Raw genomic sequence first — 144179 nt, forward strand, 5'->3', positions numbered from 1 at the left:
ATTAGTTATTATTTTAAATATTTTTCACACATCAACTATAAAATTTTTATTTTATTGTGATCTTTTTTTTGTTTACGGGATGAAGGGGGAGCGAAAACTCAAAGTTCTGATTTAAGATAAAAGTGTACATCTAAAATGGAAATGCACAATGCACAAATGTAGAGAGAGATATTTCCAAAGAGTGTCTGTATGTTTTAGGGATCGTATGCACTCTTTCATTTTTATATCTAAGGTTTTGCAATCGTCGGGAAACGGGGGACGCGAGCGATTTTTAACTTAGTGTTGAATTGCAATCCATAAGTCATTTCATACAAAAATATAGCCCATTACGCATGATAAATCACTTTACAGTCATCTATGATTGTTAGATCACATTTTTGAAAATGGGCAAAATCATGACTTGTTAGACTCAGTAAATATCCCACCGCACGTTCACTTGAGAATTTAATGAGCGTTTGTTATTCTCTTTAAAAGCTTTGGATCCATAGGTCATTTGAATCTTGAACATGTTTCTGGCATGCATACCCATTTTTAAAACATGTGTAGAAAAAATCTCCTTCATGTAAAATTCCAAGATATTAGTTTTGGACTTGTGGAATTTCCCAAACTTGGATAACAAAACTTTTGTGTTGATTTGTGGTGTGTGAATAAATTTTCTTCATTTAATTTGTTTATTGGTTTAAGCTTTTTCCGTACGTCAAGTACAAAATTTTCAGTTTGCTGTGATCTATTTGCCTTTTTTGTTTACGGGATGAAGGGAGAGCGAAAAACTCGAAGTTTTGATTTAAGAAAAATGTGTACATCTGAAATGGAAATGCACAATGCACATATGTAGAGAGAGATAATTCCAAAGAGTGTCTGTAATTTTTAAGGATTGTAAGCACCTTTTCATTTTTATGTCTCAGGTTTTGCAATCGTCAGGAAAAATGGGTTGCAGAGGATTTTTCACTGAGTGTTGAATTGCAATCCATAAGTCATTTCATACAAAAAATAGAGCCCGTTATGCTTGATAAATCACATGACAATCATCTATGATTAATTATGTCAGCTTTTTGCAAATGGGCAAAATAATGACATGTTTGACTCAGGTAAATATCCCACCGCAAGTTCACTTGAGAATTTAATGAGCGTTTGTTATTCTCTTTAAAAGCTTTGCATCCATAGCTCATTTGCATCTTTAACATGTTTCAAACATGCATATCCATTTTAAAAACATGTGTGGTTGAAATCTCTCTCTTGCAAAATTCCAAGCTATTAGGGTTAAACTAGTGGAATTTCCTAAAATTGGATAAAAAAACTTTTGTGTTCATTTTTTTGTAAGCATTTTTGCCTTGTTTGTTTTCGGGATGAAGGGAGAGCGAAAAAGTCAAAGTTTTGATTTAAGAAAAAAGTGTACATCTAAAATGGAACAGCACAATGCACAATTGTAGGGAGAGATGATTCCAAAGAGTGTCTGTAATTTTTAGGGATTGTAAGCTCTTTTTAGTTTTTATATCTCAGGTTTTGCAATCGTCGGGAAAAATTGGAGGCAGATATTTTTAACTGAGTGTTGAATTGCAATCCATAAGTCATTTCATACAAAAATATAGCCCGTTTCGCATGATAAATCACTTTACAATCATCTATGATTGTTAGATCACATTTTTGAAAATGGGCAAAATAATGACTTGTTAGACTTGGGTAAATATCCCACCGCACGTTCACTTGAGAATTTAATGAGCGTTTGTTATTCTCGTTAAAAGCTTTGGATCCATAAGTCATTTGAATCTTTAACATGTTTCAAGCATGCATATCCATTTTTAAAACATGTGTAGAAAAAATCTCCTTCATGTAAAATTCCAAGCTTAATAGGGTTGGACTAATGGAATTTTCCAAACTTGGATAACAAAATTTTTGTGTTCATTTGTGGTGTGTGAATAGATATTTTTTATTTACATTAGTTATTATTTTAAATATTTTCCACAAATCAACTATAAAATTTTTATTTTGTTGTGATCTTTTTTTCCCCTTTTTTGTTTACGGGATGAAGGGGGAGCGAAAACTCAAAGTTCTAATTTAAGAAAAAAGTGTTCATCTAAAATGGAAATGCACAATGGACAAATATAGAGAGAGATATTTCCAAAGAGTGTCTGTATGTTTTAGGGATCGTATGCACTCTTTCGTTTTTATATCTAAGGTTTTGCAATCGTCGGGAAAAGGGGGAAGCGGGCGATTTTTAACTGAGTGTTGAATTGCAATCCATAAGTCATTTCATACCAAAATATAGCTCGTTACGCATGACAAATCATTTTACAATGTTTTGTGATTGTTAGCTCAACTTTTTGAATATGGGCAAAATAACGGCTTGTTTGACTCGGGCAAATATCCCACCGCACGTTCACTTGAGAATTTAATGAGCGTTTGTTATTCTCTTTAAAAGCTTTGGATCCGTAGGTTATTTGAATCTTTAACATGTTTCTGGCATGCATACCCATTTTTAAAACATGTGTAGAAAAAATCTCCTTCATGTAAAATTCCAAGATATTAGTTTTGGACTAGTGGAATTTCCCAAACTTGGATAACAAAACTTTTGTGTTCATTTGTGGTGTGTGAATAAATTTTCTTCGTTTACTTTTTTATTGTTTTAAACTTTTTCCGTCCATCAACTACGACATTTTCAGTTTGCTGTGATGTATTTGCCTTTTTGTTTACGGGATGAAGGGAGAGCAAAAAACTCGAAGTTTTGATTTAAGAAAAATGTGTACATCTGAAACGGTAACGCACAATGCACATATGTAGAGAGAGATAATTCCAAAGAGTGTTTGTAATTTTTAGGGATTGTAAGCACCTTTTCGTTTTTATATCTCAGGTTTTGCAATCGTCGGGAAAAATGGGTTGCGGCGGATTTTTAACTGGGTGTTGAATTGCAATCCATAAGTCATTTCATACAAAAATATAGCCCGTTATGCATGATAAATCACATTACAATCATCTATGATTAATTATGCCAGCTTTTTACAAATGGGCAAGATAATGACATGTTTGACTCGGATAAATATCCCACCGCAAATTCACTTGAGAATTTAATGAGCGTTTGTTATTCACTTTAAAAGTTTTTCATCCATAGCTCATTTGCATCTTTAACATGTTTCAAACATGCATATCCATTTTAAAAACATGTGTGGATGAAATCTCTCTCTTGCAAAATTCCAAGCTATTAGGGTTAAACTAGTGGAATTTCCCAAAATTGGTTAACAAAACTTTTGTGTTCATTTGTGTTGGGCGAATAAATTTTCTTTATCTATATTTGTTATTGTTTTAAATTTTTTCCATACATCAACTATAAAATTTTCATTTTGTTGTATGCTTTTTTGCCTTGTTTGTCTTCGGGATGAAGGGAGAGCGAAAAGTCCAAGTTTTGATTTAAGAAAAAAGTGTACATCTAAAATGGAAAAGCACAATGCACAATTTTAGGGAGAGATAATTCCAAAGAGTGTCCGTAATTTTTAGGGATTCTAAGCTCTTTTTAGTTTTTATATCTCAGGTTTTGCAATCGTCGGGAAAAATTGGTGGCAGAGGATTTTTAACTGAGTGTTGAATTGCAATCCATAAGTCATTTCATACAAAAATATAGCCCATTACGCATGATAAATCACTTTACAATCATCTATGATTGTTAGATCACATTTTAGAAAATGGGCAAATAATGACTTGTTAGACTCAGTAAATATCCCACCGCACGTTCACTTGAGAATATAATGAGCGTTTGTTATTCTCTTTAAAAGCTTTGGATCCATAGGTCATTTGAATCTTGAACATTTTTCTGGCATGCATACCCATTTTTAAAACTTGTGTAGAAAAAATCTCCTTCATGTAAAATTCCAAGATATTAGTTTTGGACTAGTGGAATTTCCCAAATTTGGATAACAAAACTTTTGTGTTCATTTTTGGTGTGTGAATAAATTTTTTTCATTTACTTTGTTTATTGGTTTAAGCTTTTTCCGTACATCAAGTACGAAATTTTCAGTTTGCTGTGATCTATTTGCCTTTTTTGTTTACGGGATGAAGGGAGAGCGAAAAAATCGAAGTTTTGATTTAAGAAAAATGTGTACATCTGAAATGGAAACGCACAATGCACATATGTAGAGAGAGATAATTCCAAAGAGTGTCTGTAATTTTTAGGGATTGTAAGCACCTTTTCGTTTTTATGTCTCAGGTTTTGCAATCGTCGGGAAAAATGGGTTGCAGAGGATTTTTAACTGAGTGTTGAATTGCAATCCATAAGTCATTTCATACAAAAAATAGAGCCCGTTATGCATGATAAATCACATGACAATCATCTATGATTAATTATGTCAGCTTTTTGCAAATGGGCAAAATAATGACATGTTTGACTCAGGTAAATATCCCACCGTAAGTTCACTTGAGAATTTAATGAGCGTTTGTTATTCTCTTTAAAAGCTTTGCATCCATAGCTCATTTGCATCTTTAACATGTTTCAAACATGCATATCCATTTTAAAAACATGTGTGGATGAAATCTTTCTCTTGCAAAATTCCAAGCTATTAGGGTTAAACTAGTGAAATTTCCTAAAATTGGATAACAAAACTTTTGTGTTCATTTGTGTTGGGCGAATAAAATTTATTTATCTATATTTTTTATTGTTTTAAATTTTTTCTATACATCAACTATAAAATTTTCATTTTGTTGTAAGCTTTTTTGCCTTGTTTGTTTTCGGGATGAAGGGAGAGCGAAAAGTCAAAGTTTTGATTTAAGAAAAAAGTGTACATCTAAAATGGAAAAGCACAATGCACAATTGTAGGGAGAGATAATTCCAAAGAGTGTCTCTAATTTTTAGGGATTGTAAACTCTTTTTAGTTTTTATATCTCAGGTTTTGCAATCGTCGGGAAAAATTGGTGGCAGATGATTTTTAACTTAGTGTTGAATTGCAATCCATAAGTCATTTCATACAAAAATATAGCCCGTTACGCATGATAAATCACTTTACAATCATCTATGATTGTTAGATCACATTTTTGAAAATGGGCAAAATAATGACTTGTTAGACTCGGGTAAATATCCCACCGCACGTTCACTTGAGAATTTAATGAGCGTTTGTTATTCTCGTTAAAAGCTTTGGATCCATAAGTCATTTGAATCTTTAACATGTTTCAAGCATGCATATCCATTTTTAATACATGTGTAGAAAAAATCTCCTTCATGTAAAATTCCAAGCTTAATAGGGTTGGACTAATGGAATTTCCCAAACTTGGATAACAAAACTTTTGTGTTCATTTGTGGTGTGTGAATAGATATTTTTTATTTACATTAGTTATTATTTTAAATATTTTCCACAAATCAACTATAAAATTTTTATTTTGTTGTGATCTTTTTTTTCCCTTTTTTGTTTACGGGATGAAGGGGGAGCGAAAACTCAAAGTTCTGATTTAAGAAAAAAGTGTACATCTAAAATGGAAATGCTCAATGTACAAATGTAGAGAGAGATATTTCCAAAGAGTGTCTGTATTTTTTAGGGATCGTATGCACTCTTTCGTTTTTGTATCTAAGGTTTTGCAATCGTCGGGAAATGGGGGAGGCGGGCGATTTTTAACTGAGTGTTGAATTGCAATCCATAAGACATTTCATACCAAAATATAGCCCGTTACGCATGACAAATCACTTTACAATGTTCTGTGATTGTTAGCTCAACTTTTTGAATATGGGTAAAATAATGGCTAGTTTGACTAGGGCAAATATCCCACCGCAAGTTCACTTGAGAATTTAATGAGCGTTTGTTATTCTCTTTAAAAGCTTTGGATCCATAGGTCATTTGAATCTTTAACATGTTTTTGGCATGCTTACCCATTTTTAAAACATGTGTTGAAAATATCTCCTTCATGTAAAATTCCAAGATATTAGATTTGGACTAGTGGAATTTCCCAAACTTGGATAACAAAACTTTTGTGTTCATTTGTGGTGTGTGAATAAATTTTCCTCGTTTACTTTTTTATTGTTTTAAACTTTTTCCGTACATCAACTACGAAATTTTCAGTTTGCTGTGATCTATTTGCCTTTTTTGTGTACGGGATGAAGGGAGAGCGAAAAACTCGAAGTTTTGATTTAAGAAAAATGTGTACATCTGAAACGGAAACGCACAATGCACATATCTAGAGAGAGATAACTCCAAAGAGTGTCTGTAATTTTTAGGGATTGTTAGCACCTTTTCGTTTTTATGTCTCAGGTTTTGCAATCGTCGGGAAAAATGGGTTGCGGAGGATTTTTAACTGAGTTTTGAATTGCAATCCATAAGTCATTTCATACAAAAATATAGCCCGTTATGCATGATAAATCACATTACAATCATCTATGATTAATTATGCCAGCTTTTTGCAAATGGGCAAGATAATGACTTGTTTGACTCGGATAAATATCCTACCGCAAATTCACTTGAGAATTTAATGAGCGTTTGTTATTCTCTTTAAAAGCTTTTCATCCATAGCTCATTTGCATCTTTAACATGTTTCAAGCATGCTTATCCATTTTAAAAACATGTGTGGATGAAATCTCTCTCTTGCAAAATTCCAAGCTATTAGGGTTAAACTAGTGGAATTTCCCAAAATTGGATAACAAAACTTTTGTGTTCATTTGTGTTGGGCGAATAAATTTTCTTTATTTATATTTGTTATTGTTTTAAATTTTTTCCATACATCAACTATAAAATTTTCATTTTGTTGTAAGCTTTTTGCCTTGTTTGTTTTCGGGATGAAGGGAGAGGGAAAAGTCAATGTTTTGATTTGAGAAAAAAGTATACATCTAAAATGGAAAAGCACAATGCACAATTGTAGGGAGAGATAATTCCAAAGCGTGTCTGTAATTTTTAGGGATTGTATGCTCTTTTTAGTTTTTATATCTCAGGTTTTGCAATCGTCGAAAAAAATTGGTGGCAGAGGATTTTTAACTGAGTGTTGAATTGCAATCCATAAGTCATTTCATACAAAAATATAGCCCGTTACGCATGATAAATCACTTTCAATCATCTATGGTTGTTAGATCACATTTTTGAAAATGGGCAAAATAATGACTTGTTAGACTCGGGTAAATATCCCACCGCACGTTCACCAAAGAATTTAATGAGCGTTTGTTATTCTCGTTAAAAGCTTTGGATCCATAAGTCATTTGAATCTTTAACATGTTTCAAGCATGCATATCCATTTTTAAAACATGTGTAGAAAAAATCTCCTTCATGTAAAATTCCAAGCTTAATAGGGTTGGACTAATGGAATTTCCAAAACTTGGATAACAAAACTTTTGTGTTCATTTGTGGTGTGTGAATAGATATTTTTTATTTACATTAGTTATTATTTTAAATATTTTCCACACATCAACTATAAAATTTTTATTTTGTTGTGATCTTTTTTGCCTTTTTTGTTTATGGGATGAAGGGGGAGCGAAAACTCAAAGTTCCGATTTAAGAAAAAAGTGTACATCTAAAATGGAAAGGCACAATGCCCAAATGTAGAGAGAGATATTTCCAAAGAGTGTCTGTATGTTTTAGGGATCGTATGCACTCTTTTGTTTTTATATCTAAGGTTTTGCAATCGTCGGGAAACGGGGGAGGCGGGTGATTTTTAACTGAGTGTTGAATTGCAATCCATAAGTCATTTCATACCAAAATATAGCCCGTTACGCATGACAAATCACTTTACAATGATCTGTGATTGTTAGCTCAACTTTTCTAAAATGGGCAAAATAATGGCTTGTTTGACTCTGGCAAATATCCCACCGCACGTTCACTATAGAATTTAATGAGCGTTTGTTATTCTCTTTAAAAGCTTTGGATCCATAGGTCATTTGAATCTTTAACATGTTTCTCGCTTGCATACCCATTTTTAAAACATGTGTAGAAAAAATCTCCATCATGTAAAATTCCAAGATATTAGTTTTGGACTAGTGGAATTTCCCAAACTTGGATAACAAAATTTTTGTGTTCATTTGTGGTGTGTGAATAAATTTTCTTCATTTAATTTTTTTATTGTTTTAAAATTTTTCCGTACATCAACTACGAAATTTTCAGTTTGCTGTGATCTATTTGCCTTTTTTGTTTACGGGATGAAGGGAGAGCGAAAAACTCGAAGTTTTGATTTAAGAAAAATGTGTACATCTGAAACGGAAACGCACAATGCACATATGTAGAGAGAGATAATTCCAAAGAGTGTCTGTAAATTTTAGGGATTGTAAGCACCTTTTCGTTTTTATGTCTCAGGTTTTGCAATCGTCGGGAAAAATGGGTTGCGGAGGATTTTTAACCGAGTGTTGAATTGCAATCCATAAGTCATTTCATACCAAAATGTAGCCCGATACGCATGATAACTCACATTACAATCATCTATGATTAATTATGTCAGCTTTTTGCAAATGGGCAAAATAATGGCATGTTTGACTAGGGTAAATATCCCTCCACAAGTTCACTTGAGAATTTAATGAGCGTTTGTTATTCTCTTTAAAAGCTTTGCATCCATAGCTCATTTGCATCTTTAACATGTTTCAAACATGCAAATCCATTTTTAAAATATGAGTGGATGAAATCTCTCTCTTGCAAAATTCCAAGCTATTAGGGTTAAACTAGTGGAATTTCCCAAAATTGGATAACAAAACTTTTGTGTACATTTGTGTTGGGCGAATAAATTTTCTTTATTTATATTTGTTATTGTTTGAAATTTTTTCCATACATCAACTATAAAATTTTCATTTTGTTGTAAGCTTTTTGCCTTTTTCTTGTTTACGGGATGAAGGGAGAGCGAAAAATTCGAAGTTTTGATTGAAGAAAAATGTGTACATCTGAAACGGAAATGCACAATGCACATATGTAGAGAGAGATAATTCCAAAGAGTGTCTGTAATTTTTAGGGATTGTAAGCACCTTTTCGTTTTTATGTTTCAGATTTTGCAATCGTCGGGAAAACTGGGTTGCGGATGATTTTTAACTGAGTGTTGAATTGCAATCCATAAGTCATTTCATAAAAAAATATAGCCCGTTACGCATGATTAATCACATTACAATCATCTATGATTAATTATGTCAGCTTTTTGCAAATGGGCAAAATAATGGCATGTTTGACTCTGGTAAATATCCCACCACAAGTTCACTTGAGAATTTAATGAGCGTTTGTTATTCTCTTTAAAAGCTTTGCATCCATAGCTCATTTGCATCTTTAACATGTTTCAAATATGCATATCCATTTTTAAAACATGTGTGGATGAAATCTCTCTCTTGTAAAATTCCAAGCTATTAGGGTTAAACTAGTGGAATTTCCCAAACTTGGATAACAAAACTTTTGTGTTCATTTGTGGTGTGTGAATAAATTTTCTTCATTTACTTTTTTTATTGTTTTAAAATTTTTCCGTACATCAACTATGAAATTTTCAGTTTGCTGTGATCTATTTGCCTTTTTTGTTTACGGGATGAAGGGAGAGCGAAAAACTCGAAGTTTTGATTTAAGAAAAATGTGTACATCTGAAACGGAAACGCACAATGCACATATGTAGAGAGAGATAATTCCAAAGAGTGTCTGTAATTTTTAGGGATTGTAAGCACCTTTTCGTTTTTATATCTCAGGTTTTGCAATCGTCGGGAAAAATGGGTTGCGGAGGATTTTTAACTGAGTGTTGAATTGCAATCCATAAGTCATTTCATACAAAAATATAGCCCGTTACGCATGATAAATCACATTACAATTATCTATGATTAATTATGTCAGCTTTTTGCAAATCGGCAAAATAATGTCATGTTTGACTTGGGTAAATATCCCACCACAAGTTCACATGAGAATTTAATGAGCGTTTGTTATTCTCTTTAAAAGCTTTGCATCCATAGCTCATTTGCATCTTTACCATGTTTCAAATATGCATATCCATTTTTAAAACATGTGTGGATGAAATCTCTCTCTTGCAATATTCCAAGCTATTAGGGTTAAACTAGTGGAATTTCCCAAATTTGGATAACAAAACTTTTGTGTTCATTTGTGTTGGGCGAATAAATTTTCTTTATTTATATTTGTTATTGTTTTAAATTTTTTCCATACATCAACTATAAAATTTTCATTTTGTTGTAAGCTTTTTGCCTTGTTTGTTTTCGGGATGAAGGGAGAGGGAAAAGTCAATGTTTTGATTTGAGAAAAAAGTATACATCTAAAATGGAAAAGCACAATGCACAATTGTAGGGAGAGATAATTCCAAAGCGTGTCTGTAATTTTTAGGGATTGTATGCTCTTTTTAGTTTTTATATCTCAGGTTTTGCAATCGTCGAAAAAAATTGGTGGCAGAGGATTTTTAACTGAGTGTTGAATTGCAATCCATAAGTCATTTCATACAAAAATATAGCCCGTTATGCATGATAAATCACATTACAATCATCTATGATTAATTATGCCAGCTTTTTACAAATGGGCAAGATAATGACATGTTTGACTCGGATAAATATCCCACCGCAAATTCACTTGAGAATTTAATGAGCGTTTGTTATTCACTTTAAAAGTTTTTCATCCATAGCTCATTTGCATCTTTAACATGTTTCAAACATGCATATCCATTTTAAAAACATGTGTGGATGAAATCTCTCTCTTGCAAAATTCCAAGCTATTAGGGTTAAACTAGTGGAATTTCCCAAAATTGGTTAACAAAACTTTTGTGTTCATTTGTGTTGGGCGAATAAATTTTCTTTATCTATATTTGTTATTGTTTTAAATTTTTTCCATACATCAACTATAAAATTTTCATTTTGTTGTATGCTTTTTTGCCTTGTTTGTCTTCGGGATGAAGGGAGAGCGAAAAGTCCAAGTTTTGATTTAAGAAAAAAGTGTACATCTAAAATGGAAAAGCACAATGCACAATTTTAGGGAGAGATAATTCCAAAGAGTGTCCGTAATTTTTAGGGATTCTAAGCTCTTTTTAGTTTTTATATCTCAGGTTTTGCAATCGTCGGGAAAAATTGGTGGCAGAGGATTTTTAACTGAGTGTTGAATTGCAATCCATAAGTCATTTCATACAAAAATATAGCCCATTACGCATGATAAATCACTTTACAATCATCTATGATTGTTAGATCACATTTTAGAAAATGGGCAAATAATGACTTGTTAGACTCAGTAAATATCCCACCGCACGTTCACTTGAGAATATAATGAGCGTTTGTTATTCTCTTTAAAAGCTTTGGATCCATAGGTCATTTGAATCTTGAACATTTTTCTGGCATGCATACCCATTTTTAAAACTTGTGTAGAAAAAATCTCCTTCATGTAAAATTCCAAGATATTAGTTTTGGACTAGTGGAATTTCCCAAATTTGGATAACAAAACTTTTGTGTTCATTTTTGGTGTGTGAATAAATTTTTTTCATTTACTTTGTTTATTGGTTTAAGCTTTTTCCGTACATCAAGTACGAAATTTTCAGTTTGCTGTGATCTATTTGCCTTTTTTGTTTACGGGATGAAGGGAGAGCGAAAAAATCGAAGTTTTGATTTAAGAAAAATGTGTACATCTGAAATGGAAACGCACAATGCACATATGTAGAGAGAGATAATTCCAAAGAGTGTCTGTAATTTTTAGGGATTGTAAGCACCTTTTCGTTTTTATGTCTCAGGTTTTGCAATCGTCGGGAAAAATGGGTTGCAGAGGATTTTTAACTGAGTGTTGAATTGCAATCCATAAGTCATTTCATACAAAAAATAGAGCCCGTTATGCATGATAAATCACATGACAATCATCTATGATTAATTATGTCAGCTTTTTGCAAATGGGCAAAATAATGACATGTTTGACTCAGGTAAATATCCCACCGTAAGTTCACTTGAGAATTTAATGAGCGTTTGTTATTCTCTTTAAAAGCTTTGCATCCATAGCTCATTTGCATCTTTAACATGTTTCAAACATGCATATCCATTTTAAAAACATGTGTGGATGAAATCTTTCTCTTGCAAAATTCCAAGCTATTAGGGTTAAACTAGTGAAATTTCCTAAAATTGGATAACAAAACTTTTGTGTTCATTTGTGTTGGGCGAATAAAATTTATTTATCTATATTTTTTATTGTTTTAAATTTTTTCTATACATCAACTATAAAATTTTCATTTTGTTGTAAGCTTTTTTGCCTTGTTTGTTTTCGGGATGAAGGGAGAGCGAAAAGTCAAAGTTTTGATTTAAGAAAAAAGTGTACATCTAAAATGGAAAAGCACAATGCACAATTGTAGGGAGAGATAATTCCAAAGAGTGTCTCTAATTTTTAGGGATTGTAAACTCTTTTTAGTTTTTATATCTCAGGTTTTGCAATCGTCGGGAAAAATTGGTGGCAGATGATTTTTAACTTAGTGTTGAATTGCAATCCATAAGTCATTTCATACAAAAATATAGCCCGTTACGCATGATAAATCACTTTACAATCATCTATGATTGTTAGATCACATTTTTGAAAATGGGCAAAATAATGACTTGTTAGACTCGGGTAAATATCCCACCGCACGTTCACTTGAGAATTTAATGAGCGTTTGTTATTCTCGTTAAAAGCTTTGGATCCATAAGTCATTTGAATCTTTAACATGTTTCAAGCATGCATATCCATTTTTAATACATGTGTAGAAAAAATCTCCTTCATGTAAAATTCCAAGCTTAATAGGGTTGGACTAATGGAATTTCCCAAACTTGGATAACAAAACTTTTGTGTTCATTTGTGGTGTGTGAATAGATATTTTTTATTTACATTAGTTATTATTTTAAATATTTTCCACAAATCAACTATAAAATTTTTATTTTGTTGTGATCTTTTTTTTCCCTTTTTTGTTTACGGGATGAAGGGGGAGCGAAAACTCAAAGTTCTGATTTAAGAAAAAAGTGTACATCTAAAATGGAAATGCTCAATGTACAAATGTAGAGAGAGATATTTCCAAAGAGTGTCTGTATTTTTTAGGGATCGTATGCACTCTTTCGTTTTTGTATCTAAGGTTTTGCAATCGTCGGGAAATGGGGGAGGCGGGCGATTTTTAACTGAGTGTTGAATTGCAATCCATAAGACATTTCATACCAAAATATAGCCCGTTACGCATGACAAATCACTTTACAATGTTCTGTGATTGTTAGCTCAACTTTTTGAATATGGGTAAAATAATGGCTAGTTTGACTAGGGCAAATATCCCACCGCAAGTTCACTTGAGAATTTAATGAGCGTTTGTTATTCTCTTTAAAAGCTTTGGATCCATAGGTCATTTGAATCTTTAACATGTTTTTGGCATGCTTACCCATTTTTAAAACATGTGTTGAAAATATCTCCTTCATGTAAAATTCCAAGATATTAGATTTGGACTAGTGGAATTTCCCAAACTTGGATAACAAAACTTTTGTGTTCATTTGTGGTGTGTGAATAAATTTTCCTCGTTTACTTTTTTATTGTTTTAAACTTTTTCCGTACATCAACTACGAAATTTTCAGTTTGCTGTGATCTATTTGCCTTTTTTGTGTACGGGATGAAGGGAGAGCGAAAAACTCGAAGTTTTGATTTAAGAAAAATGTGTACATCTGAAACGGAAACGCACAATGCACATATCTAGAGAGAGATAACTCCAAAGAGTGTCTGTAATTTTTAGGGATTGTTAGCACCTTTTCGTTTTTATGTCTCAGGTTTTGCAATCGTCGGGAAAAATGGGTTGCGGAGGATTTTTAACTGAGTTTTGAATTGCAATCCATAAGTCATTTCATACAAAAATATAGCCCGTTATGCATGATAAATCACATTACAATCATCTATGATTAATTATGCCAGCTTTTTGCAAATGGGCAAGATAATGACTTGTTTGACTCGGATAAATATCCTACCGCAAATTCACTTGAGAATTTAATGAGCGTTTGTTATTCTCTTTAAAAGCTTTTCATCCATAGCTCATTTGCATCTTTAACATGTTTCAAGCATGCTTATCCATTTTAAAAACATGTGTGGATGAAATCTCTCTCTTGCAAAATTCCAAGCTATTAGGGTTAAACTAGTGGAATTTCCCAAAATTGGATAACAAAACTTTTGTGTTCATTTGTGTTGGGCGAATAAATTTTCTTTATTTATATTTGTTATTGTTTTAAATTTTTTCCATACATCAACTATAAAATTTTCATTTTGTTGTAAGCTTTTTGCCTTGTTTGTTTTCGGGATGAAGGGAGAGGGAAAAGTCAATGTTTTGATTTGAGAAAAAAGTATACATCTAAAATGGAAAAGCACAATGCACAATTGTAGGGAGAGATAATTCCAAAGCGTGTCTGTAATTTTTAGGGATTGTATGCTCTTTTTAGTTTTTATATCTCAGGTTTTGCAATCGTCGAAAAAAATTGGTGGCAGAGGATTTTTAACTGAGTGTTGAATTGCAATCCATAAGTCATTTCATACAAAAATATAGCCCGTTACGCATGATAAATCACTTTCAATCATCTATGGTTGTTAGATCACATTTTTGAAAATGGGCAAAATAATGACTTGTTAGACTCGGGTAAATATCCCACCGCACGTTCACCAAAGAATTTAATGAGCGTTTGTTATTCTCATTAAAAGCTTTGGATCCATAAGTCATTTGAATCTTTAACATGTTTCAAGCATGCATATCCATTTTTAAAACATGTGTAGAAAAAATCTCCTTCATGTAAAATTCCAAGCTTAATAGGGTTGGACTAATGGAATTTCCAAAACTTGGATAACAAAACTTTTGTGTTCATTTGTGGTGTGTGAATAGATATTTTTTATTTACATTAGTTATTATTTTAAATATTTTCCACACATCAACTATAAAATTTTTATTTTGTTGTGATCTTTTTTGCCTTTTTTGTTTATGGGATGAAGGGGGAGCGAAAACTCAAAGTTCCGATTTAAGAAAAAAGTGTACATCTAAAATGGAAAGGCACAATGCCCAAATGTAGAGAGAGATATTTCCAAAGAGTGTCTGTATGTTTTAGGGATCGTATGCACTCTTTTGTTTTTATATCTAAGGTTTTGCAATCGTCGGGAAACGGGGGAGGCGGGTGATTTTTAACTGAGTGTTGAATTGCAATCCATAAGTCATTTCATACCAAAATATAGCCCGTTACGCATGACAAATCACTTTACAATGATCTGTGATTGTTAGCTCAACTTTTCTAAAATGGGCAAAATAATGGCTTGTTTGACTCTGGCAAATATCCCACCGCACGTTCACTATAGAATTTAATGAGCGTTTGTTATTCTCTTTAAAAGCTTTGGATCCATAGGTCATTTGAATCTTTAACATGTTTCTCGCTTGCATACCCATTTTTAAAACATGTGTAGAAAAAATCTCCATCATGTAAAATTCCAAGATATTAGTTTTGGACTAGTGGAATTTCCCAAACTTGGATAACAAAATTTTTGTGTTCATTTGTGGTGTGTGAATAAATTTTCTTCATTTAATTTTTTTATTGTTTTAAAATTTTTCCGTACATCAACTACGAAATTTTCAGTTTGCTGTGATCTATTTGCCTTTTTTGTTTACGGGATGAAGGGAGAGCGAAAAACTCGAAGTTTTGATTTAAGAAAAATGTGTACATCTGAAACGGAAACGCACAATGCACATATGTAGAGAGAGATAATTCCAAAGAGTGTCTGTAAATTTTAGGGATTGTAAGCACCTTTTCGTTTTTATGTCTCAGGTTTTGCAATCGTCGGGAAAAATGGGTTGCGGAGGATTTTTAACCGAGTGTTGAATTGCAATCCATAAGTCATTTCATACCAAAATGTAGCCCGATACGCATGATAACTCACATTACAATCATCTATGATTAATTATGTCAGCTTTTTGCAAATGGGCAAAATAATGGCATGTTTGACTAGGGTAAATATCCCTCCACAAGTTCACTTGAGAATTTAATGAGCGTTTGTTATTCTCTTTAAAAGCTTTGCATCCATAGCTCATTTGCATCTTTAACATGTTTCAAACATGCAAATCCATTTTTAAAATATGAGTGGATGAAATCTCTCTCTTGCAAAATTCCAAGCTATTAGGGTTAAACTAGTGGAATTTCCCAAAATTGGATAACAAAACTTTTGTGTACATTTGTGTTGGGCGAATAAATTTTCTTTATTTATATTTGTTATTGTTTGAAATTTTTTCCATACATCAACTATAAAATTTTCATTTTGTTGTAAGCTTTTTGCCTTTTTCTTGTTTACGGGATGAAGGGAGAGCGAAAAATTCGAAGTTTTGATTGAAGAAAAATGTGTACATCTGAAACGGAAATGCACAATGCACATATGTAGAGAGAGATAATTCCAAAGAGTGTCTGTAATTTTTAGGGATTGTAAGCACCTTTTCGTTTTTATGTTTCAGATTTTGCAATCGTCGGGAAAACTGGGTTGCGGATGATTTTTAACTGAGTGTTGAATTGCAATCCATAAGTCATTTCATAAAAAAATATAGCCCGTTACGCATGATTAATCACATTACAATCATCTATGATTAATTATGTCAGCTTTTTGCAAATGGGCAAAATAATGGCATGTTTGACTCTGGTAAATATCCCACCACAAGTTCACTTGAGAATTTAATGAGCGTTTGTTATTCTCTTTAAAAGCTTTGCATCCATAGCTCATTTGCATCTTTAACATGTTTCAAATATGCATATCCATTTTTAAAACATGTGTGGATGAAATCTCTCTCTTGTAAAATTCCAAGCTATTAGGGTTAAACTAGTGGAATTTCCCAAACTTGGATAACAAAACTTTTGTGTTCATTTGTGGTGTGTGAATAAATTTTCTTCATTTACTTTTTTTATTGTTTTAAAATTTTTCCGTACATCAACTATGAAATTTTCAGTTTGCTGTGATCTATTTGCCTTTTTTGTTTACGGGATGAAGGGAGAGCGAAAAACTCGAAGTTTTGATTTAAGAAAAATGTGTACATCTGAAACGGAAACGCACAATGCACATATGTAGAGAGAGATAATTCCAAAGAGTGTCTGTAATTTTTAGGGATTGTAAGCACCTTTTCGTTTTTATATCTCAGGTTTTGCAATCGTCGGGAAAAATGGGTTGCGGAGGATTTTTAACTGAGTGTTGAATTGCAATCCATAAGTCATTTCATACAAAAATATAGCCCGTTACGCATGATAAATCACATTACAATTATCTATGATTAATTATGTCAGCTTTTTGCAAATCGGCAAAATAATGTCATGTTTGACTTGGGTAAATATCCCACCACAAGTTCACATGAGAATTTAATGAGCGTTTGTTATTCTCTTTAAAAGCTTTGCATCCATAGCTCATTTGCATCTTTACCATGTTTCAAATATGCATATCCATTTTTAAAACATGTGTGGATGAAATCTCTCTCTTGCAATATTCCAAGCTATTAGGGTTAAACTAGTGGAATTTCCCAAATTTGGATAACAAAACTTTTGTGTTCATTTGTGTTGGGCGAATAAATTTTCTTTATTTATATTTGTTATTGTTTTAAATTTTTTCCATACATCAACTATAAAATTTTCATTTTGTTGTAAGCTTTTTGCCTTGTTTGTTTTCGGGATGAAGGGAGAGGGAAAAGTCAATGTTTTGATTTGAGAAAAAAGTATACATCTAAAATGGAAAAGCACAATGCACAATTGTAGGGAGAGATAATTCCAAAGCGTGTCTGTAATTTTTAGGGATTGTATGCTCTTTTTAGTTTTTATATCTCAGGTTTTGCAATCGTCGAAAAAAATTGGTGGCAGAGGATTTTTAACTGAGTGTTGAATTGCAATCCATAAGTCATTTCATACAAAAATATAGCCCGTTATGCATGATAAATCACATTACAATCATCTATGATTAATTATGCCAGCTTTTTACAAATGGGCAAGATAATGACATGTTTGACTCGGATAAATATCCCACCGCAAATTCACTTGAGAATTTAATGAGCGTTTGTTATTCACTTTAAAAGTTTTTCATCCATAGCTCATTTGCATCTTTAACATGTTTCAAACATGCATATCCATTTTAAAAACATGTGTGGATGAAATCTCTCTCTTGCAAAATTCCAAGCTATTAGGGTTAAACTAGTGGAATTTCCCAAAATTGGTTAACAAAACTTTTGTGTTCATTTGTGTTGGGCGAATAAATTTTCTTTATCTATATTTGTTATTGTTTTAAATTTTTTCCATACATCAACTATAAAATTTTCATTTTGTTGTATGCTTTTTTGCCTTGTTTGTCTTCGGGATGAAGGGAGAGCGAAAAGTCCAAGTTTTGATTTAAGAAAAAAGTGTACATCTAAAATGGAAAAGCACAATGCACAATTTTAGGGAGAGATAATTCCAAAGAGTGTCCGTAATTTTTAGGGATTCTAAGCTCTTTTTAGTTTTTATATCTCAGGTTTTGCAATCGTCGGGAAAAATTGGTGGCAGAGGATTTTTAACTGAGTGTTGAATTGCAATCCATAAGTCATTTCATACAAAAATATAGCCCATTACGCATGATAAATCACTTTACAATCATCTATGATTGTTAGATCACATTTTAGAAAATGGGCAAATAATGACTTGTTAGACTCAGTAAATATCCCACCGCACGTTCACTTGAGAATATAATGAGCGTTTGTTATTCTCTTTAAAAGCTTTGGATCCATAGGTCATTTGAATCTTGAACATTTTTCTGGCATGCATACCCATTTTTAAAACTTGTGTAGAAAAAATCTCCTTCATGTAAAATTCCAAGATATTAGTTTTGGACTAGTGGAATTTCCCAAATTTGGATAACAAAACTTTTGTGTTCATTTTTGGTGTGTGAATAAATTTTTTTCATTTACTTTGTTTATTGGTTTAAGCTTTTTCCGTACATCAAGTACGAAATTTTCAGTTTGCTGTGATCTATTTGCCTTTTTTGTTTACGGGATGAAGGGAGAGCGAAAAAATCGAAGTTTTGATTTAAGAAAAATGTGTACATCTGAAATGGAAACGCACAATGCACATATGTAGAGAGAGATAATTCCAAAGAGTGTCTGTAATTTTTAGGGATTGTAAGCACCTTTTCGTTTTTATGTCTCAGGTTTTGCAATCGTCGGGAAAAATGGGTTGCAGAGGATTTTTAACTGAGTGTTGAATTGCAATCCATAAGTCATTTCATACAAAAAATAGAGCCCGTTATGCATGATAAATCACATGACAATCATCTATGATTAATTATGTCAGCTTTTTGCAAATGGGCAAAATAATGACATGTTTGACTCAGGTAAATATCCCACCGTAAGTTCACTTGAGAATTTAATGAGCGTTTGTTATTCTCTTTAAAAGCTTTGCATCCATAGCTCATTTGCATCTTTAACATGTTTCAAACATGCATATCCATTTTAAAAACATGTGTGGATGAAATCTTTCTCTTGCAAAATTCCAAGCTATTAGGGTTAAACTAGTGAAATTTCCTAAAATTGGATAACAAAACTTTTGTGTTCATTTGTGTTGGGCGAATAAAATTTATTTATCTATATTTTTTATTGTTTTAAATTTTTTCTATACATCAACTATAAAATTTTCATTTTGTTGTAATCTTTTTTGCCTTGTTTGTTTTCGGGATGAAGGGAGAGCGAAAAGTCAAAGTTTTGATTTAAGAAAAAAGTGTACATCTAAAATGGAAAAGCACAATGCACAATTGTAGGGAGAGATAATTCCAAAGAGTGTCTCTAATTTTTAGGGATTGTAAACTCTTTTTAGTTTTTATATCTCAGGTTTTGCAATCGTCGGGAAAAATTGGTGGCAGATGATTTTTAACTTAGTGTTGAATTGCAATCCATAAGTCATTTCATACAAAAATATAGCCCGTTACGCATGATAAATCACTTTACAATCATCTATGATTGTTAGATCACATTTTTGAAAATGGGCAAAATAATGACTTGTTAGACTCGGGTAAATATCCCACCGCACGTTCACTTGAGAATTTAATGAGCGTTTGTTATTCTCGTTAAAAGCTTTGGATCCATAAGTCATTTGAATCTTTAACATGTTTCAAGCATGCATATCCATTTTTAATACATGTGTAGAAAAAATCTCCTTCATGTAAAATTCCAAGCTTAATAGGGTTGGACTAATGGAATTTCCCAAACTTGGATAACAAAACTTTTGTGTTCATTTGTGGTGTGTGAATAGATATTTTTTATTTACATTAGTTATTATTTTAAATATTTTCCACAAATCAACTATAAAATTTTTATTTTGTTGTGATCTTTTTTTTCCCTTTTTTGTTTACGGGATGAAGGGGGAGCGAAAACTCAAAGTTCTGATTTAAGAAAAAAGTGTACATCTAAAATGGAAATGCTCAATGTACAAATGTAGAGAGAGATATTTCCAAAGAGTGTCTGTATTTTTTAGGGATCGTATGCACTCTTTCGTTTTTGTATCTAAGGTTTTGCAATCGTCGGGAAATGGGGGAGGCGGGCGATTTTTAACTGAGTGTTGAATTGCAATCCATAAGACATTTCATACCAAAATATAGCCCGTTACGCATGACAAATCACTTTACAATGTTCTGTGATTGTTAGCTCAACTTTTTGAATATGGGTAAAATAATGGCTAGTTTGACTAGGGCAAATATCCCACCGCAAGTTCACTTGAGAATTTAATGAGCGTTTGTTATTCTCTTTAAAAGCTTTGGATCCATAGGTCATTTGAATCTTTAACATGTTTTTGGCATGCTTACCCATTTTTAAAACATGTGTTGAAAATATCTCCTTCATGTAAAATTCCAAGATATTAGATTTGGACTAGTGGAATTTCCCAAACTTGGATAACAAAACTTTTGTGTTCATTTGTGGTGTGTGAATAAATTTTCCTCGTTTACTTTTTTATTGTTTTAAACTTTTTCCGTACATCAACTACGAAATTTTCAGTTTGCTGTGATCTATTTGCCTTTTTTGTGTACGGGATGAAGGGAGAGCGAAAAACTCGAAGTTTTGATTTAAGAAAAATGTGTACATCTGAAACGGAAACGCACAATGCACATATCTAGAGAGAGATAACTCCAAAGAGTGTCTGTAATTTTTAGGGATTGTTAGCACCTTTTCGTTTTTATGTCTCAGGTTTTGCAATCGTCGGGAAAAATGGGTCGCGGAGGATTTTTAACTGAGTTTTGAATTGCAATCCATAAGTCATTTCATACAAAAATATAGCCCGTTATGCATGATAAATCACATTACAATCATCTATGATTAATTATGCCAGCTTTTTGCAAATGGGCAAGATAATGACTTGTTTGACTCGGATAAATATCCTACCGCAAATTCACTTGAGAATTTAATGAGCGTTTGTTATTCTCTTTAAAAGCTTTTCATCCATAGCTCATTTGCATCTTTAACATGTTTCAAGCATGCTTATCCATTTTAAAAACATGTGTGGATGAAATCTCTCTCTTGCAAAATTCCAAGCTATTAGGGTTAAACTAGTGGAATTTCCCAAAATTGGATAACAAAACTTTTGTGTTCATTTGTGTTGGGCGAATAAATTTTCTTTATTTATATTTGTTATTGTTTTAAATTTTTTCCATACATCAACTATAAAATTTTCATTTTGTTGTAAGCTTTTTGCCTTGTTTGTTTTCGGGATGAAGGGAGAGGGAAAAGTCAATGTTTTGATTTGAGAAAAAAGTATACATCTAAAATGGAAAAGCACAATGCACAATTGTAGGGAGAGATAATTCCAAAGCGTGTCTGTAATTTTTAGGGATTGTATGCTCTTTTTAGTTTTTATATCTCAGGTTTTGCAATCGTCGAAAAAAATTGGTGGCAGAGGATTTTTAACTGAGTGTTGAATTGCAATCCATAAGTCATTTCATACAAAAATATAGCCCGTTACGCATGATAAATCACTTTCAATCATCTATGGTTGTTAGATCACATTTTTGAAAATGGGCAAAATAATGACTTGTTAGACTCGGGTAAATATCCCACCGCACGTTCACCAAAGAATTTAATGAGCGTTTGTTATTCTCATTAAAAGCTTTGGATCCATAAGTCATTTGAATCTTTAACATGTTTCAAGCATGCATATCCATTTTTAAAACATGTGTAGAAAAAATCTCCTTCATGTAAAATTCCAAGCTTAATAGGGTTGGACTAATGGAATTTCCAAAACTTGGATAACAAAACTTTTGTGTTCATTTGTGGTGTGTGAATAGATATTTTTTATTTACATTAGTTATTATTTTAAATATTTTCCACACATCAACTATAAAATTTTTATTTTGTTGTGATCTTTTTTGCCTTTTTTGTTTATGGGATGAAGGGGGAGCGAAAACTCAAAGTTCCGATTTAAGAAAAAAGTGTACATCTAAAATGGAAAGGCACAATGCCCAAATGTAGAGAGAGATATTTCCAAAGAGTGTCTGTATGTTTTAGGGATCGTATGCACTCTTTTGTTTTTATATCTAAGGTTTTGCAATCGTCGGGAAACGGGGGAGGCGGGTGATTTTTAACTGAGTGTTGAATTGCAATCCATAAGTCATTTCATACCAAAATATAGCCCGTTACGCATGACAAATCACTTTACAATGATCTGTGATTGTTAGCTCAACTTTTCTAAAATGGGCAAAATAATGGCTTGTTTGACTCTGGCAAATATCCCACCGCACGTTCACTATAGAATTTAATGAGCGTTTGTTATTCTCTTTAAAAGCTTTGGATCCATAGGTCATTTGAATCTTTAACATGTTTCTCGCTTGCATACCCATTTTTAAAACATGTGTAGAAAAAATCTCCATCATGTAAAATTCCAAGATATTAGTTTTGGACTAGTGGAATTTCCCAAACTTGGATAACAAAATTTTTGTGTTCATTTGTGGTGTGTGAATAAATTTTCTTCATTTAATTTTTTTATTGTTTTAAAATTTTTCCGTACATCAACTACGAAATTTTCAGTTTGCTGTGATCTATTTGCCTTTTTTGTTTACGGGATGAAGGGAGAGCGAAAAACTCGAAGTTTTGATTTAAGAAAAATGTGTACATCTGAAACGGAAACGCACAATGCACATATGTAGAGAGAGATAATTCCAAAGAGTGTCTGTAAATTTTAGGGATTGTAAGCACCTTTTCGTTTTTATGTCTCAGGTTTTGCAATCGTCGGGAAAAATGGGTTGCGGAGGATTTTTAACCGAGTGTTGAATTGCAATCCATAAGTCATTTCATACCAAAATGTAGCCCGATACGCATGATAACTCACATTACAATCATCTATGATTAATTATGTCAGCTTTTTGCAAATGGGCAAAATAATGGCATGTTTGACTAGGGTAAATATCCCTCCACAAGTTCACTTGAGAATTTAATGAGCGTTTGTTATTCTCTTTAAAAGCTTTGCATCCATAGCTCATTTGCATCTTTAACATGTTTCAAACATGCAAATCCATTTTTAAAATATGAGTGGATGAAATCTCTCTCTTGCAAAATTCCAAGCTATTAGGGTTAAACTAGTGGAATTTCCCAAAATTGGATAACAAAACTTTTGTGTACATTTGTGTTGGGCGAATAAATTTTCTTTATTTATATTTGTTATTGTTTGAAATTTTTTCCATACATCAACTATAAAATTTTCATTTTGTTGTAAGCTTTTTGCCTTTTTCTTGTTTACGGGATGAAGGGAGAGCGAAAAATTCGAAGTTTTGATTGAAGAAAAATGTGTACATCTGAAACGGAAATGCACAATGCACATATGTAGAGAGAGATAATTCCAAAGAGTGTCTGTAATTTTTAGGGATTGTAAGCACCTTTTCGTTTTTATGTTTCAGATTTTGCAATCGTCGGGAAAACTGGGTTGCGGATGATTTTTAACTGAGTGTTGAATTGCAATCCATAAGTCATTTCATAAAAAAATATAGCCCGTTACGCATGATTAATCACATTACAATCATCTATGATTAATTATGTCAGCTTTTTGCAAATGGGCAAAATAATGGCATGTTTGACTCTGGTAAATATCCCACCACAAGTTCACTTGAGAATTTAATGAGCGTTTGTTATTCTCTTTAAAAGCTTTGCATCCATAGCTCATTTGCATCTTTAACATGTTTCAAATATGCATATCCATTTTTAAAACATGTGTGGATGAAATCTCTCTCTTGTAAAATTCCAAGCTATTAGGGTTAAACTAGTGGAATTTCCCAAACTTGGATAACAAAACTTTTGTGTTCATTTGTGGTGTGTGAATAAATTTTCTTCATTTACTTTTTTTATTGTTTTAAAATTTTTCCGTACATCAACTATGAAATTTTCAGTTTGCTGTGATCTATTTGCCTTTTTTGTTTACGGGATGAAGGGAGAGCGAAAAACTCGAAGTTTTGATTTAAGAAAAATGTGTACATCTGAAACGGAAACGCACAATGCACATATGTAGAGAGAGATAATTCCAAAGAGTGTCTGTAATTTTTAGGGATTGTAAGCACCTTTTCGTTTTTATATCTCAGGTTTTGCAATCGTCGGGAAAAATGGGTTGCGGAGGATTTTTAACTGAGTGTTGAATTGCAATCCATAAGTCATTTCATACAAAAATATAGCCCGTTACGCATGATAAATCACATTACAATTATCTATGATTAATTATGTCAGCTTTTTGCAAATCGGCAAAATAATGTCATGTTTGACTTGGGTAAATATCCCACCACAAGTTCACATGAGAATTTAATGAGCGTTTGTTATTCTCTTTAAAAGCTTTGCATCCATAGCTCATTTGCATCTTTACCATGTTTCAAATATGCATATCCATTTTTAAAACATGTGTGGATGAAATCTCTCTCTTGCAATATTCCAAGCTATTAGGGTTAAACTAGTGGAATTTCCCAAATTTGGATAACAAAACTTTTGTGTTCATTTGTGGTGTGTGAAAAAAATTTCTTCATTTACTTTTTTCATTTTTTTAAACTTTTTCCGTACATCAACTATGAAATTTTCAGTTTGCTGTGATCTATTTGCCTTTTTTGTTTACGGGATGAAAGGAGAGCGAAAAACTCAAAGTTTTGATTTAAGAAAAATGTGTACATCTGAAATGGAAACGCACAATGGACATATGTAGAGAGAGATAATTCCAAAGAGTGTCAGTAATTTTTAGGGATTGTAAGCACCTTTTCGTTTTTATATCTCAGGTTTTGCAATCGTCGGGAAAAATGGGTTGCGGAGGATTTTTAACTGAGTGTTGAATTGCAATCCATAAGTCATTTCATACAAAAATATAGCCCATTACGCATGATAAATCACTTTACAATCATCTATGATTGTTAGATCACATTTTTGAAAATGGGAAAAATAATGACTTGTTAGACTCCGGTAAATATCCCACCGCACGTTCACTTGAGAATTTAATGAGCGTTTGTTATTCTCGTTAAAAGCTTTGGATCCATAAGTCATTTGAATCTTTTACATGTTTCAAGGATGCATATCCATTTTTAAAACATGTGTGGATGATATCTCTCTCTTGCAAAATTCCAAGCTATTAGGGTTAAACTAGTGGAATTTCCCGAACTTAGATAACAAAACTTTTGTGTTCATTTGTGGTGTGTAAAAAATTTTCTTCATTTCCTTTTTTTATTGTTTTAAACTTTTTCCGTACATCAACTATGAAATTTTCAGTTTGCTGTGATCTATTTGCCTTTTTTGTTTACGGGATAAAGGGAGAGCGAAAAACTCGAAGTTTTGATATAAGAAAATTGTGTACATCTGAAACGGAAACGTACAATGCTCATATGTAGAGAGAGATAATTCCAAAGAGTGTCTGTAATTTTTAAGGATTGTAAGCACCTTTTCGTTTTTATGTCTCAGGTTTTGCAATCATCGGGAAAAATGGGTTGCGGAGGATTTTTAACATAGTGTTGAATTGCAATCCATAAGTCATTTCATACAAAAATATAGCCCGTTACGCATGATAAATCACATTACAATCATCTATGATTAATTATGTCAGCTTTTTGATAATGGTCAAAATAATGGCATGTTTGACTCGGGTAAATATCCCACCACAAGTTCACTTGGGAATTTAATGAGCGTTTGTTATTCTCTTTAAAAGCTTTGCATCCATAGCTCATTTGCATCTTTAACATGTTTCAAATATGCATATCCATTTTTAAAACATGTGTCGATGAAATCTCTCTCTTGTAAAATTTCAAGCTATTAGGGTTAAACTAGTGGAATTTCCCAAACTTGGATAACAAAACATTTGTGTTCATTTGTGGTGTGTGAATAAATTTTCTTCATGTACTTTTTTTATTGTTTTAAACTTTTTCCGTACATCAACTATGAAAATTTCAGTTTGATGTGATCTATTTGCCTTTTTTGTTTACGGGATGAAGGGAGAGCGAAAAACTCGAAGTTTTATTTTAAGAAAAATGTGTACATCTGAAACGGAAATACACAATGCACATATGTAGAGACAGATAATTCCAAAGAGTGTCTGTAATTTTTAGGGATTGTAAGCACCTTTTCGTCTTTATGTCTCAGGTTTTGCAATCGTCGGGAAAAATGGGTTGCGAAGGATTTTTAACTGAGTGTTGAATCGCAATCCATAAGTCATTTCATACAAAAATATAGCCCGTTACGCATGATTAATCACATGACAATCATCAATGATTAATTATGTCAGCTTTTTGCAAATGGGCAAAATAATGGCATGTTTGACTCGGGTAAATATCCCACCACAAGTTCACTTGAGAATTTAATGAGCGTTTGTTATTCTCTTTAAAACCTTTGCATCCACAGCTCATTTGCATCTTTAACATGTTTCAAATATGCAAATTCATTTTTAAAACATGTGTGAATGAAATCTCTCTCTTACAAAATTCCAAGCTATTAGGGTTAAACTAGTGGAATTTCCCAAACTTGGATAACAAAACTTTTGTGTTGATTTGTGGTGTGTGAATTAATTTTCTTCATTTACTTTTTTTATTGTTTTAAACTTTTTCCGTACATCAACTGTGAAATTTTCAGTTTTCTGTGATCTATTTGCCTTTTCTGTTACGGGATGAAGGGAGAGCGAAAAACTCGAAGTTTTGAATTAAGAAAAATGTGTACTTCTGAATGGAAACGCACAATGCACATATGTAGAGAGAGATAATTCCATAGAGTGTCTGTAATTTTTAGGGATTGTCAGCACCTTTTCGTTTTTATGTCTCAGGTTTTGCTATCATCGGGAAAAATGGGTTGCGGAGGATTTTTAACTGAGTGTTGAATTGCAATCCATAAGTCATTTCATACAAAAATATAGCCCGTTACGCATGATAAATCACATTACAATCATCTATGATTAATTATGTCAGCTTTTTGCAAATGGGCAAAATAATGGCATGTTTGACTCGGGTAAATATCCCACCACAAGTTCACTTGAGAATTTAATGAGCATTTGTTATTCTCTTTAAAAGCTTTGCATCCATCACTCATTTGCTTATTCAACATATTTCAAATATGCATATCCATTTTTAAAACATGTGTGGATGAAATCTCTCTCTTGCAAAATTCCAAGCTATTAGGGTTAAACTAGAGGAATTTCCCAAACTTGGATAACAAAACTTTTGTGTTCATTTGTGGTGTGTGAATAAATTTTCTTCATTAATTTTTTTATTGTTTTAAACTTTTTCCGTACATCAACTATGAAATTTTCAGTTTGCTGTGATCTATTTGCCTTTTTTGTTTACGGGATGAAGGGAGAGCGAAAAACTCGAAGTTTTGATTTAAGAAAAATGTGTACATCTTAAATGGAAATGCACAATGCACATATGTAGAGAGAGATAATTCCAAAGTGTGTCTGTAAGTTTTAGGGATTGTAATCACCTTTTCGTTTTTATGTCTCAGGTTTTGCAATCGTCGGGAAAAATGGGTTGCGGAGGATTTTTACCTGAGTGTTGAATTGCAATCCATAAGTCATTTCATACAAAAATATAGCCCGTTACGCATGATAAATCACATTACAATCATCTATGATTAATTATGTCAGCTTTTTGCAAATGGGTAAAATAATGGTATGTTTGACTCGGGTAAATATCCCACCACAAGTTCACTTGAGAATTTAATGAGCGTTTGTTATTCTCTTTAAAAGCTTTGCTTCCATAGCTCATTTGCATCTTTAATATGTTTCAAATATGCATATCCATTTTTAAAACATGTGTGGATGAAATCTCTCTCTTGCAAAATTCCAAGCTATTAGGGTTAAACTAGTGGAATTTCCCAAACTTGGATAACAAAACTTTTGTGTTCATTTGTGGTGTGTGAATAAATTTTCTTCATTTAATTTTTTTATTGTTTTAAACTTTTTCTATACATCAACTATGAAATTTTCAGTTTGCTGTAATCTATTTACCTTTTTTGTTTACGGGATGAAGGGAGAGCGAAAAACTCAAAGTTTTTATTTAAGAAAAATGTGTACATCTGAAACGGAAACGCACAATGCACATATGTGGAGAGAGATAATTCCAAAGAGTGTCTATAATTTTTAGGGATTTTAAGCACCTTTTCGTTTTTATGTCTTAGGTTTTGCAATCGTCGGGAAAAATGGGTTGCGGAGGATTTTTAAGTGAGTGTTGAATTGCAATCCATAAGTTATTTCATACAAAAATATAGCCCGTTATGCATGATAAATCACATTACAATCATCGATGATTAATTATGTCAGCTTTTTGAAAATGGGCAAAATAATGGCATGTTTGACTCGGGTAAATATCCCACCACAAGTTCACCTGAGAATTTAATGAGCGTTTGTTATTCTCTTTAAAAGCTTTGCATCCATAGCTCATTTTCATCTTTAACATGTTTCAAATATGCCTATTCATTTTTAAAACATGTATGGATGAAATCTTTCTCTTGCAAAATTCCAAGCTATTAGGGTTAAACTAGTGGAATTTCCCAAACTTGGAAAACAAAACTTTTGTGTTCATTTGTGGTGTGTGAATAAATTTTCTTCATTTAATTTTTTTATTGTTTTAAACTTTTTCTATACATCAACTATGAAATTTTCAGTTTGCTGTGACCTATTTGCCTTTTTTGTTTATGGGATGAAGGGAGAGCGAAAAACTCGAAGTTTTTATTTAAGAAAAATGTGTACATCTGAAACGGAAACGCACAATGCACATATGTGGAGAGAGATAATTCCAAAGAGTGTCTATAATTTTTAGGGATTGTAAGCACCTTTTCGTTTTTATGTCTCAGGTTTTGCAATCGTCGGGAAAAATGGGTTGCGGAGGATTTTTAAGTGAGTGTTGAATTGCAATCCATAAGTTATTTCATACAAAAATATAGCCCGTTATGCATGATAAATCACATTACAATCATCTATGATTAATTATGTCAGCTTTTTGAAAATGGGCAAAATAATGGCATGTTTGACTCGGGTAAATATCCCACCACAAGTTCACCTGAGAATTTAATGAGCGTTTGTTATTCTCTTTAAAAGCTTTGCATCCATAGCTCATTTTCATCTTTAACATGTTTCAAATATGCCTATTCATTTTTAAAACATGTATGGATGAAATCTTTCTCTTGCAAAATTCCAAGCTATTAGGGTTAAACTAGTGGAATTTCCCAAACTTGGATAACAAAACTTTTGTGTTCATTTGTGGTGTGTGAATAAATTTTCTTCATTTACTTTTTTTATTGTTTTAAACTTTTTTCGTACATCAACTATGAAATTTTTAGTTTGCTGTGATCTGTTTGCCTTTTTTGTTTACGGGATTAAGGGAAAGCGAAAAACTCGAAGTTTTGATTTTAGAAAAATGTGTACATCTGAAACAGAAACCCACAATGCATATATGTAGAGAGAGATAATTCCAAAGAGTGTCTATAATTTTTAGGGATTGTAAGCACCTTTTCATTTTTATGTCTCATGTTTTGCACTCGTCGGGAAAAATGGGTTGCGGAGGATTTTTAACTTAGTGTTGAATTGCAATCCATAAGTCATTTCATAAAAAAAAATAGCCCGTTACGCATGATATATCACATTACAATCTTCAATGATTAATTATGTCAGCTTTTTGCAAATGGGCAAAATAATGGCATGTTTGACTCGGGTAAATATCCCACCACAAGTTCACTTGAGAATTCAATGAGCGTTTGTTATTATCTTTAAACGCTTTGCATCCATAGCTCATTTGCATCTTGAACATGTTTCAAATATGCATATCCATTTTTAAAACATCTTTATGTGTGAATGAATCTCTCTCTTGCAAAATTCCAAGCTATTAGGGTTAAACTAGTGGAATTTCCCAAACTTGGATAACAAAACTTTTGTGTTCATTTGTGGTGTGTGAATAAATTTTCTTCATTTACTTTTTTTATTGTTTTAAACTTTTTCCGTACATCAACTACGAAATTTTGAGTTTGCTGTGATCTATTTGCCTTTTTTGTTTACGGGATGAAGGGAGAGCGAAAAACTCGAAGTTTTGATTTAAGAAATATGTGTACATCTGAAACGGAAACGTACACTGCACATATGTAGAGAGAGATAATTCCAAAGAGTGTCTGTAATTTTTAGGGATTGTAAGCACCTTTTCGTTTTTATATCTCAGGTTTTGCAATCGTCGGGAAAAATGGGTTGTGGAGGATTTTTAACTGAGTGTTGAATTGCAATTCATAACTCATTTCATACAAAAATATAGCCCATTATGCATGATAAATCACATTACAATCATCTATGATTAATTATGTCAGCTTTTTGCAAATGGGCAAAATAATGGCATGTTTGACTCGGGTAAATATCCCACCACAAGTTCACTTAAGAATTTAATGAGCGTTTGTTATTCTCTTTAAAAGCTTTGCATCCATAGCTCATTTGCATCTTTAACATGTTTCAAATATGCATATCCATTTTTAAAACATGTGTGGATGAAATCTCTCTCTTGCAAAATTCCTAGCTATTATGGTTAAACTAGTGGAATTTCCCAAACTTGGATAACAAAACTTTTGTGTTCATTTGTGGTGTGTGAATAAATTTTCTTTATTTACTTTTTTTGTTGTTTTAAACTTTTTCCGTACATCAACTATGAAATTTTCAGTTTGCTGTGATCTATTTGCCTTTTTTGTTTACAGGATGAAGGGAGAGCGAAAAACTCGAAGTTTTGATTTAAGAAAAATGTGTATATCTGAAACGGAAATGCACAATGCACATATGTAGAGAGAGATAATTCCAAAGAGTGTCTGTAATTTTTAGGGATTGTAAGCATCTTTTCGTTTTTATGTCTCAGGTTTTGCAATCGTTGGGAAAAATGGGTTGCGGAGGATTTTTAACTGAGTGTTGAATTGCAATCAATAAGTCATTTCATACAAAAATATAGCCCGTTACGCATGATAAATCACATTACAATCATCTATGATTAATTATGTCAGCTTTTTGCAAATGGTCAAAATAATGGCATGTTTGACTCGGGTAAATATCCCACCACAAGTTCACTTGAGAATTTAATGAGCGTTTGTTATTCTCTTTAAAAGCTTTGCATCCATAGCTCATTTGCATCTTTCACATGTTTCAAATATGCATATCCATTTTTAAAACATGTGTGGATGAAATCTCTCTCTTGCCAAATTCCTAGGTATTATGGTTAAACTAGTGGAATTTTCAAAACTTGGATAACAAAACTTTTGTGTTCGTTTGTGGTGTGAGAATAAATTTTCTTCATTTACTTTTTTTATTGTTTTAAACTTTTTCCGTACATCAACTATGAAATTTTCAGTTTGTTGTGATCTATTTGCCTTTTTTGTTTACGGGATGAAGGGAGAGCGAAAAACTCGAAGTTTTGATTTAAGAAAAATGTGTACATCTGAAACGGAAACGCTCAATGCACATATGTAGAGAGCGATAATTCCAAAGAGTATCTGTAATTTTTAGGGATTGTAAGCACCTTTTCTTTTTTATATCTCAGGTTTTGCAATCGTCAGGAAAAATGGGTTACGGAGGATTTTTAACTGAGTGTTGAATTGCAATCCATAAGTCATTTCATACAAAAAATATAGCCCGTTATGCATGATAAATCACATTACAATCATCTATGATTAATTATGTCAGCTTTTTGCAAATGGGCCAAATAATGACATGTTTGACTCGGGTAAATATCCCACCACAAGTTCACTTGAGAATTTAATGAGCGTTTGTCATTCTCTCTAAAAGCTTTGCATCCATAGCTCATTTGCATCTTTAACATGTTTCAAACATGCATATCCATTTTAAAAACATGTGTGGATGAAATTTCTCTCTTGCAAAATTCCAAGCTATTAGGGTTAAACTAGAGGAATTTCCCAAAATTGGATAACAAAACTTTTGTGTTCATTTGTGTTGGGCGAATAAATTTTCTTTATTTATATTTATTTTCGGGATGAAGGGAGAGCGAAAAGTCAAAGTTTTGATTTAAGAAAAAAGTGTTTATCTAAAATGGAAAAGCACAATGCACAATTGTAGGGAGAGATAATTCCAAAGAGTGGCTGTAATTTTTAGGGATAGTAAGCTCTTTTTAGTTTTTATATCTTAGGTTTTGCAATCGTCGGGAAAAATTGGTGGCAGAGGATTTTTAACTGAGTGTTGAATTGCAATCGATAAGTCATTTCATATAAAAATATAGCCCGTTACACATGATAAATCACTTTACAATCATCTATGATTGTTAGATCACATTTTTGAAAATGGGCAAAATAGTGACTTGTTAGACTCAGGTAAATATCCCACCGCATGTTCTCTTGAGAATTTAATGAGAGTTTTTTATTCTCGTTAAAAGCTTTGGATCCATAAGTCATTTGAATCTTTGACATGTTTCAAGCATGCATATCCATTTTTAAAACATGTGTGGAAAAAATCTCCTTCATGTAAAATTCCAAGCTTAATAGGGTTGGACTAATGGAATTTCCCAAACTTGGATAACAAAACTTTTATGTTCATTTGTGGTGTGTGAATAGATATTTTTTATTTACATTAGATATTATTTTAAATATTTTCCACACATCAACTATAAAATTTTTATTTTCTTGTGATCTTTATTGCCTTTTTTGCTTACGGGATGAATGGGGAGCGAAAACGCAAAGTTCTGATTTAAGAAAAATGTGTACATCTAAAATGGAAATGCACAATGCACAAATGTAGAGAGAGATATTTCCAAAGAGTGTCTGTATGTTTTAGGGATCGTATGCACTCTTTCATTTTTATATCTAAGGTTTTGCAATCGTCGGGAAACGGGGGAGGCGGGCAATATTTAACTGAGTGTTGAATTGTAATCCATAAGTTATTTCAAACCAAAATATAGCCCGTTACGCATGACAAATCACTTTACAATGTTCTGTGATTGTTAGCTCAACATTTTGAATATGGGCAAAATAATGGCTTGTTTGACTCGGGAAAATATCCCACCGCACATTCACTTGAGAATTTAATGAGCGTTTGTTATTCTCTTTAAAAGCTTTGGATCCATAGGTCATTTGAATCTTTAACATGTTTCTGGCATGCATACCCATTTTTAAAACATGTGTAGAAAAAATCTGCTTCATGTAAAATTCCAAGATATTAGTTTTGGACAAGTGGAATTTCCCAAACTTGGATAACTAAACTTTTGTGTTCATTTGTGGTGTGTGAAAAAAATTTCTTCATTTACTTTTTTTATTGTTTTAAACTTTTTCCGTACATCAACCATGAAATTTTTAGTTTGCTGTGATCTATTTGCCTTTTTTACGGGATGAAGGGAGATCGAAAAACTCAAAGTTTTGATTTAAGAAAAATGTGTACATCTGAAACGGAAACGCACAATGCACATATGGAGAGAAAGATAATTACAAAGAGTGTCTATAATTTTTTGGGATTGTAAGAACCTTTTCGGTTTTATATCTCAGGTTTTTTCCAATCGTCGGGAAAAATGGGTTGCGGAGGATTTTTAACTGAGTGTTGAATTGCAATCCATAAGTCATTTCATACAAAAATATAGCCCGTTATGCATGATAAATCACATTAAAATCATCTATGATTAATTATGTCAGCTTTTCACAAATGGGCAAAATAATGACATGTTTAACTCGGGTAAATATCCCACTGCAAGTTCACTTGAGAATTTAATGAGCGTTTGTTATTCTCTTTAAAAGCTTTGCATCCATAGCTCATTTGCATCTTTAACATGTTTCAAACATGCATATCCATTTTAAAAACATGTGTGGATTAAATCACTCTCTTGCAAAATTCGAAGCTATTAGGGTTAAACTAGTGGAATTTCCCAAACCTGGATAACAAAACTTTTGTGTTCATTTGTGTTGGGCGAATAAATTTTCTTTATTTATATTTGTTATTTTTTTAAATTTTTTCCGTACATCAACTATAAAATTTTCATTTTGTTGTAAGCTTTTTGCGTTGTTTGTTTTCGAGATGAACGGAGAGCGAGAAGTCAAAGTTTTGATTTAAGAAAAAAATGTTTATCTAAAATGGAAAAGCACAATGCACAATTGTAGGGAGAGATAATTCCAAAGAGTGTCTGTAATTTTTAGGGATTGTAAGCTCTTTTTAGTTTTTATATCTCAGGTTTTGCAATCGTCTGGAAAAATTGGTGGAAGAGGACTTTTAACTGAGTGTTGAATTGCAATCCATAAGTCATTTCATTCAAAAATATAGCCCGTTACGCATAATAAATCACTTTAAAATCATCTATGATTGTTAGATCACATTTTTGAAAATGGGTAAAATAATGACTTGTTAGACTCGTGTAAATATCCCACCGCACGTTCACTTTAGAATTTAATGAGCGTTTGTTATTCTCGTTAAAAGCTTTGGATCCATAAGTCATTTGAATCTTTAACATGTTTCAAGGATGCATATCCATTTTTAAAACATGTGTAGAAAAAATCTCCTACATGTAAAATTCCAAGCTTAATAGGGTTGGACTAATGGAATTTCCCAAACTTGGATAACAAAACTTTTGTGTCCATTTGTGGTGTGTGAATAGATATTTTTTATTTAAATTAGTTATTATTTTAAATATTTTCCACACATCAACTATAAAATTTTTATTTTGTTGTGATCTTTTTTGCCTTTTTTGTTTATGGGATGAAGGGGGAGCGAAAACTCAAAGTTCTGATTTAAGAAAAAAGTGTACATCTAAAATGGAAATGCACAATGCACAAATGTAGAGAGAGATATTTCCAAAGAGTGTCTGTATGTTTTAGGGATCGTATGCACTCTTTCCTTTTTATATCTAAGGTTCTGCAATCGTCGGGAAACGGGGGAAGCGGGCGATATTTAACTGAGTGTTGAATTGCAATCCATAAGTCATTTCATACAAAAATATAGCCCGTTACGCATGACAAATCACTTTACAATGTTCTGTGATTGTTAGCTCAACTTTTTTAATATGGGCAAAATAATGGCTTGTTTGACTCGGGCAAATATCCCACCGCACGTTCACTTGAAAATTTAATGAGCGTTTGTTATTCTCTTTAAAAGCTTTGGATCCATAGGTCATTTGAATCTTTAACATGTTTCTGGCATGCATACCCATTTTTAAAACATGTGTAGAAAAAATCTCCTTCATGTAAAATTCCAAGATATTAGTTTTGGACTAGTGGAATTTCCCAAATTTGGATAACAAAAATTTTGTGTTCATTTGTGGTGTGTGAATAAATTTTCTTCATTTACTTTTTTTATTGTTTTAAACTTTTTCCGTACATCAACTATGAAATTTTCAGTTTGCTGTCATCTATTTGCCTTTTTTGTTTACGGGATGAAGGGAGGGCGAAAAATTCGAAGTTTTGATTTAAGAAAAATGTGTACATCTGAAACGCAAACGCACAATGCACATATGTAGAGAGAGATAATTCCAAAGAGTGTCTATAATTTTAAGGGATTGTAAGCACCTTTTCGTTTTTATGTCTCAGGTTTTGCAATCGTCGGGAAAAATGGGTTAAGGAGGATTTTTATCTGAGTGTTGAATTGCAATCCATAAGTCATTTCATACAAAAATATAGCCCGTTACGCATGATAAATCACATTACAATCATCTATGATTAATTATGTCAGCTTTTTGCAAATGGGCAAAATAATGGCATGTTTGACTCGGGTAAATATCCCACTTCAAGCTTACTTGAGAATTTAATAAGCGTTTGTTATTCTCTTTAAAAGCTTTGCATCCATAGCTCATTTGCCTTTTTAACATGTTTCAAATATGCTTGTCCATTTTTAAAACAAGTGTGGATGAAATCTCTCTCTTGCAAAATTCCAAGCTATAAGGGTTAAACTAGTGAAATTTCCCAAAATTGGATAACAAAACTTTTGTGTCCATTTGTGTTGGGCGAATAAATTTTCTTTATTTATATTTGTTATTGTTTTAAATTTTTTCCATACATCAACTATAAAATTTTCATTTTGTTGTAAGCTTTTTGCCTTGTTTGTTTTCGGGATGAAGGGAGAGCGAAAAGTCAAAGTTTTGATTTAAGAAAAAAGTGTACATCTAAAATGTAAAAGCACAATGCAAAATTGTAGGGAGAGATAATTCCAAAGAGTGTCTGTAATTTTTAGGGATTGTAAGCTCTTTTTAGTTTTTATATCTCAGGTTTTGCAATCGTCGGGAAAAATTGGCGGCAGAGGATTTTTAACTGAGTGTTGAATTGCAATCCATAAGTCATTTCATACAAATATATAGCCCGTTACGCATGATAAATCACTTTACAATCATCTATGATTGTTAGATCACATTTTTGAAAATGGGCAAAATAATGACTTGTTAGACTCTGGTAAATATCCCACCGCACGTTCACTTGAGAATTTAATGAGCGTTTTTTATTCTCGTTAAAAGCTTTGGATCCATAAGTCATTTGAATCTTTAACATGTTTCGAGCATGCAAATCCATTTTTAAAACATGTGTAGAAAAAATCTCCTGCATGTAAAATTCCAAGCTTAATAGGGTTGGACTAATGGAATTTCCCATACTTGGATAACAAAACTTTTGTGTTCATTTGTGGTGTGTGAATAGATATTTTTTATTTACATTAGTTATTATTTTAAATATTTTCCACACATCAACTAGAAAATTTTTATTTTGTTGTGATGTTTTTCGCCTTTTTCTTTTTACGAGATGAAGGGGGAGCGAAAACTCAAAGTTCTGATTTAAGAAAAAAGTGTACATCTAAAATGGAAATGCACAATGAACAAATGTAGCGAGAGATATTTCCAAACAGTGTCTGTATGTTATAGGCATCGTATGCACTCTTTCGTTTTTTTATCTAAGGTTTTGCAATCGTCGGGAAACGGGGGAGGGGGGCGATTTTTAACTGAGTGTTGAATTGCAATCCATAAGTCATTTCATACCAAAATATAGCCCGTTACACATGACAAATCACTTTACAATGTTCTGTGATTGTTAGCTCAAATTTTTGAATGTGGGCAAAATAATGGCTATTTTGACTCGGGCAAATATCCCACCGCACGTTCACTTGAGAATTTAATGAGCGATTGTTATTCTCTTTAAAAGCTTTGGATCCATAGGTCAATTGAATCTTTCACATGTTTCTGGCATGCATACCCATTTTTAAAACATGTGTAGAAAAAATCTCCTCCATGTAAAATTCCAAGATATTAGTTTTGGACTACTGGAATTTCCCAAACTTGGATAACAAAACTTTTGTGTTTATTTGTGGTGTGTGAATAAATTTTCTTCATTTACTTTTTTTATTGTTTTAAACTTTTTCCGTACATCAACTATGAAATTTTCAGTTTGATGTGATCTATTTGCCTTTTTTGTTTACGGGATGAAGGGAGAGCGAAAAACTCGAAGTTTTGATTTAAGAAAAATGTGTACATCTGAAAAGGAAACGTACAATGCACATATGTAGAGAACGATAATTCCAAAGAGTCTCTGTAATTTTTAGGGATTGTAAGCACCTTTTCGTTTTTATGTCTCAGGTTTTGCAATCGTCGGGAAAAATGGGTTGCGGAGGATTTTTAACTGAGTGTTGAATTGCAATCCATAAGTCATTTCATACAAAAATATAGCCCGTTACGCATGATAAATCACATTACAATCATCTTTGATTAATTATGTCAGCTTTTTGCAAATGGTCCAAATAATGGCATGTTTGACTCGGGTAAATATCCCACCACAAGCTTACTTGAGAATTTAATGAGCGTTTGTTATTCTCTTTAAAAGCTTTGCATCCATAGCTCATTTGCATTTTTAACATGTTTCAAATATGCATATCCATTTTTAAAACATGTGTGGATGAAATCTCTCTCTTGCAAAATTCCAAGCTATTAGGGTTAAACTAGTGGAATTTCCCAAAATTGGATAACAAAACTTTTGTGTCCATTTGTGTTGGGCGAATAAATTTTCTTTATTTATATTTGTTATTGTTTTAAATTTTTTCCATACATCAACTATAAAATTTTCATTTTGTTGTAAGTTTTTGCCTTGTTTGTTTTCGGGTTGAAGGGAGAGCGAAAAGTCAAAGTTTTGATTTAAGAAAAAAGTGTACATCTAAAATGGAAAAGCACAATGCATAATTGTAGGGCGAGATAATTCCAAAGAGTGTCTGTAATTTTTAGGGATTCTAAGCTCTTTTTAGTTTTTATATCTCAGGTTTTGCAATCGTCGGGAAAAATTGGTGGCAGAGGATTTTTAACTGAGTGTTGAATTCCAATCCATAAGTCATTTCATACAAAAATATAGCCCGTTACGCATGACAAATCACTTTACAATCATCTATGATTGTTAGATCACATTTTTGAAAATGGGCAAAATAATGACTTGTTAGACTCGGGTAAATATCCCACCGCATGTTCTCTTGAGAATTTAATGAGCGTTTGTTATTCTCGTTAAAAGCTTTGGATCCATAAGTCATTTGAATCTTTAACATGTTTCGAGCATGCATATCCATTCTTAAAACATGTGTAGAAAAAATCTCTTGCCTGTAAAATTCCAAGCTTAATAGGGTTGGACTAGTGGAATTTCCTAAACTTGGATAACAAAACTTTTGTGTTCATTTGTGGTGTGTGAATAGATATTTTTTATTTACATTAGTTATTATTTTAAATATTTTCCACACATCAACTATAAAATTTTTATTTTGTTGTGATCTTTTTCGCCTTTTTTTTTTTACGAGATGAAGGGGGAGCGAAAACTCAAAGTTCTGATTTAAGAAAAAAGTGTACATCTAAAATGGAAATGCACAATGCAAAAATGTAGAGAGAGATATTTCCAAACAGTGTCTGTATGTTATAGGCATCGTATGCACTCTTTCGTTTTTTTATCTATGGTTTTGCAATCGTCGGGAAACAGGGGAGGCCGGCGATTTTTAACTGAGTGTTGAATTGCAATCCATAAGTCATTTCATACCAAAATATAGCCCGTTACGCATGACAAATCACTTTACATTGTTTTGTGATTGTTAGCTCAACTTTTTGAATGTGGGCAAAATAATGGCTATTTTGACTCGGGCAAATATCCCACCGCACGTTCACTTGAGAATTTAATGAGCGATTGTTATTCTCTTTAAAAGCTTTGGATCCATAGGTCATTTGAATCTATCACATGTTTTTGGCATGCATACCCATTTTTAAAACATGTGTAGAAAAAATCTCCTTCATGTAAAATTCCAAGATATTAGTTTTGGACTAGTGGAATTTCCCAAACTTGGATAACAAAACTTTTGTGTTCATTTGTGGTGTGTGAATAAATTTTCTTCATTTACTTTTTTTATTGTTTTAAACTTTTTCCGTACATCAACTATGAAATTGTCAGTTTGCTGTGATCTATTTGCCTTTTTTGTTGACGGGATGAAGGGAGAGCGAAAAACTCGAAGTTTTGTGTTAAGAAAAATGTGTACATCTGAAACAGAAACGCACAATGCACATATGTAGAGAGAGATAATTCCAAAAAGTTTCTGTAATTTTTAGGGATTGTAAGCACCTTTTCGTTTTTATGTCTCAGGTTTTGCAATCGTCGGGAAAAATGGGTTGCGGAGGATTTTTAACTGAGTGTTGAATTGCAATCCATAAGTCATTTCATACAAAAATATAGCCCGTTACGCATGATAAATCACATTACAATCATCTATGATTAATTATGTCAGCTTTTTGCAAATGGGCAAAATAATGGCATGTTTGACTCGGGTAAATATCCTACCACAAGTTCACTTGAGAATTTAATGAGCGTTTGTTATTCTCTTTAAAAGCTTTGCATCCATAGCTCATTTGCATCTTTAACATGTTTCAAATATGCATATCCATTTTTAAAACATGTGCGGATGAAATCTCTCTCTTGGAAAATTCCAAGCTATTAGGGTTAAACTAGTGGAATTTCCAAAACTTGGATAACAAAACTTTTGTGTTCATTTGTGGTGTGTGAATAAATTTTATTCATTTACTTTTTTTATCGTTTTAAACTTTTTCCGTACATCAACTATGAAATTTTCAATTTGCTGTGATCTATTTGCCTTTTTTGTTTAGGGGATGAAGGGAGAGCGAAACATTCGAATATTTGATTTAAGAAAAATGTGTACATCTGAAACGGAAACGCACAATGCACATATGTAGAGAGAGATAATCCCAAAGAGTGTCTATAATTTTTAGGGATTGTAAGCACCTTTTCGTTTTTAAATCTCAGGTTTTGCAATCGTCGGGAAAAATGGGTTGCGGAGGATTTTTAACTGAGTCTTGAATTGCAATCCATAAGTCATTTCATACAAAAATATAGCCCGTTATGCATGATAAATCACATTACAATCATCTATGATTAATTATGTCAGCTTTTTGCAAATGGGCAAAATAATGACATGTTTGACTCGGGTAAATATCCCACCGTAAGTTCACTTGAGAATTTAATGAGCGTTTGTTATTCTCTTTAAAAGCTTTGCATCCATAGGTCATTTGCATCTTTAACATGTTTCAAACATGCATATCCATTTCAAAAACTTGTGTGGATGAAATCTCCCTCTTGCAAAATTCCAAGCTATTAGGGTTAAACTAGTGGAATTTCCCAAAATTGGATAACAAAACTTTTGTGTTCATTTGTGTTGGGAGAATACATTTTATTTATTTATATTTGTTATTGTTTTAAATTTTTTCCATATATCAACTATAAAATTTTCATTTTGTTGTAAGCTTTTTGCCTTGTTTGTTTTCAGGATGAAGGGAGAGCGAAAAGTCAAAGTTTTGATTTAAGAAAAAAGTGTACATCTAAAATGGAAAAGCACAATGCACAATTGTAGGGAGAGTTAATTCCAAAGAGTGACTGTAATTTTTAGGGATTGTAAGCTCTTTTTAGTTTTTATATCTCAGGTTTTGCAATCGTCGGGAAAAATTGGTGGCAGAGGATTTTTAACTGAGTGTTGAATTGCAATCCATAAGTCATTTCATACAAAAATATAGCCCGTTACGCATGACAAATCACTTTACAATCATCTATGATTGTTAGATCACATTTTTGAAAATGGGCAAAATAATGACTTGTTAGACTCGGGAAAATATCCCACCGCATGTTCTCTTCAGAATTTAATGAGAGTTTGTTATTCTAGTTAAAATTTTTGGATCCATAAGTCATTTGAATCTTTAACATGTTTCAAGCATGCATATCCATTTTTAAAACATGTGTAGAAAAAATCTCCTTCATGTAAAATTCCAAGCTTAATCGGGTTGGACTAATGGAATTTCCCAAACTTGGTTAACAAAACTTTTGTGTTCATTTGTGGTGTGTGAATAGATATTTTTTATTTACATTAGTTATTATTTTAAATATTTTCCACACATCAACTATAAAATTTTTATTTTGTTGTGATCTTTTTTGCCTTTTTTGTTTACGGGATGAAGGGGGAGCGAAAACTCAAAGTTCTGATTTAAGAAAAAAGTGTACATCTAAAATGGAAATGTACAATGCACAAATGTAGAGAGAGCTATTTCCAAAGAGTGTCTGTATGTTTTAGGGATTGTATGCACTCTTTCGTTTTTATATCTAAGGTTTTGCAATCGTCGGGAAACGGGGGAGGCGGGTGATTTTTAACTAACTGTTGAATTGCAATCCATAAGTCATTTCATACCAAAATATAGCCCGTTACGCATGACAAATCACTTTACAAAGTCCTGTGATTGTTAGCTCAACTTTTTGAATATGGGCAAAATAATGGCTTGTTTGACTCGGACAAATATCCCACCGCACGTTCACTTGAGAATTTAATGAGCGTTTGTTATTTTCTTTAAAAGCTTTGTCTCCATAGGCCATTTGAACCTTTAACATGTTTCTGGCATGCATACCCATTTTTAAAACATGTGTAGAAAAAATCCCCTTCATTTATAATTCCAAGATATTAGTTTAGGACTAGTGGAATTTCCCAAAATTGGATAACAAAACTTTTGTGTTCATTTGTGGTGTGTGAATAAATTTTCTTCATTTACTTTTTTTATTGTTTTAAACTTTTTCCGTACATCAACTATGAAATTTTCAGTTTGCTGTGATCTATTTGCCTTTTTTGTTGACGGGATGAAGGGAGAGCGAAAAACTCGAAGTTTTGTGTTAAGAAAAATGTGTACATCTGAAACAGAAACGCACAATGCACATATGTAGAGAGAGATAATTCCAAAGAGTTTCTGTAATTTTTAGGGATTGTAAGCACCTTTTCATTTTTATGTCTCAGGTTTTGCACTCGTCGGGAAAAATGGGTTGCGGAGGATTTTTAACTGAGTGTTGAATTGCAATCCATAAGTCATTTCATACAAAAATATAGCCCGTTACGCATGATAAATCACATTACAATGATCTATGATTAATTATGTCAGCTTTTTGCAAATGGGCAAAATAATGGCATGTTTGACTCGGGTAAATATCCCACCACAAGTTCACTTGAGAATTTAATGAGCGTTTGTTATTCTCTTTAAAAGCTTTGCATCCATAGCTCATTTGCATCTTTAACATGTTTCAAATATGCATATCCATTTTTAAAACATGTGCGGATGAAATCTCTCTCTTGGAAAATTCCAAGCTATTAGGGTTAAACTAGTGGAATTTCCAAAACTTGGATAACAAAACTTTTGTGTTCATTTGTGGTGTGTGAATAAATTTTATTCATTTACTTTTTTTATCGTTTTAAACTTTTTCCGTACATCAACTATGAAATTTTCAATTTGCTGTGATCTATTTGCCTTTTTTGTTTAGGGGATGAAGGGAGAGCGAAACATTCGAATCTTTGATTTAAGAAAAATGTGTACATCTGAAACGGAAACGCACAATGCACATATGTAGAGAGAGATAATCCCAAAGAGTGTCTGTAATTTTTAGGGATTGTAAGCACCTTTTCGTTTTTAAATCTCAGGTTTTGCAATCGTCGGGAAAAATGGGTTGCGGAGGATTTTTAACTGAGTCTTGAATTGCAATCCATAAGTCATTTCATACAAAAATATAGCCCGTTATGCATGATAAATCACATTACAATCATCTATGATTAATTATGTCAGCTTTTTGCAAATGGGCAAAATAATGACATGTTTGACTCGGGTAAATATCCCACCGAAAGTTAACTTGAGAATTTAATGAGCGTTTGTTATTCTCTTTAAAAGCTTTGCATCCATAGGTCATTTGCATCTTTAGCATGTTTCAAACATGCATATCCATTTCAAAAACTTGTGTGGATGAAATCTCCCTCTTGCAAAATTCCAAGCTATTAGGGTTAAACTAGTGGAATTTCCCAAAATTGGATAACAAAACTTTTGTGTTCATTTTTGTTGGGAGAATACATTTTATTTATTTATATTTGTTATTGTTTTAAATTTTTTCCATATATCAACTATAAAATTTTCATTTTGTTGTAAGCTTTTTGCCTTGTTTGTTTTCAGGATGAAGGGAGAGCGAAAAGTCAAAGTTTTGATTTAAGAAAAAAGTGTACATCTAAAATGGAAAAGCACAATGCACAACTGTAGGGAGAGTTAATTCCAAAGAGTGACTGTAATTTTTAGGGATTGTAAGCTCTTTTTAGATTTTATATCTCAGGTTTTGCAATCGTCGGGAAAAATTGGTGGCAGAGGATTTTTAACTGAGTGTTGAATTGCAATCCATAAGTCATTTCATACAAAAATATAGCCCGTTACGCATGACAAATCACTTTACAATCATCTATGATTGTTAGATCACATTTTTGAAAATGGGCAAAATAATGACTTGTTAGACTCGGGAAAATATCCCACCGCATGTTCTCTTCAGAATTTAATGAGAGTTTGTTATTCTCGTTAAAATTTTTGGATCCATAAGTCATTTGAATCTTTAACATGTTTCAAGCATGCATATCCATTTTTAAAACATGTGTAGAAAAAATCTCCTTCATGTAAAATTCCAAGCTTAAACGGGTTGGACTAATGGAATTTCACAAACTTGGTTAACAAAACTTTTGTGTTAATTTGTGGTGTGTGAATAGATATTTTTTATTTACATTAGTTATTATTTTAAATATTTTCCACACATCAACTATAAATTTTTTATTTTGTTGTGATATTTTTTGCCTTTTTTGTTTACGGGATGAAGGGGGAACGAAAACTCAAAGTTCTGATTTAAGAAAAAAGTGTACATCTAAAATGGAAATGCACAATGCACAAACGTAGAGAGAGCTATTTCCAAAGAGTATCTGTATGTTTTAGGGATCGTATGCACTCTTTCGTTTTTATATCTAAGGTTTTGCACTCGTCGGGAAACGGGGGAGGCGGGTGATTTTTAACTGAGTGTTGAATTGCAATCCATAAGTCATTTCATACCAAAATATAGCCCGTTACGCAGGACAAATCACTTTACAATGTCCTGTGATTGTTAGCTCAACTTTTTGAATATGGGCAAAATAATTGCTTGTTTGACTCGGGCAAATATCCCACCGCACGTTCACTTGAGAATTTAATGAGCGTTTGTTATTTTCTTTAAAAGCTTTGTCTCCATAGGCCATTTGAACCTTTAACATGTTTCTGGCATGCATACCCATTTTTAAAACATGTGTAGAAAAAATCTCCTTCATGTATAATTCCAAGATATTAGTTTAGGACTAGTGGAATTTCCCAAAATTGGATAACAAAACTTTTGTGTTCATTTGTGGTGTGTGAATAAATTTTCTTCATTTACTTTTTTTATTGTTTTAAACTTTTTCCGTACATCAACTATGAAATTTTCAGTTTGCTGTGATCTATTTGCCTTTTTTGTTGACGGGATGAAGGGAGAGCAAAAAACTCGAAGTTTTGAGTTAAGAAAAATGTGTACATCTGAAACGGAAACGCACAATGCACATATGTAGAGAGAGATAATTCCAAAGAGTTTCTGTAATTTTTAGGGATTGTAAACACCTTTTCGTTTTTATGTCTCAGGTTTTGCAATCGTCGGGAAAAATGGGTTACGGAGGATTTTTAACTGAGTGTTGAATTGCAATCCATAAGTCATTTCATACAAAAATATAGCCCGTTACGCATGATAAATCACATTACAATCATCTATGATTAATTATGTCAGCTTTCTGCAAATGGGCAAAATAATGGCATGTTTGACTCCGATAAATATCCCACCGCAAGTTCACTTGAGAATTTAATGAGCGTTTGTTATTCTCTTTAAAAGCTTTGCATCCATAGCTCATTTGCATCTTTAACATGTTTCAAACATGCAAATCCATTTTTAAAATATGAGTGGATGAAATCTCTCTCTTGCAAAATTCCAAGCTATTAGGGTTAAACTAGTGGAATTTCCCAAACTTGGATAACAAAAACTTTGTGTTCATTTGTGGTGTGTGAATAAATTTTATTCATTTACTTTTTTTATCATTTTAAACTTTTTCCGTACATCAACTATGAAATTTTCAATTTGCTGTGATCTATTTGCCTTTTTTGTTTAGGGGATGAAGGGAGAGCGAAACATTCGAATCTTTGATTTAAGAAAAATGTGTACATCTGAAACGGAAACGCACAATGCACATATGTAGAGAGAGATAATCCCAAAGAGTGTCTGTAATTTTTAGGGATTGTAAGCACCTTTTCGTTTTTAAATCTCAGGTTTTGCAATCGTCGGGAAAAATGGGTTGCGGAGGATTTTTAACTGAGTGTTGAATTGCAATCCATAAGTCATTTCATACAAAAATATAGCCCGTTATGCATGATAAATCACATTACAATCATCTATGATTAATTATGTCAGCTTTTTGCAAATGGGCAAAATAATGACATATTTGACTCGGGTAAATATCCCACCGCAAGTTCACTTGAGAATTTAATGAGCGTTTGTTATTCTCTTTAAAAGCTTTGCATCCATAGGTCATTTGCATCTTTAACATGTTTCAAACATGCATATCCATTTCAAAAACATGTGTGGATGAAATCTCCCTCTTGCAAAATTCCAAGCTATTAGGGTTAAACTAGTGGAATTTCCCAAAATTGGATAACAAAACTTTTGTGTTCATTTGTGTTGGGAGAATAAATTTTCTTTATTTATATTTGTTATTGTTTTAAATTTTTTCCATATATCAACTATAAAATTTTCATTTTGTTGTAAGCTTTTTGCCTTGTTTGTTTTCAGGATGAAGGGAGAGCGAAAAGTCAAAGTTTTGATTTAAGAAAACAATGTACATCTAAAATGGAAAAGCACAATTCACAATTGTATGGAGAGTTAATTCCAAAGAGTGTCTGTAATTTTTAGGGATTGTAAGCTCTTTTTAGTTTTTATATCTCAGGTTTTGCAATCGTCGGGAAAAATTGGTGGCAGAGGATTTTTAACTGAGTGTTGAATTGCAATCCATAAGTCATTTCATACAAAAATATAGCCCGTTACGTATGAAAAATCACTTTACAATCATCTATGATTGTTAGATCACATTTTTTAAAATGGGCAAAATAATGACTTGTTAGACTCGGGTAAATATCCCACCGCATGTTCTCTTGAGAATTTAGTGAGCGTTTGTTATTCTCCTTAAAAGTTTTGGGTCCATAAGTCATTTGAATCTTTAACATGTTTCAAGCATGCATATCCATTTTTAAAACATGTGTAGAAAAAATCTCCTTCATGTAAAATTCCAAGCTTAATCTGGTTGGATTAATGGAATTTCCCAAACTTGGATAACAAAACTTTTGTGTTCATTTGTGGTGTGTGAATATATATTTTTTATTTACATTAGTTATTATTTTAAATATATTCCACACATCAACTATAAAGTTTTTATTTTGTTGTGATCTTTTTTGCCTTTTTTGTTTACGGGATGAAGGGGGAGCGAAAACTCAAAGTTCTGATTTAAGAAAAAAGTGTACATCTAAAATGGAAATGCACAATGCACAAATGTAGAGAGAGATATTTCCAAAGAGTGTCTGTATGTTTTAGGGATCATATGCACTCTTTCGTTTTTATATCTAAGGTTTTGCAATCGTCGGGAAACGGGGGAGGGGGGCGATTTTTAACTGAGTGTTGAATTGCAATCCATAAGTCATTTCATACCAAAATATAGCCCGTTACGCATCACAAATCACTTTACAATGTCCTGTGATTGTTAGCTCAACTTTTTGAATATGGGCAAAATAATGGCTTGTTTGACTCGGGCAAATATCCCACCGCACGTTCACTTGAGAATTTAATGAGCGTTTGTTATTCTCTTTAAAAGCTTTGTCTCCATAGGTCATTTGAACCTTTACATGTTTCTGGCATGCATACCCATTTTTAAAACAGGTGTAGAAAAAATCTCCTTCATGTAAAATTCCAAGATATTAGTTTTGGACTAGTGGAATTTCCCAAAATTGGATAACAAAACTTTTGTGTTCTTTTGTGGTGTGTGAATAAATTTTCTTCATTTAATTTTTTTATTGTTTTAAACTTTTTCCGTACATCGACTATGAAATTTTCAGTTTGCTGTGATCTATTTGCCTTTTTTGTTTACGGGATTATGGGAGAGCGAAAAAGTCGAAGTTTTGATTTAAGAAAAATGTGTACATCTGAAACGGAAACGCACAATGCACATATGTAGAGAGAGATAATTCCAAAGAGTGTCTGTAATTTTTAGGGATTGTAAGCACCTTTTCGATTTTATGTCTCAGGTTTCGCAATCGTTGGGAAAAATGGGTTGCGGAGGATTTTTAACTGAGTGTTGAATTGCAATCCATAAGTCATTTCATACAAAAATATAACCCGTTACGCATGATAAATCACATTACAATCATCTATGATTAATTATGTCAGCTTTTTGCAAATGGGCAAAATAATGGCATGTTTGACTCGGGTAAATATCCCACCACAAGTTCACTTGAGAATTTAATGAGCGTTTGTTATTCTCTTTAAAAGCTTTGCGTCCCTAGCTCATTTGCATCTTTAACATGTTTCAAATATGCATATGCATTTTTAAAACATGTGCCGATGAAATCTCTCTCTTGGAAAATTCCTGGCTATTAGGGTTAAACTAGTGGAATTTCCCAAACTTGGATAACAAAACTTTTGTGTTCATTTGTGGTGTGTGAATAAATTTTCTTCATTTACTTTTTTTATCGTTTTAAACTTTTTCCGTACATCAACTATGAAATTTTCAATTTGTTGTGATCTATTTGCCTTTTTTGTTTAGGGGATGAAGGGAGAGCGAAACATTCGAATCTTTGATTTAAGAAAAATGTGTACATCTGAAACGGAAACGCACAATGCACATATGTAGAGAGAGATAATTCCAAAGAGTGTCTGTAATTTTTAGGGATTGTAAGCACCTTTTCGTTTTTAAATCTCAGGTTTTGCAATCGTCGGGAAAAACAGGTTGCGGAGGATTTTTAACTGAGTGTTGAATTGCAATCCATAAGTCATTTCATACAAAAATATAGCCCGTTCAGCATGATAAATCACATTACAATCATCTATGATTAATTATGTCAGCTTTTTTCAAATGGGCAAAATAATGACATGTTTGACTCGGGTAAATATCCCACCGCAAGTTCACTTGAGAATTTAATGAGCGTTTGTTATTCTCTTTAAAAGCTTTGCATCCATAGGTCATTTGCATCTTTAACATGTTTCAAACATGCATATCCAATTCAAAAACATGTGTGGATGAAATCTCTCTCTTGCAAAATTCGAAGCTATTAGGGTTAAACTAGTGGAATTTCCCAAAATTGGATAACAAAACTTTTGTGTTCATTTGTGTTGGGCGAATAAATTTTCTTTATTTATATTTGTTATTGTTTTAAATTTTTTCCATACATCAACTATAAAATTTTCATTTTGTTGTAATCTTTTTGCCTTGTTTGTTTTCAGGATGAAGGGAGAGCGAAAAGTCAAAGTTTTGATTTATGAAAAAAGTGTACATCTAAAATGGAAAAGCACAATGCACAATTGTAGGGAGAGTTAATTCCAAAGAGTGTCTCTAATTTTTAGCGATTGTAAGCTCATTTTAGTTTTTATATCTCAGGTTTTGCAATCGTCGGGAAAAATTGGTGGCAGAGGATTTTTAACTGAGTGTTGAATTGCAATCCATAAGTCATTTCATACAAAAATATAGCTCGTTACGCATGACAAATCACTTTACAATCATCTATCATTGTTTGATCACATTTTTGAAAATGGGCAAAATAATGACTTGTTAGACTCTGGTAAATATCCCACCGCATGTTCTCTTGAGAATTTAATGAGCGTTTGTTATTCTCGTTAAAAGATTTGGATCCATCAGTCATTTGAATCATTAACATGTTTCAAGCATGCATATCCATTTTTAAAACATGTGTAGAAAAAATCTCCTTCATGTAAAATTCCAAGCTTAATCGGGTTGGACTATTGGAATTTCCCAAACTTGGATAACAAAACTTTTGTGTTCATTTGTGGTGTGTGAATAGATATTTTTTATTTACATTAGTTATTATTTTAAATATTTTCCACACATCAACTATAAAATTTTTATTTTGTTGTGATCTTTTCTGCCTTTTTTTTTACGGGATGAAGGGGTAGCGAAAACTAAAAGTTCTCATTTAAGAAAAAAGTGTACATCTAAAATGGAAAAGCACAATGCACAAATTTAGAGAGAGATATTTACAAAGAGTGTCTGTATGTTTTAGGGATCGTATGCACTCTTTCGTTTTTATATCTAAGGTTTTGCAATTGTCGGGAAACGGGGGAGGCGGGCGATTTTTAACTGAGAGTTGAATTGCAATCCATAAGTCATTTCATACCAAAATATAGCCCGATACGCATGACAAATCACTTTCCAATGTCCTGTGATTGTTAGCTCAACTTTTTGAATATGGGCAAAATAATGGCTTGTTTGACTCGGGCAAATATCCCACCGCACGTTCACTTGAGAATTTAATGAGCGTTTGTTATTCTCTTTAAAAGCTTTGGCCCCATAGGTCATTTGAACCTTTAACATGTTTCTGGCATGCATACCCATTTTTAAAACATGTGTTGAAAAAATCTCCTTCATGTAAAATTCCAAGATATTAGTTTAGGACTAGTGGAATTTCTCAAAATTGGATAACAAAACTTTCGTGTTCATTTGTGGTGTGTGAATAAATTTTTTTCATTTACCTTTTTTATTGTTTTAAACTTTTTCCGCACGTCAACTATGAAATTTTGAGTTTGCTTTGATCTATTTGCCTTTTTTGTTTACGGGATGAATGGAGAGCCAAAAACTCGAAGTTTTGATTTAAGGAAAATGTGTACATCTGAAACGGAAACGCATAATGCACATATGTAGAGAGAGATAATTCCAAAGAGTGTCTGTAATTTTTAGGGATTGTAAGCACCTTTTCGTTTTTATGTCTCAGGTTTTGCAATCGTCGGGAAAAATGGGTTGCGGAGGATTTTTAACTGAGTGTTGAATTGCAATCCATAAGTCATTTCATACAAAAATATAGCCCGGTACGCATGATAAATCACATTACAATCATCTATGATTAATTATGTCAGCTTTTTTCAAATGGGCAAATTAATGGCATGTTTGACTCGGGTAAATATCCCACCACAAGTTCACTTGAGAATTTAATGAGCGTTTGTTAGTCTCTTTAAAAGTTTTGCATCCATAGCTCATTTGCATCTTTAACATGTTTCAAATATGCATATCCATTTTTAAAACATGTGCGGATGAAATCTCTCTCTTGCAAAATTCCAAGCTATTAGTGTTAAACTAGTGGAATTTCCAAAACTTGGATAACAAAACTTTTGGGTTCCTTTGTGGTGTGTGAATAAATTTTCTTCATTTACTTTTTTTATTGTTTTAAACTTTTTCCGTACATCAACTATGAAATTTTCAGTTTGCTGTAAGCTTTTTCCCTTCTTTGTTTTCGGGATGAACGGAGAGCGAAAAGTGAAAGTTTTGATTTAAGAAAAATGTGTACATCTAAAATGGAAAAGCACAATGCACAATTGTAGGGAGAGTATATTCCAAAGAGTGTCTGTAATTTTTAGGGATTGTAAGTTCATTTTAGTTTTTATATCTCAGGTTTTGCAATCGTTGGGAAAAATTGGTGGCAGAGGATTTTTAACAGAGTGTTGAATTGCAATCCATAAGTCATTTCATACAAAAATATAGCCTGTTACTCTAGATAAATCACATTACAATCATCTATGATTAATTATGTCGGCTTTTTGCAAATGGGCAAAATAATAGCATGTTTGACTCGGGTAAATATTCCACCGCAAGTTCACTTGAGAATTTAATGAGCGTTTGTTATTCTCTTGAAAAGCTTTGCATCCATAGCTCATTTGCATCTTTAACATGTTTCAAATATGCATATCCATTTTTAAAACTAGTGTGGATGAAATCTCTCTCTCGTAAAATTCCAAGCTATTAGGGTTAAACTAGTGGAATTTCCCAAACTTGGATAACAAAACTTTTGTGTTCATTTGTGGTGTGTGAAAAAATTTTGTTCATTTACTTTTTTTATCGTTTTAAACTTTTTCCGTACATCAACTATGAAATTTTCAATTTGCTGTGATCTATTTTCCTTTTTTGTTTAGGGGATGAAGGGAGAGAGAAAAATTCGAATCTTTGATTTAAGAAAAATGTGTACATCTGAAACGGAAACGCACAATGCACATATGTAGAGAGAGATAATTCCAAAGAGTGTCTGTAATTTTTAGGGATTGTAAGCACCTTTTCGTTTTTAAATCTCAGGTTTTGCAATCATCGGGAAAAATGGGTTGCGGAGGATTTTTAACTGAGTGTTGAATTGCAATCCATAAGTCATTTCATACAAAAATATAGCCCGTTATGCATGATAAATCACATTACAATCATCTATGATTAATTATGTCAGCTTTTTGCAAATGGGCAAAATAATGACATGTTTGACTCGGGTAAATATCCCACCGCAAGTTCACTTGAGAATTTAATGAGCGTTTGTTATTCTCTTTAAAAGCTTTGCATCCATAGCTCATTTGCATCTTTAACATGTTTCAAACATGCATATCCATTTTAAAAACATGTGTGGCTGAAATCTCTCTCTTGCAAAATTCCAAGCTAATAGGGTTAAACTAGTGGAATTTCCCAAAATTGGATAACAAAACTTTTGTGTTCATTTGTGTTGGGCGAATAAATTTTCTTTATTTATATTTTTTATTGTTTTAAATTTTTTCCATACATCAACTATAAAATTTTCATTTTGTTGTAAGCTTTTTGCCTTGTTTGTTTTCGGGATGAAGGGAGAGCGAAAAGTCAAAGTTTTAATTTAAGAAAAAAGTGTACATCCAAAATGGAAAAGCACAATGCACAATTGTAGGGAGAGATAATTCCAAAGAGTGTCTGTAATTTCTAGGGACTTTAAGCTCTTTTTAGTTTTTATATCTCAGGTTTTGCAATCGTCAGGAAAAATTGGTGGCCGAGGATTTTTAACTGAGTGTTGAATTGCAATCCATAAGTCATTTCATACAATTATATAGCCCGTTACGCATGATAAATCACTTTACAATCATCTATGATTGTTAGATCACATTTTATGAAAATGGGCAAAATAATGACTTGTTAGACTCGGGTAAATATCCCACCGCACGTTCACTTGAGAATTTAATGAGCGTTTTTTATTCTCGTTAAAAGCTTTGGATCCATAAGTCATTTGAATCTTTAACATGTTTCAAGCATGCATATCCATTTTTAAAACATGTGTAGAAAAAATCTCCTTCATGTAAAATTCCAAGCTTAAAAGGGTTGGACTAAAGGAATTTCCCAAACTTGGATAACAAAACTTTTGTGTTCATTTGTGGTGTGTGAATAGATATTTTTTATTTACATTAGTTATTATTTTAAATATTTTCCACACATCAACTATAAAATTGTTATTTTGTTGTGATCTTTTTTGCCTGTTTTGTTTACGGGATGAAGGGGGAGCGAAAACTCAAAGTTCTGATTTAAGAAAAAGTGTACATCTAAAATGGAAATTCACAATGCACAAATGTAGAGAGAGATATTTCCAAAGAGTGTCTGTATGTTTTAGGGATCGTATGCACTCTTTCGTTTTTATATCTAAGGTTTTGCAATCGTCGGGAAACGGGGGAAGCGGGCAATTTTAAACTGAGTGTTGAATTGCAATCCATAAGTCATTTCATACCAAAATATAGCCCGTTACGCATGACAAATCACTTTACAATGTTCTATGATTGTTAGCTCAACTTTTTGAATATGGGCAAAATAATGGCTTGTTTGACTCGGGCAAATATCCGACCGCACGTTCACTTGAGAATTTAATGAGCGTTTGTTATTCTCTTTAAAAGCTTTGGATCCATAGGTCATTTGAATCTTTAACATGTTTCTGGCATGCATACCCATTTTTAAAACATGTGTAGAAAAAATCTCCTTCATGTAAAATTCCAAGATATTAGTTCTGGACTAGTGGAATTTCCCAAACTTGGAGAACAAAACTTTTGTGATCATTTGTGGTGTGTGAATAAATTTTCATTTAATTTTTTTATTGTTTTAAACTTTTTCCGTACATCAACTATGAAATTTTCATTTTGCTGTGATCTATTTACCTTTTTTGTTTACGGGATGAAGGGAGAGCGGAAAACTCGAAGTTTTGATTTAAGAAAAATGTGTTCATCTAAAACGGAAACGCACAATGCACAAATGTCGAGAGAGATAATTCCAAAGAGTGTCTGTAATTTTAAGGGATTGTAAGCACCTTTTCGTTTTTATGTCACAGGTTTTGCAATCGTCGGGAAAATGGGTTGCGGAGGATTTTTAATAGAGTGTTGAATTGAAATACATAAGTCATTTCATACAAAAATATAGCCCGTTGTGTATGATAAATCACATTACAATCATCTATGATTAATTATGTCAGCTTTTTGTAAATGGGCAAAATAATGACATGTTTGACTCAGATAAATATCCCACCGCAAGTTCACTTGAGAATTTAATGAGCGTTTTTTATTCTCTTTAAAGGCTTTGCATCCATAGGTCATTTGCATCTTTCACATATTTCAAACATGCATTTCCATTTTAAAAACATGTGTGGCTGAAATCTCTCTCTTGCAAAATTCCAAGCTATTAGGGTTAAACTAGTGGAATTTCCCAAATTTGGATAACAAAACTTTTGTGTTCATTTTTGTACGGAGAATAAATTTTCTTTATTTATATTTGTTATTGTTTTAAATTTTTTCCATACATCAACTATAAAACTTTCATTTTGTTGTAAGCTTTTTGCCTTGTTTGTTTTCGGGATGAAGGGAGAGCGAAAAGTCAAATTTTTGATTTAAGAAAAAAGTGTACATCTAAAATGGAAAAGCACAATGTACAATTTTAGGGAGATATAATTCCAAAGAGTGTCTATAATTTTTAGGGATTGTAAGTTCTTTTTAGTTTTTATATCTCAGGTTTTGCAATCGTCGGGAAAAATTGGTGGCTGAGGATTTTTAACTGAGTGTTGAATTGCAATCCATAAGTCATTTCATACAAAAATATTGCCCGTTACGCATGAAAATCACAATACAATCATCTATGATTGTTAGATCACATTTTTGAAATTGGGCAAAATAATGACTTGTTAGACTCGGGTAAATATCCCGCCGCACATTCACTTGATAATTTAATGAGCATTTTTTATTCTCGTTAAAAGCTTTGGATCCATAAGTCATTTGTATCTTTAACATGTTTCAAGCATGCATATCCATTTTTAAAACATGTGTAGAAAAAATCTCCTTCATGTAAAATTCCAAGCGTAATAGGGTTGGACTAATGGAATTTCCCAAACTTGGATAACAAAACTTTTGTGTTCATTTGTGGTGTGTGAATAGATATTTTTTATTTACATTAGTTATTATTTTAAATATTTTCCCCACATCAACTACAAATTTTTTATTTTGTTGTGATCTTTTTGCCTTTTTTGTTTACGGGATGAAGTGGGAGAGAAAACTCAATGTTCTGATTTAAGAAAAAAGTGTACATCTAAAATTGAAATGCACAATGCACAAATGTAGAGTGAGATATTTCCAAAGAGTGTCTGTATGTTTTAGGGATCGTATGCACTCTTTCATTTTTATATCTAAGGTTTTGCAATCGTCGGGAAACGGGGGAGGCGGGCGATTTTTAACTGAGTGTCGAATTGCAATCCATAAGTCATTTCATACCAAAATATAGCCCGTTACGCATGACAAATCACTTTACAATGTTCTGTGATTGTTAGCTCAACTTTTTGAATATGGACAAAATAATGGGTTTTTTTACTCGGGCAAATATCCCACCGCACGTTCACTTGAGAATTTAATGAGCGTTTGTTATTCTCTTTAAAAGCTTTGGATCCATAGGTCATTTGAATCTTTAACATGTTTCTGGCATGCATACCCATTATTAAAACATGTGTTGAAAAAATCTCCTTCAGGTAAAATTCCAAGATATTAGTTTTGGACTTGTGGAATTTCCCAAACTTGGATAACAAAACTTTTGCGTTCATTTGTGGTGTGTGAATAAATTTTCTTCATTTAATTTTTTTATTGTTTTAAACTTTTTCTGTACATCAACTATGAAATTTTCAGTTTGCTGTGATCTATTTGCCTTTTTTGTTTACGGGATGAAGGGAGAGCGAAAAACTCAAAGTTTTGATTTAAGAAAAATGTGTACATCTTAAATGGAAACGCACAATGCACATATGTAGAGAAAGGTAATTCCAAAGAGTGTCTGTAATTTTTAGGGATTGTAAGCACCTTTTCGTTTTTATGTCTCAGGTTTTGCAGTCGTCGGGAAAAATGGGTTGCGGAGGATTTTTAACTGAGTGTTGAATTGCAATACATAAGTCATTTCATGCAAAAATATAGCCCGTTACGCATGATAAATCACATTACAATCATCTATGATTAATTATGTCAGCTTTTTCCAAATGGGCAAAAGAATGGCATGTTTGACTAGGGTAAATATCCCACCACAAGTTCACTTGAGAATTTAATGAGCGTTTGTTAGTCTCTTTAAAAGTTTTGCATCCATAGCTCATTTGCATCTTTAACATGTTTCAAATATGCATATCCATTTTTAAAACATGTGTGGATGAAATCTCTCTCTTGCAAAATTCCAAGCTATTAGGGTTAAACTAGTGGAATTTCCCAAACTTGGATAACAAAACTTTTGTGTTCATTTGTGGTGTGTCAATAAATTTTCTTCATTTACTTTTTTTATTATTTTAAACTTTTTCCGTACATCAACTATGAAATTTTCAGATTGCTGTGTTGTATTTGCCTTTTTTGTTTACGGGATGAAGGGAGAGCGAAAAACTCGAAGTTTTGATTTAAGAAAAATGTGTACATCTGAAACGGAAACGCACAATGCACATATGTAGAGAGAGATAATTCCAAAGAGTGTCTGTAATTTTTAGGGATTGTAAGCACCTTTTCGTTTTTATGTCTCAGGTTTTGCAATCGTCGGGACAAATGGGTTGCGGAGGATTTTTAACTGAGTGTTGAATTGCAATCCATAAGTCATTTCATACAAAAATATAGTCCGGTACGCATGGTAAATCACATTACAATCATCTATGATTAATTATGTCAGCTTTTTGCAAATGGGCAAAATAATGGCATGTTTGACTCGGGTAAATATCCCACCACAAGTTCACTTGAGAATTTAATGAGCGTTAGTTATTCTCTTTAAAAGCTTTGCATCCATAGCTCATTTGCATCTTTAACATGTTTCAAATATGCATATCCATTTTTAAAACGTGTGCGGATGAAATCTCTCTCTTGCAAAATTCCAAGCTATTTGGGTTAAACTAGTGGAATTTCCCAAACTTGGATAACAAAACTTTTGTGTTCATTTGTGGTGTGTGAATAAATTTTCTTCATTTAGTTTTTTTATTGTTTTAAACTTTTTCCGTACATCAACTATGAAATTTTCAGTTTGCTGTAAGCTTTTTGCCTTGTTTGTTTTCGGGATGAACGAAGAGCGAAAAGTGAAAGTTTTGATTTAAGAAAAATGTGTACATATAAAATGGAAACGCACAATGCACAATTGTAGGGAGAGTTATTTCCAAAGAGTGTCTGTAATTTTTTAGGGATTGTAAGTTCTTTTTAGTTTTTATAACTCAGGTTTTGCAATCGTCGGGAAAAATTGGTGGCAGAGGATTTTTAACTGAGTGTTGAATTGCAATCCATAAGTCATTTCATACAAAAATATAGCCCGTTACGCATGACAAATCACTTTACAATCATCTATGATTGTTAGATCACATTTTTGAAAATGGGCAAAATAATGACTTGTTAGACTCGGGTAAATATCCCACCGCATGTTCTCTTGAGAATTTAATGAGCGTTTGTTATTCTCGTTAAAAGTTTTGGATCCATAAGTCATTTGAATCTTTAACATGTTTCAAGCATGCATATCCATTTTTAAAACATGTGTAGAAAAAATCTCCTTCATGTAAAATTCCAAGCTTAATCGGGTTGGACTAATGGAATTTCCCAAACTTGGATAAAAAAACTTTTGTGTTCATTTGTGGCGTGTGAATAGATATTTTTTATTTACATTAGTTATTATTTTAAATAATTTCCACACATCAACTATAAAATTTTAATTTTGTTGTGATCTTTTTTATCCTTTTTTGTTTACGGGATGAAGGGGGAGCGAAAACTCAAAGTTCTGATTTAAGAAAAAAGTGTACATCTAAAATGGAAATGCACAATGAAAAAATGTAGAGAGAGATATTTCCAAAGAGTGTCTGTATGTTTTAGGGATCGTATGCACTCTTTCGTTTTTATATCTAAGGTTTTGCAATCGTCGGGAAACGGGGGAGGCGGGCGATTTTTAAGTGAGTGTTGAATTGGAATCCATAAGTTATTTCATACCAAAATATAGCCCGTTACGCATGACAAATAACTTTACAATGTCCTGTGATTGTTAGCTCAACTTTTTGAATATGGGCAAAATAATGGTTTGTTTGACTCAGGCAAATATCCCACCGCACGTTCACTTGAGAATTTAATGAGCGTTTGTTATTCTCTTTAAAAGCTTTGTCTCCATAGGTCATTTGAACCTTTAACATGTTTCTGGCATGCATACCCATTTTTAAAACATGTGTAGAAAAAATCTCCTTCATGTAAAATTCCAAGATATTAGTTTAGGACTAGTGGAATTTCCCAAAATTGGATAACAAAACTTTTGTGTTCATTTGTGGTGTGTGAATAAATTTTCTTCATTTACTTTTTTTATTGTTTTAAACTTTTTCCGTACATCAACTATGAAATTTTCAGTTTGCTGTGACCTATTCGCCTTTTTTGTTTACGGGATGAAGGGACACCGAAAAACTCGAAGTTTTGATTTAAGAAAAATGTGTACATCTGAAACAGAAACGCACAATGCACATATGTAGAGTGAGATAATTCCAAAGAGTGTCTGTAATTTTTAGGGATTGTAAGCACCTTTTCGTTTTTATGTCTCAGGTTTTGCAATCGTCGGGAAAAATGGGTTGCGGAGGATTTTTAACTGAGTGTTGAATTGCAATCCATAAGTCATTTCATAAAAAAATATAGCCCGTTACGCATGATAAATCATATTACAATCATCTATGATTAATTATGTCAGCTTTTTGAAAATGGGCAAAATAATGGCATGTTTGACTCGGGTAAATATCCCACCACAAGTTCACTTGAGAATTTAAAGAGCGTTTGTTATTCTCTTTAAAAGCTTTGCATCCATAGCTCATTTGCATCTTTAACATGTTTCAAATATGCATATCCATTTTTAAAACTTGTGTGGATGAAATCTCTCTCTTGCCAAATTCCAAGCTATTAGGGTTAAACTAGTGGAATTTCCCAAGCTTGGATAACAAAACTTTTGTGTTCATTTGTGGTGTGTGAATAAATTTTCTTCATTTACTTTTTTTATCGTTTTAAACTTTTTCCGTACATCAACTATGAAATTTTCGATTTGCTGTGACTAATTTGCCTTTTTTGTTTGGGGATGAAGGGAGAGCGAAAAATTCGAGTCTTTGATTTAAGAAAAATGTATACATCTGAAACGGAAACGCACAATGCACATATGTAGAGAGAGATAATTCCAAAGAGTGTCTGTAATTTTTAGGGATTGTAAGCACCTTTTCGTTTTTAAATCTCAGGTTTTGCAATCGTCGGGAAAAACGGGTTGCGGAGGATTTTTAACAGAGTGTTGAATTGCAATCCATAAGTCATTTCATACAAAAATATAGCCCGTTATGCATGATAAATCACATTACAATCATCTATGATTAATTATGTCAGCTTTTTGCAAATGGGCAAAATAATGACATGTTTGACTCGGGTAAATATCCCACCGCAAGTTCACTTGAGAATTTAATGAGCGTTTGTTATTCTCTTTCAAATCTTTGCATCCATAGGTCATTTGCATCTTTAACATGTTTCAAACATGCATATCCATTTAAAAAACATGTGTGGATGAAATCTCTCTCTTGCAAAATTCCAAGCTATTAGGGTTAAACTAGTGGAATTTCCCAAAATTGGTTAACAAAACTTTTGTGTTCATTTGTGTAGGGCGAAGAAATTTTCTTTATTTATATTTATTATTGTTTTAAATTTTTTCCATACATCAACTATAAAATTTTCATTTTGTTCTAAGGTTTTTGCCTTGTTTGCTTTCCGGATGAAGGGAGAGCGAAAAGTCAAAGTTTTGATTTAAGAAAAAAGTGTACATCTAAAATGGAAAAGCACAATGCACAATTGTAGGGAGAGTTAATTCCAAAGAGTGTCTGTAATTTTTAGGGATTGTAAGCTCTTTTTACTTTTTATATCTCAGGTTTTGCAATCGTCGGGAAAAATTGGTGGCAGAGGATTTTTAACTGAGTGTTGAATTGCAATCCATAAGTCATTTTATACAAAAATATAGCCCGTTACGCATGACAAATCACTTTACAATCATCTATGATTGTTAGATCACATTTTTGAAAATGGGCAAAATAATGACTTGTTAGACTCGGGTAAATATCCCACTGCAAGTTCACTTGAGAATTTAAAGAGCGTTTGTTATTCTCTTTAAAAGCTTTGCATCCATAGCTCATTTGCATCTTTAACATGTTTCAAATATGCATATCCATTTTTAAAACATGTGTGGATGAAATCTCTCTCTTGCCAAATTCCAAGCTATTAGGGTTAAACTAGTGGAATTTCCCAAACTTGGATAACAAAACTTTTGTGTTCATTTGTGGTGTGTGAATAAATTTTCTTCATTTAATTTTTTTATCGTTTTAAACTTTTTCCGTACATCAACTATGAAATTTTCAGTTTGTTGTGATCTATTTGCCTTTTTTGTTTAGGGGATGAAGGGAGAGCGAAAAATTCGAATCTTTGATTTAAGAAAAATGTGTACATCTGAAACGGAAACGCACAATGCACATATGTAGAGAGAGATAATTCCAAAGAGTGTCTGTAATTTTTAGGGATTGTAAGCACCTTTTCGTTTTTAAATCTCAGGTTTTGCAATCGTCGAAAAATGGGTTGCGGAGGATTTTTAACTGAGTGTTGAATTGCAATCCATAAGTCATTTCATACAAAAATATAGCCCGTTATGCATGATAAATCACATTACAATCATCTATGATTAATTATGTCAGCTTTTTCAAAATGGGCAAAATAATGACATGTTTGACTAGGGTAAATATCCCACCGCAAGTTCACTTGAGAATTTAATGAGCGTTTGTTATTCTCTTTAAAAGCTTTGCATCCATAGGTCATTTGCATCTTTAACATGTTTCAAACATGCATATCCATTTCAAAAACATGTGTGGATGAAATCTCTCTCTTGCAAAATTCCAAACTATTAGGGTTAAACTAGTGGAATTTCCCAAAATTGGATAACAAAACTTTTGTGTTCATTTGTGTCGGGCAAATATCCCACTGCACGTTCACTTGAGAATTTAATGAGCGTTTGTTATTCTCTCTAAAAGCTTTGGCTCCATAGGTCATTTGAACCTTTAACATGTTTCTGGCATGCATACCCATTTTTAAAACATGTGTGGCTGAAATCTCTCTTTTGCAAAATTCCAAGCTATTAGGGTTAAACTAGTGGAATTTCCCAAAATTGGATAACAAAACTTTTGTGTTCATTTGTGTTGGGCGAATAAATTTACTTTATTTATATTTTTTATTGTTTTAAATTTTTTCCATACATCAATTATAAAATTTTCATTTTGTTGTAAGCTTTTTGCCTTGTTTGTTTTCGGGATGAAGGGAGAGCGAAAAGTCAAGTTTTGATTTAAGAAAAAAGTGTACATCTAAAATGGAAAAGCACAATGCACAATTGTAGGGAGAGAGAATTCCAAAGAGTGTCTGTAATTTTTAGGGACTGTAAGCTCTTTTTAGTTTTTATATCTCAGGTTTTGCAATCGTCGGGAAAAATTGGTGGCAGAGGATTTTTAACTGGGTGTTGAATTGCAATCCATAAGTCATTTCATACAAATATATAGCCCGTTACGCATGATAAATCACTTTACAATCATCTATGATTGTTAGATCACATTTTTTAAAATGGGCAAAATAATGACTTGTTAGACTCGGGTAAATATCCCACCGCACGTTCACTTGAGAATTTAATGAGCGTTTTTTATTCTCGTTAAAAGCTTTGGATCCATAAGTCATTTGAATCTTTAACATGTTTCAAGCATGCATATCCATTTTTAAAACATGTGTAGAAAAAATCTCCTTCATGTAAAATTCCAAGCGTAATAGGGTTGGACTAATGGAATTTCCCAAACTTGGATAACAAAACTTTTGTGTTCATTTGTGGTGTCTGAATAGATATTTTTTATTTACATTAGTTATTATTTTAAATATTTTCCACACATCAACTATAAAATTTTTATTTTGTTGTGATCTTTTTGCCTTTTTTGTTTACGGGATGAAGCGGGAGAGAAAACTCAAAGTTCTGATTTAAGAAAAAAGTGTACATCTAAAATGGAAATGCACAATGCACAAATGTAGAGAGAGATATTTCCAAAGGGTGTCTGTATGTTTTAGGGATCGTATGCACTCTTTCGTTTTTATATCTAAGGTTTTGCAATCGTCGGTTAACGGGGGAGGCGGGCGATTTTTAACTGAGTGTTGAATTGCAATCCATAAGTCATTTCATACCAAAATATAGCCCGTTACGCATGAAAAATCACTTTACAATGTTCTGTTATTGTTAGCTCAACTTTTTGAATATGGACAAAATAATGGCTTGTTTGACTCGGGCAAATATCCCACTGCACGTTCACTTGAGAATTTAATGAGCGTTTGTTATTCTCTTTAAAAGCTTTGGATCCATAGGTCATTTGAATCTTTAACATATTTCTGGCATGCATACCCATTATTAAAACATGTGTTGAAAAAATCTCTTTCAGGTAAAATTCCAAGATATTAGTTTTGGACTAGTGGAATTTCCCAATCTTGGATAACAAAACTTTTGTGTTCATTTGTGGTGTGTGAATAGATTTTCTACATTTATTTTTTTTATTGTTTTAAACTTTTTCTGTACATCAACTTTGAAATTTTCAGTTTGCTGTGATCTATTTGCCTTTTTTGTTTACGGGATGAAGGGAGAGCGAAAAACTCAAAGTTTTGATTTAAGAAAAATGTGTACATCTGAAACGGAAACGCACAATGCACATATGTAGAGAAAGATAATTCCAAAGAGTGTCTGTAATTTTTAGGGATTGTAAGCACCTTTTCGTTTTTATGTCTCAGGTTTTGCAATCGTCGGGAAAAATGGGTTGCGGAGGATTTTTAACTGAGTGTTGAATTGCAATACATAAGTCATTTCATGCAAAAATATAGCCCGTTACGCATGATAAATCACATTACAATCATCTATGATTAATTATGTCAGCTTTTTGCAAATGGGCAAAATAATGGCATGTTTGACTCGGGTAAATATCCCACCACAAGTTCACTTGAGAATTTAATGAGCGTTTGTCATTCTCTTTAAAAGCTTTGCATCCATAGCTCATTTGCATCTTTAACATGTTTCAAAAATGCATATCCATTTTTGAAACATGTGTCGATGAAATCTCTCTCTTGCAAAATTCCAAGCTATTAGGGTTAAACTAGTGGAATTTCCCAAACTTGGATAACAAAACATTTGTGTTCATTTATGGTGTGTGAATAAATTTTCTTCATTTACTTTTTTTATTGTTTTAAACTTTTTCCGTACATCAACTATGAAATTTTCAGTTTGTTGTGTTCTATTTGCCTTTTTTGTTTACGGGATGAAGGGAGAGCGAAAAACTCGAAGTTTTGATTTAAGAAAAATGTGTACATCTGAAACGGAAACGCACAATGCACATATGTAGAGAGAGATAATTGCAAAGAGTGTCTGTAATTTTTAGGGATTGTAAGCACCTTTTCGTTTTTATGTCTCAGGTTTTGCAATCTTCGGGAAAAATGGGTTGTGGAGGATTTTTAACTGAGTGTTGAATTGCAATCCATAAGTCATTTCATACAAAAATATAGTCCGTTACGCATGGTAAATCACATTATAATCATCTATGATTATTTATGTCAGCTTTTTGCAAATGGGCAAAATAATGGCTTGTTTGACTCGGGAAAATATCCCACCACAAGTTCACTTGAGAATTTAATGAGCGTTTGTTATTCTCTTTTAAAGCTTTGCATCCATAGCTCATTTGCATCTTTAACATGTTTTAAATATGCATATCCATTTTTAAAACATGTGTGGATGAAATCTCTCTCTTGCAAAATTCCAAGCTATTAGGGTTATACTAGTGGAATTTCCCAAACTTGGAAAAAAAACTTTTGTGTTCATTTGTGGTGTGTGAATAAATTTTCTTCATTTACTTTTTTTGTTGTTTTAAACTTTTTCCATACATCAACTATGAAATTTTCAGTTTGCTGTGATCTATTTGCCTTTTTTGTTTACGGGATGAAGGGAAAGCGAAAAACTCGAAGTTTTGATTTAAGAAAAAAGTGTACATCTGAAACGGAAACTCACAATGCACATATGTAGAGAGAGATAATTCCAAAGAGTGTCGGTAATTTTTAGGGATTTTAAGCACCTTTTCATTTTTATATCTCATGTTTTGCAATCGTCGGGAAAAATGGGTTGCGGAGGATTTTTAACTGAGTGTTGAATTGCAATCCTTAAGTCATTTCATAAAAAAATATAGCCCGTTATGCATGAGAAATCACATTAGAATCATCTATGATTAATTATGTCAGCTTTTTGCAAATGGGCAAAATAATGACATGTTTGACTCGGGTAAATATCCCACCGCAAGTTCACTTGAGAATTTAATGAGCGTTTGTTATTCTCTTTCAAATCTTTGCATCCATAGGTCATTTGCATCTTTAACATGTTTCAAACATGCATATCCATTTAAAAAACATGTGTGGATGAAATCTCTCTCTTGCAAAATTCCAAGCTATTAGGGTTAAACTAGTGGAATTTCCAGAAATTGGATAACAAAACTTTTATGTTCATTTTTGTTGGCGAATAAATTTTCCTTATTTATATTTGTTATTGTTTTAAATTTTTTCCGTACATCAACTATAAAATTTTCATTTTGTTGTAAGCTTTTTGCCTTGTTTGTTTTCGGGATGAAGGGAGAGCGAAAAGTCAAATTTTTGATTTAAGAAAAAAGTGTACATCTAAAATGAAAAGCACAAAGCACAATTGTAGGGAGAGTTAATTCCAAAGAGTGTCTGTAATTTTTCGGGATTATAAGCTCTTTTTAGTTTTTATATCTCAGGTTTTGCAATCGTCGGGAAAAATTGGTGGGAGAGGATTTTTAACTGAGGGTTGAATTGCAATCCATAAGTCATTTCATACAAAAATATAGCCCGTTACACATGATAAATCAATTTACAATCATCTATGATTGTTAGATCACATTTTTGAAAATGGGCAAAATAATGACTTGTTAAACTCTAGTAAATATCCCACCGCACGTTCACTTGAGAATTTAATGAGCGTTTGTTATTCTCGTTAAAAGCTTTGGATCCATAAGTCATTTGAATCTTTAACATGTTGCAAGCATGCATATCCATTTTTAAAGCATGTGTAGAAAAAATCTCCTTCATGAAAAATTCCAAGCGTTATAGGGTTGGACTAATGGAATTTCCCAAACTTGGATAAAAAAACTTTTGTGTTCATTTGTGGTGTGTGAATAGATATTTTTTATTTACATTAGTTATTATTTTAAATAATTTCCTCACATCAACTATAAAATTTTTATTTTGATGTGATATTTTTTTTGCTTTTTTTTTTGCGGGATGAAGGGGCAGCGAAAACTCAAAGTTCTGATTTAAGAAAAAAGTGTACTTCTAAAATGGAAATGCACAATGCACAAATGTAGAGAGAGATATGTCCAAAGAGTGTCTGTATGTTTTAGGGATCGTATGCACTCTTTCGTTTTTATATCTAAGGTTTTCCAATAGTCAGGAAACGGGGGAGGCGGGCGATTTTTAACTGAGTGTTGAATTGCAATCCATAAGTCATTTCATACCAAAATATAGCCCGTTACACATGACAAATCACTTTACAATGTTCTATGATTGTTAGCTCAACTTTTTGAATATGGGCAAAATAATGGCTTGTTTTACTCGGTCAAATATACCACCGCACGTTCAATTGAGAATATAATGAGCGTTTGTTATTCTCTTTAAAAGCTTTGGATCCTTAGGTCATTTGAATCTTTAACATGTTTCTGGCATGCATACCCATTTTTAAAACATGTGTAGAAAAAATATCCATCATGTAAAATTCCAAGATATTAGTTTTGGACTAGTGGAATTTCAAAAACTTGGATAACAAAACTTTTGTGTTCATTTGTGGAGTGTGAATAAATTTTCTTCATTTACTTTTTTTATTGTTTTAAACTTTTTCCGTACATCAACTATGAAATTTTCAGTTTGCTGTGATCTATTTGCCTTTTTAGTTTACGGGATGAAGCGACAGCGAAAAACTCGAAGTTTTGATTTAAGAAAAATGTGTACATCTGAAACGGAAACGCAAAATGCACATATGTAGAGAGAGATAATTCCAAAGAGTGTCTGTAATTTTTAGGGATTTTAAGCACCTTTTCATTTTTATGTCTCAGGTTTTGCAATTGTCGGGAAAAATGGGTTGCGGAGGATTTTTAACTGAGTGTTGAATTGCAATACATAAGTCATTTCATGCAAAAATATAGCCCGTTATGCATGATAAATCACATTACAATCATCTATGATTAATTATGTCAGCTTTTTGCAAATGGGCAAAATAATGGCATGTTTGACTCGGGTAAATATCCCACCACAAGTTCACTTGAGAATTTAATGAGCGTTTGTTATTCTTTTTAAAAGCTTTGCATCCATAGATCATTTGCATCTTTAACATGTTTCAAATATGCATATCCATTTTTAAAACATGTGTGGATGAAATCTCTCTCTTGCAAAATTCCAAGCTATTAGGGTTAAACTAGTGGAATTTCTGAAACTTGGATAAAAAAACTTTTGTGTTCATTTGTGGTGTGTGAATAAATTTTCTTCATTTACTTTTTTTATTGTTTTAAACTTTTTCCGTACATGAACTATGAAATTTTCACTTTGATGTGACCTATTTGCCTTTTTTGTTTACGGGATGAAGGGAGAGCGAAAAACTCGAAGTTTTGATTTAAGAAAAATGTGTACATTTGAAACGGAAACTCACAATGCACATATGTAGAGAGAGATTATTCCAAAGAGTGTCTGTAATTTTTTGGGATTGTAAGCACCTTTTCGTTTTTATATCTCAGGTTTTGCAATTGTCTGGAAAAATGGGTTGCGGAGGATTTTTAACTGAGTGTTGAATTGCAATCCATAAGTCATTTCATACAAAAATATAGCCCGTTATGCATGATAAATCACATTAGAATCATCTATGATTAATTATGTCAGCTTTTTGCAAATGGGCAAAATAATGACATGTTTGACTCGGGTAAATATCCCACCGCAAGTTCACTTGAGAATTTAATGAGCGTTTGTTATTCTCTTTAAAAGCTTTGCCTCCATAGGTCATTTGCAACTTTAACATGTTTCAAACATGCATATCCATTTTAAAAACATGTGAGGATGAAATCTCTCTCATGCAAAATTCCAAGCTATTAGCGTTAAACTAGTGGAATTTCCCAAAATTGGATAACAAAACTTTTATGTTCATTTGTGTTGGGCGAATAAATTTTCTTTATTTATATTTGTTATTGTTTTAAATTTTTTCCATACATCAATTATAAAATTTTCATTTTGTTGTAAGCTTTTTGCCTTGTTGGTTTTCGGGATGAAGGGTGAGCGAAAAGTCAAAGTTTTGATTTAAGAAAAATGTGTACATCTAAAATGGAAAAGCACAATGCACAATTGTAGGGAGAGTTAATTGCAAAAAGTGTCTGTAATTTTTAGGGATTGTAAGCTCTTTTTAGTTTTTATATCTCAGGTTTTGCAATCGTCTGGAAAAATTGGTGGCAGAGGATTTTTAACTGTGTTGAATTGCACTCCATAAGTCATTTCATACAAAAATATACCCTGTTATGCATGATAAATCACATTAGAATCATCTATGATTAATTATGTCAACTTTTTGCAAATGGGAAAAATAATGACATGTTTGACTCGGGTAAATATCCCACCGCAAGTTCACTTGAGAATTTAATGAGCATTTGTTATTCTCGTTAAAAGCTTTGGATCCATAAGTCATTTGAATCTTTAACATGTTTCAAGCATGCATATCCATTTTCAAAACATGTATAGAAAAAATCTCCTTGATGTAAAATTCCAAGCTTAATAGGGTAGGACTAATGGAATTTCCCAAACTTGGATAACAAAACTTTTGCGTTCATTTGTGGTGTGTGAATAGATATTTTTTTATTTACATTAGTTATTATTTTAAATAATTTCCTCACATCAACTATAAAATTTTTATTTTGTTGTGATCTTTTTTTTGCCTTTTTTGTTTACTGGATGAAGGGGGAGCGAAAACTCAAAGTTCTGATTTAAGAAAAAAGTGTACATCTAAAATGGAAATGCACAATGCACAAATGTTGAGAGAGATATTTCCAAAGAGTGTCTGTATGTTTTAGGGATCGTATGCACTCTTTCGTTTTTATATCTAAGGTTTTGCAATCGTCGGGAAACGGGGGAGGCGGGAGATTTTTAACTGAGTGTTGAATTGCAATCCATAAGTCATTTCATACCAAAATATAGCCCGTTATGCATGACAAATCACTTTACAATGTTCTGTGACTGTTAGCTCAACTTTTTGAAAATGGACAAAATAATGGCTTTTTTGACTCGGGCAAATATCCCACCGCACGTTCACTTGAGAATTTAATGAGCGTTTGTTATTCTCTTTAAAAGCTTTGGATCCATAGGTCATTTGAATCTTTAACATGTTTCTGGCATGCATACCCATTATTAAAACATGTGTTGAAAAAATCTCCTTCAGGTAAAATTCCAAGATATTAGTTTTGGACTAGTGGAATTTCCCAAACTTGGATAACAAAACTTTTGTGTTCATTTTTGGTGTGTGAATAAATTTTCTTCATTTACTTTTTTTATTGTTTTAAACTTTTTCCGTACATCAACTATGAAATTTTCAGTTTGCTGTGATCTATTTGCTTTTTTTGTTTACGGGATGAAGGGAGAGCGAAGGATATTTAATTGAGTGTTGAATCGCAATCCATAAGTCTTTTCATACAAAAATATAGCCCGTTACGCATGATAAATCACATTACAATCATCTATGATTAATTATGTCAGCTTTTTGCGAATGGGCAAAATAATGGCATGTTTGACTCGGGTAAATATCCCACCACAAGTTCACTTGAGAATTTAATGAGAGTTTTTTATTCTCTTTAAAAGCTTTGCATCCATAGCTCATTTGCATCTTTAACATGTTTCAAATATGCATATCCATTTTTAAAACATGTGTGGATGAAATCTCTCTCTTGCAAAATTCCAAGCTATTAAGGTTAAACAAGTGGAATTTCCCAAACTTGGATACCAAAACTTTTGTGTTCATTTGTGGTGTGTGAATAAATTTTCTTCATTTACTTTTTTTATTGTTTTAAACTTTTGCCATACATCAACTATGAAATTTTCAGTATGCTGTGATCTATTTGCCTTTTTTGTTTACGGGATGAAGGGAGAGCGAAAAACTCGAAGTTTTGATTTAAGAAAAATGTGTACATCTGAAACGGATATGCACAATGCACATATGTAGAGAGAGATAATTCCAAAGAGTGTCTGTAATTTTTAGGGATTGTAAGCACCTTTTCGTTTTTATGTCTCAGGTTTTGCAATCGTCGGGAAAAATGGGTTGCAATGGATTTTTAACTGAGTGTTGAATTGCAATCCATAAGTCATTTCATACAAAAATATAGCCCGTTACGCATGATAAATCACATTACAATCATCTATGATTAATTGTGTCAGCTTTTTGCAAATGGGCAAAATAATGGCATGTTTGACTCGGGTAAATATCCCACCACAAGTTCACTTGAGAATTTAATGAGCGTTTGTTATTCTCTTTAAAAGCTTTGCACCCATAGCTCATTTGCATCTTTAACATGTTTCAAATATGCATATCCATTTTTAAAACATGTGTGGATGAAATCTCTCTCTTGCAAAATTCCAAGCTATTAGGGTTAAACTAGTGGAATTTCCCAAACTTGGATACCAAAACTTTTGTGTTCATTTGTGGTGTGTGAATAAATTTTCTTCATTTACTTTTTTTTTTTGTTTTAAACTTTTTCCGTACATCAACTATGAAATTTTCAGTTTGCTGTGATCTATTTGCCTTTTTTGTTTACGGGATGAAGGGAGAGCGAAAAACTCGAAGTTTTGATTCAAGAAAAATGTGTACATCTGAAACGGAAACGCACAATGCACATATGATGAGAGAGATAATTGCAAAGAGTGTCTGTAATTTTTAGGGATTTTAAGCACCTTTTCATTTTTATATCTCAGGTTTTGCAATCGTCGGGAAAAATTGGTGGCAGATGATTTTTAACTGAGTGTCGAATTGCAATCCATAAGTCATTTCTTACAATAATATAGCCCGTTACGCATGATAAATCACTTTACAATCATCTATGATTGTTAGATCACATTTTTGAAAATGGGCAAAATAATGACTTGTTAGACTCGGGTAAATATCCCACCGGAAGTTCACTTGAGAATTTAATGAGCGTTTGTTATTCTCGTTAAAAGCTTTGGATCCATAAGTCATTTGAATCTTTAACATGTTTCAAGCATGCATATCCATTTTTAAAACATGTGCAGAAAAAATCTCCTTCATGTAAAATTCCAAGCTTAATAGGGTTAGACTAATGGAATTTCCCAAACTTGGATAGCAAAACTTTTGTGTTCATTTGTGGTGTGTGAATAGATATTTTTTATTTACATTAGTTATTATTTTAAATATTTTCCACACATCAGCTATAAAATTTTAATTTTGTTGTGATCTTTTTTGCCTTTTTTGTTTACGGGATGAAGAGGGAGCGAAAACTCAAAGTTCTGTTTTAAGAAAAAAGTGTACATCTAAAATGGAAATGCACAATGCACAAATGTAGCGAGAGATATTTCCAAAGAGTGTCTGTACGTTTTTGGGATCGTATGCACTCTTTCATTTTTATATCAAAGGTTTTGTAATCGTCGAGAAACGGGGGAGGCGGGCGATTTTTAACTGAGTGTTGAATTGCAATCCATAAGTCATTTCATACCAAAATATAACCCGTTACGCATGACAAATCACTTTACAATGTTATGTGATTGTTAGCTCAACTTTTTGAATATGGGCAAAATAATAGCTTGTTTGACTCGGGCAAATATCCCATCGCACGTTCACTTGAGAATTTAATGAGCGTTTGTTATTCACTTTAAAAGCTTTGGATCCATAGGTCATTTGAATCTTTAACATGTTTTTGGCATGCATACCAATTTTTAAAACATGTGTAGAAAAAATCTCCTTCATGTAAAATTCCAAGATATTAGTTTTGGACTAGTGGAATTTGCCAAACTTGGATAACAAAACTTTTGTGTTCATTTGTGGTGTGTGAATAAATTTTCTTCATTTACTTTTTTTATTGTTTTAAACTTTTGCCGTACATCAATTATGAAATTATCAGTTTGTTGTGATCTATTTGCCTTTTTTGTTTACGGGATGAAGGGAGAGCGAAAAACTCGAAGTTTTGTTTTAAGAAAAATGTGTACATCTGAAACGGAAACGCACAATGCACATATGTAGAGAGAGATAATTCCAAAGAGTGTCTGTAATTTTTAGGGATTGTAAGCACCTTTTCGTTTTTATGTCTCAGGTTTTGCAATCGTCGGGAAAAATGGGTTGCAGAGGATTTTTAACTGAGTGTTGAATTGCAATCCATAAGTCATTTCATACAAAAATATAGCCCGTTACGCATGATAAATCACATTACAATCATCTATGATTAATTATGTCAGCTTTTTGCAAATGGGCAAAATAATGGCATGTTTGACTCGGGTAAATATCCCACCACAAGTTCACTTGAGAATTTAATGAACGTTTGTTATTCTCTTTAAAAGCTTTGCATCCATAGCTCATTTGCATCATTAACATGTTTCAAATATGCATATCCATTATTAAAACATGTGTGGATGAAATCTCTCTCTTGCAAAATTCGAAGCTATTAGGGTTAAACTAGTGGAATTTCCCAAACTTGGATAACAAAACTTTTGTGAATAAATTTTCTTCATTTACTTTTATTATTGTTTTAAACTTTTTCCGTACATCAACTATGAAATTTTCAGTTTGCTGTGATCTATATGCCTTTTTTGTTTACGGGATGAAGGGAGAGCGAAAAACTCGAAGTTTTTATTTAAGAAAAATGTGTACATCTGAAACGGAAACGCACAATGCACATATGTAGAGAGAAATAATTCCAAAGAGTGTCTGTAATTTTTAGGGATTATAAGCACCTTTTCATTTTTATATCTCAGGTTTTGCAATCGTCGGGAAAAATGGGTTGCGGAGGATTTTTAATTGAGTGTTTAATTGGAATCCATATGTCATTTCATACAAAAATATAGCCCGTAACGCATGATAAATCACATTACAATCATCTATGATTAATTATGTCAGCTTTTTGAAAATGGGCAAAATAATGGCATGTTTGACTCGGGTAAATATCCCACCGCAAGTTCACTTGAGAATTTAATGAGCGTTTGTTATTCTCTTTAAAAGATTTGCATCCATAGCTCATTTGCATCTTTAACATGTTTCAAATATGCATATCCATTTTTAAAACATGTGTGGATGAAATCTCTCTCTTGCAAAATTCCAAGCTATTAGGGTTAAACTAGTGGAATTTCCCAAACTTGGATAACCAAACTTTTGTGTTCATTTGTGGTGTGTGAATAAATTTTCTCCATTTACTTTTTTTATTATTTGAAAATTTTTCCGTCCATCTACTATGAAATTATCAGTTTGCTGTGATCTATTTGCCTTTTTTGTTTACGGGATGAAGGGAGAGCGAAACGTCAAAGTTTTGATTTAAGAAAAAAGTGTATATCTAAAATGGAAAAGCACAATGCACAATTGTAGGGAGAGATAATTCCAAAGTGTGTCTTTTATTTTTAGGGATTGTAAGCTCTTTTTAGTTTTTATATCTCAGGTTTTGCAATCGTCGGGAAAAATTGGTGGCAGAGGATTTTTAACTGAGTGTTGAATTGCAATCCATAAGTCATTTTATACAAAAATATAGCCCATTACGCAAGATAAGTCACTTTACAATAATCTATGATTGTTAGATCACATTTTTTAAAATGCGCAAAATAATGACTTTTTAGACTCTGGTAAATATCCGACCGCACGTTCACTTGAGAATTTAATGAGCGTTTGTTATTCTTGTTAACAGCGTTGGATCCATAAGTCATTTGAATCTTTAACATGTTTCAAGCATGCATATCCATTTTTCAAACATGTGCTGAAAAAATCTCCTTCATGTAAAATTCCAAGCTTAATAGAGTTGGACTAATGGAATTTCCCAAACTTGGATAACAAAACTTTTGTGTTCATTTGTGGTGTGTGAATAGATATTTTTTATTTACATTAGTTATGATTTTAAATATTTTCCACACATCAACTATAAAAGTTTTCTTTTGTTGTAATCTTTTTTGCCTTTTTTGTTTACGGGATGATGGGGTAGCGAAAACTCAAAGTTCTGATTTAAGAAAAAAGTGTACATCTAAAATGGAAATGCACAATGCACAAATGTAGAGAGAGATATTTCCGAAGAGTGTCTTTATGTTTTAGGGATCGTATGCACTCTTTCGTTTTGATATCTAAGGTTTTGCAATCGTTGGGAAACGGAGGAGGCGGGCGATTTTTAACTGAGTGTTGAATTGCAATCCATAAGTCATTTTAAACCAAAATATACCCCATTACGCATGACAAATCACTTTACAATATTGTGTGATTGTTAGCTCAACTTTTAGAATATGGGCAAAATAATGGCTTGTTTGACTCGGGCAAATATCCCACCACACGTTCACTTGAGAATTTAATGAGTGTTTGTTATTCTCTTTAAAAGCTTTGGATCCATAGGTCATTTGAATCTTTAACATGTTTCAAATATGCATATCCATTTTTAAAACATGTGTGGATGAAATCTCTCTCTTGCAAAATTGAAAGCTATTTGGGCTAAACTAGTGGAATTTCCCAAACTTGGATAACAAAACTTTTGTGTTCATTTGTGGTGTGTGAATAAATTTTCTTCATTTACTTTTTTTATTGTTTTAAACTTTTTCCGTACATCAACTATGAAATTTTCAGTTTGCTGTGATCTATTTGCCTTTTTTGTTTACGGGATGAAGGGAGAGCGAAAAGTCAAAGTTTTGATTTAAGAAAAAAGTGTACATCTAAAATGGAAAAGCAGAATGCACAATTGTAGGGAGAGATAATTCCGAAGAGTGTCTGTAATTTTTAGGGAATGTAAGCTCTTTTTAGTTTTTATATCTCAGGTTTTGCAATCGGCGGGAAAATTTGGTGGTGGAGGATTTTTAACTGAGTGTTGAATTGCAATCCATAAGTCATTTCATACAAAAATATAGCCCGTTACGCATGATAAATCACTTTACAATCATCTATGATTGTTAGATCACATTTTTTAAAATGGGCAAAATAATGACTTGTTAGACTCGGGTAAATATCCCACTGCACGTTCACTTGAGAATTTAATGAGCGTTTTTTATTCTCTTTAAAAGATTTGGATCCATAGGTGATTTGAATCTTTAACATGTTTCTGGCATGCATATCCATTTTTAAAACATGTGTAGAAAAAATCTTCTTCATGTAAAATTCCAAGATATTAGTTTTGGACTAGTGGAATTTCCCAAACTTGGGTAACAAAACTTTTGTGTTCATTTATGGTGTGTGAATATATTTTCTTCATTTACTTTTTTTATTGTTTTAAACTTTTTCCGTTGATCAACTATGAAATTTTTGGTTTGCTGTGATCTATTTGCCTTTTTTGTTTATGGGATGAAGGGAGAGGGAAAAACTCAAAGTTTTGATTTAAGAAAAATGTGTAGCTCTGAAATGGAAACGCACAATGCACATATGTAGAGAGAGATAATTCCAAAGAGTGTCTGTAATTTTTAGGGATTGTAAGCACCTTTTCGTTTTTATGTCTCAGGTTTTGCAATCGTCGGGTAAAATGGGTTGCGGAGGATTTTTAACTGAGTGTTGAATTGCAATCCAATCAGTCATTTCATACAAAAATATAGCCCATTATGCATGATAAATCACATTACAATCATCTATGATTAATTATGTCAGCTTTTTGCAAATGGGCAAAATAATGAAATGTTTGACTCGAGTAAATATCCCACCGCAAGTTCACTTGAGAATTTAATGAGCATTTGTTATTCTCTTTAAAAGCTTTGCATCCATATCTCATTTGCATCTTTAACATGTTTCAAACATGCATATCCATTTTAAAAACATGTGTGGATGAAATCTCTCTCTTGTAAAATTCCAAGCTATTAGGGTTAAACTAGTGGAATTTCCCAAACTTGGATAACAAAACTTTTGTGTTCATTTGTGGTGTGTGAATAAATTTTCTTCATTTTCTTTTTTTATTGTTTTAAACTTTTTCCGTACATCAACAATGAAATTTTCAGTTTGCTGTGATCTATTTGCCTTTTTTGTTTACAGGGTGAAGGGAGAGCGAAAAACTCGAAGTTTTGATTTAAGAAAAATGTGTACATCTGAAACGGAAACGCACAATGCACATATGTAGAGAGAGATAATTCCAAAGAGTGTCTGTAATTTTTAGGGATTGTAAGCACCTTTTCGTTTTTATGTCTCAGGTTTTGCAATCGTCGGGTAAAATGGGTTGCGGAGGATTTTTAACTGAGTGTTGAATTGCAATCCATAAGTCGTTTCATACAAAAATATAGCCCGTTATGCATGATAAATCACATTACAATCATCTATGATTAATTATGTCAGCTTTTTGCAAATGGGCAAAATAATGAAATGTTTGACTCGAGTAAATATCCCACCGCAAGTTCACTTGAGAATTGAATGAGCATTTGTTATTCTCTTTAAAAGCTTTGCATCCATAGCTCATTTGCATCTTTAACATGTTTCAAACATGCATATCCATTTTAAAAACATGTGTGGATGAAATCTCTCTCTTGTAAAATTCCAAGCTATTAGGGTTAAACTAGTGGAATTTCCCAAAATTGGATAACAAAACTTTTGTGTTAATTTGTGTTGGGAAAATAAATTTTCTTTATTTATATTTGTTATTGTTTTAAATTTTTTCTATACATCAACTATAAAATTTTCATTTTATTGTAAGCTTTTTGCCTTGTTTTTTTTGGGATGAAGGGAGAGCGAAAAGTCAAAGTTTTGATTTAAGAAAAAAGTGTAGATCTAAAATGGAAAAGCACAATGCACAATTGTAGGGAGAGATAATTCCAAAGAGTGTCTGTAATTTTTATGGATTGTAAGCTCTTTTTAGTTTTTATATCTCAGGTTTTGCAATCGTCGGGAAAAATTGGTGGCAGAGGATTTTTAACTGAGTGTTGAATTGCAATCCATAAGTCATTTCATACCAAAATATAGCCCGTTACGCCTGATAAATCACTTTACAATCATCTATGATTGTTGGATCACATTTTTGAAAATGGGCAAAATAATGACTTGTTAGACTCGGGTAAATATCCCACCGCATGTTCACTTGAGAATTTAATGAGCGTTTGTTATTCTCATTAAAAGCTTTGGATCCACAAGTCATTTGAATCATTAACATGTTTCAAGCATGCATATCCATTTTTAGAACATGTGGAGAAAAAATCTCCTTCATATAAAATTCCAAGCTTAATAGGGTTGGACTAATGGAATTTCCCACACTTGGATAACAAAACTTTTGTGTTCATTTGTAGTGTGTGAATAGATATTTTTTATTTACATTAGTTATTATTTTATATATTTTCCACACATTAACTATGAAATTTTTATTTTGTTCTGTTCTTTTTTACCTTTTTTGTTTACGGGATGAAGGGGGAGCGAAAACTCAAAGTTCTGATTTCAGAAAAAAGTGTACATCTAAAATGGAAATACACAATGCACAAATGTAGAGAGAGATATTTCCAAAGAGTGTCTGAATGTTTCGGGGATCGTATGCACTCTTTCGTTTTTATATCTAAGGTTTTGCTATCGTCGGGAAACGGGGGAGGCGGGCGATTTTTAACTGAGTGTTGAATTGCAATCCATAAGTCATTTCATACCAAAATATAGCCCGTTACGCATGACAAATCACTTTACAATGTTCTGTGATTGTTTGCTCAACTTTTTGAATATGGGCAAAATAATGGCTTGTTTGACTCGGGCAAATATCCCACCGCTCGTTCACTTGAGAATTTAATGAGCGTTTGTTATTCTCTTTAAAAGCTTTGGATCCATAGGTCATTTGAATCTTTAACATGTTTCTGGCATGCATACCCATTTTTAAAACATGTGTAGAAAAAATCTCCTTCATGTAAAATTCCAAGATATTAGTTTTGGACTAGTGGAATTTCCTAAACTTGGATAACAAAACTTTTGTGTTCATTTCTGGGGTGTGAATAAATTTTCTTCATTTACTTTTTTTTATTGTTTTAAACTTTTTCCGTACATCAACTATGAAATTTTCAGTTTGCTGTGATCTATTTGCCTTTTTTGTTTATGGGATAACGGGAGAGCGAAAAACACGAAGTTTTGATTTAAGAAAAATGTGTACATCTGAAACGGAAACGCACAATGCACATATGTAGAGAGAGATAATTCCAAAGAGTGTCTATAATTTTTAGGGATTGTAAGCACCTTTTCGTTTTTATGTCTCAGGTTTTGCAATCGTCGAGAAAAATGGGTTGCGGAGGATTTTTAACTGAGTGTTGAATTGCAATCCATAAGTCATTTCATACAAAAATATAGCCCGTTACGCATGATAAATCACATTACAATCATCAATGATTAATTATGTAAGCTTTTTGCAAATGTGCAAAATAATGGCATGTTTGACTCGGGTAAATATCCCACCACAAGTTCACTTGAGAATTTAATGAGCGTTTGTTATTCTCTTAAAAAGCTTTGCATCCATAGCTCATTTGCATCTTTAACATGTTTCAAATATGCATATCCATTTTTAAAACATGTGTGGATGAAATCTCTCTCTTGCAAAATTCCAAGCTATTAGGGTTAAACTAGTGGAATTTCCCAAACTTGGATAACAAAAATTTTGTGTTCATTTGTGGTGTGTGAATAAATTTTCTTCATTTACTTTTTTTATTATTTTAAACTTTTTCCGTACATCAACTATGAAATTTTCAATTTGCAGTGATCTATTTGCCTTTTTTGTTTACGGGATGAAGGGAGAGCGAAAAACTCGAAGTTTTGATTTAAGAAAAATGTGTACATCTGAAATGGAAACGCACAATGCACATATGTTGAGAGAGATAATTCCAAAGAGTGTCTATAATTTTTAGGGATTGTAAGCACCTTTTCGTTTTTATGTCTCCGGCTTTCCAATCATCGGGAAAAATGGGTTGCGGAGGATTTTTAACTGAGTGTTGAATTGCAATCCATAAGTCATTTCATACAAAAATATAGCCCGTTACGCATGATAAATCACATTACAATCATCTATGATTAATTATGTCAGCTTTTTGCAAATGAGCAAAATAATGGCATGTTTGACTCGGGTAAATATCCCACCACAAGTTCACTTGAGAATTTAATGAACGTTTGTTATTCTCTTTAAAAGCTTTGCATCCATAGCTCATTTGCATCTTTAACATGTTTCAAATATGCATATCCATTTCTAAAACATGTGTGGATGAAATCTCTCTCTTGCAAAATTCCAAGCTATTAGGGTTAAACTAGTGGAATTTCCCAAAATTGGATATCACAACTTTTGTGTTCATTTGTGTTGGGCGAATAAATTTTCTTTATTTATATTTGTTATTGTTTTAAATTTTTTCCATACATCAACTATAAAATTTTCATTTTGTATAAGCTTTTTGCCTTGTTTGTTTTCGGGATGAAGGGAGAGCGAAAAGTCAAAGTTTTGATTTAAGAAAAAATTGTACATCTAAAATGTAAAAGCACAATGCACAATTGCAGGGAGATATAATTCCAAAGAGTGTCTATAATTTTTAGGGATTGTAAGCTCTTTTTAGTTTTTATATCTCAGGTTTTGCAATCGTCGGGAAAAATTGGTGGCAGAGGATTTTTAACTGAGTGTTGAATTGCAATCCATAAGTCATTTCATACCAAAATATAGCCCGTTACGCCTGATAAATCACTTTACAATCATCTATGATTGTTGGATCACATTTTTGAAAATGGGCAAAATAATGACTTGTTAGACTCGGGTAAATATCCCACCGCATGTTCACTTGAGAATTTAATGAGCGTTTGTTATTCTCATTAAAAGCTTTGGATCCACAAGTCATTTGAATCATTAACATGTTTCAAGCATGCATATCCATTTTTAGAACATGTGGAGAAAAAATCTCCTTCATATAAAATTCCAAGCTTAATAGGGTTGGACTAATGGAATTTCCCACACTTGGATAACAAAACTTTTGTGTTCATTTGTAGTGTGTGAATAGATATTTTTTATTTACATTAGTTATTATTTTATATATTTTCCACACATTAACTATGAAATTTTTATTTTGTTGTGTTCTTTTTTACCTTTTTTTTTTACGGGATGAAGGGGGAGCGAAAACTCAAAGTTCTGATTTAAGAAAAAAGTGTACATCTAAAATGGAAATACACAATGCACAAATGTAGAGAGAGATATTTCCAAAGAGTGTCTGAATGTTTCAGGGATCGTATGCACTCTTTCGTTTTTATATCTAAGGTTTTGCTATCGTCGGGAAACGGGGGAGGCGGGCGATTTTTAAGTGAGTATTGAATTGCAATCCATAAGTCATTTCATAACAAAATATAGCCCATTACGCATGACAAATCACTTTACAATGTTCTGTGATTGTTTGCTCAACTTTTTGAATATGGGCAAAATAATGGCTTGTTTGACTCGGGCAAATATCCCACCGCTCGTTCACTTGAGAATTTAATGAGCGTTTGTTATTCTCTTTAAAAGCTTTGGATCCATAGGTCATTTGAATCTTTAACATGTTTCTGGCATGCATACCCATTTTTAAAACATGTGTAGAAAAAATCTCCTTCATGTAAAATTCCAAGATATTAGTTTTGGACTAGTGGAATTTCCTAAACTTGGATAACAAAACTTTTGTGTTCATTTCTGGGGTGTGAATAAATTTTCTTCATTTACTTTTTTTTATTGTTTTAAACTTTTTCCGTACATCAACTATGAAATTTTCAGTTTGCTGTGATCTATTTGCCTTTTTTGTTTATGGGATAACGGGAGAGCGAAAAACACGAAGTTTTGATTTAAGAAAAATGTGTACATCTGAAACGAAAACGCACAATGCACATATGTAGAGAGAGATAATTCCAAAGAGTGTCTATAATTTTTAGGGATTGTAAGCACCTTTTCGTTTTTATGTCTCAGGTTTTGCAATCGTCGAGAAAAATGGGTTGCGGAGGATTTTTAACTGAGTGTTGAATTGCAATCCATAAGTCATTTCATACAAAAATATAGCCCGTTACGCATGATAAATCACATTACAATCATCAATGATTAATTATGTCAGCTTTTTGCAAATGTGCAAAATAATGGCATGTTTGACTCGGGTAAATATCCCACCACAAGTTCACTTGAGAATTTAATGAGCGTTTGTTATTCTCTTAAAAAGCTTTGCATCCATAGCTCATTTGCATCTTTAACATGTTTCAAATATGCATATCCATTTTTAAAACATGTGTGGATGAAATCTCTCTCTTGCAAAATTCCAAGCTATTAGGGTTAAACTAGTGGAATTTCCCAAACTTGGATAACAAAACTTTTGTGTTCATTTGTGGTGTGTGAATAAATTTTCTTCATTTAATTTTTTTATTGTTTTAAACTTTTTCCGTACATCAACTATGAAATTTTCAATTTGCAGTGATCTATTTGCCTTTTTTGTTTACGGGATGAAGGGAGAGCGAAAAACTCGAAGTTTTGATTTAAGAAAAATGTGTACATCTGAAATGGAAACGCACAATGCACATATGTTGAGAGAGATAATTCCAAAGAGTGTCTATAATTTTTAGGGATTGTAAGCACCTTTTCGTTTTTATGTCTCCGGCTTTCCAATCATCGGGAAAAATGGGTTGCGGAGGATTTTTAACTGAGTGTTGAATTGCAATCCATAAGTCATTTCATACAAAAATATAGCCCGTTACGCATGATAAATCACATTACAATCATCTATGATTAATTATGTCAGCTTTTTGCAAATGAGCAAAATAATGGCATGTTTGACTCGGGTAAATATCCCACCACAAGTTCACTTGAGAATTTAATGAACGTTTGTTATTCTCTTTAAAAGCTTTGCATCCATAGCTCATTTTCATCTTTAACATGTTTCAAATATGCATATCCATTTCTAAAGCATGTGTGGATGAAATCTCTCTCTTGCAAAATTCCAAGCTATTAGGGTTAAACTAGTGGAATTTCCCAAAATTGGATAACACAACTTTTGTGTTCATTTGTGTTGGGCGAATAAATTTTCTTTATTTATATTTGTTATTGTTTTAAATTTTTTCCATACATCAACTATAAAATTTTCATTTTGTATAAGCTTTTTGCCTTGTTTGTTTTCGGGATGAAGGGAGAGCGAAAAGTCAAAGTTTTGATTTAAGAAAAAATTGTACATCTAAAATGTAAAAGCACAATGCACAATTGCAGGGAGATATAATTCCAAAGAGTGTCTATAATTTTTAGGGATTGTAAGCTCTTTTTAGTTTTTATATCTCAGGTTTTGCAATCGTCGGGAAAAATTGGTGGCAGAGGATTTTTAACTGAGTGTTGAATTGGAATCCATAAGTCATTTCATACAAAAATATAGCCCGTTACGCATGATAAATCACTTTACAATCATCTATGATTGTTAGATCACATTTTTGAAAATGGGCAAAATAATGACTTGTTACACTCGGGTAAATATCCCACCGCACGTTCACTTGAGAATTTAATAAGCGTTTGTTATTCTCGTTAAAAGCTTTGGATCCATAAGTCATTTGAATCTTTAACATGTTTCAAGCTTGCATATCCATTTTTAAAACATGTGCAGGAAAAATCTCCTTGATATAAAATTCCAAGCTTAATAGGGTTGGACTGATGGAATTTTCCAAACTTGGAAAGCAAAACTTTTGTGTTCATTTGTGGTGTGTGAATAGATATTTTTTATTTACATTAGTTATTATTTTAAATATTTTCCACACATCAACGATAAAATTTTTATTTTGTTGTGATCTTTTTTGCCTTTTTTGTTTACGGGATGAAGGGGGAGCGAAAACTCAAAGTTCTAATTTAAGAAAAAAGTGTACATCTAAAATGGGAATGCACAATGCACAAATGTAGAGAGAGACATTTCCAAAGAGTGTCTGTATGTTTTAGGGATCGTATGCACTCTTTCGTTTTTGTATCTAAGGTTTTGCTATCGTCGGAAAACGGGGGAGGCGGGCGATTTTTAACTGAGTCTTGAATTGCAATCCATAACTCATTTCATACCAAAATATAGCCCGTTACGCATGACAAATCACTTTACAACGTTTTGTGATTGTTAGCTCAACTTTTTGAATATGGGCAAAATAATGGCTTGTTTGACTCGGGCAAATATCCCACCACACGTTCACTTGAGAATTTAATGAGCGTTTGTTATTCTCTTTAAAAGCTTTGGATCCATAGGTCATTTGAATCTTTAACATGTTTCAAAAATGCATATCCATTTTTAAAACATGTGTGGATGAAATCTCTCTCTTGCAAAATTGAAAGCTATTTGGGCTAAACTAGTGGAATTTCCCAAACTTGGATAACAAAACTTTTGTGTTCATTTGTGGTGTGTGAATAAATTTTCTTCATTTACTTTTTTTATTGTTTTAAACTTTTTCCGTACATCAACTATGAAATTTTCATTTTGCTGTGATCTATTTGCCTTTTTTGTTTACGGGATAAAGGGAGAGCGAAAAACTCGAAGTTTTGATTTAAGAAAAATGTGTACATCTGAAACGGAAACGCACAATACTCATTTGTAGAGAGAGATAATTCCAAAGAGTGTCTGTAATTTTTAGGGATTGTAAGCACCTTTTCGTTTTTATGTCTCAGGTTTTGCAATCGTCGGGAAAAATGTGTTGAGGAGGATTTTTAACTGAGTGTTGAATTGCAATCCATAAGTCATTTCATACAAAAATATAGCCCGTTACACATGATAAATCACATTACAATCATCTATGATTAATTATGTCAGCTTTTTGCAAATGGGCAAAATAATGGCATGTTTGACTCTGGTAAATATCCCACCACAAGTTCACTTGAGAATTTGATGAGCGTTTGTTATTCTCTTTAAAAGCTTTGCATCCATAGCTCATTTTCATCTTTAACATGTTTCAAATATGCATATCCATTTTTAAAACATGTGTGGATGAAATCTCTCTCTTGCAAAATTCCAAGCTATTAGGGTTAAACTAGTGGAGTTTCCCAAACTTGGATAACAAAACTTTTGTGTTCATTTGTGGTGTGTGAATAAATTTTCTTCATTTACTTTTTTTATTGTTTTAAACTTTTTCCGTACATCAACTATGAAATTTTCAGTCTGCTGTGATCTATTTGCATTTTTGTTTACGGGATGAAGGGAGAGCGAAAAACTCGAAGTTTTGATTTAAGAAAAAAGTGTACATCTAAAATGGAAATGCACAATGCACAAATGTAGAGAGAGATATTTCCAAAGAGTGTCTGTATGTTTTAGGGATCGTATGCAGTCTTTGGTTTTTATATCTAAGGTTTTGCAATCGTCAGGAAACGGGGGAGGCCGGCGATTTTTAACTGAGTGTTGAATTGGAATCCATAAGTCATTTCATACCAAAATATAGCCCTTTACGCATGACAAATCACTTTACAATGTTCTGTGATTGTTAACTCAACTTTTTGAATATGGGCAAAATAATGGCTTGTTTGACTCGGGCAAATATGCCACCGCACGTTCACTTGAGAATTTAATGAGCGTTTGTTATTCTCTTTAAAAGCTTTGGATCCATAGGTCATTTGAATCTTTAACATGTTTCTGGGATGCATACCCATTTTTAAAACATGTGTAGAAAAAATCTCCTTCATGTAAAATTCCAAGATATTAGTTTTGGACTAGAGGAATTTCCCAAACTTGGATAACAAAACTTTTATGTTCATTTGTGGTGTGTGAATAAATTTCTTCATTTACTTTTTTTATAGTTTTAAACTTTTTTCGTACATCAACTATGAAATTTTCAGTTTGCTGTGATCTATTTGCCTTTTTTCTTTACGGGATGATGGGAGAGCGAAAAACTCGAAGTTTTGATTTAAGAAAAATGTGTACATCTGAAACGTAAACGCACAATGCACAAATATAGAGAGAGATAATTCCAAAGAGTGTCTGTAATTTTTAGGGATTTTAAGCACCTTTCCGTTTTTATGTCTCAGGTTTTGCAATCGTCGGGAAAAATGGGTTGTTTCAAATATGAATATCCGTTTTTAAAACATGTGTGGATGAAATCTCTCTCTTGAAAAATTCCAAGCTATTAAGGTTAAACTAGTGGAATTTCCCAAACTTGGATAACAAAACTTTTGTGTTCATTTGTGGTGTGTGAATAAATTTTCTTCATTTACTTTTTTTATTGTTTTAAACTTTTTCCGTACATCAACTATGAAATTTTCAGTTTGCTTTGATCTATTTGCCTTTTTTGTTTACGAGATGAAGGGAGAGCGAAAAACTCGAAGTTTTGATTTAAGAAAAATGTGTACATCTGAAACGGAAACGCACAATGCACATATGTAGAGAGAGATAATTCCAAAGAGTGTCTATAATTTTTAGGGATTGTAAGCACCTTTTCGTTTTTATGTCTCAGGTTTGGCAATCGTCGGGAAAAATGGGTTGCGGAGGATTTTTAACTGAGTGTTGAATTGCAATCCATAAGTCATTCCATACAAAAATATAGCCCATTACGCATGATAAATCACATTACAATCATCTATGATTAATTATGTCAGCTTGTTGCAAATGGGCAAAATAATGACATGTTTGACTCGGGTAAATATCCCACCGCAAGTTCACTTGAGAATTTAATGAGCGTTTGTTATTCTTTTTAAAAGCTTTGCATCCATAGCTCATTTGTATCTTGTACATGTTTCAAACATGCATATCCATTTTAAAAACATGTGTGGATGAAATCTCTCTCTTGCAAAATTCCAAGCTATTAGGTGTAAACTAGTGGAATTTCCCAAAATTGGATAACTAAAATTTTGTGTTCATTTGTGTTGGGTAAATAAATTTTCTTTATTTATATTTGTTATTCTTTTAAATTTTTTCCATATATCAACTATAAAATTTTCATTTTGTTGTATGCTTTTTGCCTTGTTTGTTTTCGGGATGAAGGGAGAGCGAAAAGTCAAAGTTTTGATATAAGAAAAATGTGTACATCCAAAATGGAAAAGCACAATGCACAATTGTAGGGAGAGATAATTCCAAAGAGTGTCTGTAATTTTTAGTGATTGTAAGCTCTATTTAGTTTTTATATATCAGATTTTGCAATCGTCGGGAAAAATTGGTGGCACAGGATTTTTAACGGAGTGTTGAATTGCAATCCATAAGTCATTTCGTACAAAAATATAGTCCGTTACGCATGATAAATCAACTTACAATTATCTATGATTCTTAGATCACATTTTTGAAAATGGGCAAAATAATGACTTGTTAAACTCGGGTAAATATCCCAGTGCACATTCACTTGAGAATTTAATGAGCGTTTGTTATTCTCGTTAAAAGCTTTGGATCCATAAGTCATTTGAATCTTTAACATGTTTCAAGCATGCATATCCATTTTTAAAACATGTGTAGAAAAAATCTCCTTCATGTAAAATTCCAAGCTTAATAGGGTTGGACTAATGGAATTTCCCAAACTTGGATAACAAAACTTTTGTGTTCATTTGTGGTGTGTGAATAGATATTTTTTATTTACATTAGTTATTATTTTAAATATTTTCCACACATCAACTATAAAATTTTTATTTTGTTGTGATCTTTTTTGCCTTTTTTGTTTACGGGATGAAGGGGGAGCGAGAACTGAAAGTTCTGATTTAAGAAAAAAGTGTACATCTAAAATGGAAATCCACAATGCACAATGTAGAGAGAGATATTTCCAAAGAGTGTATGTATGTTTTAGGGATCGTATGCACTCTTTCGATTTTATAGGTAAGGTTTTGCAATCGTCGGGAAAAGGGGGAGGCGGGCGATTTTTAACTGAGTGTTGAATTGCATTCCATAAGTCATTTCATACCAAAATATAGCCCATTACGCATGACAAATCACTTTACAATGTTCTGTGATTGTTAGCTCAACTTTTTGAATATAGGCAAAATAATGGCTTGTTTGACTCGGGCAAATATCCCACCGTACGTTCACTTGAGAATTTAATGAGCGTTTGTTATTCTCTTTAAAAGCTTTGGATCCATAGATCATTTGAATCTTTAACATGTTTCTGGCATCCATACCCATTTTTAAAACATGTGTAGAAAAAATCTCCTTCATGTAAAATTCCAAGATATTAGTTTTGGACTAGTGGAATTTCCCAAACTAGGATAACAAAACTTTTGTGTTCATTTGTTGTGTGTCAATAAATTTTCTTCATTTACGTTTTTTATTGTTTTAAACTTTTTTCGTACATCAACTATGAAATTTTAAATTTCCTGTGATCTATTTGCCTTTTTTGTTTATGGGATGAAGGTAGAGCGAAAAACTTGTAGTTTTGATTTAAGAAAAATGTGTACATCTAAAAGGGAAACGCTCAATGCACATATGTAGAGAGAGATAATTCCAAAGAGTGCCTGTAATTTTTAGGGATTGTAAGAACCTTTTCGTTTTTATGTCTCAGGTTTTGCAATCGTCGGGAAAAATGGGTTGCGGAGGATTTTTTACTGAGTGTTGAATTGCAATCCATAAGTCATTTCATACAAAAATATAGCCCGTTACGCATGAAAAATCACATTACAATCATCGATGATTAATTATGTCAACTTTTTGCAAATGGGCAAAATAATGGCATGGTTGACTCGGGTAAATATCCCACCACAAGTTCACTTGAGAATTTAATGAGCGTTTGTTATTCTCTTTAAAAGCTTTGCATCCATAGCTCATTTGCATCTTTAACATGTTTGAAATATGCATATCCATTTTTAAAACATGTGTGGATGAAATCTCTATTGCAAAATTCCAAGCTATTAGGGTTAAACTAGTGGAATTTCCCAAACTTGGATAACAAAAATTTTGTGTTCATTTGTGGTGTGTGAATAAATTTTCTTCATTTAATTTTTTTATTGTTTTAAACTTTTTCCGTACATCAACTATGAAATTTTCATTTTGCTGTGATCTATTTGCCTTTTTTGTTTACGAGATGAAGGGAGAGCGAAAAACTTGAAGTTTTGATTTAAGAAAAATGTGTACATCTGAAAAGGAAACGCACAATGCACATATGTAGAGAGAGATAATTCCAAAGAGTGTCTAAATTTTTAGGGATTGTATGCACCTTTTCGTTTTTATGTCTCAGGTTTTGCAATCGTCGGGAAAAATGGGTTGCGGAGGATTTTTAACTAAGTGTTGAGTTCCAATCCATAAGTCATTTCATAAAAAAATATAGCCCGTTGCGCATGATAAATCACATTACAACCATCTATGATTAATTATGTCAGCTTTTTGCAAATGGGCAAAATAATGGCATGTTTGACTTGGGTAAATATCCCACCACATGTTCACTTGAGAATTTAATGAGCGTTTGTTATTCTCTTTAAAAGCTTTGAATCCATAGCTCATTTGCATCTTTAACATGTTTCAAATATGCATATCCATTTTTAAAACATGTGTGGATGAAATCTCTCTCTTGCAAAATTCCAAGCCATTTGGGTTAAACTAGTGGAATTTCCGGAATATGGATAACAAAACTTTTGTGTTCATTTGTGGTGTGTGAATAAGTTTCTTCATTTACTTTTTTATGGTTTTAAACTTTTTCCCTACATCAACTATGAAATTTTCAGTTTGTTGTGTTCTATTTGCCTTTCTTGTTTACTGGATGAAGGGAGAGCGAAAAACTCGAAGTTTTGATTTAAGAAAAATGTGTACATCTGAAACGGAAACTCACAATGCACATATGTAGAGAGAGATTATTCCAAAGAGTGTCTGTAATTTTTAGGGATTGTAAGCACCTTTTCGTTTTTATGTCTCAGGTTTTGCAATCGTCGGGAAAAATGGGTTGCGGAGGATTTTTAATTGAGTGTTGAATTCCAATCCATAAGTCATTTCATACAAAAATATAGCCCGTTACGCATGATAAATCACATTACAATCATCTATGATTAATTATGTCAGCTTTTTGCAAATGGGCAAAATAATGGCATGTTTCACTCGGGTAAATATCACACCACAAGTTCACTTGAGAATTTAATGAGCGTTTGTTATTCTTTTTAAAAGCTTTACATCCATAGCTCATTTGCATCTTTAACATGTTTCAAATATGCATATCCATTTTTAAAACATGTGTGGATGAAATCTCTCTCTTGCAAAATTCTAAGCCATTAGGGTTAAACTAGTGGAATTTCCGGAACATGGATAACAAAACTTTTGTGTTCATTTGTGGTGTGTGAATAAAGTTTCTTCATTTACTTTTTTATGGTTTGAAACTTTTTCCCTACATCAACTATGAAATTTTCAGTTTGTTGTGTTCTATTTGCCTTTTTTTTTTACGGGATGAAGGGAGAGCGAAAAACTCGAAGTTTTGATTTAAGAAAAATGTGTACATCTGAAACGGAAACTCACAATGCACATATGTAGAGAGAGATTATTCCAAAGAGTGTCTATAATTTTTAGGGATTGTAAGCACCTTTTCATTTTATGTCCCAGGTTTTGCAATCGTAAGGAAAAATGGGTTACGGAGGATTTTTAACTGAGTGTTGAGTTGCAATCCATAAGTCATTTCATACAAAAATACAGCAAGTTACGCATGATAAATCACATTACAATCATATATGATTAATTATGTCAGCTTTTTGCAAATGGGCAAAATAATGGCATGTTTGACTCGGGTAAATATCCCACCACAAGTTCACTTGAGAATTTAATGAGCGTTTGTTATTCTCTTTAAAAGGTTTGCATCCATAGCTCATTTGCATCTTTAACAAGTTTCAAAGATGCATATCCATTTTTAAAACATGTGTGGATGAAATCTCTCTCTTGCAAAATTCCAAGCTATTAGGGTTAAACTTGTGGAATTTCCCAAAATTGGATAACAAAACTTTTGTGTTCATTTGTGTTGGGCGAATAAATTTTCTTTATTATATATGTTATTGTTTTAAATTTTTTCCATACATCAACTATAAAATTTTCATTTTGTTGTAAGCTTTTTGCCTTGTTTGCTTTCGGGATGAAGGGAGAGCGAAAAGTCAAAGTTTTGATTTAAGAAAAAACTGTACATCTAAAATGGAAAAGCACAATGCACAATTGTAGGGAGAGATAATTCCAAAGAGTGTCTGTAATTTTTAGGGATTGTAAGCTCTTTTTAGATTTTATATCTCAGGTTTTGCAATCGTCGGGAAAAATTGGTGGCAGTGGATTTTTAACTGAGTGTTGAATTGCAATCCATAAGTCATTCCATACAAAAATATAGCCCATTACGCATGATAAATCACTTTACATTCATCTATGATTGTTAGATCACATTTTTGAAAATGGGCAAAATAATGACTTGTTAGACTCGGGTAAATATCCCGCCGCACGTTCACTTGAGAATTTATTGAGCGTTTGTTATTCTCGTTAAAAGCTTTGGATCCATAAGTCATTTGAATCTTTAACATGTTTCAAGCATGCATATCCATTTTTAAAACATGTGTAGAAAAAATATCGTTCATGTAAAATTCCAAGCTTAATAGGGTTGGCCTAATGGAATTTCCCAAACTTGGATAACAAAATTTTTGTGTTCATTTGTGGTGTGTGAATAGATATTTTTTATTTACGCTAGTTATTATTTTAAATATTTTCCACACATGAACTATAAAATTTTTATTTTGTTGTGATCTTTTTTGCCTTTTTTGTTTACAGGATGAAGGGGGAGCGAAAACTCAAAGTTCTGATTTAAGAAAAAAGTGTACATCTAAAATGGAAAACCACAACGCACAAATGTAGAGAGAGATATTTCCAAAGAGTGTTTGCATGTTTTAGGGATCGTATGCACTCTTTCATTTTTATATCTAAGGTTTTGCAATCGTAGGGAAACGGGGGAGGCGGGCGATTTTTAACTGAGTGTTGAATTGCAATCCGTAAGTCATTTCACACCAAAATATAGCCCGTTACGCATGACAAATCACTTTACAATGTTCTGTGATTGTTAGCTCAACTTTTTGAATATAGGCAAAATAATGGCTTGTTTGACGGGGGCAAATATCCCACCGCACGTTCACTTGAGAATTTAATGAGCGTTTGTTATTCTCTTTAAAAGCTTTGGATCCATAGGTCATTTGAATCTTTAACATGTTTCTGGCATGCATACCCATTTTTAAAACATGTGTAGAAAAAATCTCCTTCATGTAAAATTCCAAGATATTAGTTTTGGACTAGTGGAATTTCCCAAACTAGGATAACAAAACTTTTGTGTTCATTTGTGGTGTGTGAATAAATTTTCTTCATTTACTTTTTTTATTGTTTTAAACTTCTTTCGTATATCAACTATGAAATTTTAAATTTCCTGTGATCTATTTGCCTTTTTTGTTTATGGGATGAAGGTAGAGCAAAAAACTTGTAGTTTTGATTTAAGAAAAATGTGTACATCTAAAAGGGAAACGCACAATGCACATATGTAGAGAGAGATAATTCCAAAGAGTGCCTGTAATTTTTAGGGATTGTAAGCACCTTTTCGTTTTTATGTCTCAGGTTTTGCAATCGTCGGGAAAAATGGGTTGCGGAGGATTTTTTACTGAGTGTTGAATTGCAATCCATAAGTCATTTCATACAAAAATATAGCCCGTTACGCATGATAAATCACATTACAATCATCAATGATTAATTATGTCAGCTTTTTGCAAATGGGCAAAATAATGGCATGTTTGACACGGGTAAATATCCCACCACAAGTTCACTTGTGAATTTAATGAGTGTTTGTTATTCTCTTTAAAAGTTTTGCATCCATAGCTCATTTTCATCTTTAACATGTTTCAAATATACATATCCCTTTTTAAAACTTGTGTGGATAAAATCTCTCTCTTGCAAAATTCCAAGCTATTAGGGTTAAACTAGTGGAATTTCCCAAACTTGGATGGCAAAACTTTTGTGTTCATTTGTGGTGTGTGAATAAATTTTCTTCATTTACTTTTTTTATTATTTTAAACTTTTTCCGTACATCGACTATGAAATTTTCAGGTTGCTGTGATCTATTTGCCTTTTTTGTTTACGGGATGAAGGGAGAGCGAAAAACTCGAAGTTTTGATTTAAGAAAAATGTGTACATCTGAAACGGAAACCCACAATGCACATATGTAGAGAGAGATAATTCCAAAGAGTTTCTGTAATTTTTAGGGATTGTAAGCTCCTTTTCGTTTTTATGTCTCAGGTTTTGCAATTGTCGGGAAAAATGGGTTGCGGAGGATTTTTAACTGAGTGTTGAATTGCAATCCATAAGTCATTTCATACAAAAATATAGCCCGTTACGCATGATAAATCACATTACAATCATCTATGATTAATTATGTCAGCTTTTTGCAAATGGGCAAAATAATGGCATGTTTGACTCGGGTAAATATCCCAACACAAGTTCACTTGAGAATTTAATGAGCGTTTGTTATTCTCTTTAAAAGCTTTGCATCCATGGCTTGTTTGACTCGGGCAAATATCCCACCGCACGTTCACTTGAGAATTTAATGAGCGTTTGTTATTCTCCTTAAAAGCTTTGGATCCATAGGTCATTTGAATCTTTAACATGTTTCTGGCATGCATACCCATTTTTAAAACATGTGTAGAAAAAATCTCCTTCATGTAAAATTCATAGGTACTAGTTGTGGACTACTGGAATTTCGAAAACTTGGATAACAAAACTTTTGTGTTCATTTGTGGTGTGTGAATAAATTTTCATCATTTACTTTTTTTATTGTTTTAAACTTTTTCCGTACATCAACTATGAAATTTTCAGTTTGCTGTGAACTATTTGCCTTTTTTGTTTACGGGATGAAGGGAGAGCGAAAAACATGAAGTTTTGATTTAAGAAAAATGTGTACATCTGAAACGGAAACAAACAATGCACATATGTAGAGAGAGATAATTCTAAAGAGTGTCTGTAATTTTTAGGGATTGTAAGCACCTTTTTGTTTTTATGTCTCAGGTTTTGCAATCGTCGGGAAAAATGGGTTGAGGAGGATTTTTAACTGAGTGTTGAATTGCAATCCATAAGTCATTTCATACCAAAATATAACCCGTTACGCATGATAAATCACATCACAATAATCTATGATTAATTATGTCAGCTTTTTGCAAATGGGCAAAATAATGGCATCCTTGACTCGGGTAAATATCCCACCACAAGTTCACTTGAGAATTTAATGAGCGTTTATTATTCTCTTTAAAAGCTTTGCATCCATAGCTCATTTCCATCTTTAACATGTTTCAAACATGCATATCCATTTTAAAAACATGTGTGGATGAAATCTCTCTCTTGCGAAATTCCAAGCTATTAGGGTTAAACTAGTGGAATTTCCCAAAATTGGATAACAAAATTTTTGTGTTCATTTGTGTTAGGAGAATAAATTTTCTTTATTTATATTTGTTATTGTTTTAAATTTTTTCCATACATCAACTATAAAATTTTCATTTTGTTGTAAGCTTTTTGCCTTGTTTGTTTTCGGAATGAAGGGTGAGCGAAATGTCAAAGTTTTGATTTAAGAAAAAAGTGTACATCTAAAATGGAAAAGCACAATGCACAATTGTGGGGAGAGATAATTCCAAAGAGTGTCTGTAATTTTTAGGGATTTTAAGCCCTTTTTAGTTTTTATATCTCAGGTTTTGCAATCGTCAAGAAAAATTGGTGGCAGAGGATTTTTAACTGAGTGTTGAATTGCAATCCATAAGTCATTTCATACAAAAATATAGCCCGTTATGCATGATAAATCACATTACAATCATCTATGATTAATTATGTCAGGTTTTTGCAAATGGGCAAAATAATGACATGTTTGACTCGGGTAAATATCCCACCGCAAGTTCACTTGAGAATTTAATGAGCGTTTGTTATTCTCTTTAAAATCATTGCATCCATAGTCTATTTGCATCTTTAACATGTTTCAAACATGCATATTCATTTTTAAAACATGTGTGGATGAAATCTCTCTCTTGCAAAATTCCAAGCTATTAGGGTTAAACTAGTGGAATTTCCCAAAATTGGATAACAAAACTTTTGTGTTCATTTGTGTTGGGCGAATAAATTTTCTTTATTTATATTTGTTATTGTTTTAAATTTTTTCCATACATCAACTATAAAATTTTCATTTTGTTGTAAGCTTTTTGCCTTGTTTGTTTACGGGATGAAGTGAGAGCGAAAAGTCAAAGTTTTGATTTAAGAAAAAAGTGTACATCTAAAATGGAAAAGCACATTGCACAGTTGTAGGGAGAGATAATTACAAAGAGTGTCTGTAATTTTTAGGGATTGTAAGCTCTTTTTAGTTTTTATATCTCAGGTTTTGCAATTGTCGGGAAAAATTGGTGGCTGCGGATTTTTAACTGAGTGTTGAATTGCAATCCATAAGTCATTTCATACAAAAATATAGCCCGTTACCCATGATAAATCACTTTACAATCATCTATGATTGTTAGATCACATTTTTGAAATTGGGCAAAATAGTGACTCGTTAGATTCGGGTAAATATCCCACCGCAAGTTCATTTGAGAATTTAATGAGTGTTTGTTATTCTCTTTAAAAGTTTTGCATCCATAGCTCATTTTCATCTTTAACATGTTTCAAATATACATATCCCTTTTTAAAACTTGTGTGGATAAAATCTCTCTCTTGCAAAATTCCAAGCTATTAGGGTTAAACTAGTGGAATTTCCCAAACTTGGATGGCAAAACTTTTGTGTTCATTTGTGGTGTCTGAATAAATTTTCTTCATTTACTTTTTTTATTATTTTAAACTTTTTCCGTACATCGACTATGAAATTTTCAGGTTGCTGTGATCTATTTGCCTTTTTTGTTTACGGGATGAAGGGAGAGCGAAAAACTCGAAGTTTTGATTTAAGAAAAATGTGTACATCTGAAACGGAAACCCACAATGCACATATGTAGAGAGAGATAATTCCAAAGAGTTTCTGTAATTTTTAGGGATTGTAAGCTCCTTTTCGTTTTTATGTCTCAGGTTTTGCAATTGTCGGGAAAAATGGGTTGCGGAGGATTTTTAACTGAGTGTTGAATTGCAATCCATAAGTCATTTCATACAAAAATATAGCCCGTTACGCATGATAAATCACATTACAATCATCTATGATTAATTATGTCAGCTTTTTGCAAATGGGCAAAATAATGGCATGTTTGACTCGGGTAAATATCCCAACACAAGTTCACTTGAGAATTTAATGAGCGTTTGTTATTCTCTTTAAAAGCTTTGCATCCATGGCTTGTTTGACTCGGGCAAATATCCCACCGCACGTTCACTTGAGAATTTAATGAGCGTTTGTTATTCTCTTTAAAAGCTTTGGATCCATAGGTCATTTGAATCTTTAACATGTTTCTGGCATGCATACCCATTTTTAAAACATGTGTAGAAAAAATCTCCTTCATGTAAAATTCATAGGTATTAGTTGTGGACTACTGGAATTTCGAAAACTTGGATAGCAAAACTTTTGTGTTCATTTGTGGTGTGTGAATAAATTTTCATCATTTACTTTTTTTATTGTTTTAAACTTTTTCCGTACATCAACTATGAAATTTTCAGTTTGCTGTGAACTATTTGCCTTTTTTGTTTACGGGATGAAGGGAGAGCGAAAAACATGAAGTTTTGATTTAAGAAAAATGTGTACATCTGAAACGGAAACAAACAATGCACATATGTAGAGAGAGATAATTCCAAAGAGTGTCTATAATTTTTAGGGATTGTAAGCACCTTTTTGTTTTTATGTCTCAGGTTTTGCAATCGTCGGGAAAAATGGGTTGAGGAGGATTTTTAACTGAGTGTTGAATTGCAATCCATAAGTCATTTCATACCAAAATATAACCCGTTACGCATGATAAATCACATCACAATAATCTATGATTAATTATGTCAGCTTTTTGCAAATGGGCAAAATAATGGCATCCTTGACTCGGTTAAATATCCCACCACAAGTTCACTTGAGAATTTAATGAGCGTTTATTATTCTCTTTAAAAGCTTTGCATCCATAGCTCATTTCCATCTTTAACATGTTTCAAACATGCATATCCATTTTAAAAACATGTGTGGATGAAATCTCTCTCTTGCGAAATTCCAAGCTATTAGGGTTAAACTAGTGGAATTTCCCAAAATTGGATAACAAAATTTTTGTGTTCATTTGTGTTAGGAGAATAAATTTTCTTTATTTATATTTGTTATTGTTTTAAATTTTTTCCATACATCAACTATAAAATTTTCATTTTGTTGTAAGCTTTTTGCCTTGTTTGTTTTCGGAATGAAGGGTGAGCGAAATGTCAAAGTTTTGATTTAAGAAAAAAGTGTACATCTAAAATGGAAAAGCACAATGCACAATTGTGGGGAGAGATAATTCCAAAGAGTGTCTGTAATTTTTAGGGATTTTAAGCCCTTTTTAGTTTTTATATCTCAGGTTTTGCAATCGTCAAGAAAAATTGGTGGCAGAGGATTTTTAACTGAGTGTTGAATTGCAATCCATAAGTCATTTCATACAAAAATATAGCCCGTTATGCATGATAAATCACATTACAATCATCTATGATTAATTATGTCAGCTTTTTGCAAATGGGCAAAATAATGACATGTTTGACTCGGGTAAATATCCCACCGCAAGTTCACTTGAGAATTTAATGAGCGTTTGTTATTCTCTTTAAAATCATTGCATCCATAGTCTATTTGCATCTTTAACATGTTTCAAACATGCATATTCATTTTTAAAACATGTGTGGATGAAATCTCTCTCTTGCAAAATTCCAAGCTATTAGGGTTAAACTAGTGGAATTTCCCAAAAGTGGATAACAAAACTTTTGTGTTCATTTGTGTTGGGCGAATAAATTTTCTTTATTTATATTTGTTATTGTTTTAATTTTTTTCCATACATCAACTATAAAATTTTCATTTTGTTGTAAGCTTTTTGCCTTGTTTGTTTACGGGATGAAGTGAGAGCGAAAAGTCAAAGTTTTGATTTAAGAAAAAAGTGTACATCTAAAATGGAAAAGCACATTGCACAGTTGTAGGGAGAGATAATTACAAAGAGTGTCTATAATTTTTAGGGATTGTAAGCTCTTTTTAGTTTTTATATCTCAGGTTTTGCAATTGTCGGGAAAAATTGGTGGCTGCGGATTTTTAACTGAGTGTTGAATTGCAATCCATAAGTCATTTCATACAAAAATATAGCCCGTTACCCATGATAAATCACTTTACAATCATCTATGATTGTTAGATCACATTTTTGAAATTGGGCAAAATAGTGACTCGTTAGATTCGGGTAAATATCCCACCGCAAGTTCATTTGAGAATTTAATGAGCGTTTGTTATTCTCTTTAAAAGCTTTGCATCCATGGCTCATTTGCATCTTTAACATATTTCAAATATGCATATCCATTTTTAAAATATGTGTGGATGAAATCTCTCTCTTGCAAAATTCCAAGATGTTAGGGTTAAACTAGTGGAATTTCCCAAACTTGGATAACAAAACTTTTGTGTTCATTTGTGGTGTGTGAATAAATTTTCTTAATTTATGTTTTTTATTGTTTTAAACTTTTTCCGTACATCAACTATGAAATTTTCAGTTTGTTGTGATCTATTTGCCTTTTTTATTTACGGGATGAAGGGAGAGCGAAAAACTCGAAGTTTTGATTTAAGAAAAATGTGTACATCTGAAACGAAAACGCACAATGCACATATGTAGAGAGAGATAATTCCAAAGAGTGTCTATAATTTTTAGGGATTGTAAGCACCTTTTCGTTTTTATGTCTCAGGTTTTGCAATCATCGGGAAAAATGGGTTGCAAAGGATTTTTAACTGAGTGTTGAAGTGCAATCCATAAGTCATTTCATACCAAAATATAGCCCGTTACGCATGATAAATCACATCACAATCATCTATGATTAATTATGTCAGCTTTTTTCAAATGGGCAAAATAATGGCACGTTTGACTCGGGTAAATATCCCACCACAAGTTCACTTGAGAATTTAATGAGCGTTTGTTATTCTCTTTAAAAGCTTTGCTTCCATAGCTCATTTGCATCTTTAACATGTTTCAAATATGCATATCCATTTTAAAAATATGTGTGGATGAAATCTCACTCTTGCAAAATTCCAAGCTATTAGGGTTGAACTTGTGGAATTTCCCAAACTAGGATAACAAAACATTTGTGTTCATTTGTGGTGTGTGAATAAATTTTCTTCATTTAATTTTTTTATTGTTTTAAACTTTTTTCGTACATCAACTATGAAATTTTCAGTTTGTTGTGATCTATTTGCCTTTTCTGTTTACTGGATGAAGGGAGAGCGAAAAACTCGAAGTTTTGATTTAAGAAAAATGTGTTCATCTGAAACGGAAAAGCACAATGAACATATGTAGAGAGAGATAATTCCAAACAGTGTCTGTAATTTTTAGGGATTGTAAGCACCTTTTCGTTTTTATGTCTCAGGTTTTGCAATCGTCGGGAAAAATGGGTTGCAGAGGATTTTTAACTGAGTGTTGAATTGCAATCTATAAATCATTTCATACGATAATATAGCCCGTTATGCATGATAAATCACATTACAATCATCTATGATTAATTATGTCAGCTTTTTGCAAATGGGCAAAATAATGACATGTTTGACTCGAGTAAATATCCCACTGCAAGTTCACTTGAGAATTTAATGAGCGTTTGTTATTCTCTTTAAATGTTTTGCATCCATAGCTCATTTGCATCTTTAACATGTTTCAAACATGCATATCCATTTTAAAAACATGTGTGGATGAAATCTCTCTCTTGCAAAATTCCAAGCTATTAGGGTTAAACTAGTGGAATTTCACAAAATTGGATAACAAAACATTTGGGTTCATTTGTGTTGGGCGAATAAATTTCCTTTATTTATATTTGTTATTGTATTTAATTTTTTCCACACATCAACTATAAAATTTTCATTTTGTTGTAAGATTTTGGCCTTGTTTGTTTTCAGGATGAAGGGAGAGCGAAAAGTCAAAGTTTTGATTTAAGAAAAAAGTGTACATCTAAAATGGAAAAGCACAATGTACAATTGTAGGGAGAGATAATTCCAAAGAGTGTCTGTATATTTTAGGGATTGTAAGCTCTTTTTAGTTTTTATATCTCTGGTTTTGTAATCGTCGGGAAAAATTGGAGGCAGAGGATTTTTAACTGAGTGTTGAATTGCAATCCATAAGTCATTTCATAAAAAAATGTAGCCCGTTACGCATGATAAATCACTTTACAATCATCTATGATTGTTAGATGACATTTTTGAAAAATGGGCAAAATAATGACTTGTTAGACTCAGGTAAATATCCCACCGCACGTTCACTTGAGAATTTAATGAGCGTTTGTGATTCTCGTTAAAAGATTGGATCCATAAGTCATTTGAATCTTTAACATGTTTCATGCATGCGTATCCATTTTTAAAACATGTGTAGAAAAAATCTCCTTCATGTAAAATTCCAAGCTTAATAGGGTTGGACTAATGGAATTTCCCAAACTTGGATAACAAAACTTTTGTGTTCTTTTGTGGTGTGTGAATAGATATTTTTTATTTACATAAGTTATTATTTTAAATATTTTCCACACATCAACTATGAAGTTGTTATTTTGTTGGGATCATTTTTGCCTTTTTTGTTTACGGGATGAAGGGGGAGTGAAAACTCAAAGTTCTGATTTAAGAAAAAAATGTACATCTAAAATGGAAATGCACAATGCACAAATGTAGAGAGAGATATTTCCAAAGAGTGTCTGTATGTTTTAGGGATCGTATGCACTCTTTCGTTTTTATATATGAGGTTTTGCAATCGTCGGGAAACGGGGGAGGCGGGCGAGTTTTAACTGAGTGTTGAATTGCAATCCATAAGTCATTTCATACCAAAATATAGCCCGTTACGCACGACAAATCACTTTACAATGTTCTGTGATTGTTAGCTCAACTTTTTGAATATGGACAAAATAATGGCTTGTTTGACTCGGGCAAATATCCCACCGCACGTTCACTTGAGAATTTAATGAGCGTTTGTTATTCTCTTTAAAAGCTTTGGATCGATAGGTCATTTGCATCTTTAACATGTTTCTGGCATGCATATCCATTTTTAAAACATGAGTAGAAAAAATCTCCTTCATGTAAAATTCATAGATATTAGTTTTGGACTAGTGGAATTTCCCAAACTTGGATAACAAAACTTTTGTTTTCATTTGTGGTGTGTGAATAAATTTTCTTCTTTTAATTTTTTTATTGTTTTAAACTTTTTCCATACAACAACTATGAAATTTTCAGTTTGCGATCTATTCGCCTTTTTTGTTTACGGATGAAGGGAGAGCGAAAAACTCGAAGTTTTGATTTAAGAAAAATGTGTACATCTGAACCGGAAACGCACAATGCACATATGTAGAGAGAGATAATTCTAAAGAGTGTTTGTAATTTTTAGGGATTGTTAGCACCTTTTCGTTTTTTTGTCTCAGGTTTTGCAATCGTCAGGAAAAATGGGTTGCGGAGGATTTTTAACTGAGTGTTGAATTGCAATCCATAAGTCATTTCATGCCAAAATATAGCCCGTTACGCATGATAAATCACATCACAATCATCTATGATTAATTATGTCAGCTTTCTGCAAATGGGCAAAATAATGGCATGTTTGAATCGGGTAAATATCCCACCACAAGTTCACTTGAGAATTTAATGAGCGTTTGTTATTCTCTTTAAAAGCTTTGCATCCATAGCTCATTTGCATCTTTAACATGTTTCAAATATGCATATCCATTTTTAAAACATGTGTGGATGAAATCTCTCTCTTGCAAAATTCCAAGCTATTAGGGTTAAACTAGTGGAATTTCCCAAACTTGGATAACAAAACTTTTGTGTTCATTTGTGGTGTGTGAATAAATTTTCTTCATTTAATTTTTTTATTGTTTTAAACTATTTTCGTACATCAAATATGAAATTTTCAGTTTGTTGTGATCTATTTGCCTTTTTTGATTACAGGATAATGGGAGAGCGAAAAACTCGAAGTTTTGATTTAAGAAAAATGTGTACATCTGAAACGGAAACGCACAATACACATATGTAGTGAGAGGTAATTCCAAAGACTGTCTGTAATTTTTAGGGATTGTAAGCACCTTTTCGTTTTTATGTATCAGGTTTTGCAATCGTCGGGAAAAATGGTTTACGGAGGATTTTTAACTGAGTGTTGAACTGCAATCCATAAGTCATTTCATACCAAAATATAGCCCATTATGCATGATAAATCACATCACAATCATCTAAAATTAGTTATGTCAGCTTTTTGCAAATGGGCAAAATAATGGCATGTTTGACTCGGGTAAATATCCCACCACAAGTTCAATTGAGAATTTAATGAGTGTTTGTTATTCTCTTTAAAAGCTTTATATCCATAGCTCATTTGCATCTTTAATATGTTTCAAATATGCATATCCTTTTTTAAAACATGTGCGGATGAAATCTCTCTCTTGCAAAATTCCAAGCTATTAGGGTTAAACTAGTGGAATTTCCCAAACTTGGATAACAAAACTTTTGTGTTCATTTGTGGTGTGTGAATAAATTTTCTTCATTTACTTTTTTTATTGTTTTAAACTTTTTCCGTACATCAACTATGAAATTTTCAGTTTGCTGTGATCTATTTGCCTTTTTTGTTTACGGGATGAAGGGAGAGCGAAAAACTAGAAGTTTTGATTTAAGAAAAATGTGTACATCTGAAACGGAAACGCACAATGCACATATGTAGAGAGAGATAATTCCAAAGAGTGTGTGTAATTTTTAGGGATTGTAAGCACATTTTCGTTTTTATATCTCAGGTTTTGCAATCGTCGGGAAAAATGGGTTGCGGAGGATTTTTAACTGAGTGTTGAAATGCAATCCATAAGTCATTTCATACAAAAATATAGCCCGTTATGCATGATAAATCACATTACAATCATTTATGATTAATTATGTCAGCTTTTTGCAAATGGGCAAAATAATGACATGTTTGACTCGGGTAAATATCCCACCGCAAGTTCACTTGAGAATTTAATGAGTGTTTGTTATTCTCTTTAAAAGTTTTGCATCCATAGCTCATTTGCGTCTTTAACATGTTTCAAACATGCATATCCATTTTAAAAACATGTGTGGATGAAATCACTCTCTTGCAAAATTCCAAGCTATTAGGGTTAAACTAGAGGAATTTCCCAAAATTGGATAACAAAACTTTTGTGTTCATTTGTGTTGGGCGAATAAATTTTCTTTATTTATATTTGTTATTGTTTTAAATTTTTTCCATACATCAACCAAAAAATTTTCATTTTGTTGTAAGCTTTTTGCCTTGTTTGTTTTCGGGATGAAGGGAGAGCGAAAATTCAAAGTTTTGATTTAAGAAAAAAGTCAACATCTAATATGGAAAAGCACAATGCACAATTGTAGGGAGAGATAATTCCAAAGAGTGTCTGTAATTTTTAGGGATTGTAAGCTCTTTTTAGTTTTTATATCTCAGGTTTTGCAATCGTCGGGAAAAATTGGTGGCAGAGGATTTTTAACTGTGTGTTGAATTGCAATCCATAAGTCATTTCATACAAAAATATAGTCCGTTACGCATGATAAATCACTTTACAATCATCTATGATTGTTAGATCACATTTTTGAAAATGGGCAAAATAGTGACTTGTTAGACTCGGGTAAATATCCCACCGCATGTTCACTTGAAAATTTAATGAGCGTTTGTTATTCTCGCTAATAGCTTTGGATCCATAAGTCATTTTAATCTTTAACATGTTTCAAGCATGCATATCCATTTTTAAAACATGTGTAGAAAAACTCTCCTTCATGTTAAATTCCATGCTTAAAAGGGTTGGACTAATGGAATTTCCCAAACTTGGATAACAAAACTTTTGTGTTCATTTGTGGTGTGTGAATAGATATTTTTTATTTACATAAGTTATTATTTTAAATATTTTCCACACATCAACTATGAAATTGTTATTTTGTTGGGATCATTTTTGCCTTTTTTGTTTACGGGATGAAGGGGGAGTGAAAACTCAAAGTTCTGATTTAAGAAAAAAATGTTCATCTAAAATGGAAATGCACAATGCACAAATGTAGAGAGAGATATTCCCAAAGAGTGTCTGTATGTTTTAGGGATCGTATGCACTCTTTCGTTTTTATATATGAGGTTTTGCAATCGTCGGGAAACGGGGGAGGCGGGCGATTTTTAACTGAGTGTTGAATAGCAATCCATAAGACACTTCATACCAAAATATAGCCCGTTACGCATGATCAATCACATCACAATCATCAATGTTTAATTATGTCAGCTTTTTGCAAATGGGCAAAATAATGGCATGTTTGACTCGGGTAAATATCCCACCACAAGTTCACTTGAGAATTTAATGAGCGTATGTCATTCTCTTTAAAACCTTTGCATCCAGAGCTCATTTGCATCTTTAAAATGTTTCAAATATGCATATCCATTTTTAAAACATGTGTGGATGAAATCTCTCACTTGCAAAATTCCAAGCTATTAGGGTTAAACTAGTGGAATTTCCCAAACTTGGATAACAAAACATTTGTGTTCATTTGTGGTGTGTGAATAACTTTTCTTCATTTACTTTTTTTATTGTTTTAAACTTTTTCCGTACATCAACTATGAAATTTTCAGTTTGCTGTGATCTATTTGCCTTTTTTGTTTACGGGATGAAGGGAGAGCGAAAAACTCGAAGTTTTGATTTAAGCAAAATGTGTACATCTGAAACGGAAACGCACAATGCACAAATGTAGAGAGAGATAATTCCAAAGAGTGTGTGTAATTTTTAGGGATTGTAAGCACCTTTTCGTTTTTATAACTGAGGTTTTGCAATCGTCGGGAAAAATGGGTTGCGGAGGATTTTTAACTGAGTGTTGAAATGCAATCCATAAGTCATTTTATGCATGATAAATCACATTACAATCATCTATGATTAATTATGCCAGCTTTTTGCAAATGGGCAAAATAATGACATGTTTGACTCGGGTAAATATCCCACCGCAAGTTCACTTGAGAATTTAATGAGCGTTTGTTATTCTCTTTAAAAGCTTTGCATCCATAGCTCATTTGCATCTTTAACATGTTTGAAACATGCATATCCATTTTAAAAACATGTGTGGATGAAATCACTCTCTTGCAAAATTCCAAGCTATTAGGGTTAAACTAGTGGAATTTCCCAAAATTGGATAACAAAACTTTTGTGTTCATTTGTGTTGGACGAATAAATTTTCTTTATATATATTTGTTATTGTTTTAAATTTTTTCCATACATCAACCATAAAATTTTCATTTTGTTGTACGCTTTTTGCCTTGTTTGTTTTCAGGATGATGGGAGAGCGAAAAGTCAAAGTTTTGATTTAAGAAAAAAGTGAACATCTAATATGGAAAAGCACAATGCACAATTGTAGGGAGAGATAATTCCAAAGAGTGTCTGTAATTTTTAGGGATTGCAAGCTCTTTTTAGTTTTTATATCTCGGGTTTTGCAATCGTCGGGAAAAATTGGTGGTAGAGGATTTTTAACTGAGTGTTGAATTGCAATCCATAAGTCATTTCATACAAAAATATAGCCCGTTACGCATGATAAATCACTTTACAATCATTTATGATTGTTAGATCACATTTTTGAAAATGGGCAAAATAGTGACTTGTTAGACTCGGGTAAATATCCCACCGCACGTTCACTTGAAAATTTAATGAGCGATTGTTATTCTCGTTAAAAACTTTGGATCCATAAGTCATTTGGATCATTAACATGTTTCAAGCATGCATATCCATTTTTAAAACATGTGTAGAAAAAATCTCCTTCATGTAAAATTCCAAGCTTTATAGGGTTGGACTAATGGAATTTCCCAAAATTGGATAACAAAACTTTTGTGTTCATTTGTGTTTGGCGAATAAATTTTCTTTATTTATATTTGTTATTTTTTGAAATCTTTTCCATACATCAACTATAAAATTTTTATTTTGTTGTAAGCTTTAGCCTTGTTTGTTTTCGGGATGAAGGGAGAGCGAAAAGTCAAAGTTTTGATTTAAGAAAAAAGTGTACATCTAAAATGGAAAAGCAAAATGCGCAATTGTAGGGAGAGATAATTCCAAAGAGTGTCTCTAATTTTTAGGGATTGTAAGCTCTTTTTAGTTTTTATATCTCAGGTTTTACAATCGTCGGGAAAAATTGGTGGCAGAGGATTTTTAACTGTGTGTTGAATTGCAATCCATAAGTCATTTCATACAAAAATATAGCCCGTTAGGCATGATAAATCACTTTACAATCATCTATGATTGTTAGATCACATTTTTGAAAATGGGCAAAATAGTGACTTGTTAGACTCGGGTAAATATCCCACCGCACGTTCCCTTGAAAATTTAATGAGCGTTTGTTATTCTCGTTAAAAGCTTTGGATCCATAAGTGATTTGAATCTTTAAGATGTTTCAAGCATGCATATCCATTTTTAAAACATGTGTAGAAAAAATCTCCTTCATGTAAAATTCCAAGCTTTATAGGGTTGGACTAATGGAATTTCCCAAACTTGGATAACAAAACTTTTGTGTTCATTCCTGGTGTGTGTGAATTGATATTTTTTATTTACATTAGTTATTATTTTAAATATTTTCCACACATCAACTATAAAATTTTTATTTTGTTGTGATATTTTTTGCCTTTTTTGTTTACGGGATGAAGGGGGAGCGAAAACTCAAAGTTCTGATTTAAGAAAAAAGTGTACATCTAAAATGGAAATGCACAATGCACAAATGTAGAGAGAGATATTTCCAAAGAGTGTCTGTATGTTTTAGGGATCGTATGCACTCTTTCGTTTTTATATCTGAGGTTTTGCAATCATCAGGAAACGGGGGAGGCAGGCGATTTTTAACTGAGTGTTGAATTCCAATCCATAAGTCATTTCTTACCGAAATATAGCCCGTTACGCATGATAAATCACATCACAATCATCTATGATTTATTATGTCAGCTTTTTGCAAATGGGCAAAAGAATGGCATGTTTGACTCGGGTAAATATCCCACCACAAGTTCACTTGAGAATTTAATGAGCGTTTGTTATTCTCTTTAAAAGCTTTGCATCCATAGCTCATTCGCATCTTTAACATGTTTCAAACATGCATATCCATTTTTAAAACATGTGTGGATGAAATCGCTCTCTTGCAAAATTCCAAGCTATTAGGGTTAAACTAGTGGAATTTTCCAAAATTGGATAACAGAACTTTTGTGTTCATTTGTGTTGGGCGAATAAATTTTATTTATTTATATTTGTTATTGTTTTAAACTTTTTCCATACATCAACTATAAAATTTTTATTTTGTTGTAAGCTTTTTGCCTTGTTTGTTTTCGGGATGAAGGGAGAGCAAAAAGTGAAAGTTTTGATTTAAGAAAAAAGTGTACATCTAAAATGGAAAAGCACAATGCACAATTGTAGGGAGAGATAATTCCAAAGAGTGTCTGTATTTTTTAGGGATTGTAAGCTCTTTTAGTTTTTATATCTCAGGTTTTACAATCGCCGGGAAAAATTGGTGGCAGAGGATTTTTAACTGTGTGTTGAATTGCAATCCATAAGTCATTTCATACAAAAATATGGCCCGTTACGCATGATAAATCACTTTACGATCATCTATGATTGTTAGATCATATTTTTGAAAATGGGAAAAATAATGACTTGTTAGACTCGGGTAAATATCCCACCGCACGTTCACTTGAGAATTTAATGAGTGTTTGTTATTCTCGTTAAAATCTTTGGATCCATAAGTCATTTGAATCTTTAACATGTTTCAAGCATGCATATCCATTTTTAAAACATGTGTAGAAAAAATCTCCTTCATGTGAAATTCCAAACTTAATAGGGTTGGACTAATGAAATTTCCCAAACTTGGATAACAAAACTTTTGTGTTCATTTGTGGTGTGTGAATAGATATTTTTTATTTACATTAGTTATTATTTTAAATATTTTCCACGCATCAACTATAAAATTTTTATTTTGTTGTGATCATTTTTGCCTTTTTTGTTTACGGGATGAAGGGGGAGCGAAAACTCAAAGTTCTGAGTTAAGAAAAAAGTGTACATCTAAAATGGCAATGCACCATGCACAACTGTAGTGAGAGATATTTCCAAAGAGTGTCTGTATGTTTTAGGGATCGTATGCACTCTTTCGTTTTTATATCCGAGGTTTTGCAATCATCAGGAAACGGGGGAGGCAGGCGATTTTTAACTGAGTGTTGAATTGCAATCCATATGTCATTTCTTACCAAAATATAGCCCGTTACGCATGATAAATCACATCACAATCATCTATGATAAATTATGTCAGCTTTTTGCAAATGGGCAAAAGAATGGCATGTTTGACTCGGGTAAATATCCCACCACAAGTTCACTTGAGAATTTAATGAGCGTTTGTTATTCTCTTTAAAACCTTTGCATCCATAGCTCATTTGCATCTTTAAAATGTTTCAAATATGCATATCCATTTTTAAAACATGTGTGGATGAAATCTCTTCAATGCAAAATTCCAAGCTATTAGGGTTAAACTAGTGGAATTTCCCAAACTTGGATAACAAAACTTTTGTGTTCATTTCTGGTGGGTGAATAACTTTTCTTCATTTACTTTTTTTATTGTTTTAAACTTTTTCGGTACATCAACTATGAAATTTTCAGTTTGCTGTGATCTATTTGCCTTTTTTGTTTGCGGGATGAAGGGAGAGCGAAAAACTCGAAGTTTTGATTTAAGCAAAATGCGTACATCTGAAACGAAAACGCACAATGCACATATGTAGAGAGAGGTAATTCCAAAGAGTGTATGTAATTTTTAGGGATTGTAAGCACCTTTTCGTTTTTATATCTCAGGTTTTGCAATCGTTGGGAAAAATGGGTTGCAGAGGATTTTTAATAGAGTGTTGAAATACAATCCATAAGTCATTTCATAAAAAAATATAGCCCGTTATGCATGATAAATCACATTACAATCATCTATGATTAATTATGTCAGCTGTTTGCAAATGGGCAAAATAATGACATGTTTGACTCGGGTAAATATCCCACCGCAAGTTCACTTGAGAATTTAATGAGCGTTTGTTATTCTCTTTAAAAGCTTTGCATCCATAGCTCATTTGCATCTTTAACATGTTTCAAACATGCATATCCATTTTAAAAACATGTGTGGATGAAATCACTCTCTTGCAAAATTCCAAGCTATTAGGGTTAGACTAGTGGAATTTCCCAAAATTGGATAGCAAAACTTTTGTGTTCTTTTGTGTTGGACGAATAAATTTTCTTTATATATATTTTTTATTGTTTTAAATTTTTTCCATACATCAGCCATCAAATTTTTATTTTGTTGTAAGCTTTTTGCCTTGTTTGTTTTCGGGATGATGGGAGAGCGAAAAGTCAAAGTTTTGATTTAAGAAAAAAGTGAACATCTAATATGGAAAAGCACAATGCACAATTGTAGGGAGAGATAATTCCAAAGAGTGTCTGTAATTTTTAGGGATTGTAAGCTCTTTTTAGTTTTTATATCTCAGGTTTTGCAATCGTCGGGAAAAATTGGTGGTAGAGGATTTATAACTGAGTGTTGAATTGCAATCCATAAGTCATTTCATACAAAAATATAGCCCGTTACGCATGATAAATCACTTTACAATCATCTATGATTGTTAGATCACATTTTTGAAAATGGGCAAAATAGTGACTTGTTAGACTCGGGTAAATATCCCACCGCACGTTCACTTGAAAATTTAATGAGCGTTTGTTATTCTCGTTAAAAGCTTTGGATCCATAAGTCATTTGAATCTTTTACATGTTTCAAGCATGCATATCCATTTTTAAAACATGTGTAGAAAAAATCTCCTTCATGTAAAATTCCAAGCTTTATAGGGTTGGACTAATGGAATTTCCCAAAATTGGATAACAAAACTTTTGTGTTCATTTGTGTTTGGCGAATAAATTTTCTTTATTTATATTTGTTATTTTTTGAAATAATTTCAATACATCAACTATAAAATTTTTATTTTGTTGTAAGCTTTTTGCCTTGTTTGTTTTCGGGATGAAGGGAGAGCGAAAAGTCAAAGTTTTGATTTAAGAAAAAAGTGTACATCTAAAATGGAAAAGCACAATGCACAATTGCAGGGAGAGATAATTCCAAAGAGTGTCTCTAATTTTTAGGGATTGTATGCTCTTTTTAGTTTTTATATCTCAGGTTTTGCAATCGTCGGGAAAAATTGGTGGCAGAGGATTTTTAACTGTGTGTTGAATTGCAATCCATAAGTCATTTCATACAAAAATATAGCCCGTTAGGCATGATAAATCACTTTACAATCATCTATGATTGTTAGATCACATTTTTGAAAATGGGCAAAATAGTGACTTGTTAGACTCGGGTAAATATCCCACCACACGTTCACTTGAAAATTTAATGAGCGTTTGTTATTCTCGTTAAAAGCTTTGGATCCATAAGTCATTTGAATCTTTAAGATGTTTCAAGCATGCATATCCATTTTTAAAACATGTGTAGAAAAAATCTCCTTCATGTAAAATTCCAAGATTTATAGGGTTGGACTAATGGAATTTCCCAAACTTGGATAACAAAACTTTTGTGTTTATTTGTGGTGTGTGAATTGATATTTTTTATTTACATTAGTTATTATTTTAAATATTTTCCACACATCAACAATAAAATTTTTATTTTGTTGTGATCTTTTTTGCCTTTTTTGTTTACGAGATGAAGGGGGAGCGAAAACTCAAAGTTCTCATTTAAGAAAAAAGTGTACATCTAAAATGGAAATGCACAATGCACAAATGTAGAGAGAGATATTTCCAAAGAGTGTCTGTATGTCTTAGGGATCGTATGCACTCTTTCGTTTTTATATCTGAGGTTTTGCAATTGTCGGGAAACGGGGGAGGCGGGCGATTTTTAATTGAGTGTTGAATTGCAATCCATAAGTCATTTCATACCAAAATATAGCCCGTTACGCATGACAAATCTCTTTACAATGGTCTGTGATTGTTAGATCAACGTTTTGAATATGGAAAAAATAATGGCTTGTTTGACTCGGGCAAATATCCCACCGCGCGTTCACTTGAGAATTTAATGAGCGTTTGCTATTCTCTTTAAAAGCTTTGGATCCATAGGTCATTTGAATCTTTAACATGTTTCTGGCATGCATACACATTTTTAAAATATGTGTAGAAAAAATCTCCTTCATGTAAAATTTATAGATATTAGTTTTGGACTAGTGGAATTTCCCAAACTTGGATAACAAAACTTTTGTGTTCATTTGTGGTGTGTGAATAAATTTTCTTCATTTACTTTTTTTTTGTTTTAAACTTTTTCCGTACATCAACTATGAAATTTTTAGTTTGCTGTGATCTATTTGCCTTTTTTGTTTACGGGATGAAGGGAGAGCGAAAAACTCGAAGTTTTGATTTACGAAAAATGTGTACATCTGAAACGGAAACGCACAATGCACATATATAGAGAGAGATAATTCAAAAGAGTGTCTGTAATTTTTAGGGATTGTAAGCACCTTTTCGTTTTTATGTCTCAGGTTTTGCAATCGTCAGGAAAAATGGGTTGCGGAGGATTTTTAACTGAGTGTTGATTTGCAATCCATAAGTCATTTCATACAAAAATATAGCCCGTTACACATGATAAATCACATCACAAACATCTACGATTTTTTATGTCAGCTTTTTGCAAATGGGCAAAATAATGGCATGTTTAACTCGGGTAAATATCCCACCACAAGTTCACTTGAGAATTTAATGAGCGTTTGTTATTCTCTTTAAATGCCTTGCATCCATAGCTCATTTGCATATTTAATATGTTTCAAACATGCATATCCATTTTAAAAACATGTGTGGATGAAATCACTCTCTTGCAAAATTCCAAGCTATTAGGGTTAAACTAGTGGAATTTCCCAAAATTGGATAACAAAACTTTTGTGTTTATTTGTGTTTGGCGAATAAATTTTCTTTATTTATATTTGTTATTTTTTGAAATCTTTTCCATACATCAACTATAAAATTGTTATTTTGTTGTAAGCTTTTGCCTTGTTTGTTTTCGGGATGAAGGGAGAGCGAAAAGTCAAATTTTTGATTTAAGAAAAAAGTGTACATCTAAAATGGAAAAGCACAATGCACAATTGTAGGGAGAGATAATTCCAAAGAGTCTCTAATTTTTAGGGATTGTAAGCTCTTTTTAGTTTTTATATCTCAGGTTTTGCAATCGTCGGGAAAAATTGGTGGCAGAGGATTTTTAACTGAGTGTTGAATTGCAATCCATAAGTCATTTCATACAAAAATATAGCCCGTTACGCATGATAAATCACTTTACAATCATCTATGATTGTTGGATCACATTTTTGAAAATGGGCAAAATAGGGACTTGTTAGACTCGGGTAAATATCCCAGCGCACGTTCACTTGAAAATTTAATGAGCGTTTGTTATTCTCGTTAAAAGCTTTGGATCCATAAGTCATTTGAATCTTTAACATGTTTCAAGCATGCATATCCATTTTTAAAACATGTGTAGAGAAAATCTCCTTCATGTAAAATTCCAAGCTTTATAGGGTTGGACTAATGGAATTTCCCAAACTTGGATAACAAAACTTTTGTGTTCATTTGTGGTGTGTGAATTGATATTTTTTATTTACATTAGTTATTATTTTAAATATTTTCCACACATCAACTATAAATTTTTTATTTTGTTGTGATCTTTTTTGCCTTTTTTGTTTACGGGATGAAGGGGGAGCGAAAACTCAAAGTTCTGATTTACGAAAAAAGTGTACATCTAAAATGGAAATGCACAATGCACAAATGTAGAGAGAGATATTTCCAAAGAGTGTCTGTATGTTTTAGGGATCGTATGCACTCTTTCGTTTTTATATCTGTGGTTTTGCAATTGTCGGGAAACGGGGGAGGCGGGCGATTTTTAACTGAGTGTTGAATTGCAATCCATAAGTCATTTCATACCAAAATATAGCCCGTTACGCATGACAAATCTCTTTACAATGGTCTGTGATTGTTAGATCAACTTTTTGAATATGGAAAAAATAATGGCTTCTTTGACTCGGACAAATATCCCACCGCGCGTTCACTTGAGAATTTAATGAGCGTTTGTTATTCTCTCTTTAAAAGCTTTGGATCCATAGGTCATTTGAATCTTTAACATGTTTCTGGCATGCATACCCATTTTTAAAATATGTGTAGAAAAAATCTCTTTCATGTAAAATTTATTGATATTAGTTTTGGACTAGTGGAATTTCCCAAACTTGGATAACAAAACTTTTATGTTCATTTGTGGTGTGTGAATAAATTTTCTTCATTTACTTTTTTTTCATTTTAAACTTTTTCCGTACATCAACTATGAAATTTTTAGTTTGCTGTGATCTATTTGCCTTTTTTGTTTACGGGATGAAGGGAGAGCGAAAAACTCAATGTTTTGATTTAAGAAAAATGTGTACATCTGAAACGGAAACGCTCAATGCACATATGTAGAGAGAGAAAATTCCAAAGAGTGTCTGTAATTTTTAGGGATTGTAAGCACCTTTTCGTTTTTATGTCTCAGGTTTTGCAATCGTCGGGAAAAATGGGTTGCGGAGGATTTTTAACTGAGTGTTGAATTGCAATCCATAAGTCATTTCATACAAAAATATACCCTGTTACGCATGATAAATCACATCACAAACATCTACGATTTTTTATGTCAGTTTTTTGCAAATGGGCAAAAAAATGGCAAGTTTAACTCGGGTAAAGATCCCACCACAAGTTCACTTGAGAATTTAATGAGCGTTTGTTATTCTCTTTAAAACCTTTGCATCCATAGCTCATTGGCATCTTTAACATGTTTCAAATATGCATGTCCATTTTTAAAACATGTGTGGACGAAATCTCTCTCTTGCAAAATTCCAAGCTATTAGGGTTAAACTAGTGGAATTTCCCAAACTTGGATAACAAAACTTTTGTGTTCATTTGTGGTATGTGAATAAATTTTCTTCATTTACTTTTGTTATTTTTTTAAACTTTTTCCGTACATCAACTATGAAATTTTAAGTTTACTGTGATCTATTTGCCTTTTTTGTTTACGGGATGAAGGGAGTGCGAAAAACTCGAAGTTTTGTTTTAAGAAAAATGTGTACATCTGAAACGGAAATGCACATTGCACATATGTAGAGAGAGATAATTCGAAAGAATGTCTGTAATTTTTAGGGATTGTAAGCACCTTTTCGTTTTTATATCTCAGGTTTTGGAATCGTCGGGAAAAATGGGTTGCGGAGGATTTTTAACTGAGTGTTGAATTGCAATCCATAAGTCATTTCATACAAAAATATAGCCCGTTATGCATGATAAATCACATTACAATCATCTATGATTAATTATGTCAGCTTTTTGCAAATGGGCAAAATAATGACATGTTTGACTCGGGTAAATTTCCTACCGCAAGTTCACTTGAGAATTTAATGAGCGTTTGTTATTCTCTTTAAAAGCTTTGCATCCATAGCTCATTTGCATCTTTAACATGTTTCAAACATGCATATCCATTTTAAAAACATGTGTGGATGAAATCACTCTCTTGCAAAATTCCAAGCTATTAGGGTTAAACTAGTAGAATTTCCCAAAATTGGATAACAAAACTTTTGTGTTCATTTGTGTTGGGCGAATAAATTTTCTTTATTTATATTTGTTATTGTTTTAAATTTTTTCCATACATCAACTATAAAATTTTCATTTTGTTGTAAGCTTTTTGCCTTGTTTGTTTTTGGGATGAAGGGAGAGCGAAAAGTCAAAGTTTTGATTTAAGAAAAAAGTGTACATCTAAAATGGAAAAGCACAATGCACAATTGTAAGGAGAGATAATTCCAAAGAGTGTCTGTAATTTTTAGGGATTTTATGCTCTTTTTAGTTTTTATATCTCAGGTTTTGTAATCGTCGGGAAAAATTGGTGGCAGAGGACTTTTAGCTGAGTGTTGAATTGCAATCCATAAGTCATTTCATAAAAAAATATAGCCCGTTACGCATGATAAATAATTTTACAATCATCTATGATTGCTAGATCACATTTTTGAAAATGGGCAAAATAGTGACTTGTTAAACTAGGGTAAATATCCCACCGCACGTTCACTTGAGAATTTAATGAGCGTTTGTTATTCTCGTTAAAAGCTTTGGATCCATAAGTAATTTGAATCTTTAACATGTTTCAAGCATGCATATCCATTTTTAAAACATGTGTAGAACAAATCTCCTTCATGTAAAATTCCGAGCTTTATAGGGTTCGACTAATGGAATTTCCCAAACTTGGATAACAAAACTTTTGGGTTCATTGTTGTGTGTGAATAGATATTTTTTATTTACATTAGTTATTATTTTAAATATTTTCCACACATCGACTATAAAATTTTTATTTTGTTGGGATCTTTTTTGCCCTTTTTGTTTACGGGATGAAGGGGGAGCGAAAACTCAAAGTTCTAATTTAAGAGAAAAGTGTACATCTAAAATGGAAAAGCACTACGCACAAATTTAGAGAGAGATATTTCCAAAGAGTGTCTGTATGTTTTAGGGATCGTATGCACTCTTTCATTTTTATATCTAAGGTTTTGCAATCGTCGGGAAATGGGGGAGGCGGGCGATTTTTAACTGAGTGTTGAATTGCAATCCATAAGACATTTCATACTAAAATATAGCCCGTTACGCATGATAAATCACATCACAATCATCTATGATTAATTATGTCAGCTTTTTGCAAATGGGAAAAATAATGGCATGTTTGACTCGGGTAAATATCCCACCACAAGTTCACTTGAGAATTTAATGAGCTTTTGTTATTCTCTTTAAAAGCTTTGCATCCATAGCTCATTTGCATCTTTAACATGTTTCAAATATGCATATCCAATTTTATAACATGTGTGGATGAAATCTCTCTCTTGCAAATTCCAAGCTATTAGGGTTAAAATAGTGGAATTTCCCAAACTTGGATAACAAAACTTTTGTGTTCATTTATGGTGTGTGAATAAATTTTTTTCATTTAATTTTTTTATTGTTTTAAACTTTTTCCGTACATCAACTATGAAATTTTCAGTTTGCTGTGATCTATTTGCCTTTTTTGTTTACGGGATGAAGGGAGAGCGAAAAACTCGAAGTTTTGATTTAAGTAAAATGTGTACATCTGAAACGGAAACGCACAACGCACATATATAGAGAGAGAGAATTCCAAAGAGTGTTTGTAATTTTTAGGGATTGTAAGCACCTTTTCGTTTTTATGTCTCAGGTTTTGCAATCCTCGGGAAAAATGGGTTGCCGAGGATTTTTAGCTGAGTGTTGAATTGCAATCCATAAGTCATTTCATACAAAAATATAGCCCGTTACGCATGATAAATCACATTATAATCATCTATGATAAATTATGTCAGCTTTTTGCAAATGGGCAAAATAATGGCATGTTTGACTCGCGTAAATATCCCACCGCAAGTTCACTTGAGAATTTAATGAACGTTTGTTATTCTCTTTAAAAGCTTTGCATCCATAGCTCATTTGCATCTTTAACATGTTTCAAACATGCATATCCATTTTAAAAACATGTGTGGATGAAATCTCTCTGTTGCAAAATTCCAAGCTATTAGGGTTAAACTAGTGGAATTTCCCAAAACTGGATAACAAAACTTTTGTGTTCATTTGTGTTGGGCGAATAAATTTTCTTTATTTATATTTGTTATTGTTTTAAATTTTTTCCATACATCAACTATGAAATTTTCATTTTGTTCTAAGCTTTTTGCCTTGTTTGTTTTCGGGATGAAGGGAGAGCGAAAAGTCAGAGTTTTGATTTAAGAAAAAAGTGTACATCTAAAATGGAAAAGCACAATGCACAATTGTAGGGAGAGATAATTCCAAAGTGTGTCTGTAATTTTTAGGGATTGTAAGCTCTTTTTAGTTTTTATATCTCAGGTTTTGCAATCGTCGGGAAAAATTGGTGGCAGAGGATTTTTAACTGAGTGTTGAGTTGCAATCCATAAGTCATTTCATACAAAAATATAGCCCGTTACGCATGATAAATCACTTTACGATCATCTATGATTGTTAGATCACATTTTTGAAAATGGGCAAAATAATGACTTGTTAGACTTGGGTAAATATCCCACCGCACGTTCACTTGAGAATTTAATGAGTGTTTGTTATTCTCTTTAAAAAGCTTTGGATCCATAAGTCATTTGAATCGTTAACATGTTTCAAGCATGCATATCCATTTTTAAAACATGTGTCGAAAAAATCTCCTTCATGTAAAATTCCAAGCTTAATAGGGTTGGACTAATGGAATTTCCCAAACTTGGATAAAAAAACTTTTGTGTTCATTTGTGGTGTGTGAATAGATATTTTTTATTTACATAAGTTATTATTTTAAATATTTTCCACACATCAACTATGAAATTTTTATTTTGTTGTGATCATTTTTGCCTTTTTTGTTTACGGGATGAAGGGGGAGCGAAAACTCAAAGTTCTGATTTAAGAAAAGAGTGTACATCTAAAATGGAAATGCACAATGCACAAATGTAGAGAGAGATATTTCCAAAGAGTGTCTGTATGTTTTAGGGATCGTATGCACTCTTTCATTTTTATATCTGAGGTTTTGCAATCGTCGGGAAAAGGGGGAGGCGGGCGATTTTTAACTGATTGTTGAATTGCAATCCATAAGACATTTCATACCAAAATATAGCCCGTTACGCATGATAAATCACATCACAATCATCTATGATTAATTATGTCAGCTTTTTGCAAATGGGCAAAATAATGGCATGGTTGACTCGGGCAAATATCCCACCACAAGTTCACTTGAGAATTTAATGAGCGTTTGTTATTCTCTTTAAAACCTTTGCATCCATAGCTCATTTGCATCTTTAAAATGTTTCAAATATGCATATCCATTTTTAAAACATGTGTGGATGAAATCTCTCTCTTGCAAAATTCCAAGCTATTAGGGTTAAACTAGTGGAATTTCCCAAACTTGGATAACAAAACTTTTGTGTTCATTTGTGGTGTGTGAATAAATTTTCTTCATTTACTTTTTTTATTGTTTTAAACTTTTTCCGTAAATCGACTATGAAATTTTCAGTTTGATGTGATCTATTTGCCTTTTTTGTTTACGGGATGAAGGGAGAGCAAAAAACTCGAAGTTTTGATTTAAGCAAAATGTGTACATCTGAAACAGAAAAGCACAATGCACATATATAGAGAGAGAGAATTCCAAAGAGTGTTTGTAATTTTTAGGGATTGTAAGCACCTTTTCGTTTTTATGTCTCAGGTTTTGCAATCCTCGGGAAAAATGGGTTGCCGAGGATTTTTAGCTGAGTGTTGAATTGCAATCCATAAGTCATTTCATACAAAAATATAGCCCGTTACGCATGATAAATCACATTATAATCATCTATGATTAATTATGTCAGCTTTTTGCAAATGGGTAAAATAATGGCATGTTTGACTCGCGTAAATATCCCACCGCAAGTTCACTTGAGAATTTAATGAACGTTTGTTATTCTCTTTAAAAGCTTTGCATCCATAGCTCATTTGCATCTTTAACATGTTTCAAACATGCATATCCATTTTAAAAACATGTGTGGATGAAATCTCTCTCTTGCAAAATTTCAAGCTATTAGGGTTAAACTAGTGGAATTTCCCAAAATTGGATAACAAAACTTTTGTGTTCATTTGTGTTGGGTGAATAAGTTTTCTTTATTTATATTTGTTATTGTTTTAAATTTTTTCCATACATCAACTATAAAATTTTCATTTTGTTGTAAGCTTTTTGCCTTGTTTGTTTTCGGGATGAAGGGAGAGCGAAAAGTCAGAGTTTTGATTTAAGAAAAAAGTGTACATCTAAAATGGAAAAGCACAATGCACAATTGTAGGGAGAGATAATTCCAAAGTGTGTCTGTAATTTTTAGGGATTGTAAGCTCTTTTTAGTTTTTATATCTCTGGTTTTGCAATCGTCGGGAAAAATTGGTGGCAGAGGATATTTAACTGAGTGTTGAGTTGCAATCCATAAGTCATTTCATACAAAAATATAGCCAGTTACGCATGATAAATCACTTTGCAATCATCTGTGATTGTTAGATCACATTTTTGAAAATGGGCAAAATAGTGACTTGTTAGACTCGGGTAAATATCCCACCGCACGTTCACTTGAGAATTTAATGAGCGTTTGTTATTCTCGTTAAAAGCTTTGGATCCATAAGTCATTTAAATCTTTAACATGTTTCAAGCATGCATATCAGTTTTTAAAACATGTGTAGGAAAGATCTCCTTCATGTAAAATTCCAAGCTTAATAGGGATGGACTAATGGAATTTCCCAAACTTGGATAACAAAACTTTTGTGTTCATTTGAGGTGTGTGAATAGATATTTTTTATTTACATTAGTTGTTATTTTAAATATTTTCCACACATCAACTTTAAAAATTTCATTTTGTTGTGATCTTTTTTTCCTTTTTTGTTTACGGGATGAAGGGGGAGCGAAAACTCAAAGTTCTGATTTAAGAAAAAAGTGTGCATCCAAAATGGAAATTCACAATGCACAAATGTAGAGAGAGATATTTCCAAATTGTGTCCGTATGTTTTAGGGATTGTATGCACTCTTTCGTTTTTATATCTAAGGTTTCGTAATCGTCGGGAAATGGGGGAGGCGGGCGATTTTTAACTGAGTGTTGAATTGCAATCCACAAGTCATTTCATACCAAAATATAGCACGTTACGCATGACAAATCACTTTACAATGTTCTATGATTGTTAGCTAAACTTCTTGAATATGGGCAAAATAATGGCTTGTTTGACTCGGGTAAATATCCCACCGCACGTTCTCTTGAGAATTTAATGAGCGTTTGTTATTCTCTTTAAAAACTTTGGATCCATAGGTCATTTGAATCTTTAACATGTTTCTGGCATGCATACCCATTTTTAAAACATGTGTAGAAAAAATCTCCTTCATGTAAAATTCATAGATATTAGTTTTGGACTAGTGGAATTTCCCAAACTTGGATGACAAAACTTTTGTGTTCATTTGTTGTGTGTGAATAAATTTTCTTCATTTAATTTTTTTATTGTTTTAAACTTTTCCCGTACATCAACTATGAAATTTTCAGTTTGGTGTGATCTATATTTGCCTTTTTTGTTTACAGGATGAAGGGAGAGCGAAAAACTCGAAGTTTTGATCTAAGAAAAATGTGTACATCTGACACGGAAACGCACAATGCACATATGTAGTGAGAGAAAATTCCAAAGTGTGTCTGTAATTTTTAGGGATTGTAAGCACCTTTTCGTTTTTATGTCTGAGGTTTTGCAATCGTCGGGAAAAATGGGTTGCGGAGGATTTTTAACTGAGTGTTGAATTGCAATCCATAAATCATTTCATACAAAAATATAGCCCGTTACGCATGATAAATCACATCACAATCATCAATGAGTAATTATGTCAGCTTTTTGCAAATGGGCAAAATAATGACATGTTTGACTCGCGTAAATATCCCACCGTTCACTTGAGAATTTAATGAGCGTTTGTTATTCTCTTGAAAATATTTTCATCCATAGCTCATTTGCATCTTTAACATGTTTCAAATATGCATATCCATTTTTAAAACATGTGTGGATGAAATCTCTCTCTTGCAAAATTCCAAGCTATTAGGGTTAAACTAGTGGAATTTCCCAAACTTGGATAACAAAACTTTTGTGTTCATTTGTGGTGTGTGAATAAATTTTCTTCATTTACTTTTTTTATTGTTTAAACTTTTTCCGTACATCAACTATGAAATTTTCAGTTTGCTGTGATCTATTTGCCTTTTTGGTTTACGGGATGAAGGGAGAGCGAAAAACTCGAAGTTTTGATTTAAGAAAAATGTGTACATCTGAACCGGAAACGCACACTGCACATATGTAGAGAGAGATAATTCGAAAGAGTGTCTGTAATTTTTAGGGATTGTAAGCACCTTTTCGTTTTTATATCTCAGGTTTTGCAATTGTCGGGAAAAATGGGTTGCGGAGGATTTTTAACTGAGTGTTGAATTGCAATCCATAAGTCATTTCATACAAAAATATAGCCCGTTATGCATGATAAATCACATTACAATCATCTATGATTAATTATGTCAACTTTTTGCAAATGGGCAAAATAATGACATGTTTGACTCGGGTAAATATCCCATCGCAAGTTCACTTGAGAATTTAATGAGTTTGTTATTCTCTTTAAAAGCTTTGCATCCATAGCTCATTTGCATCTTTAACATGTTTCAAACATGCATATCCATTTTAAAAACATGTGGGGATGAAATCTCTCTCTTGCAAAATTCCAAGCTATTAGGGTTAAACTAGTGGAATTTCCCAAAATTGGATAACAAAACTTTTGTGATCATTTGTGTTGGGAAAATAAATTTTCTTTATTTATATTTTTTATTTTTTTAAATTTTTTCCATACATCAACTATAAAATTTTCATTTTGTTGTAAGCTTTTTGCCTTGTTTGTTTTCGGGATGAAGGGAGAGCGAAAAGTCAAAGATTTGATTTAAGAAAAAAGTGTACATCTAAAATGGAAAAGCACAATGCACAATTGTAGGGAGAGATAATTCGAAAGAGTGTCTGTAATTTTTGGGGACTGTAAGCTCTTTTAAGTTTTTATATCTCAGTTTTTGCAATCGTCGGGAAAAATTGGTGGCAAAGGATTTTTAACTGAGTGTTGAATTGCAATCCATAAGTCATTTCATAATAAAATATAGCCCGTTACGCATGATAAATCACTTTACAATCATCTATGATTGTTAGATCACATTTTTGAAAATGGGCAAAAAAGTGACTTGTTAGACAATGGTAAATATCCCACCGCACGTTCACTTGAGAATTTAATGAGCGTTTGTTGTTCTCGTTAAAAGCTTTGGATCCATAAGTCATTTGAATCTTTAACATGTTTCAAGCATGCATATCCAGTTTTAAAACATGTGTAGAAAAATTCTCCTTCATGTAAAATTCCAAGCTTAATAGGGTTGGACTAATGGAATTTCCCAAACTTGGATAACAAAACTTTTGTGTTCATTCGTGGTGTGTGAATAGATATTTTTTATTTACATTAGTTATTATTTTAAATATTTTCCACACATCAACTATAAAATTTTTATTTTTTTGTGAACTTTTTTGCCTTTTTTGTTTACGGGATGAAGGGGGAGCGAAAACTCAATGTTCTGATTTAAGAAAAAAGTGTACATCTAAAATGGAAATGCACAATGCACAAATGTAGAGAGAGATATTTCCAAAGAGTGTCTGTATGTTTTAGGGATCGTATGCACTCTTTTGTTTTTATATCTAAGGTTTTGCAATCGTCGGTTTATTTATATTTGTTATTGTTTTAAATTTTTTCCATACTTCAACTATAAAATTTTCATTTTGTTGTAAGCTTTTTTCCTTGTTTGTTTTCGGGATGAAGGGAGAGCGAAAAATCAAAGTTTTGATTCAAGAAAAGTGTGTACATCTAAAACTGAAAAGCACAATGCACAATTGTAGGGAGAGATAATTCCAAAGTGTGTCTGTAATTTTTAGGGATTGTAAGCTCTTTTTAGTTTTTATATCTCAGGTTTTGCAGTCGTCGGGAAAAATTGGTGGCAGAGAATTTTTAACTAAGTGTTGAATTGCAATCCATAAGTCATTTCATACAAAAATATAGCCCGTTACGCATGATAAATCACTTTACAATCATCTATGATTGTTAGATCATATTTTTGAAAATGGGCAAAATAGTGACTTGTTAGACTCGGGTAAATATCCCACCCCACGTTCACTTGAGAATTTAATGAGCTTTTGTTATTCTCGTTAAAAGCTTTGGATCCATAAGTCATTTGAATCTTTAACATGTTTCAAGCATGCATATCCATTTTTAAAACATATGTAGAAAAAATCTCCTTCATGTAAAATTCCAAGCTTAATAGGGTTGGACTAATGGAATTTCCCAAACTTGGATAACAAAACTTTTGTGTTCATTTGTGATGTGTGAATAGATATTTTGTATTTACATTAGTTATTATTTTAAAAAATTTCCACACATCAACTATAAAATTTTTATTTTGTTGTGATCTTTTTTGCGTTTTTTGTTTACGGGATGAAGAGGGAGCGAAAACTCCAAGTTTTGATTTAAGAAAAAAATGTACATCTAAAATGGAAATGCACAATGCCCAAATGTAGAGAGAGATATTTCCAAAGAGTGTCTGTATGTTTTAGGGATCGTATGCACTCTTTCGTTTTTATATCTAAGGTTTTGCAATCGTCGGGAAACGGGGGAGGCGGGCGATTTTTAACTGAGTGTTGAATTGCAATCCATAAGTCATTTCATACCAAAATATAGCCCGTTACGCATGACAAATCACTTTACAATGTTCTGTGATTGTTAGCTCAACTTTTTGAATATGGGCAAAATAATGGCTTGTTTGACTCGGGCAATTAGCCCACCGCACGTTCACTTGAGAATTTAATGAGCGTTTGTTATTCTCTTTAAAAGCTTTGGATCCATAGGACATTTGAATCTTTAACATGTTTCTGGCATGCACACCCATTTTTAAAACATGTGTAGAAAAAATTTCCTGCATGTAAAATTCATAGAAATTAGTTTTAGACTAGTGGAATTTCCCAAACTTGGATAACAAAACTTTTGTGTTCATTTGTGGTGTGTGAATAAATTTTCTTCATTTACTTTTTTTATTGTTTTAAACTTTTTTTGTACATCAACTATGAAATTTTCAGTTTGCTGTGATCTATATTTGCCTTTTTTGTTTACGGGATGAAGGGAGAGCGCAAAACTCGAAGTTTTGATTTAAGAAAAATGTGTACATCTGAAACGGAAATGAACTATGCACATATGTAGAGAGAGATAATTCCAAAGAGTGTCTGTAATTTTTAGGGAATGTAAGCACCTTTTCGTTTTTATGTCTCAGGTTTTGCAATCGTCGGGAAAAATGGGTTGCGGAGGATTTTTAACAGAGTGTTGAATTGCAATCCATAAGTCATTTCATACAAAAATATAGCCCGTTACGCATGATAAATCACATTACAATCATCTATGATTAATTATGTCAGCTTTTTGCAAATGGGCAAAATTATGGCATGTTTGACTCGGGTAAATATCCCACCACAAGTTAACTTGAGAATTTAATGAGCGTTTGTTATTCTCTTTAAAAGCTTTGCATCCATAGCTCATTTGCATGTTTAACATGTTTCAAATATGCATATCCATTTTTAAAACATGTGTGGATGAAATCTCTCCCTTGCAAAATTCCAAGCTATTAGGGTTAAACTAGTGGAATTTCCCAAACTTGGATAACAAAACTTTTGTGTTCATTTGTGGTGTGTGAATAAATTTTCTTCATTTACTTTTTTTATTGTTTAAACTTTTTCCGTACATCAACTATGAAATTTTTCAGTTTGCTGTGATCTATTTGCCTTTTTGGTTTACAGGATGAAGGGAGAGCCAAAAACTCGAAGTTTTGATTTAAGAAAAATGTGTACATCTGAACCGTAAACGCACAATGCACATATGTAGAGAGAGATAATTCGAAAGAGTGTCTGTAATTTTTAGGGATTGTAAGCACCTTTTCGTTTTTATATCTCAGGTTTTGCAATCGTCGGGAAAAATGGGTTGCGGAGGATTTCTAACTGAGTGTTGAATTGCAATCCATAAGTCATTTCATACAAAAATATAGCCCGTTATGCATGATAAATCACATTACAATCATCTATGATTAATTATGTCAACTTTTTGCAAATGGGCAAAATAATGACATGTTTGACTCGGGTAAATATCCCATCGCAAGTTCACTTGAGAATTTAATGAGTTTGTTATTCAATTTAAAAACTTTGCATCCATAGCTCATTTGCATCTTTAACATGTTTCAAACATGCATATCCATTTTAAAAACATGTGGGGATGAAATCTCTCTCTTGCAAAATTCCAAGCTATTAGGGTTAAACTAGTGGAATTTCCCAAAATTGGATAACAAAACTTTTGTGATCATTTGTGTTGGGCAAATAAATTTTCTTTATTTATATTTTTTATTATTTTAAATTTTTTCCATACATCAACTATAAAATTTTCATTTTGTTGTAAGCTTTTTGCCTTGTTTGTTTTCGGGATGAAGGGAGAGCGAAAAGTCAAAGGTTTGATTTAAGAAAAAAGTGTACATCTAAAATGGAAAAGCACAATGCACAATTGTAGGGAGAGATAATTCGAAAGAGTGTCTGTAATTTTTGGGGACTGTAAGCTCTTTTAAGTTTTTATATCTCAGTTTTTGCAATCGTCGGGAAAAATTGGTGGCAAAGGATTTTTAACTGAGTGTTGAATTGCAATCCATAAGTCATTTCATAATAAAATATAGCCCGTTACGCATGATAAATCACTTTACAATCATCTATGATTGTTAGATCACATTTTTGAAAATGGGCAAAATAGTGACTTGTTAGACAATGGTAAATATCCCACCGCACGTTCACTTGGGAATTTAATGAGCGTTTGTTATTCTCGTTAAAAGCTTTGGATCCATAAGTCATTTGAATCTTTAACATGTTTCAAGCATGCATATCCAGTTTTAAAACATGTGTAGAAAAATTCTCCTTCATGTAAAATTCCAAGCTTAATAGGGTTGGACTAATGGAATTTCCCAAACTTGGATAACAAAACTTTTGTGTTCATTCGTGGTGTGTGAATAGATATTTTTTATTTACATTAGTTATTATTTTAAATATTTTCCACACATCAACTATAAAATTTTTATTTTTTTGTGAACTTTTTTGCCTTTTTTGTTTACGGGATGAAGGGGGAGCGAAAACTCAATGTTCTGATTTAAGAAAAAAGTGTACATCTAAAATGGAAATGCACAATGCACAAATGTAGAGAGAGATATTTCCAAAGAGTGTCTGTATGTTTTAGGGATCGTATGCACTCTTTTGTTTTTATATCTAAGGTTTTGCAATCGTCGGTTTATTTATATTTGTTATTGTTTTAAATTTTTTCCATACTTCAACTATAAAATTTTCATTTTGTTGTAAGCTTTTTTCCTTGTTTGTTTTCGGGATGAAGGGAGAGCGAAAAATCAAAGTTTTGATTCAAGAAAAGTGTGTACATCTAAAACTGAAAAGCACAATGCACAATTGTAGGGAGAGATAATTCCAAAGTGTGTCTGTAATTTTTAGGGATTGTAAGCTCTTTTTAGTTTTTATATCTCAGGTTTTGCAGTCGTCGGGAAAAATTGGTGGCAGAGAATTTTTAACTAAGTGTTGAATTGCAATCCATAAGTCATTTCATACAAAAATATAGCCCGTTACGCATGATAAATCACTTTACAATCATCTATGATTGTTAGATCATATTTTTGAAAATGGGCAAAATAGTGACTTGTTAGACTCGGGTAAATATCCCACCCCACGTTCACTTGAGAATTTAATGAGCTTTTGTTATTCTCGTTAAAAGCTTTGGATCCATAAGTCATTTGAATCTTTAACATGTTTCAAGCATGCATATCCATTTTTAAAACATATGTAGAAAAAATCTCCTTCATGTAAAATTCCAAGCTTAATAGGGTTGGACTAATGGAATTTCCCAAACTTGGATAACAAAACTTTTGTGTTCATTTGTGATGTGTGAATAGATATTTTGTATTTACATTAGTTATTATTTTAAAAAATTTCCACACATCAACTATAAAATTTTTATTTTGTTGTGATCTTTTTTGCGTTTTTTGTTTACGGGATGAAGAGGGAGCGAAAACTCCAAGTTTTGATTTAAGAAAAAAATGTACATCTAAAATGGAAATGCACAATGCCCAAATGTAGAGAGAGATATTTCCAAAGAGTGTCTGTATGTTTTAGGGATCGTATGCACTCTTTCGTTTTTATATCTAAGGTTTTGCAATCGTCGGGAAACGGGGGAGGCGGGCGATTTTTAACTGAGTGTTGAATTGCAATCCATAAGTCATTTCATACCAAAATATAGCCCGTTACGCATGACAAATCACTTTACAATGTTCTGTGATTGTTAGCTCAACTTTTTGAATATGGGCAAAATAATGGCTTGTTTGACTCGGGCAATTAGCCCACCGCACGTTCACTTGAGAATTTAATGAGCGTTTGTTATTCTCTTTAAAAGCTTTGGATCCATAGGACATTTGAATCTTTAACATGTTTCTGGCATGCACACCCATTTTTAAAACATGTGTAGAAAAAATTTCCTGCATGTAAAATTCATAGAAATTAGTTTTAGACTAGTGGAATTTCCCAAACTTGGATAACAAAACTTTTGTGTTCATTTGTGGTGTGTGAATAAATTTTCTTCATTTACTTTTTTTATTGTTTTAAACTTTTTTTGTACATCAACTATGAAATTTTCAGTTTGCTGTGATCTATATTTGCCTTTTTTGTTTACGGGATGAAGGGAGAGCGCAAAACTCGAAGTTTTGATTTAAGAAAAATGTGTACATCTGAAACGGAAATGAACTATGCACATATGTAGAGAGAGATAATTCCAAAGAGTGTCTGTAATTTTTAGGGAATGTAAGCACCTTTTCGTTTTTATGTCTCAGGTTTTGCAATCGTCGGGAAAAATGGGTTGCGGAGGATTTTTAACAGAGTGTTGAATTGCAATCCATAAGTCATTTCATACAAAAATATAGCCCGTTACGCATGATAAATCACATTACAATCATCTATGATTAATTATGTCAGCTTTTTGCAAATGGGCAAAATTATGGCATGTTTGACTCGGGTAAATATCCCACCACAAGTTAACTTGAGAATTTAATGAGCGTTTGTTATTCTCTTTAAAAGCTTTGCATCCATAGCTCATTTGCATGTTTAACATGTTTCAAATATGCATATCCATTTTTAAAACATGTGTGGATGAAATCTCTCCCTTGCAAAATTCCAAGCTATTAGGGTTAAACTAGTGGAATTTCCCAAACTTGGATAACAAAACTTTTGTGTTCATTTGTGGTGTGTGAATAAATTTTCTTCATTTACTTTTTTTATTGTTTAAACTTTTTCCGTACATCAACTATGAAATTTTTCAGTTTGCTGTGATCTATTTGCCTTTTTGGTTTACAGGATGAAGGGAGAGCCAAAAACTCGAAGTTTTGATTTAAGAAAAATGTGTACATCTGAACCGTAAACGCACAATGCACATATGTAGAGAGAGATAATTCGAAAGAGTGTCTGTAATTTTTAGGGATTGTAAGCACCTTTTCGTTTTTATATCTCAGGTTTTGCAATCGTCGGGAAAAATGGGTTGCGGAGGATTTCTAACTGAGTGTTGAATTGCAATCCATAAGTCATTTCATACAAAAATATAGCCCGTTATGCATGATAAATCACATTACAATCATCTATGATTAATTATGTCAACTTTTTGCAAATGGGCAAAATAATGACATGTTTGACTCGGGTAAATATCCCATCGCAAGTTCACTTGAGAATTTAATGAGTTTGTTATTCAATTTAAAAACTTTGCATCCATAGCTCATTTGCATCTTTAACATGTTTCAAACATGCATATCCATTTTAAAAACATGTGGGGATGAAATCTCTCTCTTGCAAAATTCCAAGCTATTAGGGTTAAACTAGTGGAATTTCCCAAAATTGGATAACAAAACTTTTGTGATCATTTGTGTTGGGCAAATAAATTTTCTTTATTTATATTTTTTATTATTTTAAATTTTTTCCATACATCAACTATAAAATTTTCATTTTGTTGTAAGCTTTTTGCCTTGTTTGTTTTCGGGATGAAGGGAGAGCGAAAAGTCAAAGGTTTGATTTAAGAAAAAAGTGTACATCTAAAATGGAAAAGCACAATGCACAATTGTAGGGAGAGATAATTCGAAAGAGTGTCTGTAATTTTTGGGGACTGTAAGCTCTTTTAAGTTTTTATATCTCAGTTTTTGCAATCGTCGGGAAAAATTGGTGGCAAAGGATTTTTAACTGAGTGTTGAATTGCAATCCATAAGTCATTTCATAATAAAATATAGCCCGTTACGCATGATAAATCACTTTACAATCATCTATGATTGTTAGATCACATTTTTGAAAATGGGCAAAATAGTGACTTGTTAGACAATGGTAAATATCCCACCGCACGTTCACTTGGGAATTTAATGAGCGTTTGTTATTCTCGTTAAAAGCTTTGGATCCATAAGTCATTTGAATCTTTAACATGTTTCAAGCATGCATATCCAGTTTTAAAACATGTGTAGAAAAATTCTCCTTCATGTAAAATTCCAAGCTTAATAGGGTTGGACTAATGGAATTTCCCAAACTTGGATAATAAAACTTTTGTGTTCATTCGTGGTGTGTGAATAGATATTTTTTATTTACATTAGTTATTATTTTAAATATTTTCCACACATCAACTATAAAATTTTTATTTTTTTGTGAACTTTTTTGCCTTTTTTGTTTACGGGATGAAGGGGGAGCGAAAACTCAATGTTCTGATTTAAGAAAAAAGTGTACATCTAAAATGGAAATGCACAATGCACAAATGTAGAGAGAGATATTTCCAAAGAGTGTCTGTATGTTTTAGGGATCGTATGCACTCTTTTGTTTTTATATCTAAGGTTTTGCAATCGTCGGTTTATTTATATTTGTTATTGTTTTAAATTTTTTCCATACTTCAACTATAAAATTTTCATTTTGTTGTAAGCTTTTTTCCTTGTTTGTTTTCGGGATGAAGGGAGAGCGAAAAATCAAAGTTTTGATTCAAGAAAAGTGTGTACATCTAAAACTGAAAAGCACAATGCACAATTGTAGGGAGAGATAATTCCAAAGTGTGTCTGTAATTTTTAGGGATTGTAAGCTCTTTTTAGTTTTTATATCTCAGGTTTTGCAGTCGTCGGGAAAAATTGGTGGCAGAGAATTTTTAACTAAGTGTTGAATTGCAATCCATAAGTCATTTCATACAAAAATATAGCCCGTTACGCATGATAAATCACTTTACAATCATCTATGATTGTTAGATCATATTTTTGAAAATGGGCAAAATAGTGACTTGTTAGACTCGGGTAAATATCCCACCCCACGTTCACTTGAGAATTTAATGAGCTTTTGTTATTCTCGTTAAAAGCTTTGGATCCATAAGTCATTTGAATCTTTAACATGTTTCAAGCATGCATATCCATTTTTAAAACATATGTAGAAAAAATCTCCTTCATGTAAAATTCCAAGCTTAATAGGGTTGGACTAATGGAATTTCCCAAACTTGGATAACAAAACTTTTGTGTTCATTTGTGATGTGTGAATAGATATTTTGTATTTACATTAGTTATTATTTTAAAAAATTTCCACACATCAACTATAAAATTTTTATTTTGTTGTGATCTTTTTTGCGTTTTTTGTTTACGGGATGAAGAGGGAGCGAAAACTCCAAGTTTTGATTTAAGAAAAAAATGTACATCTAAAATGGAAATGCACAATGCCCAAATGTAGAGAGAGATATTTCCAAAGAGTGTCTGTATGTTTTAGGGATCGTATGCACTCTTTCGTTTTTATATCTAAGGTTTTGCAATCGTCGGGAAACGGGGGAGGCGGGCGATTTTTAACTGAGTGTTGAATTGCAATCCATAAGTCATTTCATACCAAAATATAGCCCGTTACGCATGACAAATCACTTTACAATGTTCTGTGATTGTTAGCTCAACTTTTTGAATATGGGCAAAATAATGGCTTGTTTGACTCGGGCAATTAGCCCACCGCACGTTCACTTGAGAATTTAATGAGCGTTTGTTATTCTCTTTAAAAGCTTTGGATCCATAGGACATTTGAATCTTTAACATGTTTCTGGCATGCACACCCATTTTTAAAACATGTGTAGAAAAAATTTCCTGCATGTAAAATTCATAGAAATTAGTTTTAGACTAGTGGAATTTCCCAAACTTGGATAACAAAACTTTTGTGTTCATTTGTGGTGTGTGAATAAATTTTCTTCATTTACTTTTTTTATTGTTTTAAACTTTTTTTGTACATCAACTATGAAATTTTCAGTTTGCTGTGATCTATATTTGCCTTTTTTGTTTACGGGATGAAGGGAGAGCGCAAAACTCGAAGTTTTGATTTAAGAAAAATGTGTACATCTGAAACGGAAATGAACTATGCACATATGTAGAGAGAGATAATTCCAAAGAGTGTCTGTAATTTTTAGGGAATGTAAGCACCTTTTCGTTTTTATGTCTCAGGTTTTGCAATCGTCGGGAAAAATGGGTTGCGGAGGATTTTTAACAGAGTGTTGAATTGCAATCCATAAGTCATTTCATACAAAAATATAGCCCGTTACGCATGATAAATCACATTACAATCATCTATGATTAATTATGTCAGCTTTTTGCAAATGGGCAAAATTATGGCATGTTTGACTCGGGTAAATATCCCACCACAAGTTAACTTGAGAATTTAATGAGCGTTTGTTATTCTCTTTAAAAGCTTTGCATCCATAGCTCATTTGCATGTTTAACATGTTTCAAATATGCATATCCATTTTTAAAACATGTGTGGATGAAATCTCTCCCTTGCAAAATTCCAAGCTATTAGGGTTAAACTAGTGGAATTTCCCAAACTTGGATAACAAAACTTTTGTGTTCATTTGTGGTGTGTGAATAAATTTTCTTCATTTACTTTTTTTATTGTTTAAACTTTTTCCGTACATCAACTATGAAATTTTTCAGTTTGCTGTGATCTATTTGCCTTTTTGGTTTACAGGATGAAGGGAGAGCCAAAAACTCGAAGTTTTGATTTAAGAAAAATGTGTACATCTGAACCGTAAACGCACAATGCACATATGTAGAGAGAGATAATTCGAAAGAGTGTCTGTAATTTTTAGGGATTGTAAGCACCTTTTCGTTTTTATATCTCAGGTTTTGCAATCGTCGGGAAAAATGGGTTGCGGAGGATTTCTAACTGAGTGTTGAATTGCAATCCATAAGTCATTTCATACAAAAATATAGCCCGTTATGCATGATAAATCACATTACAATCATCTATGATTAATTATGTCAACTTTTTGCAAATGGGCAAAATAATGACATGTTTGACTCGGGTAAATATCCCATCGCAAGTTCACTTGAGAATTTAATGAGTTTGTTATTCAATTTAAAAACTTTGCATCCATAGCTCATTTGCATCTTTAACATGTTTCAAACATGCATATCCATTTTAAAAACATGTGGGGATGAAATCTCTCTCTTGCAAAATTCCAAGCTATTAGGGTTAAACTAGTGGAATTTCCCAAAATTGGATAACAAAACTTTTGTGATCATTTGTGTTGGGCAAATAAATTTTCTTTATTTATATTTTTTATTATTTTAAATTTTTTCCATACATCAACTATAAAATTTTCATTTTGTTGTAAGCTTTTTGCCTTGTTTGTTTTCGGGATGAAGGGAGAGCGAAAAGTCAAAGGTTTGATTTAAGAAAAAAGTGTACATCTAAAATGGAAAAGCACAATGCACAATTGTAGGGAGAGATAATTCGAAAGAGTGTCTGTAATTTTTGGGGACTGTAAGCTCTTTTTAGTTTTTATATCTCAGTTTTTGCAATTGTCGGGAAAAATTGGTGGCAAAGGATTTTTAACTGAGTGTTGAATTGCAATCCATAAGTCATTTCATAAAAAAATATAGCCCGTTATGCATGATAAATCACTTTACAATCATCTATGATTGTTAGATCACATTTTTGAAAATGGGCAAAAAAGTGACTTGTTAGACAATGGTAAATATCCCACCGCACGTTCACTTGAGAATTTAATGAGCGTTTGTTGTTCTCGTTAAAAGCTTTGGATCCATAAGTCATTTGAATCTTTAACATGTTTCAAGCATGCATATCCAGTTTTAAAACATGTGTAGAAAAATTCACCTTCATGTAAAATTCCAAGCTTAATAGGGTTGGACTAATGGAATTTCCCAAACTTGGATAACAAAACTTTTGTGTTCATTCGTGGTGTGTGAATAGATATTTTTTATTTACATTAGTTATTATTTTAAATATTTTCCACACATCAACTATAAAATTTTTATTTTGTTGTGATCTTTTTTGCCTTTTTTGTTTACGGGATGAAGGGGGAGCGAAAACTCAAAGTTCTGATTTAAGAAAAAAGTGTACATCTAAAATGGAAATGCACAATGCACAAATGTAGAGAGAGATATTTCCAAAGAGTGTCTGTATGTTTTAGGGATCGTATGCACTCTTTTGTTTTTATATCTAAGGTTTTGCAATCGTCGGTTTATTTATATTTGTTATTGTTTTAAATTTTTTCCATACACCAACTATAAAATTTTCATTTTGTTGTAAGCTTTTTGCCTTGTTTGTTTTCGGGATGAAGGGAGAGCAAAAAGTGAAAGTTTTGATTTAAGAAAAAAGTGTACATCTAAAATGGAAAAGCACAATGCACAATTGTAGGGAGAGATAATTCCAAAGAGTGTCTGTAATTTTTAGGGATTGTAAGCTCTTTTTAGTTTTTATATCTCAGGTTTTGCAATCGTCGGGAAAAATTGGTGGCAGAGAATTTTTAACTGAGCGTTGAATTGCAATCCATAAATCATTTCATACAAAAATATAGCCCATTATGCATGATAAATCACTTTACAATCATCTATGATTAATTATGTCAGCTTTTTGCAAATGGGCAAAATAATGACATGTTTGACTCAGGTAAATATCCCACCACAAGTTCACTTGAGAATTTAATGAGCGTTTGTTATTCTCTTTAAAAGCTTTGCATCCATAGCTCATTTGCATCTTTAACATGTTTCAAATATGCATATCCATTTTTAAAACATGTGTGGATGAAATCTCTCTCCTGCAAAATTCCAATCTATTAGGGTTAAACTAGTTGAATTTCCCAAACTTGGATAACAAAACTTTTGTGTTCATTTGTGGTGTGTGAATAAATTTTCTTCATCTACTTTTTTATTGTTTTAAACTTTTTCCGTACATCAACTATAAAATTTTCAGTTTGCTGTGATCTATTTGCCTTTTTTGTTTACGGGATGAAGGGAAAGCGAAAAACTCGAAGTTTTGATTTAAGAAAAACGTGTACATCTGAAACGGAAACGCACAATGCACAATTGTAGAGAGAGATAATTCCAAAGAGTGTCTGTAATTTTTAGGGATTGTAAGCACCTTTTCGTTTTTATATCTTAGGTTTTGCAATCGTCGGGAAAACTGGGTTGCGGAGGATTTTTAACTGAGTGTTGAATTGCAATCCATAAGTCATTTCATATAAAAAAATAGCCAGTTATGCATGATAAATCACATTACAATCATCTATGATTAATTATGTCAGCTTTTTGCAAATGGGCAAAATAATGACATGTTTGACTCGGGTAAATATCCCACCGCAAGTTCACTTGAGAATTTAATGAGCGTTTGTTATTCTCTTTAAAAGATTTTCATCCATAGGTCATTTGCATCTTTAACATGTTTCAAACATGCATATCCATTTTAAAAACATGTGTGGATGAAATCTCTCTCTTGCAAAATTCGAAGCTATTAGGGTTAAACTAGTGGAATTTCCCAAAATTGGATAACAAAACTTTTGTGTTCATTTGTGTTGGGCGAATAAATTTTCTTTATTTATATTTGTTATTGTTTTAAATTTTTTCCATACATCAACTATAAAATTTTCATTTTGTTGTAAGCTTTTTGCCTTGTTTGCTTTCGGTATGAAGGGAGAGCGAAAAGTGAAAGTTTTGATTTAAGAAAAAAGTGTACATCGAAAATGGAAAAGCACAATGCACAATTGTAGGGAGAGATAATTCCAAAGAGTGTCTGTAATTTTTAGGGATTGTAAGCTCTTTTTAGTTTTTATATCTCAGGTTTTGCAATCGTCGGGAAAAATTGGTGGCAGAGGATTTTTAACTGAGTGTTGAATTGCAATCCATAAGTCATTTCATACAAAAATTTAGCCCATTACGCATGATAAATCACTTTACAATCATCTATGATTGTTAGATCACATTTTTGAAAACGGGCAAAATAGTGACGTGTTAGACTCGGGTAAATATCCCACCGCACGTTCACTTGAGAATTTAATGAGCGTTTGTTATTCTCGTTAAAAGCTTTGGATCCATAAGTCATTTGAATCTTTAACATGTTTCAAGCATGTATATCCAGTTTTAAAACATGTGTAGAAAAAATCTCCTTCATGTAAAATTCCTAGTTTAATAGGGTTGGACTAATGGAATTTCCCAAACTTGGATAACAAAACTTTTGTGTTCATTTGTGGTGTGTGAATAGATATTTTTTATTTACATTAGTTATTATTTTAAATATTTTCCACACATCAACTATAAAATTTTTATTTTGTTGTGATCTTTTTTGCCTTTTTTGTTTACGGGATGAAGGGGGAGCGAAAACTCAAAGTTCTGATTTAAGAAAAAAGTGTACATCTAAAATGGAAATGCACAATGCACAAATGTAGAGTGATATTTCCAAAGAGTGTCTGTATGTTTTAGGGATCGTATGCACTCTTTCGTTTTTATATCTAAGGTTTTGCAATCGTCGGTTTATTTATATTTGTTATTGTTTTAAATTTTTTCCATACATCAACTATAAAATTTTCATTTTGTTGTAAGCTTTTTGCCTTGTTTGCTTTCGGTATGAAGGGAGAGCGAAAAGTGAAAGTTTTGATTTAAGAAAAAAGTGTACATCGAAAATGGAAAAGCACAATGCACAATTGTAGGGAGAGATAATTCCAAAGAGTGTCTGTAATTTTTAGGGATTGTAAGCTCTTTTTAGTTTTTATATCTCAGGTTTTGCAATCGTCGGGAAAAATTGGTGGCTGAGAATTTGTAACTGAGTGTTGAATTGCAATCCATAAGTCATTTCATACAAAAATTTAGCCCATTACGCATGATAAATCACTTTACAATCATCTATGATTGTTAGATCACATTTTTGAAAATGGGCAAAATAGTGACGTGTTAGACTCGGGTAAATATCCCACCGCACGTTCACTTGAGAATTTAATGAGCGTTTGTTATTCTCGTTAAAAGCTTTGGATCCATAAGTCATTTGAATCTTTAACATGTTTCAAGCATGCATATCCAGTTTTAAAACATGTGTAGAAAAAATCTCCTTCATGTAAAATTCCAAGTTTAATATGGTTGGACTAATGGAATTTCCCAAACTTGGATAACAAAACTTTTGTGTTCATTTGTGGTGTGTGAATAGATATTTTTTATTTACATTAGTTATTATTTTAAATATTTTCCACACATCAACTATAAAATTTTTATTTTGTTGTGATCTTTTTTGCCTTTTTTGTTTACGGGATGAAGCGGGAGCGAAAACTCAAAGTTCTGATTTAAGAAAAAAGTGTACATCTAAAATGGAAATGCACAATGAACAAATGTAGAGTGATATTTCCAAAGAGTGTCTGTATGTTTTAGGGATCGTATGCACTCTTTCGTTTTTATATCTAAGGTTTTGCAATCGTCGGTTTATTTATATTTGTTATTGTTTTAAATTTTTTCCATACATCAACTATAAAATTTTCATTTTGTTGTAAGCTTTTTGCCTTGTTTGTTTTCGGGATGAAGGGAGAGCGAAAAGTCAATGTTTTGATTTAAGAAAAAAGTGTACATCTAAAATGGAAAAGCACAATGCACAATTGTAGGGAGAGATAATTCCAAGGAGTGTCTGTAATTTTTAGGGATTGTACGCTCTTTTTAGTTTTTATATCTCAGGTTTTGCAATCGTCGGGAAAAATTGGTGGCTGAGAATTTGTAACTGAGTGTTGAATTGCAATCCATAAGTTATTTCATACCAAAATATAGCCCTTTACGCATGACAAATTACTTTACAATGTTCTGTGATTGTTAGCTCAACTTTTTGAATATGGGCAAAATAATGGCATGTTTGACTCGGGCTAATATCCCACTGCACGTTCACTTGAGAATTTAATGAGCGTTTGTTATTCTCTTTAAAAGCTTTGGATCCTTAGGTCATTTGAATCTTTAACATTTTTCTGGCATGCATACCCATTTTTAAAACATGTGTAGAAAAAATCTCCTTCATGTAAAATTCATATATATTAGTTTTGGACTACTGGAATTTCCCAAACTTGGATAACAAAACTTTTGTGTTCATTTGTGGTGTGTGAATAAATTTTCTTCATTTACTTTTTTTATTGTTTTAAACTCTTTCCGTACATCAACTATGAAATTTTCAGTTTGCTGTGATCTATTTGCCTTTTTTGTTTTCGGGATGAAGGGAGAGCGAAAAGTCAAAGTTTTGATTTAAGAAAAATGTGTACATCTGAAATGGAAAAGAACAATGCACAATTGTAGGGAGAGATAATTCCAAAGAGTGTCTATAATTTTTAGGGATAGTAAGCTCTTTTTAATTTTTATATCTCAGGTTTTGCAATCTTCGGGAAAAATGGGTTGCGGAGGATTTTTAACTGAGTGTTGAATTGCAATCCATAAGTCATTTCATACAAAAATATAGCCCGTTAGGCATGATAAATCACATTACAATCATCTATGATTAATTATGTCAGCTTTTTGTAAATGGGCAAACTAATGACATGTTTGACTCTGGTAAATATCCCACCGCAAGCTCACTTCAGAATTTAATGAGCGTTTGTTATTCTCTTTAAAAGCTTTGCATCCATAGCTCATTTGCATCTTTAACATGTTTCAAACATGCATATCCATTTTAAAAACATGTGTGGATGAAATCTCTCTCTTGCAAAATTCCAAGCTATTAGGGTTAAACTAGTGGAATTTCCCAAAATTGGATAACAAAACTTTTGTGTTCATTTGTGATGGGTGAATAAATTTTCTTTATTTATATTTGTTATTGTTTTAAATTTTTTCCATACATCAACTATAAAATTTTCATTTTGTTGTAAGCTTTTTGCCTTGTTTGTTTTCGGGATGAAGGGAGAGCGAAAAGTCAAAGTTTTGATTTAAGAAAAATGTGTACATCTAAAATGGAAAATCACAATGCACAATTGTAGGGAGAGATAATTCCAAAGAGTGTCTGTAATTTTTAGGGATTGTAAGCTCTTTTTAGTTTTTATATCTCAGGTTTTGCAATCGTCGGGAAAAATTGGTGGCAGAGGATTTTTAACTGAGTGTTGAATTGCAATCCATAAGTCATTTCATACAAAAATATAGCCCGTTATGCATGATAAATCACTTTACAATCATCTATGATTGTTAGATCACATTTTTGAAAATGGGCAAAATAGTTACTTGTTAGACTCGGGTAAATATCCCACCGCACGTTCACTTGAGAATTTAATGAGCGTTTGTTATTCTCGTTAAAAGCTTTGGATCCATAAGTCATTTGAATCTTTAACATGTTTCAAGCAATGCATATCCATTTTTAAAACATGTGTAGAAAAAATCTCCTTCATGTAAAATTCCAAGCTTAATAGGGTTGGACTAATGGAATTTCCCAAACTTGGATAACAAAACTTTTGTGGTCATTTGTGGTGTGTGAATAAATATTTTTTATTTACATTAGTTGTTATTTTAAATCTTTTCCAAACATCAACTAAAAATTTTTTATTTTGTTGTGATCTTTTTTGCCTTTTTTTTTACGGGATGAAGGGGGAGCGAAAACTCAAAGTTTTGATTTAAGAAAAAAGTGTACATCTAAAATGGAAATGCACAATGCACAAATGTAGAGAGAGATATTTCAAAAGAGTGTCTGTATGTTTTAGGGATCGTATGCACTGTTTCATTTTTATATCTAAGGTTTTGCAATCGTCGGGAAATGGGGGAGGCGGGCGATTTTTAACTGAGTGTTGAATTGCAATCCATAAGTCATTTCATACCAAAATATAGCCCGTTACGCATGACAAATTACTTTACAATGTTCTGTGATTGTTAGCTCAACTTTTTGAATATGGGAAAAATAATGGCTTGTTTGACTCGGGCAAATATCCCACCGCACGTTCACTTGAGAATTTAAGGAGCATTTGTTATTCTCTTTAAAAGCTTTGGATCCATAGGTCATTTGAATCTTTAACATTTTTCTGGCATGCATACCCATTTTTAAAACATGTGTAGAAAAAATCTCCTTCATGTAAAATTCATATATATTAGTTTTGGACTAGTGGAATTTCCCAAACTTGGATAACAAAACTTTTGTGTTCATTTGTGGTGTGTGAATAAATTTTCTTCATTTACTTTTTTTATTGTTTTAAACTTTTTCCGTACATCAACTATGAAATTTTCAGTTTGCTGTGATCTATTTGCCTTTTTTGTTTACGGGATGAAGGGAGAGCGAAAAACTCGAAGTTTTGATTTATTAAAAATGTGTACATCGGAAACGGAAACGCACAATGCACATATGTAGAGAGAGATAATTCCAAAGAGTGTCTGTAATTTTTAGGGATTGTGAGGACCTTTTCGTTTTTATGTCTCAGGTTTTGCAATCCTCAGGAAAAATGGGTTGCGGAGAATTTTTAACTGAGTGTTGAATTGCAATCCATAAGTCATTTCATACAAAAATATAGCCCGTTACGCATGATAAATCACATTACAATCATCTATGATTAATTATGTCAGCTTTTTGCAAATGGGCAAAATAATGGCATGTTTGACTGAGGTAAATATCCCACCACAAGTTCACTTGAGAATTTAAAGAGCGTTTGTTATTCTCTTTAAAAGCTTTGCATCCATAGCTCATTTGCATCTTTAACATGTTTCAAATATGCATATCGCTTTTAAAACATGTGTGGATGAAATCTCTCTCTTGCAAAATTCCAAGCTATTAGGGTGAAACTAGTGGAATTTCCCAAACTTGGATATAAAAACTTTTGTGTTCATTTGTGGTGTGTGAATAAATTCTGTTCCTTTAATTTTTTTATTGTTTTAAACTTTTTCCGTACATCAACTATGAAATTTTCAGTTTGCTGTGATCTATTTGCCTTTTTTGTTTACGGGATGAAGCGAGAGCGAAAAAGTCGAAGTTTTGATTTAAGAAAAATGAGTACATCTAAAATGGAAACGCACAATGCACATATGTAGAGAGAGATAAATCCAAAGAGTGTCTGTTATTTTTAGGGATTGTAAGCACCTTTTTGTTTTTATGTCTCAGGTTTTGCAATCGTCGGGAAAAATGGGTTGCGGAGGATTTTTAACTGAGTGTTGAAAACCAATCCATAAGTCATTTCATTGAAAAATATAGCCTGTTACGCAAGATAAGTCACATTACAATCATCTATGATTAATTATGTCAGCTTTTTGCAAATGGGCAAAATAATGACATGTTTGACTCGGGTAAATATCCCACCGCAAGTTCACTTGAGAATTTAATGAGCTTTTGTTAGTCTCTTTAAAAGATTTGCATCCATAGCTCATTTGCATCTTTAACATGTTTCAAACATGCATATCCATTTTAAAAACATGTGCAGATGAAATCTCTCTCTTGCAAAATTCCAAGCTATTAGGGTTAAACTAGTGGAATTTCCCAAAATTGGATAACAAAACTTTTGTGTTCATTTGTGTTGGGCGAATAAATTTTCTTTATTTATATTTGTAATTGTTTTAAATTTTTTCCATACATCAACTATAAAATTTTCATTTTGTTGTAAGCTTTTTGCCTTGTTTGTTTTCGGGATGAAGGGAGAGCGAAAAGTGAAAGTTTTGATTTTAGAAAAAAGTGTACATCTAAAATGGAAAAGCACAATGCACAATTGTAGGGAGAGATAATTCCAAAGAGTGTCTATAATTTTTAGGGATTGTAAGCTCTATTTAGTTTTTATATCTCAGGTTTTGCAATCGTCGGGAAAAATGGGTTGCGGAGGATTTTTAATTGAGTGTTGAATTGCAATCCATAAGTCATTTCATACAAAAATATAGCCCGTTACGCATGATAAATCATATTACAATCATCTATGATTAATTAAGTCAGCGTTTTGCAAATGGGCAAAATAATGACATGTTTGACTCGGGTAAATATCCCACCGCAAGTTCACTTGAGAATTTAATGAGCGTTTGTTATTCTCTTTAAAAGCTTTGCATCCATAGCTCATTTGCATCTTTAACATGTTTCAAACATGCATATCCATTTTAAAAACATGTGTGGATGAAATCTCTCCCTTGCAAAATTCCAAGCTATTAGGGTTAAACTAGTGGAATTTCCCAAAATTGGATAACAAAACTTTTGTGTTCATTTGTGTTGGGCGAATAAATTTTCTTTATTTATATTTGTTATTGTTTTAAATTTTTTCCATACGTCAACTATAAAATTTTCGTTTTGTTGTAAGCTTTTTGCCTTGTTTGTTTTCGGGATGAAGGGAGAGTGAAAAGTCAAAGTTTTGATTTAAAAAAAAAGTGTACATCTAAAATGGAAAAGCACAACGCACAATTGTAGGGAGAGATAATTCCAAAGAGTGTCTGTAATTTTTAGGGATTGTAAGCTCTTTTTAGTTTTTATATCTCAGGTTTTGCAATCGTCGGGAAAAATTGGTGGCAGAGGATTTTTAACTGAGTGTTGAATTGCAATCCATAAGTCATTTCATACAAAAATATAGCCCGTTACGCTTGATAAATCTCTTTAAAATCATCTATGACTTTTAGATCACATTTTTGAAAATGGGCAAAATAGTGACTTATTAGACTCGGGTAAATATCCCACCGCACGTTCACTTGAGAATTTAATGAGCGTTTCTTATTCTCGTTAAAAGCTTTGGATCCATAAGGTCATTTGAATTTTTAACCTGTTTCAAGAATGCATATCCATTTTTAAAACATGTGTAGAAAAAATCTCCTTCAAGTAAAATTCCAAGCTTAATAGGGAATTTCCCAAACTTGGATAACAAAATAACTGAGTGTTGAATTGCAATCCATAAGTCATTTCATACAAAAATATAGCCCTTTATGCATGATAAATAACATTACAATCATCTATGATTAATTGTGTCAGCTTTTTGCAAATGGGCAAAATAATGACATGTCTGACTCGGGTAAATATCCCACCGCAAGTTCACTTGAGAATTTAATGAGCGTTTGTTATTATCTTTAAAATCTTTGCATCCATAGCTCATTTTCATCTTTAACATGTTTCAAACATGCATATCCATTTTAAAAACATGTGTGGATGAAATCTCTCTCTTGCAAAATTCCAAGCTATTAGGGTTAAACTAGTGGAATTTCCCAAAATTGGATAACAAAACTTTTGTGTTCATTTGTGTTGGGCGAATAAATTTTCTTTATTTACATTTGTTATTGTTTTTAATTTTTTTTATACGTCAACTATAAAATTTTCATTTTGTTGTAACCTTTTTGCCTTGTTTGTTTTCGGGATGAAGGGAGAGCGAAAAGTCAAAGTTTTGATTTAAGAAAAAAGTGTACATCTAAAATGGAAAAGCACAATGCACAATTGTAGGTACAGATAATTCCAAAGAGTGTCTATAATTTTTAGGGATTATAAGCTCTTTTTAGTTTTTATAACTCAGGTTTTGCAATCGTCGGGAAAAATTGGTGGCAGAAGATTTTTAACTGAGTGTTGAATTACAATCCATAAGTCATTTCATACAAAAATATAGCCCGTTACGCATGATAAATCACTTTACAATCATCTATGATTGTTAGATCACATTTTTGAAAATGGGCAAAATAGTGACTTGTTAGACTAGGGTAAATATCCCACCGCATGTTCACTTGAGAATTGAATGAGCGTTTGTTATTCTCGTTAAAAGCTTTGGATCCATAAGTCATTTGAATCTTTAACATGTTTCATGCATGCATATCCATTTTTAAAACATGTGTAGAAAAAATCTCCTTCATGTAAAATTTCAAGCTTAATAGGGTTGGACTAATGGAATTTCCCAAACTTGGATAACAAAACTTTTGCGTTCATTCGTGGTGTGTCAATAGATATTTTTAATTTACATTAGTTATTATTTTAAATATTTTCCACACATCCACTATAAAAATTTTATTTTGTGGTGATCTTTTTTGCTTTTTTTGTTTACGAGATGAAGGGGGAGCGAAAACTCAAAGTTCTGATTTAAGAAAAAAGTGTACATCTAAAATGGAAATGCACAATGCACAAATGTAGAGAGAGATATTTCCAAAGAGTGTCTGTATGTTTTAGGGATCGTATGCACTCTTTCGTTTTTTTATCTAAGGTTTTGCAATCTTCGGGAAACGGGGGAGGCGGGCGATTTTTAACTGAGTGTTGAATTGCAATCCATAAGTCATTTCATACCAAAATATAGCCCGTTGCGCATGACAAATCACTTTACAATGTTCTGTGAATGTTAGGTCAACTTTTTGAATATGGGCAAAATAATGGCTTGTTTGACTCGGGCAAATATCCCACCGCACGTTCACTTGAGAATTTAATGAGCGTTTGTTATTCTCTTTTAAAGCTTTGGATCCATAGGTCATTTGAATCTTTAACATGTTTCTGGCATGCATACCCATTTTTAAAACATGTGTAGAAAAAATATGCTTCATGTAAAATTCATAGATATTAGTTTTGGACTAGTGGAATTTCCCAAACTTGGATAACAAAACTTTTGTGTTCATTTGTGGTGAGTGAATAAATTTTCTTCATTTAATTTTTTTATTGTTTTAAACTTTTTCCGTACATCAACTATGAAATTTTCAGTTTGCTGTGATCTATTTGCCTTTTTTGTTTACGGGATGAAGGGAGAGCGAAAAACTTGAAGTTTTGATTTAAGAAAAATGTGTACATCTGAAACGGAAGTACACAATGCACATATGTAGAGAGAGATAACTCCAAAGAGTGTCTGTAATTTTTAGGGATTGTAAACACCTTTTCGTTTTTATGTCTCAGGTTTTACAATCGTCGGGAAAAATGGGTTGTGGAGGATTTTTAACTGAGTGTTGAATTGCAATCCATAAGTCATTTCATACAAAAATATAGCCCGTTACGCATGATAAATGACATTACAATCATCTATGATTAATTATGTCAACTTTTTGCAAATGGGCAAAATAATGGCATGTTTGACTCGGGTAAATATCCCACCACAAGTTCACTTGAGAATTTAATGAGCGTTTGTTATTCTCTTTAAAAGCTTTGCATCCATAGCTCATTTGCATCTTTAACATGTTTCAAATATGCATATCCTTTTTTAAAACATGTGTGGATGAAATCTCTCTCTTGCAAAACTGCAAGCTATTAGGGTTAAACTAGTGGAATTTCCCAAACTTGGATAACAAAACTTTTGTGTTCATTTGTGGTGTGTGAATAAATTTTCTTCATTTACTTTTTTTATTGTTTTAAGCTTTTTCCGTACATCAACTATGAAATTTTCAGTTTGTTGCGATCTATTGGCCTTTTTTGTTTACGGGATGAAGGGAAAGCGAAAAACCCGAAGTTTTGATTTAAGAAAAATGTGTACATCTGAAACGAAAACGCACAATGCACATATGTAGAGAGAGATAATTCCAAAGAGTGTCTGTAATTTTTAGGGATTGTAAGCACCTTTTCGTTTTTATATCTCAGGGTTTGCAATCGTCGGGAAAAATGGGTTGCGGAGGATTTTTAACTGAGTGTTGAATTGCAATCCATAAGTCATTTCATACAAAAATATAGCCCGTTATGCATGATAAATCACATTAAAATCATCTATGATTAATTATGTCAACTTTTTGCAAATGGGCAAAATAATGACATGTTTGACTCGGGTAAATATCCCACCGCAAGTTCACTTGAGAATTTAATGAGCGTTTGTTATTGTCTTTAAAAGCTTTGCATCCATAGCTCATTTGCATCTTTAACCTGTTTCAAACATGCATATCCATTTTAAACACATGTGTGAATGAAATCTCTCTCTTGCAAAATTCCAAGCTATTAGTGTTAAACTAGTTGAATTTCCCAAAATTGGATAACAAAACTTTTGTGTTCATTTGTGTTGGGCGAATAAATTTTCTTTATTTATATTTGTTATTTTTTTAAATTTTTGCCTTACATCAACTATAAAATTTTCATTTTGTTGTAAGCTTTTTGCCTTCTTTGTTTTCGGGATGAAGGGGGAGCGAAAAACTCAAAGTTCTGATTTAAGAAAAAAGTGTACATCTAAAATGGAAATGCACAATGCAGAAATGTTGAGAGAGATATTTCCAAAGAGTGTCTGTATGTTTTAGGGATCGTATGCACTCTTTCGTTTTTATATCTAAGGTTTTGCAATCGTCGGGAAACAGGGGAGGCGGCCGATTTTTAACTGAGTGTTGAATTGCAATCCATAAGTCATTTCATACCAAAATATAGCCCGTTACGCATGACAAATCACTTTACAATGTTCTGTGATTGTTAGCTCAACTTTTTGAATATGGGCAAAATAATGGCTTGTTTGACTCGGGCAAATATCCCACCGCACATTCACTTGAGAATTTAATGAGCGTTTGTTATTCTCTTTAAAAGCTTTGGATCCATAGGTCATTTGAATCTTTAACATGTTTCTGGCATGCATACCCATTTTTAAAACATGTGTAGAAAAAATCACCTTCATGTAAAATTCATAGATATTAGTTTTGGACTAGTGGAATTTCCCAAACTTGGATAACAAAACTTTTGTGTTCATTTGTGGTGTGTGAATAAATTTTCTTAATTTACTTTTTTTATTGTTTTAAACTTTTTCCGTACATCAACTATGAAATTTTCAGTTTGCTGTGATCTATTTGCCTTTTTTGTTTACGGGACGAAGGGAGAGCGAAAAACTCGAAGTTTTGATTTAAGAAAAATAAGTACATCTGAATCGGAAACGCACAATGCACATATGTAGAGAGAGATAATTT

Source organism: Aristolochia californica, unplaced genomic scaffold (genome assembly GCF_029961685.1).
Source record: "Aristolochia californica isolate CCGP_79_NKW_82.1479 unplaced genomic scaffold, dmAriCali1.0.hap1 SCAF_7, whole genome shotgun sequence".
Classification (NCBI taxonomy): Eukaryota; Viridiplantae; Streptophyta; class Magnoliopsida; order Piperales; family Aristolochiaceae; genus Aristolochia; species Aristolochia californica.